At 38.1% G+C, this 144,179-nt stretch overlaps 3 protein-coding genes and 2 long non-coding RNA genes across 26 annotated transcripts in view; 2 read left to right on the forward strand and 3 right to left on the reverse strand.

The window, feature by feature from the left end:
- The window catches only part of ppfia4 (PTPRF interacting protein alpha 4), a gene marked incomplete at its 3' end in the record, with an annotated part of 125,097 nt that extends 103,977 nt beyond the window's left edge, over positions 1 to 21,120 (forward strand). For 10 of the 21 annotated variants that reach the window (XM_083534025.1, XM_083534022.1, XM_083534021.1 and 7 more), the window contains 13 exons: positions 4,972 to 5,081; positions 5,190 to 5,262; positions 6,133 to 6,214; positions 6,377 to 6,577; positions 9,681 to 9,743; positions 12,145 to 12,171; positions 12,581 to 12,756; positions 12,960 to 13,057; positions 13,989 to 14,164; positions 15,256 to 15,324; positions 15,454 to 15,634; positions 15,991 to 16,081; positions 17,129 to 21,120. In XM_083534025.1, the coding sequence (XP_083390151.1) occupies positions 4,972 to 5,081; positions 5,190 to 5,262; positions 6,133 to 6,214; positions 6,377 to 6,577; positions 9,681 to 9,743; positions 12,145 to 12,171; positions 12,581 to 12,756; positions 12,960 to 13,057; positions 13,989 to 14,164; positions 15,256 to 15,324; positions 15,454 to 15,634; positions 15,991 to 16,049 (1,315 nt within the window). Of the gene's footprint in view, positions 1 to 4,971; positions 5,082 to 5,189; positions 5,263 to 6,132; positions 6,215 to 6,376; positions 6,578 to 9,680; positions 9,968 to 12,144; positions 12,172 to 12,580; positions 12,761 to 12,959; positions 13,058 to 13,988; positions 14,165 to 15,255; positions 15,325 to 15,453; positions 15,635 to 15,990; positions 16,082 to 17,128 lie in introns of those variants that run through there. The other 11 variants (XM_083534029.1, XM_083534030.1, XM_083534032.1 and 8 more) reach the window with 5 other exon arrangements.
- Positions 12,687 to 15,692, reverse strand: LOC310722042. Its single transcript, XR_014532271.1, has 3 exons — positions 15,557 to 15,692; positions 13,962 to 14,137; positions 12,687 to 12,819 (listed from the first exon to the last, which is right to left on the reverse strand). It is a non-coding gene; the product is annotated as an uncharacterized lncRNA (long non-coding RNA).
- An 86-nt stretch (positions 21,121 to 21,206) lies between the features above and the next one.
- On the reverse strand, positions 21,207 to 23,132 carry myog (myogenin). The gene is made up of 3 exons (XM_083534292.1): positions 22,421 to 23,132; positions 21,962 to 22,067; positions 21,207 to 21,830 (listed from the first exon to the last, which is right to left on the reverse strand). The coding sequence occupies exons 1-3, from the start codon at positions 22,955 to 22,957 to the stop codon at positions 21,712 to 21,714; spliced, it is 762 nt and encodes a 253-aa protein (XP_083390418.1). The 5' UTR covers positions 22,958 to 23,132; the 3' UTR covers positions 21,207 to 21,711.
- A 27,642-nt stretch (positions 23,133 to 50,774) lies between these two features.
- Positions 50,775 to 110,831, forward strand: LOC310721895 (uncharacterized protein). Of its 2 annotated transcripts, XM_083534071.1 has the most exons (14): positions 50,775 to 51,839; positions 54,461 to 54,897; positions 75,837 to 75,931; positions 93,015 to 93,202; positions 93,424 to 93,526; positions 93,627 to 93,787; positions 94,161 to 94,387; positions 94,608 to 94,767; positions 95,896 to 96,013; positions 103,608 to 103,819; positions 103,966 to 104,945; positions 105,063 to 105,132; positions 108,945 to 109,113; positions 110,233 to 110,831. In XM_083534071.1, the coding sequence occupies exons 1-14, from the start codon at positions 51,659 to 51,661 to the stop codon at positions 110,393 to 110,395; spliced, it is 3,264 nt and encodes a 1,087-aa protein (XP_083390197.1). In that variant the 5' UTR covers positions 50,775 to 51,658; the 3' UTR covers positions 110,396 to 110,831. The 2 variants fall into 2 exon arrangements, 1 of the variants encoding a protein (XP_083390197.1); XR_014532236.1 differs by lacking the exons at positions 108,945 to 109,113; positions 110,233 to 110,831 and having other exon boundaries at positions 50,779 to 51,839; positions 103,966 to 104,598; positions 104,858 to 104,945.
- Positions 68,793 to 82,067, reverse strand: LOC310722045. The gene is made up of 3 exons (XR_014532274.1): positions 81,671 to 82,067; positions 77,263 to 77,393; positions 68,793 to 69,689 (listed from the first exon to the last, which is right to left on the reverse strand). It is a non-coding gene; the product is annotated as an uncharacterized lncRNA (long non-coding RNA).
- Positions 110,832 to 144,179: the final 33,348 nt, after the last annotated feature.

A 144,179-nucleotide genomic window follows, 5' to 3' on the forward strand; every position in this document is an offset into this window, starting at 1 on the left:
TCCATGCGATCTACGATGCCTGTGCTGCCTTTTCTGAACAGAGAAGAATCACAAGGCACACAGAATGGCACATATGTTCTTCTATAGTTCTATGTGGATAACAGACAAGTATATATATATATATATATATATATATATATATATATATATATATATATATATATATACATACACTGAAACAAACCTGACCTAAAACTGTTCCTGTTTGTGTAAGAAGACATAGTAACCAGAGATGTGTAAACCCAGAAAAAACATTCCATGTACCTTACATTCTCACATCATAAAGATCCTATAGACACTGAACAGATAACATAGGAATGTGTTTGGAGAACCAGTGTGAGGCCCACCTTAACACTAACACAATTAAAAGAAATACAAAAAGAAACTAAACAGAGAAAAGCATTTACATTGATTGAACTAGAAACACAAATGTTTCTCAATCTGACCTCTAAAGTGTAGGAGGAGATAAAAGAAGATGGCCATACTTCCTCCAAACCAAACAACCTCTCCTCCTCTACTAAATTACCTAGCTCAAATTAGAGAAAGCTTACAACTTAGAGCCTCTAGAGGATGGAGGTGGAACTACACCCTAGCAAAATCAGTAACAGAGCTATGGGCTGTTACAACACACACACACACACACACACACACACACACACACACACACACACACACACACACATATATATATATATATATATATATATATATATATATATATATATATATATATATATATATATCAGTGGTGGGCCGTGCATTTGGTACCTGGGACTTCACTGGGGACCCGAATTAATCCACCACTCTCACGTCGCAATTATAGAAACCATCAATACTATTCAAAATAGTGCCACCTACATCATCTGAAGCAGTTCAGAGTCAATATTTGTCTAATAACATGACAAAAACATATACATTTTAATAAAATACAACCTCCTAACCAGAGATGCATTGTCATAATTTGCACCGCTCCTCAGAGGCTGTAATCCAGTAGTACCGCTTGTATTCACTGGTCTGGAAGTGTGGAACAAACCTTTCCCAGGCTGAGACAAGCTTTGGGGTTGGCCCGACCTCTCCTCACGATGTCTAGCTTTTCTTCAAAATCGATTTTTAAATATGTCAAAGACCAAATCAATTTCTCTTCCTCTGTAGGCATAATAAAGTCTAACTCAGATGTATTAATGTGTGCAGAGCTACACATGTGTTTTGCCAGTCGAACTTGGCTGTAACAGTTTCCCTCTGACCAACCGATCAGAACACGGAAAAATGCTGACGCTATTCTGGGGCAGTTAGCTGGCCCTTTGAGGCGAATATGAAATCTGATCAGTTAAAGAAACAGAGCTTTTTTTTTAGAAGACTATGGTAAAAAGCCAGCAGAAGGCCCTGGGCAGAGTAGATTGACATGGCAGCACATAGAGGCTGAAATCTGATTGGACAAAAAAATCTAACATCCACATACACGTACTGGAAACAGTGCAGCCAAGAGAAACGCTACAAAATGAAGAAAATAAACTGTTGGGAATAAATTAATAAAATTTCATGGAACAAATATTAGAATTTAGGTTGTAAATATATATATATATATATATATATATATATATATATATATACACATATATATATATATATATATATATATATATATATATATATATATATATATATATATATATATATATATATATTTCTGTGTTTTACACATAGGTAATGAATAATTCCACATGCCTGTATTTCTGGTGATTTACTATTGGCATTGTCATTCTACTGAAAGTGTTTTTTTAGATTACACGTGACGGTCACAGGTGTGCTTGAAATAAATCTTTCTTTCCTAACCAGACCCTTTAAAGACCTATTATGGATTGTTTGGTTGCTTGTCCAAGGTCATTAAAACTGCTGTAAATAAGACTGCTATAAAACACAATGCAATTACCGCCTTAGTGTTGCCAAATAGACGTTTTAGAGGCGAATGAATGCAAATCACCCTCAATCTTAAAACTGCCCCCGGGGGTAATTATGTGTAACTCTCACACATATACCACAGTATTTAAACTGCAGCCACCCATAACATTCCCCTCTTCCCCTCTTTCCACATGCTTCCTATCTAATGGCATGCGATTATTATTAATGTTCTGATGCAATAGCAAAAACAAAGACATCTCCTTTCTTTGTCCCTGACTTTCATTGCTCTTCCCCCCCCCCTCCCTCTCTCTCTCTCTCTCTCTCTCTCACCCACACTCCTCTCTCCCAGTGCAGTGTTAATGAAGTTATCCCCTAATCGCCCCTGAAAGAGTGTCTCAGTAGGATGTGGTGCTCTATAAATATTTAAGGATTGGAAGTAAATTCAAACATTTCATTTCAATGGACATCAAATCTGATTGAAGTAATACATAAGTGCATGAATAGCAAATAGTCTGGCAACAGGGGGCTTAAATGTGTTAAAGTGATAAGACCGGAGAAATCGCAACTTTTGCCAAACAATAATAAATGATCCATAATACCTCATAAGTTTATCATCATTAAGATTCTGTTTTTATATGATTGTTCTCTTTATGTCCTTATGACATTATAAAACAATGTAATAATATAGTGGATATTTTATAGGTGCCGGAATACAATCATTATTTCAGTTCATTTCCATTAATGATCTTGTTTATGAATAAATGTTTTTTATGAAACAGCATTTCTTTTTTAAACAGACTTGAAGCAAATAGGGTTCTAGAACGAGAAGACTTTCAGTACGTTTTTTTTTTCCTTTTCTTTTTTTATGTTGCATGTGATGGAAACCTATGTATAAATACCCCAACTTTACAATCCAACATCTATTAAATACTAAAGGTTTTTGTATTTATTTATTCCTATTTATTAATTATTTATCAGCAACAAAAGCTATTAGGAATGCAGTGCTACAAAAATGAGGAAATGTTTGGACTCTCTGTCAGCTCCTGCCTGCAGTAATGTTAATTAATGCTCATTCAGTGTGTAATCGCAACATGTTGTATTTATTTGCATCTGTTATTGCCTTATAACAGGCAATACAGCTGGACGACAAGCCATTAATGATTATTATACACAGAGCTGTTGAATGTTTGAATCTTGTTAGAGAAAAAGAGCTAGTAATTAAATATTATAACATAGCTCTGACAGTACTGGGTTGTATTATTGTGTTTGTTTTAATATTTTATTGTTTCTATTGTAACAGCTTCATTTACAAAGACTTGTCAGTTTATTAAATTCTGGGTTAATTAAGATCTTGTTTTTTTGTTTCAATATATTGTATGAGGAAGTCAGGTGTGTCAGAGAAGTATGTGAGGGTGGTGCAGGAAATGTATGAGGACAGTATGACAGCAGTGAAGTGTGCAGTAGGAACGACAGACTGGTTTAGGGTGAAGGTTGGACTGCATCAAGGATCGGCTCTGAGCCCTTTCCTGTTTGCAGTGGTGATGGACAGGTTGATAGACAGACAGGAGTCTCCCTGGACTATGATGTTTGCGGATGATATTGTGATTTGTGGTGAGAGTAGTGAGCAGGTTGAGAAGAGCCTGGAGAGGTGGAGATATGCGCTGGAGAGAAGTGAAATGAAAGTCAGTAGGAGTAAGACAGAGTACATGTGTGTGAATGAGAGGGAGGGCAGTGGAGTGATGCGGTTGCAGGAAGAAGAGGTGGAGAAGGTGGAGGAGTTCAGGTATCTGGGGTCGACAGTGCAAAGTAATGGAGAGTGTGTTAGAGAAGTAAAGAAAAGAGTGCAGGCTGGGTGGAGTGGGTGGAGAAGAGTGGCAGGAGTGATTTGTGATAGTAGGGTATCTGCAAGAATGAAAGGGAAAGTTTATAGGACTGTGGTGAGACCTGCGATGTTGTATGGTTTAGAGACAGTGGCATTGAGTAAAAGACAGGAGGTGGAGCTGGAGGTAGCAGAGCTGAAGATGTCAAGGTTTTCATTGGAAGTGACGAGGATGGACAGGATTAGAAATGAGTTTATTAGAGAGACAGCGCATGTAGGATGTTTTGGTGACAAGGTGAGGGAGATGAGATTGAGATGGTTTGGACATGTACAGAGGAGGGACATGAGTTATATTGGTAGAAGAATGCTGAGGATGGAGCCACCAGGAAGGAGGAAAAGAGAAAGTTAGAACATCATTGGCAATGTGCTATACATTTAGTTTCCAGGTTGCATGAAGTGATTTCTGAAATCTTTAGGTAATACATATTTTATTATTTTATTAAGATCTGATTCAATGCATTTATTTGCAAGTCTAATTCACCTTCATTTAATGATCTATATTGATATTTTTCATCTGACAAATGTTTTTTTTTTTTTGTTTTTTTCAGCTTCGTTTTGGACAATATACTGAACACCGGCCAATTAGTTTTAAACCATTGGAAGAACATATGCCACATATTGATTTATTCAAAACTTGTCTAGTGCTTTTTAGCTCCTAATTAGTGCTAACTATATTTCTGCTTTAGACTATGCAACACATGTAGTTTTAGTGACTTCTTAAGCCTTTTAAAAGTGATAAATATCTAAGTATACCATGCTGCCAATAATACACTACTTTTAAGCTTCATTTAGATCATTTATTCTTCTGCAAAGATTTACATACGTGTCTTAACAACACAATAATTAAAAAAAAATCTTTAAGATACTAATTTTTTAATAATTGCGTCCATGTTTTCCTAAGTATAAGAATAATGAGACTTATAAGTTGTTGAAAATATTTAAGCACTCAGCGATTGGTTATTTTCCTACAACGAAATCTACTTTGTTTTTCATTCCTTGCTGGAATGATGTTTTATTCATATACTCGCAAATATATTTGGCAGTGATTCTTGTGTCCTTGCTTTTTTTCCCCCCTCAGAGTCATCAGAGAGTAGCTCTAAGACATATTGCCTAAGGATAAACCTAGAAAGCACCTCTGAAAGATGTCCCTCAGCTAGTGAAATACGTCATTTTTATTCTTTTTTTCTCTTCAGCGGCAACAAAAAGAAGGGAATCAAGTCCTCCTTTGGTCGCTTGTTTGGCAAGAAGGATAAGCCCCAACCAATGAGCAAAGATGGCCAAATGACCCCTCCTGTTATTCCAGGTTAGCAGTCTCTCTGCAACAGTTTGGCTGATAAATCTTGGGGAATGTATAACATTGTCTCTAACTATGTTAGATTTTGAACTCTGTAGCTTTGTCACTGAATTGCAGATTTTGAGATGAACATTGGAGATACAATGACCCTGGGCAAGCAGGCTGAGAGAGACCGCAGGATGAAGAAGAAGTAGCTATTCTTTTCTATTTCATGTCTGTCAACATCAAACCCATCTCGGTTTCCGTTCATGTTTATATGATTGTGATTTAGTGTGTACTAACAACAAATGCTTACACCAAAGTTAGCCAGATTGCCTCAACATTAGTTAGTTATGCCTTCACAACAAGTGCTTAAATTAAACCAAATGCAAGAATTTGGTGAAACAGGGAGCCCAAACAGCCCAGCATATTCCCATGCAATGCCACAGTGATGCCAAAAAAAGAAACATAAGCGCTATGGCAAACTTTAGTGCTCAGGAATACTACACACTGTTAATAAACTTTCAAACAATGAATAGAGAAATTAATGAAATCATTCTGGTTCTGGTCTGAGGAGGTAGAAATGAATGTTGCCACATTGGCATTTTGCAGGATTGCCAATTTCCCTTCCAACCACTGCTCCAATTGTAATCAAGAACAAGCCATATCACACTCTGAATTAAATTAGATTCACCAAAAAAAAGGTTATTTAATTACAATGCTTAGCATTTAGGATTTCTAAATTTTAAGACATGATCTGGCAACCCAAGTAAGTATCATCACATTCCAGTGTCATTAATGGACTATCAGAAAAAAAGGTTGAATCTACAAAAGAATAATAGGATTTCAGTAAGAAAATAAAATCACCACATAAATTAAAGTGTGCCTCATTATAAATATAGTACGTGCAAATGCTTTTAATAGCTTTTTATTAACGATGAGGTAAAGAAATTGTTAGTAATAAAATCTTTCGATATCACACCGAGAGAAGTCAAGCCAAATCCAAAATTTGGTCTTTCATATTAAAGTTCTAAACAAAATATTTTCCAAAAAAACTTTATTTTCTTCCCTTGTCTTTCAGACACGAGCTTTTGGAAGGTGCACGGAGAAAAGGCCTTCCGTTTGCCCAGTGGGACGGCCCAACAGTGGTCTCTTGGCTTGAGGTAGAGGATCTCATGCACACACATACTCGCACCATGCAGCCATTATAGTGATTATAATTACACTGATCATACTGAGTAAGAATGACAGAAATGATGAAAACACTTGACGAAGACAAGATGACGGTGGTGGCTTTGACAATGATGTATCTCTTTCTTTTCCAGCTGTGGGTTGGCATGCCAGCGTGGTATGTAGCGGCTTGCCGTGCCAATGTGAAGAGTGGTGCCATCATGTCTGCGCTGTCTGATACAGAGATCCAGAGGGAGATCGGCATAAGCAACCCACTGCACAGGCTTAAGCTCAGGCTGGCCATCCAGGAGATGGTATCACTCACCAGTCCCTCAGCACCACTCACCTCACGCACCGTAAGAGAATCACCCTTAACTCCAAAAACCAATTCTGTGTTTCATACAGTATCACAACTGAGATCAATATGTTTAATACTCAGTACCTAACGTGTGTATTCCATAATTAAATGCCAATCAGATATAAAGTGACTCTTTTACTTGAAGCAACTAACACCCAAGCAAATGAGAGTTAAACACTTTGCTCAAAGACCCAACAGTGGCAGCTTGACAGTGCTGGGGTTTAAACTCATAACCTACTGATGCCTTAATTACTCAAACTAGTAACCACTGAATTACCAACAGATTATTATTAAACAGAAACTGTATTACACTACACTTGCTTCATCTTTAACTGCCTTAAGATTGGATTTTAAGTCTCACTATAGAAGCCGCAGAGAGAAATCAATTGAACTGAGAACATTTTTATTGTGTACATTGTTTTAGTCTGTTTAAATGTTATTATACAACTACAATTCTCTCCACTAGCCATGTTTAATTGAATTGAATTGAATTTTTAATTGTATAGAGCTTTTAACAATGGACATTGTCCCAAAGCAGCTTTTGAAATGTCTAAGCAGTGTTGCCAGGTATGTGGTTTATCCACATGATTAGGGGACTTTTTAAATGTTAGCCCAGGTTCTTTCAATTTATTGTCATAATTTATGACACGAGTGTGTAGTCATACGGGACCATTCGAAGGGTCTTGGATAGAGGACTATTTTATGTATTGTTTGTCAGTTAGGATTCCATATGTTACATTTATGTCAGCAACATTTTCATCTATTTACATCATGTGTAAAAAAAAAGATTAAAACTCATGAAAACATGATTTATTTTGTGAAAGGGTCAAATGATCTAAGTGTTATAGAAGAAAATGGTAGAAGAAAAATGTACTATAGAAGAAAATTCAGTTTATGGATTTTTTTTTATTTTTTTATTAAAATCTAATACCCAAAATGCAAATGTAATAAAGCAAAGGTTGGATTCATAAACGGGTAATACAAAAGAAAACACAATACAAAGAAAAAGAGAAACCATAACCTAAACATGAGCACATGACTCGTGCAGATTATATACAATCGCTAATTAACCATAAATCTGAATAAATATGGGTACTATAGTTCAAGACCATAATTCTGACCTAAATACAATTCACATCACTTTCCTTTATTTATATTTACATGTTCTGGCTTTGCAGAGCATTTTTTGACAGCTCTTTGGTTGATTATTTTCACCATATAACAGTTTTTTAACTGCAATATGCATTTCATAGATTGAATTTTGTAGCTGGCTTTGTTCTGCACTTTCTGATCTGATCTCGGGTTAACCTAAGGCCATGTACATGATCATAGCACAAAAATAAAATTAAAGAATCAGATGAATGTAGTGTGGCAGAAACATATTCATTTTTTGACTATCAATAAGGACAAAAGCTTTAAATCAACTTATTTTCTTAATTAATTAATTACATGCAGATCAGCAGTTGTGACTTGATTACACTTATACATGGGTCTTCAACCGGGGATCCGCGACCCCTAGGAGGTTCGCAGTGGTACTGCAGGGGGTCCGATAATTAATGTAGAATCAAATAATTTTTGGTAAAAAAAATAACTAAACATGGGTAAAAGCATCAAAGATAAAATATACATTTGTATAAATCTCTAATTAAAAATATAATACTGTGAACATCTTAATAAATTGTGATTTCAAAAGCAAAATATGTTTGTTATGACGAATAAATCCTTTTAAAAGATTTAAGAGTATATGAAAATATACAGATAATGATGCGTCAACAACATAGTTTTAATTGTCTTAACATATATAACTAACATAATATGATTAGTTTGTGTTAATATCAATGGCTGTGTTTGACACATTTTGTATCTGCCCCATCGCCTAAGTGGTCCTTCACCTGAAAAACGTTGAAGACCCCTGCACTAATCAATCAATGCTAATACTAGCATTCTGTTGTATTCGAATAGGAACCAGAAAATATGAAATAGCACTAATAAACAATTGTGGAAGTATAACCTATAACTGAGCTAGGAGTGGGCCATAATGTTAACAAAAAATGTGGACCAAAGTAGGTTTAGATATATCAGTGCTCTGGCAAAATATCAACCTCTAGAATAGAAATCAGCCGACCCCTGCTGCTCCACCCACGTGTGTTTATTTCTGGTTTTGGAAAACAGCAAATGGACAAAACTGGCTCACACTCAGGCATGATCAGCAATAAGTTTTTTTTATTTCATGAGCATGGTAAAATATTTATACAATCCTAACTGATCCTAATCCTACATGTGCAAGACCTCAGATGTGATTGTTTTTTTTTAGCCTGTGATTCAAAGCCCACTGTATCGGATCGTCAGCTAATCCACCATGCATATTCTTCATATTATAATCCACCATCTTGATTATCAGAACATAGAAATTCAGAGCATCTCTTGTGCACAAACATGAACATTATCTGTTTGTATGTGGGGGTTTTTATCATGTGAAGTTCTACCGTACATTTTTAATTGAACATTTATTATTTTGTAAATGTACTCACCGTGGCCATTGTTGTACTGCAGGTAGATTTTCCACGTCACCGAATAATCTGTGAATCTAATCACGTAATCCTCACACTTTTTGCTAGGCAGTAATGCATTATCCTAATTATCCTCTTGTGTTAGGCTTAGACCTGCACAAAAAACGCTGCCGAGTCTCTAATTAAACTGCTCAATTATGCTAATGTTCCTAATATGCAAGAAGATTCACAATTGCACTGCTTTAAACTGTGCAATTGTTTCTCTTACTTGTCAGTTGGTTTCATTTATATTAAAAACGAGTGAAAATACAATCAGGGGACTTATTTTTTCATACAGTGTGTATTTCCATCTCACACTGTGGCGCCAGATAATATATAACCAAATGGATGAATGAAAGGAAACAATTAAAGATGTTGAAAGTGACAAAGGTACATTCTGTAGGTCACAAATTTTTTTTTTTTTTTATTAATTCTTGATTTACTCTCTCTCTCTCTCTCTCTCTCTCTCTCTCTCTCTCTCTCTCTCTCTCTCTCTCTCTCTCTCTCTCTCTCTTCTTTTCTTTTCTTTTCTTTTCTTTTCTTTCTGTGCAGTCCTCCGGAAATGTCTGGGTGACTCATGAGGAGATGGAGAACCTGGCAACCTCCACCAAAGCAGTTAGTCCATCTGGGTCACACCTCTGCCCCCTGCAGTGCCAAGCATATGCTACATTTCCTTTTCTCCCTACTGCCCGCTTAACACCACCCCAAAACCCCAAAACCTGCAAAAAGGCTTCCTTTGCATATCCTTCATACTGGTTTTTCAGACAAAGGTTAAGTTTAATAATAACGTGGAGAATCAGCTATAGTTTAAAAATGGTTTATTGTAAAATAAATTAAAATAATAATATGCTTAATCTGTTTCTGAAAACCAGCTGTTTGTGTTTTGCATAGTGTAGTTTTGTTTTTAGCAGTGCTGTGTGCATAAGAATCAAAGTTTGAGTTGAATTTGTAGATCTTGTTCAGATGTTTGGTGAGATAGCTGATGTTCAATATAGTTAGTAAAAAAATACATCATGTAATTAAATAAGAAACAAAACATGACTGGGCATGCTGCTGTACAGTAATAAAATAACAGGGCTGTGTGCTGAACTATCAACCTAAGATTATTTTCCAATAATTACACTTCCTTAAGTGTTTGATTTTTATTATATACTGTACCACAGAAATTTCTCAGTGTTAACATTTCCTTTGTTAAAAGGAATATTCAGTGTTATAGAACACCCACTTAAAAGATTAATTCCTACTGCCATGTAAATTATAATACATCTAAGCAGGCTTTCACCTTCAGGACTTTCATTTGGCTTGAATATAAAAATAATCTATAATAATAATAATAATAATAATAATAATAGTAATAACAGTAATGATGCAGAGAACCTCCGGTACCTACCATATTTTTCGGACTATAAGCCGCTACTTTTTTCCTACGTTTTGAACCCCGCGGCTTGAACAAAGAAGCGGTTTATTTATGAATTTTTCCTGGGTTTTTCCTGGTTTCACAAACTTCAAGCCAAAAAACTGAACCCCATAACATTAGACCAATGAAATTTCCGAGCAGAAACGAAAAAACGCACTTCACCTGTGTTCTGAGCTGCAAGGCTTCGGGAGAAAAAAACGTTTTTTTTTAAACGCACGACGATGCCAAAAGATAAACTCCCGAGAGAAATAGTTGTGAGAGGAAGGAGGAAGACAGTGAACAATGACTTTCTTGGTAGGCTACTGTTTAAATACAAGCCGTTGAGTCTGGGTGAAGGGAGGGCTCGCTAACTCCAGTTGCAACAGAAATCATATAAGCACAGACAGGTTTCCAAAACACGTGGTTTTTTATTTTTCTTGGCAACAGCGTTACGGGTTAGTCAAAGAAACTTAGAAATGAGCATTAGAAAATAATATGGTCATATTCCTTGGTCTTGCACACATGCAGTAATAGCGAAAAAATGTGGCGGCAGCCTATTCCCAAAATGCCGCTCTGCTCTTAAAGAGCCTCAACATATTTCACCCGTTACACCGTGTAACAGTCTTTTGTTAAAGCCTGTGTAAAGTTCATTAGTTTAAATGTAGACAAATGTAGACTTATTTATGTTTAAAATAAAAATCTTTGTCAAATTCAGTGCTTATATATGGGTGCGCTTTATAGTCCGGAAATTACGGTACATTATGTCATGAGGTGCAGTCAGCATTCCAATTCATCCCAAAGGTGTTTGATTGGGTTGAGGTCAGAGTTCTATAGTAGGCCACTTAAGATCTTCCACTCCAACCCATGTAAAGCGTATCTTCATGAAGCTGGCACAGGGGCATTGTCATACTGGAACAGGTTTGGGTCTCCTAGTTAAAGTGAAGGGAAACCTCAATACTACTTCACCCAAAGACATTGTATACAATTGTGTTGCCATTCATTTTGATGAAGAACCACATATGGCTAGAAGTCAGGTGTCCCAATAGTTTTATCTTTGTAGTGTACTTTTGTGCTATACACAAAGAAAATCACAATAATACAAAATTTCACTAAGATAGTTAAATGTATCAGTTTTGGGAAGAAACACATATGCCTAGAGAAGTCAGGTGTTCCAATAGTTTTGTCCATATAGAGTTTTTTTTATTAAGTTTTTGTCTTATACACTATGAAAAACGACAATAATCCAAAATTTCTCTTAAATACAGTTTAAAGTATACTTTTGGGGAAGAGCCACATATGGCTGGAGATATTATTTCAGATTTAATCTCAAGAAATATAACAAATTGTCTAGTTGACAGCCCTGGTTTAACAAATGTAAACCTTTTGTCACATCACACACATCTACAGCATGCAATCAGCTTTTATAGCGTTGTCCTTTAAACCCTAAGGATAACGCTAAATGTGTCATCTGTTCATGTGGCTTGTCTTGTAAATTGTTGTCTGCTTCTGGCACAATTCCTGTCTTTTTCAAGACTGTACTAATTAAACTCTGCTTGAAAATGGACTGACTCGCTCTCTGCTGTGCATTAACATGCTGTCACTCCGGGGTTTGGCTGACAGGAGAACGAGGAAGGGAGCTGGGCACAGGTGAGACAGACTGACCGACAGAGTAAGAGAGGGAAGTGTATCTCTTTCGAACTGATGCCACAGCAGATCATTAACTATGAATGCCATGCAGCGCCTCCAGTCATTAAATTCAACATGCCACATGAATCTGTGGTGTGTTCAGCAAATATTGTTGGCAATTTTGAAATGTATTCAGACAAAAAAAAGGTTTTACAGTGGTTGCACTGTAAGTGGGGTTGTGGCTAAAAAATAAAACCAGTGTTTGGACTGTACTCTAGAATTCTGACAACAATTAGTATTTAAGTTTAATATAAGGAAGCAAATGTGGGTTTTTTTTATGTAAATTACATAAAAATCTACAAATCCTTTTTAGTCAGATTTCAAAATGTTTAAACTTCAAAAGATTGTTGTTTATTTTTTTTAACATCAGACCCTGGCATATGGAGATATGAACCACGAATGGATAGGAAATGAGTGGCTGCCTAGTTTGGGTCTCCCTCAGTATCGCAGCTACTTCATGGAGTGTCTGGTGGATGCTCGCATGCTGGACCACCTCACCAAGAAGGACTTGCGCACACACTTAAAAATGGTGGACAGCTTCCATAGGTAGGTCTTTCTGCTGCAATTCCAGTCTGAAAATGGGTTGTGAATGTTCTATGATGTTCCCCTCTAGTGGAATAAACAAAAAAAAAAAAAAAAAAAACGTTTTTATGGAATTGAAACGTATTCATGGGATATACTGTAGATTTGAAGCACATAATTAAAAAAAAATTACAGCTATTAATTTCGTTTTTTGTTCATTAAAACAGAGCAAGTTTACAGTACGGCATCATGTGCTTAAAGAGGCTCAACTATGACAGGAAGGAGCTCGATCGAAGGAGAGAAGATTGTCACCATGAACTCAAAGGTGAATTTAAATTGAAATAAATTAGATTTTCTTCTTCATTTATTTATTAGTTTTATTTTGTACCCCTTTTAAACAATGGATATTTTCCACAATGACCATCCTTAGCTAGCAAGCTGACAAGAAGTAGGTCATCAAGATGAATCAGACAGTAGAGAGCAGTAGGAAATAGGATCACTGATATCTTAAGTGTAGCTCAAGAGACAGATGGGGATATGGAAAGGGATAACACAGATTATGATTGTCAAGTGTGAAGATAATGTGAGTGTAAGCAGGGACTCCAGCATGTAGATATAGATATGACATCTTTTGCTAATTTTTTTGCAGTTTTATGAACAGGCATTTTCCTATTTGTCGAGAAATAAAATTTCCTGACAAACAGCATCATCTAGTGGTAGTGTCATGTGGAAAAGCCAACAGCTGAGACTCAGCGTCAAATCGGTTTAAAAGCCCTGTGCCTTGTTGAACTTGAGCATGACACATGAACTTGATCCAGCTGCTGCAGCCTTTCATGTGCCTCGCTAGCAACACACACAAGGCTCACTCACACGCGTGCAGATTTGGTAAATGTACTCAGGCACACACGTGTGCTGTCCTTTAAAGTTGACTGGCCAGCTGTGTAGAAAGATCACCGGGAATATGCATCTGTTGGCGTAATTGCACAACGATACTACGGGTTCATTCTGTTTATTCCTGACCAGGCACTGTGCTATAAAGTTATCATGTACCACACTAATCACTGCACAATATAAAATCATGTCGATGAGTTCATTCAGCTTTTTAGCAAAGGTTGGAACTTTACAGACCACCAGGTGTAGTAAAATGCCTTTCTGTCTCTCTAGGGAGACACTTATATTGTTGTTTGTAAGAACTAAAGACCCTAACAAAAATAGACATACAGATTTACCAAAGTATTTAATCTGGCCCTCTACAGATGCTCTGGTGTGGACAAATGAGCACGTGATGAACTGGGTGCAGACCATCGGGCTAAAGGAGTTCAGCAATAACCTTCCGGAAAGTGGCGTACATGGTGCCCTCATCGCCTTGGATGAGACGTTCGATTTCAGCAGCCTGGCCCTCATCCTGCAAATTCCCATGCAGAACACACAGGTGACAAGGATCTCGCCGCTTGTATTAGCCGAATATTATCATAGACATGAGTGGTTTCTCGTATTGACAACAAGCATCTGAATAAAAGCATGTATAGGTGGTCTGCACAAGCTCTCACATGGATATCTATTTTAACTTATATATAATGTTTAAGATATTTTCTCTTGCTAAGACGTCAAAGCTCGCTGCCCTTTTTGAATTAATGGCAAAAGCTTTTCTTGGCTTTTCCATGGAACTTTTGCATGATTAGTAATCTCGGGTTTCAGAGAACATGATAATATCTCTATTGCATCTCTAGTGTATGGGCAGAAATAGTTTTTAAATCCATTTACTTGTATTGAGTTGCATATTGTTTAGAATTTTACAAATAGAATATTACACCTGGGTGTAAGCTTATCCTATCAGAATATTCATTTAAATTAAACTGGTATTTTATAATTTTTATTAAAGAGATATTTGCATATTCTTGTAGAATCAGGGAGAAATAAGTAACTTTCTGATTATGCTGCAACTAAGGAACTATTGACTTCTTTCTAAACTCCATTATGATTAATTGTGTTGTTTAAAGTTGTGTGGTATCCTTGTCTCTTGGTACTCTTGTACCCTTAGTGCCCTCAAACCGAAAAACCAACTAACCAACCCTCTGTTTCCAGTTACACATACAGTACATCTGTTAAAAAAGACCATTCATTGAATTACTTTTTTTTTGCCTCATATACTTTCATCCTGTTTTTGTCTTGTATATACTGCTTTCAAATACACATTTTGGATTTGTCTAAACTCATTAAAGCTGCCTAACTGAATTTGCATCTGCCTGAGTCATCTTTGCGTGACAGTTGTTTTTCTATCTGCGTTTTATAGAATCAGTTGTACTGACTGAGAAATGTAAGATCCTTGCTACAGCTCTGTATCTATAAAGTATTATCTGCATAAGCACTTGATAGATATTATATTAAAAAATGCCAAAATATTCACTTAGCCTTTTATGATACTCTGCAAAACTAACATTGACTAATATGAATGCATAGTTTAATATGGTTTAAGCATTCTATATTGTATTTCTAATCATTTGTATCTGTACCTGATCTCAGGCCAGGCAGCTTCTAGAACGAGAATTTAACAATCTCTTGGCATTGGGGACTGACAGACGTCAGGAGGAGGTATGAGCATTATATCTAAGTTCACTAGCCTGTGATTAAACTGGCTAGTCTGCATCTGAAATGAGGTAGATCTCGATCACTGTCATGTGCTGTAGTGTGTATCCATGTGCATCATTTCTTTTTCAACAGAGCGATGATAAATCTTTTCGGAGGTCTCCATCATGGAGAAAAAGGTTCAGACCACGGGATGGCCAAGGCCTGGGCATGATGCCCGGCTCTATTGAGACATTACCTGCTGGCTTCCGTCTCTCCACCATGTCCATTCCCTCCTCCATGACTGTTAATCCTAAGAAACATCTGCAGCCTGAAGGTAAAAACAAGGCTCTGGCGGTAAACAAGTTCAGCTTTCTCACTGGCTTACAATTCATCCCACAAATGCGAGCATTGCAAATAACATGTATTCCTGCCTAAAACATCAAACAATGAACCAGTATATATACTGATGTGCCTGAGAATTTGCCTGGCTTAAGATATATTGCTTGGCTAATCACTCTAGAATTGTGAACTAGCATGCATTGAGCTAATCTTATCACCTGTTTTTTCTATTTATTTGAGATTCAAAGTGAAAGTACTAACACTAAATCCATTCATAAGGCTGCTTTTTTTTTTTTTTTTTTTTGCCCTCTCCTTGCATGCTGTATTCTTCCTGTCACTGTGGATTTATAGCTGGACCACAAGCCCCTCAAAGACTTGACCCCTCTACCATCAGGACTTACTCTTGCTAACTCTGCTTTACTAACAACACTCATTGTATCAGGTAAGCAGCTCTGGAAAGCTTTACCACATTCATGTTTGCTCCTGTCAGGGATGACTTATGCTTGGATTACCCCCAAAAATGAGTGGTTTACACCTTAGAGGTTTTTCTGAAAGGGAAAGTTAAAGGTTTGACCTTCGACAACCTAGATCACAGGTTCCCAATCCTGGTTTTAGTGATTTTCTTGCTTTCGATACACCTGTCCGACAGCACTTCAGTTTTTTTCCAGAAAAATAATGGCAAACAGTGTCAATGCAGCATAGATCAATAGAAAGGTAGATGGAAACAGTTGGAGACAGAAAAATAAAAATAAAATCCCTACTTCCTAATGTACCTTCCTTGTGTTGTGATGTGTGGAGACATTGATGAAGTCAAGCGAAAATAAAGTGGAGCTCTAAGCTATTTCAATCTCCTGATAGCACAATACTTAAACATATGAAGAGAAAACACACACTAGCCTAATGCTAGACACTGGCCAGATTCAAATATCTGGAACAACACAGTTTATACAGTAGCTGAAATGGTTTTATGTTGAGATTACAAAAACAAATCTACATCCAAAACATAGCTGGGGAGGACAAAGATGATGACTACATAGTCTACCACTTCTTGAGAATTCGTATTTAGTAGGTTCCTTTCCAAAGGTCTGCTTTGATGCACTTAACTAGCTAACTTGCCTGCTATATTATCAATTTTACTTGCCTAGTCATTGCCGAGCTAAAGAATTGTTAATTTGTCCATCCCTGAATGAAATAAAAAGTAAAGACAATGCGCAATGTGTATACCATACTCAAGGTTTTCTTTGTTGTCGTTTTCCTTTCACGCAGTGTGATTCAGAAAATCCAACATAAAACATTTCATTCAGTGTGAAAGCTACATTTTTTTAAAAGAACCCCAATGAAAAACACTTCCATTGAAAATTAAACATGCTGTACACGACTGACCCTAGCACTCTTTTCAAAGGAACTCATGCTAACCTGTTTTCATGCTAATATTTTTGCAGTCTAAATTCTGTTTACTGATACCTGTATTTCTGTTTTGTCATACCAGTGCATTCTCACTACCTGTATGGACACACGCTCGCGGCCTTTCGAGAGTGATATGCCAAATTCGGGAGGAGACGTCCTCCAGCCAAATGAACAACCAGTGCTTTTCATGGACATGTGCAATGGGAAAAAATGGGAAGGGGGTAGGTGGGGGATGATATGATACAGAACTAAAAAAATGTAATAAAAAGCTGAAATTTGAACTTTCGAACGCATCTTTTGCGTAGCTGCTCTTTAGAGGAGATATATCGTCGTGTGAGTCACTTTCTAGTAGCCACAAGTTATTTAGTCATTGTGATGGTCATTTTCAGCTGGTGTACTTGACCCTAGTCTGTCACTTTTAGTCTATTCCCCCCAGGTTGTGTTGATGGCAACTTATTAGGCTTCCCCCTCTCTCTGGTTATGCAAGGTATTAATCAGTGTGTCTGTATATAAAATTGATTGTAATTGTTTTTTTATAAATACATATATTGAAAAAAATGCAAATAAATAACATATATATATATATATATATATATATATATATATATATATATATATATATATATTGGAATTGTATATGGAAAAGATTATATCAATATGATATGAATACTGACAATGTGTCTCAGTTGTGACTGTTTCTGTTTGTTTGAAACTCTTTTGACCAGTGTTCAACTTGTAGCTACTGTATTGGACAGTGTCAGTTTTGGACTACGCTGCTCATTTTTGCTTATCTGGGACCAGTTTGGGTTATAAAACAATCAAGACTACTGGGATCTCCATAAAAAGGGGTGGGGGCTGCTGATCCCAGGTTAGTGAAAAGGGCTTTATATATGAGTAGCATCCGTGGTGAGGAAGATTGTTTGCGATCACACGAACAGTGCACATCTACATGTCAGTTCATTCCAAAAAAAAAAAAAAGACAGAAAGAAACACTTCCAAGATGTTAAGATAATGCAACCCTTCATATTAGACAGTGATGTGCCTAGCTTGATGTTTTATGCTAGCAGGGCAGCACTGAAAGCAATAGCCATCCATGTCTTCATATACTTGGTACATACTTGACACCTCAGTTTAAGACCTTGTGATTAGAAGGTTCTGTCTGACTTTGCTTTAAATTTTATTAGCATACGTATGAATAATATTTCACACCAAAATTAGCAGGCATGCGTCTGTACCAGGCTGAGTACGCAAAACCAATTTCAAGAAGAACAACTCAGTGATTAAGATGTTGGACTTCTGATCAGAAGGCTGTGAATTCAAATCTCATTACCACTAACCTGCTACTGCTGGGCACTTGCGCAGAGCCCTTAACTGCTCAGTTGTATGAATGAGATAATTGCAATTGCTCTGTATAAAGATTTTTGGCCAAAATGCCATAAATGTTCATTCTAAAGAAAAACAATATTTAAAAAATGATGAAAGCATGGATAATATAGAGTATATTATTTAACTTTGTTTAACTCAGTTTATACTGTATAGTGGCCATGGCGAGGGCACAGGTTCATGAATAAATGCACTTCAACCTACTCTGCTTGGTTTGTATATTTTAGCTTAGTGGAGTAAACAACGATCTTTTTCCTTTTTTAATCTCCAGACGCTTTTTGTCCTCTCCTAAAGTATCTTAAAGCATGTAGGAGGTGGTAGCTCAGTAGTTAGGGCATTGGACCCTGAATCGGAAGGTCAAAAGTTTAAATCCCATAACCACCGAACTGCCGCTGCTGAGCCCTTGAGCAAGACTCAACAGTTTGGTTGTAAGTTGCTCTGGATAAGGACAACTGCCAAATGCAGTAAATGTACAGCATTCATTTTCAAGAGGTGTATTTCTACTACTTGAAATTTCCACAGAGTACAGTTCAGTCTTTCCAGGTCTTCTGGCTATTAGCATAACATTATGTACATGTCATGTCACATGTAACATGGCATTGAGTATTTGTATTCGTATTTCACAAGTAAGAATAAAGGCTTAAGGTTACTTATCCAAAGTTTGGGGGTTGAAGCCCCGGTATGGCCAAGCTGCCACTCTTGGGGCCCCTGAGCAAGGCCCTTAACCCGTAGTACTCAAGGGGTGCTGTATCATGTCTGGCCCCAGCTCTGACCGCAGCTTCCTAACATCACTGGTATATGCGAACAAAGAAATTCACTGTGCTTCAGAAAGCCAATGTAACATGTAAAGCACCATACATTATTTTTTATTCTTCAAATAAGTATTGTATTAGACAAATTCCCAGTACCAGTAGTGATATCAATGCACGCTTAGCTGACAAGCAAAAATAAAATAAAAAAACAGCATCATTGCATTCGTAGGTCACAAAAAATAGAGCGCTTCAATATACATAACTGTCACACAGAACCTTCCAAGTTCAAGAGTCTTAACTGATTTGAGGAGCAAAATCTTTTTTTTTTCTATTTGCGTGAACCAATTAATCAATCTGTTAAAACATTACGAGTGCATAACATCCTATTAGTGTTTTTTGTTCGTTTTGTCAAATCTTATTTATTAATCTTATTTATTTTTAGAAACAAAAAAAAAAACAGTGATTCTATTTCAAGACATGTGCCACTGAGGCAGCTATTTTTGCTAATTTCTGTATATGTCTGTAAGTATACTGTATGTATATGTATTTTAGTGTGATATTTTATGCCAAGTAATGAATCAAGCCATTTTTGCCTGTTTACTTCGAAAACTAGCATACAGAGACGTCACCCAATCCAAATTCCCACTTGATAGCGAGTATATATAAATATATCAAGATGTGTGTATGAAAAGCTAGAATATCGATTTCCCTGTTTGGAACACTATTGGCAGGAGAGGGACATGTTGGGGCATGCATGCCACAAACCTGACAATCGTTCTTCTATCGTTCTCGGTCTCTCTCTTTATGTCTCCCCCGTTCTTATTCTCTCTCATCGTCTCTGTCTCTCTATACACAGCTGAGGAGTCCATCAGCTGAACACTTAAACTTGAAACCCTGTGGTGTGCTGCTCTTCTTTTTATTATTATTATTTTGGGGGGAAAATCTCTGTATCTGCCAAGCGTGCCTGATCAAATACAATTCACAGAATTGCTGAATCATCTCAGATTCAAGGCCAAATGTATTTTTTTATCTTTTTTGCCCCCCCCCCCCCTCCCTCCCCTTCTCTCTTTGTCTGTCTGTCGTTTGACCAGCTCATACACTCTCAGTAACTTATTTGACATTTTGAATTGTTAAATCTTGACCTGGACCAATCCCCAGTGTCCTTGTCGTCTAGATGATGACATGTTTATAATCCAGCAAATAATTGACGTGTGTAAAGTTTTGAACTGACAGTAACTGAAGCCATCTGCTTTTGCACTGTGTCCTCTTGTGATTGTTGGTAGCATTTATCACCCTGCCATTCCTCTAGTTCATGACAGTAATGTGAAATGTGAGACAGGTGCAGTGCTTGCTCTCTCTCTCTCTCTTTCTCTCTCTCTCTCTCTCTCTCTCTCTCTCTCTCTCTCTCTCTTTCTCTGTCTCTCTCTCTCTCTTTTTCTTTCTTAATCTCTCTCTCTCAATCTCTCTCTTCCGCTCACTCTTTTCTGCTTCTCTATTACTCTTTACCCTCTTTCTGTCTTTCTCTCCTATGTATTCTCTTCTCAACCCCCTTCCAGTTCTCTATCACTCCTTACTATCTATTTCTCTCGATACTATCTAACCAATCTTTTTTGCCTCTTGCTCTCTATTTATATCACTCTATCCATCTCTAATTCTCTTTCTATCTTTCTCTTTTTCATATTTCAATCTGTCTGCATGTGCGTAGGTTTCAGTGTCTGTAAATAGTCTTTTTGTGTACAGAAATATGTATACAGTAGTTATATGAGATTCCACATGAGACATGTGGGTGAAGTCTATTAAAGTGAAAATTCTTCTTGACTTGGTTTTTTTTTCAGAAAGAGATTATGTTCTGTAGGTCCTTTTTTTTCTTTCTTTGACTGTAAATCTATATGCATATATATGTACAATATATATGTGAAATAAATATTTAAGTATGTAACTATGTTTTCTGATATGAGGATCATGGCATGTATGTGAATGTGTGTTATTAACAAATATGAAGAATTCTCGATGACCAAACACCGGTACAAATACACAACAATCTTTATTTAATTATTTTTTTTTTAAAGTCCAAATAAATTACTCCAAACAAAAAAATATATAAAATAAACTTGCAGATTCACTCAGTAGAAAATTGGAACGTATTTACATGGCATAATGGAACTAGTTAAATTAGACAAATATTGGTCAAAACAATCAGAAAACATTGGCCCCATAAAATTAATGTTTTTGGAAGGCATAACATAACACACATGCAAAAATAAAAAATAATAATTGAGGAAAGTTTCAAAGGACAACACATCAGTCTAGACTAGCTAGCTTGAACATCTTCTTAAAAAAAACAACAACAAAACTGGAAATATTTTTTCGATGGACCACTAAATTTGACTGGAAATTGTACCCGGGGGCTTTTCATGGATTTGTTTGGGTTTTCATGGATTTGTTTGGGTTTTCATGCTTTTGCTGTAACAGGTAGTGCTGTATTTATAGGCTTTCAGGAAATGAATTGTTAGAATGCTCCTTCACACCTTCACTTCGTGATGTCCACTGAGTAAGCGACCGCCGCTCCGTCTGTCCCTGTGATGCTGTTGACGATTGATGTCAGAGATCTCAGATTGGCTTGCTCTGACGAATCATCGTTCAGCAGATCTGTGGAATCGAATCAGGAGGTGAGATTATCTTTGTTCCTGTGAAACTTCCTCATTAATATAAGTAACACGATAAAGTCGATGTATTGCCTTCAAAACAACTAAGTGACGTTTAGATCCACGAGTCTTTACCTTCATGGGTGGAGCCGTAAGCAGGGGTGCAGTGGTCTGATGCGGTGCTCCACTCCGGGCTACTACAGCATGTGCTGCCTGAACCCTGTTCACTGGAGGAGGACACCTGTTCCACACAAATGAACAAACACCCATCAGTCACAACACTGACCCACTCACTTTGAACTGACACAACTCAAAGGGGAACAGTTGTTTTTTAGGTTCAGCCCGGAGCAAATATGCCTGCGAAATTGTACAATTATCTAATGTAAGTAAGTCTGATCATGGGTTTAATGTACCTGTAAAACACCAATCATTTTTTTTTTTTATTGTACGCAGATTAGGTATCCTTTACATTGTACATAGTCTACAATAATATAACCTGTAGCCAAGACCTTTAATTGACATGACAGTGTTTAAGCTACCACACTCCTGCCATTTCTTTGCCCAAAATGTACTTTCCTATCTGATAGAACTTACCCTCTGACCAGCCGAGGCCCTGTAATGCAGGCCAGCCTGCTCATGCTCCTGCTGATTGAGCGAACTGACAAGTGCCTGTAGCCTCTCAATGTACTGGATAGCACTTCTGAGGATCTCCACTTTGGGTAGCCTCTGGTTCGGGTTAGTCAGTGTGCTGCGCTTGAGAGCCTCGAATGCCTCGTTCACCTTTTTGAGCCTGCGCTTCTCCCGCATCGTGGCCGCCCGGCGCCGGTCCATGCTTACAGACTTGCGCTTACACACCTTGCATGCCCATGGCAGGCACTGACCCGGGCAGTGCTCTTGCTCCTGATTAGGCGAGAGTGACAGAGAGAGTGTGGAGGATGGAGATGGCTTGTCTTCTAGTCCTACAGTGCCAGTAAGCAGCCTTCCATCCCCGCACAGCCCCACCATTGAGTTCCGGTCCTGGTATCCACCTTGATCAAATCCCCCTGTAAGCCTAGAAGGGAAGAAGTTCTCACCACCTTCGTAAAATCGCTGCTCAGGGAAGAAGTACGGGTTGGTCTCGAAAAGCTCCATCTAGGCTGACTTAAGGCTGTAAAAGTGTGCACTCCACTGGCTTGCTCTCTTCTTCCCCTACTTGCTCTTTCACGTACTAAGTCCTGTGTGATGTGTGTGTGTGTGTGTGTGTGTGTGCGCACTGCACGTGCGTATCCCCAAGCTCGTGCCGAACAAGATCTGTGGGCAACAACTGCTCCACACCAACTGCAGGGGTGGCATTTAAACCCTCTGCCTGGTGTTAGATCACTAAGTTAAATATAGCCAGGGCCCTGAGAAACCTGACCCCATGTTAAGCTATTGCCACACATCTACACTTTGCATCTCTGTCCGTCGCCCCTATGTCTTTCAGGGATGTTTTTGGGGTCCATTTTTGTTTAAGGAATGGCGGCAGGGCACTGTTGAAAAGTCTGTGAAACATGATCTCGGTGCCAAAGAAATCTAAACAAATCACAGAAGATTTGAACAGGCAATTCAGAGTGACTACTTTAATTAGCTGACATCTCCAAATAGGTTCTTCTTAAGTTTCTGAGGATTTGAAAATGTGTTATATGAGGATCTTTTAGTTGTTCTTTTGATTATCCTAAAAAAGATAACAAGGAATTGTCTCCTAAAACCTTTGTCATATAGAATGCGTTGTAATATAAACAAAGGTCTAATGTGGAAATCTTTTTAGGATTATATTAAACAATGTGTCCTGAGAGACAATAATATCAAATATCTAGACATAATTGTATTTAGCACTGGTACTAAACAATGAATCAGCCCTGTAACGTCTCTGACCTCATTTAGAGAGTTAGCATTTTCAGAGATTGGAACTCTTCCCTGGAAAAAAGGAGTTTTTCCTCGACACTGTCACCACGGGCTTGCTCATTAGGAACAAACTTACACTTATAAAAAACAATCTAATTCATTTTTTCTTACCACATTATCTGCATAAAGCTGCTTTGAGACAATATCCATTGTTAAAAGTGCTTTACATAAAGAAATGAATTGAAATCCCTTGTGTGCATATGTGTGGGCGGAGACTCATTGCCCAAATGCTAATTCTATTTAGCTTTTATTTGGCTCTTAATGAAGCACACTGACTTATTTATGGCTACAGATGCAGCAGCAGCTATGTGACACATTTAAAATACATGTCGAAGGGGATTTTCCCCACAATTCAGCTTTGTCATTGTATGTACGCTTTCTGTCCTGTGTCTTGAATCAGAGTTTGTCTAACTGTTTTACTCTTGATTTAGGAACTGCTTTGTGATTTCATGTTTAATTCCTAAGCTTCCTGTTTAGAACGTACTTACAATAAGTTCACATTATACGTTTATTATGTAATTATTGTACATCAGTCAGTTTCAGTCCACTAATTAGACAGGGCAAATGATACTTTTAGTAATATAACTTTTGACTTCAAATGTGAACGCCCATTTGATGAAAAATTAAGCAAGAAATCCAATTTCAGTGGAAAGCTAGCTGAAAAGCTTTGGCGTTAGCAAAAATGGCTTAATCCATTGTGTGTCCAAAATGTCAGTTACTCGTTATTAGTTTCTTGTTTATACAAACGCAGATTCACATTCGCAATTGTGTAGTTATACTGAATATTTGTGCCAATGTTTTCGACATAGTTTTGTAAATAGTAAATAGACTTATTCTGTTCTCTTTTGTTATAATATGCTTTAAGATAATCAACTTTGTTTTAGCAAGAAGGAAGGAAAGAGGAAAAGAGGGAGGGTGGAAAAGAAGAAAGGAATACCAACTTTAAAAAAATCAACATCTGCAAAAAGATTTCACTTGTGTAGTTGCGATGACAGTAAAATATCTGCTTATTAATGTTAAAAAGGTGAAATAATTATAAACTACCTCGTGTTGTTTTCACTGATGGGAAAAGTATCCTAAAAATACCTAGTACACACACAATTATTTCATAGGTTGACAGGTGTGTGTGCACAATGGATAAAGAAAAAAGAAAATAATCCAGAACTTGATTAAAACATTTGTTTGAAAAATGATACCATTTTATTTAGTGAAAAAAGAAAAGAAAAATAAAGGTTGTTTTGACATCAGAAAATAAGGGCTAAGCAACACCTTCATACCCATCCTGTGGGCACCACTTGCCTCTCGTTGTTGTAACCCAAGCTTCCAGGCCTGGCAGGATTAACAGGCTGTGCAGTTGAGTTCAAATGTGTCAGGTTAGAATGTGATGGATGGCCACTGATGGCTGAAGGAGCACAAAGGGCCCTCTGTGGCTCTCCAGGCTGGAGGGAGCACTGTGTCTGTATCACTCACTCAGGGCCTCCCTTTAACTTCATTGTCAGCATAAACAGGGTGGCAGCCGCACGCACCCAAACACACGCACACGCACATGCACACACACACACACACACACACACACACACACACACACACACACACACGAATAGGCCCTTCTACTGCCATTACTGCAGTAAATTAATGTAATGCATATACTGTGTGTGTGTGTGTGTGTGTGTGTGTGTGTGTGTGTATATGTATATATATATATATATATATATATATATATATATATATATATATATATATATATATATATATATGTATATTAGGGCTGTCAAAATGTATGTAAAAAAAATACAAAATACCACAAATTTATTTTACTGGCACTGATTTTATTAACGAGCGATTAATGCAGCTCACATTTCTGTTTGGCCATTTTTATCAAATATATACATAAATATAAAAGGAGCAAAATTAAAACCTTCAACGCAACAAATGTTTATATACGACATCCTTTTTTCACTCAAGTGTTACTGAAAACAAGCACATGATGCACACATCCAGCAATTAAATGTGTGTACATTGTTGAATACTGTTCTGTATATACACATGTTCTAACTCATGCACATGGATACACATATACAATTAGACTCATACCATACTACAAGTCCCCACTTAAAACGAAAAGTACTTCTGCAGCATTTTGAAGAGGTTGTCCACCTGCTCACCTTACTCACAGATTCTGTGTGTACTTTCCTGAGTGCTACATTTCATAAAGTGCTTTGTTGTTTTTTTTTCTCCTCGGGGAAGGTTTTCTCAAGAGAGCATTTCCCTATAGGGTTCTCAGGGGAACCCTTTTTGGAGAAAAAGTCCTAAACAGAATCTTTTTCTGAAACTTACCGCACACAGTACATTCATTTAAATTCAATTTTATTCTATTCTATTCATTTTTATTGATGTAGAACATTTAACAATGGACATTGTCTCAAAGCAGAAAAAGTGGTGGTAAAACAATGTATATGTTTATTCTTTATAATTGTATGTTTGTCAACTAAGTGATTTCCACCCCAGTTTCCTAGTCTCTCTGACTGCAATCAGCAATCAAATTACTTGCCATTTCAGAGCGAAAGATTTGTCAAGAAGACAAAAAAGAACCCAAAACTAACATGATTCCTGGCAGTGCACAGTATAAAAATAGAGCTCTTCTTTTTCCTGCACTATACCTCCAAAAGTCCTCGCTAGTCATCTTTCCCCAACCAATATTAGATCCATACATATATATATATATATATATATATATATATATATATATATATATATATATATATATATATATATATATATATATATATATATATATATATATATATAATTTTTTTTGTGTATTTCTTGTAGTGTATCTGTGAAAAATAGATACAAAGTCATATGATGGACAGCCCTCAGATTTATCTTTCATGCTGATTCAGGAATCTGGTGTATTCTCTGCAGGTAAAAGATCCTGTGTACCTAGCTTGTTAGCAAGTGTGCAATGTCTTTGCATTACATCCTCTAGGTCCACCAAACCACTGATTACAAGTGATTAGTGGCACATAGGGTGAACGGGTCAGTGATTTGTGTAATGAAATGCACTGTGCTTTCAGCATAACAATGTATTAAATGAAGTGATCTTAGAATTAACAATAAAAAGTCTTTTTTTATAATAATTTTATAAATAAGATATTTCTGTAAGGGCTCAATAATGAGCATGTGTAATAGCTGCTGTGTTTACATATTAATCAAGATTACATTTTTACACTTCATTTTTCTAGGTCATAATATGTCTAATTGCTGTCAGTGTCATCCATGTCATTTGAAGATAGACTTACATAGCACTTACACACCCTCTTCAGGTCATACACCACTTCAACATGAAGGCCTGACTCACTCCTCAAATGGACAGCTGATAACAGTCTGTTAGATTGGGTCTCGGGTGCGAGTCGACGTTCGGTGCCTCTGGAAAACAGTGCTCTACTTCTTCCTCAGTGACAAGCAGCAGCACATTGCATGACAGCTGGTATGCGGAGGAGGGGACAAATTGGCCTGTTGTAAAGAAATGCCCAGAACGTGGCCGCATTAGCCACGGAATGTGCGCGCTCCTCTCATGCTTGGCTCACGAGACCCAAGAAGAGGAAAAAAATAAGGGCCTTCATTATTGCTTCAGCCAGAGAAGTGTCTGTAGTGACTGCAACAGATGCTTGGAAGGGTTTTGGACAGCCTATTGCTGGTTCACGACCATTTTTTTTTATTGGTTGGGTCCTTCTTTTCAAGCTCATCTCCATCAGCTACTTGCATAACTATGTATTACATGAACAACAAACTGACTTGTTGCACTGACTGTAGTACATAAAGGAAAGGAAAGAATCAATTATAGGATGTTTTCTTCATCAAGAAAGAAGACTTTTTCCTGAATTGGCTTGTAATTCTTGCCTCTTTATTCTCTAATGCACTTATTGATATATTTGGTCATTCATTTGCTTTATACTTGTCATGGTTACACAGGATCCTGAGTCTATACTGGGAACACTGGGCGTGAGCCTGAACATGACTCAAAATTTACACACTCATTCACAAAGGGACATTTTAGAAGAACCAATCCACAGGCATGTTTTGTGGTGGTGGAATGTAACTGAGAACCAGAAAGAAATTCATGGACACATCTGGAGTTATGAGGTAGCAATGCTGCCCAATGTGTCACTGTGCTACAAAATGTAAAAATATACTGTAAATCAAGTTTATACGAATCTAGGTAGTAAGGTAGTAAGTTCAAATCTTAAAGCACCACCACCTGAATAAAAAAAAGAGATAACTGTAAGTGGCTCTGGATAAGAGCCAATGCTGTAAATCTGCCAAATTCTTCCTTTATATTATACACTTTTAAAGGAAACTTTGGTTCTCCTTAAGAATGTTGATGGAGAATTATAGAGAAGGTCAGAAGGTGTTGCATTGTGTGTTTGTGGATTTAGAGAAAGCGTACGACAGGGTGCCAAGAGAGGAGTTGTAGTATTATATGAGGAAGTCAGGTGTGTCAGAGAAGTATGTGAGGGTGTTGCAGGACATGTATGAGGACAGTGTGACAGCAGTGAAGTGTGCAGTAGGAACGACAGACTGGTTCAAGGTGGAGGTTGGACTGCATCAAGGATCGGCCCTGGGCCCTTTCCTCTTTGCAGTGGTGATGGACAGGTTGATGGACGAGGTCAGACAGGAGTCTCCCTGGACTATGATGTTTGCGGATGATATTGTGATTTGTGGTGAGAGTAGAGAGCAGGTTGAGAAGAGCCTGGAGAGGTGGAGGTACGCACTGGAGAGAAGGGGAATGAAAGACAGGAGGAGTAAGACAGAGTACATGTGCGTAAATGAGAGGGAAGGCAGTGGAGTGGTGTGTTTGCAGGGAGAAGAGGTGGAGAAGGTGGAGGAGTTCAGGTACCTGGGGTCGACAGTGCAAAGTAATGGAGAGTGTGTTAGGGAAGTAAAGAAAAGAGTGCAGGCAGGGTGGAGTGGGTGGAGAAGATTTGTGATAGTAGGGTATCTGCAAGAGTGAAATGGAAAGTTTATAGGATTGTGGTGAGACCTGCAATGTTGTATGGTTTAGAGACAGTGGCATTGAGTAAAAGACAGGAGGTGGAGCTGGAGGTAGCAGAGCTGAAGATGTTGAGATTTTTGTTGGGAGTGACGAGGATGGACAGGATTAGAAATTAATTGTATTAGAGGGACAGCAAATGTAGGTCGATTTGGAGACAAGGTGAGGGAGAAGAGATTGAGATGGTTTGGACATGTGCAGAGGAGAGACATGGGGTATATTGGTAGGAGAATGCTGAGGATGGAGCCACCAGGAAGAAGGAAAATAGGAAGAAGAAGAAAATGTGGGTCTCCAGTGGTTAATCGGATGGATAAGGCTTCTTAGCTCTACCTTGCAACAGTTCACAATTATTTTTGTGTACAATATTGTTCAGTTTCCTGTTATTTGATCAACTAGACTTAAAAATGGTCAAATAATATTTAGTCTTTTTTCACTTTTAAATAAAAATAAAATCCAATTTAATGGCTATCATTTATTTAACACCAACATTGCTATTCGAAACCATAAGTCTATAATGTCCATAAGTATAATGTTTTATATATATATATATATATATATATATATATATATATATATATATATATATATATATATATATATATATATATATATTATATATATATATATATATATATATATATATATATATATATATATATATATATATATATATATATTATATTATTTAAGTATTTTTGGTGTTTTCTTTCTGCTACAGGATACCACAAATGTTGTATTTTTTTTTTTTCTTGTTTGTTATTGATTTTTTTTTTTTTTTTATCTTCAAGCACTATTAGTCAGCATTTAAATAGGAGATTCTATCCATGTTTTTATTGCTTTATATTTGGTAAACTACTCGCTATTATAAACCCTCGTCAGTGGTTCCTTCCAGTCAATATGTACAGTAAATATATTCTCCTGGTTAATTAAGGAGACTGCGTTAAATAGAGACACACATTTGCTACAGTATAACACTAAAACTAACCCTATCCATATATTTTCAGTGTTATTCTCTGATAAAAATGGGGAAAAAACAGTACCTTTGGCATTTCTGTCAGCATTACCCATGATTCTCTGCCTCTGTTGCTATGGAGACCGAGCCAGACGGAGGCTGTCGTGCTGAGGGACACGAAAAAAGAGGGAAATTCTCCCTCTTTCTCTGCCGTGAGTTCATATTGGTTCATATGAAGAATGACTGCAGGCAGGGTGATGCAACCTGTGAATAAGCATTCCAAAACTTCCCTAACAATAATTTGCCACTTTGCATTCTGGTCTGTCAGCACTGCACCACTAATAACTGTTTGGCCATTTACTGCATTATGATTTCCTAGACCTACCTTTTAGCATCTGACTATACTGCCTTTAGAGTCGTTATCTAGCATTTATGGGCAATTTCATAGCTGATTAATAAGATACATTTATAGATAATATAATTATAAATGTATAAGCCAATACACTTTCAGAAAATCATAAATTATCACACTGAAGGGAAAATGATCTAACAGACTTGTGTAACTATTGGTTTAATTGTTGTTAAATAATTTAGTAAATAACATGAATGAATAATAATAATAGTTTAATTGTAAGTTTTTCCTTTCGAATTGAATAAATGATATTTGGATTTATAATCACATAAGGGCAGCAAGAATGTAGCAATATATATATTTTTTTGCCAAATACATTAATGCTATAAAGATGTGCATGTCAATTTCCATATCAATGGGTTCTGTTATGCTGGTATACTATAAGACCCTCCACCTTTTAAAAATTTTACTATTTATGTTTACAATAACCAGAGGTAAGTGTGTAGTTACAATAATTACAAATGTTTCTAAGAAGGATTCAGAGGCCTTCAGAAGACTGAAAACTGTACATGGTCCACAACACTAAAGTCACTGGGTCCTTTTATTAGTTAATAATCCTCTACAACAAACAGAATGGAAGGTATGTGCATTTGCAGCTGTCTGTGTCTTAGTGCAAGTGGTGTCATGTTAAGTCACAGGAATGACCGTGTGCCCAGCCCACCTCACCCGACACTGGCATTCTCCTAGCTGTAAGTAAAAATCCAAGGCACCACAAACATTTTTTTAACAAATAGCAAACAAAAATGTGACACACTGTTTGGTTTATCTAAACCAAAAATCCATAAATTTAACAAACATAAAACAATTTAACAACAAATGTTAGCCAAACATCCAACCAACAACCAGCTGAATCAGTAACCAACAACAAGCCATCAAGCAACCATCCATCTGTCCATCCATCTATCTAAACTAGTTGAAAGTAGCAATCTACACATCATATTTAAAGTGATGCAGTGTGTCACTGTGGCCTCTCATTTGTAGAGACTGTATTTTAGTGTCAATTATCCATCACTATATGAGGAGGCTCATTAAAAAACCCTTAGCATTGTTAAGTTAAGCACTAAAGGACAGAAATAAAAAAGCCTAATTTTGTATGTACCACCATTGCAGCAAGGTATATGTACTGGACCACATATGCTTATAAAGCTATGTGTAGCATTTCTTGACTACCCAGGCAAGTCCAAGTTTAAAATGCTCAAGCTATACTGTTTCTTCATTTTATGCATACAGGTTCATGAATACATTTATGAATCATGTAAATTCTTATGTTGCTAAGTATATCGTATGGAATTTCCCATCAACATTTTAAAAACATGTCACCATCTTGATATGGGACTTCTCTCATTCCTAGCATGTACTGAATTCTAAGTTGGGCATATTTTGAGAGACTATAATATTACATTTATACATCTGGAGCCCATATTCCTTATTATGGCATTTGTTTTACAGTAAGGGCAAGAAAAAGAGAATGGCATTCAATTGTTTGAAATGGAATTTTGGCCTATATTTGTTCCCCATTCAAGTCCTGATTTCGGGATGGGACGCTGACGAAAGCTGAGCTCCGCCCCCTCCTAGGCAGAACAGAAATACTACTAACGAGCTTTTCTTCTCACCTTTTTTTGTGTTTATATGTGACCTGGGCTTCATTGACCTTCTCCCATGTCAGCATGGAGACAAATTTAGTGCTTCAGTTTCCGGAGAGACCAAATAGCCTGACAACACTGAAACCAGGGTGAGAATATTTACACTTTTAAAATACGGATACTCGAATTACAGCTCTGGTCCTCCAGAAATATCAAAGTAAGCATCCAACATGTAGAGACAAGATCATCTTGCAAAAGTAGATATTTCTTTCTATGGGGTTTTCGATAGAATGGAATGTGGCTGGCATGCCAGAAGTGCCTGGCTGGCATAGAATGGCAATCATGTTGTAGCTGTATTGACATGTCTGTTCATTCCAACACTGAGGCGTCTGCCACGTCACCATTGGCCTGCAATTCTTTTTCCACCCTCTACTGGGTGGAAATCATGCGCCCTCTAGGATCACAGAGTTTTAAATAACCAGCTATGCTGTGCATGGGGTATTTACATACAGTAACAAACATGCAACACTTTATCTCATTTTAGACATTAGTTTCAAGGGTCAGTTTCTTTCATCCATCATTCATATCACTTATCCTACACACTCACAGGGATTCCTGGATCTTATCCCAACGCTGACCCAATCACACAAATTCACACACTGCAGGCAATTTGGAAATTAGCAGAAATTAGCCACTCAGAATTAGAGCAAAACCCCAAAACCTCGCCCAACCTTGGAGGTGTGAGACAAGTGTGCCATCCATTCAAAACGTGTAATGAGTTTTGTGTTTCTGTCAAATATAACCAGTGGTGCACAGTAACAAAATAAATGTAATTCGTTGCTATACTTAATTTGTTTTTTTGCATATCTGTACTTCACTGTAATTTCCATTTGGAGAGACTTTTATTGTACCTTCACTACATTTCAAAGTCAAATGATTGTTTCCAGCTTTATAAAAACTCTACAGTAGCCATTTTCTTCCAGTCAAGCTTTGGACTGTGTTGCACATTCTTTGTTCTCTAGTCTCCATTATTTTGTGTTACAAATCCTGCTACATTTGTTGTTTATTTCTGTCCATGTCTGTTTCCTGGGTATCTCTAGTTTACATAAAATAGGTTTTCTGTTTTCTGTCTGTAGTTCCTGTTTAGCGATGCTCACTATCTATGCAATTCTGTTCATACCACCTGGCTTGAAGGCCAGGTATAGTGTTTTTGGTGAGTAATAATCTTGTTTTTGCATCAAAGATATGATGCAAACATTAATATAATGCATTGGTCACAGGGTTTGTTTTGATTCGATAAGTAGGATTGGATGTTTGTCATCTGGGGGAGTGGTAGTTCATTGGTTAGGGCTCTGGGTTACTGATTGGAGGATCTGTTGGTATCGCCCTTGAACAAGACCCTTAACCCTCTGTGCCCCATGGGCCCTGTATATGGCTGACATAGCGCTCTAACTCTGGGTTTAAAACCAGGTGGGATATGCGAAGAAAATAATTTTGTAAAAATAATTTTTAATAATTTTTATTTTTATTACAATTTTTAAAAATTTTTAATAAAATTGCTGTGTTGTAATGTATATGTGCCAAATAAAGGTTTTAGTTTAGCCACCCTATCCCATAACAGAATTTGTGAAGAATACAAGAGATTGTTGTAACATTCAAGGAGTGACAAGTACTTGCCAGATATTCCTGCAGCATGTTTAAGGTTGTTGTTGGTCTCTTGGCAGCCTTCCTGTTACCTTTCCATCTTGTTTTTTCAATTTCTGGGAAACTCTTAGTAATGTCACTGTAGTGTCCAATTTTATCCTTAATTGTTGTTGTACCTTCAAGGTGATCCATGGTGCCAATCATTCTTTGGAACTTCTTTTGTGCCTCTCTATTTGTACCTTTTGTCCATAGCTTTAGTAAGCAGATGAAACCATTAAGGTGATAATGAGTTCTTTTTCTAACTTCGCTCGGTGTTTCACTATGGGAATTGCTTTGGGCGTGACCAACTACGGAAGCTCTTATGACACCACGTCTGTCTTGACAGACAGGTCGACCTGAGATCAGGCTCCGCCCCACCTTTATCCCTCAGGTCGACCCCTTCTAACTTCATTCTCGCTTTCTTCCCGTGAGGGACTACACTAAGCTCTCTCAGCACTTCCAGTTCTCGGCTGGTTTCGCTTAACTGTTCATCGTGCGGGTCTAGCCCCTTCAAGTGCAAGCTTCCCGCAAAAGGGTGCTCCAAGCTGGAGATTCAAGGGATGGAGGAGCTGGGGTTGGCCGGACCCCCAGCTGTGGAGCCTTCAGTGGCTTATCACCTCCATCCGAATCGGCGTTCTATATCTGCCTCCTCTCAAATTGCGCTGCCTGGGAAAATCAAGAGATTGACGGCGTCCATCCATCAGAGGATGTATAAATATGCAGCGCAGTCAGTGTGCTCGCTAAACGCGGTGACTTTGCTGTCCGCGTACCAGGCGGAGATTTTAGAGGAAATGGGACGACAGCTCGACACGGGAGTACCTAACCCGGTACTTTGGGACGAGATCTGTGTGGTGAACGACCTAATTCTCCGCTCTTCACGAGGCGCAGTTCAGGGCTGCGGCCGCGTGATGGGCTTGGCTGTGTCAGGTGAGAGAGCGTTGTGGCTTAACCTGTCAGGCTTGGGTGACACACAGAAAGCGGAAGTCATGGATGCTGCCTACGACCCCGCTAAAGGTCTGTTCGGTCCAGCTCTAGAGAAGATGAGAGAAACCAGCAGTCTCAGGAAAAAGGAGGACGAAGCATTCAACCTCTGTTTGCCTCGTAAGCTGTCTCAGAACATGCCCCCTCAGACAGCGTGACGGGGTTTTGCCGCAGCCGCGGCTGCGAGAGGGAGACCGATGAACGCACAAGATCGGCTCTCGGCGGACAGCAAGCTGGTCAACGTCCGAGATCGAATGGCTCGGGACCGTGGGGAAAGCATTTGCGGCCGTGGCGGCTAAAAACCGTCTGCCCCACCCCGAGGAGCAGAAGAAGAAGCGTGCGACCTGACACGCGAATGTTCTCCTATCCTCCTTTCTCCGCTGGCGAAGAAAAGGAGAAGAGAACACAGCCTGGTTCTAAGTTCCGTAAGGGCTTCCTCTCTAGTTTCTCCTCGGGTTCGAGGAATAAGGGAAAATGTTCAGTGTCACCAAGCACATTTGTTCACTCGCACGTCAGTTCAGACGATTGCATAATAAAGAATACATCATCGCATCCAAGCCACGGGCTGAGGGCGATGTGTTAAAAAAAAAAAAAACACAATAAATGTGGCACTTTCGCATCCAGGCGATCAGTTTTACCACTGGAGGGCGCGCTCGCTCTGCCAGCGGAGCCCAGCGCGGCGACAGTTGTGACGTCATCAATGCGCGACCAGAGTTGTGTACGCGGGTGGTCCCTTTCTGCGCACCTCGTCAATTGGCACACATGCGCTGTTCCTCCGTGGGTGTTAAGCACGATTTCACGGGGATACAGGCTTCAATTCGCAATGAAACCACCCAGATTCAACGATGTGTTGGTCTCGGTGGCCGAAGGAAAGTCAGCTCGCGTCCTAACGACCGAGATCGACTCTCTTTTGAGCAAAAAGGGCAATCAGAGTTGTTCTGGAGGCAGAAAGCCGTCAGGGTTTTTACTCCCGGTACTTCGTGATCCCGAAGAGAGGAAGCACATCTCTTCATCCGATCTTGGATTTGCGTGTGTTAAACAAGCACCTGAGAAAATATTCATTCAGAATGTTGACACACAAAGCACTCTGTCGGTCGATCCGTCCAAACAATTGGTTTGTGACGATCGATCTATCAGACGCGTATTTTCACATAGACGTTTACCCGTCACACCGAAAATATTTGAGGTTTGTGCACAGAAGCACTGCCTACGAGTTTCAAATCATTCCGTGTGGACTGTCTCTCGCTCCGAGGACTTTCAGCAAGGGTGTGGAGGCGGCCCTTTTGCCATTGAGAAACAGCATTCGGATTTTGTCTCATATAGACAATTATCTGATATGCTCCTCGTCAAGAGAGCAAGCGATCAGAGATGTGGAGAGTGTAGTCACTCATCTCTGCATCTTGGGTTTCAAAATAAACAGGGAAAAGAGCCGCTTGTGTCATTTTCTGCCTTACATAAAGGGCCGACATGTGTTGGTGAAAACAGCCAATTCCACAGTCGCGTACATCAACCGGCAGGGAGGTGTGTGCTCCCTCCAGCTGCATCAGTTAGCGAGGAAACTGATAATGTGGTGCGACATGAGGCTTTTGTCCATCAGAGCGACTCATATTCCAGGCATATGGAACAAGGGTGCGGATCTGTTGTCCAGGGTAAACCCCCTGTAACGGGGAATGGAAACTGCACACCCAGGTGGTGGAGCAGATATGGCCAGGCTGCCATAGATCTCTACGCCTCGCGAGAGAAAACGCTCAGTGTCCTCTGTTCTTTTCTCTAAGGGACGAAGATGCACCGTTGGGTGTGGATGCGTTAGCCCACCCGTGGCCAAACGTTCTTCTCTACGCTTTCCCTCCACTGAGCTTGATTTCCCCCACCCTGGCCAGGGTCAGAGAACTCAGCTTGTCCCTGATTCTGATAGCTCCATGTTGGGCGTCCAGACACTGGATCGCAGAAATAGTTCAGCCACTGTCAGATCAACCGTGGCCACTCTCTCCACGAAGGGACCTTCTGTCCCAGGCGGGCGGGGAGATTTATCATCCGCACCCGGACAGGATTGCTCTCTGGGCCTGGCCCGTGAGAGGTGGAACTTGAGTGTGGCAGGTTTACCCCAATCGGTTATACACACTATCCAGAGTTACAGGGCCTCGTCTACTCGCACGCTTTATGACAATAAATGGCGAGTTTTTGAGGAGTGGTGTGGCCGTGGTCACATTGTCTCTTTCCAGTGTTCTGTGGGAGACATTTTGTGCTTTCTCCAGGATTTGCTGGATAAAGGGAAAGCTTTTTCTACTTTGAAGGTGTATCTGGCGGCTATTTCTGCGTGTCATGTGGGGTTTAATAACGAACAGGCGGGTCGGCACCCTTTGATTAGCCGGTTTATGAAAGGTGCACGCCGTAAGAGGCCGGTGTCTCTGCGGTTAGTGCCTCAGTGGGACCTGTCTTTGGTTTTGGAAGCCCTTTCTCATCACCCCTTCGAGCCGGTGGATGGCGTAGGGCTGAAATTTCTTTCTCTTAAGACGGCACTGCTTGTGGCTCTAGTGACTGCTAAGCATGTGAGCGAGCTGCAAGCCCTGTCTGTCAGTCCGTCCTGTTTACAGTTTGCCCCTGGGCTCACGAAAGTTTCCTTTGCCCTAACTCGGCGTTTGTACCTAAAGTGGTGGATTCTTCTTATAGATGTCCCGTTACGGAACTTTCGGCTTTCCACCCACCTCAGGAGGAGGAGGGATTGAGTTACTTGTGCCCAGTGCGGGCCCTCCAAACGTATGTCAAGAGAACAGCGGGTTTCAGGAAATCTGACCAGCTGTTTGTGTCTTGGGCTACCCCTCACAAAGGGAAGCCGTTGTCGAGACAACCGCTGTCCTGCTGGATTGTGGAGGCTATATCTATAGCGTATGAATGCTGCGGTTTTCAGGCACCAGGGCCCACTCTACTAGAGGGATGGCGACATCATGGGCCCTACTTAAGGGAGTTTCTGTTCAGGAAATTTGTGCGGCGGCTGGCTGGGCTACGCCACACACCTTTGTGCAGTTTTATAGACTAGCTGTGTCTGAGTCATCCTTGGCACATGCAGTGCTAAGTGCCAGACGTTCTGAGCCCATGTGATTGGCTTGTGCAATCCGGGAGCGGTCTATATCTCCCATAGTGAAACACCGAGCGAAGTTAGAAAAAGAACGATGGGTTACTTAACGTAATCCCGGGTTCTTTGATAACAGAGTGAGGTGTTTCACCAGCACTTCCCTCCTTGCACGGGACGGGAAGAAATCTCGCTGCAATGATGTTAGAAGGCAAGACAGACGTGGTGTCATAAGAGCTTCCGTAGTTCCAAAGCGATTCCCATAGTGAAACACCTCACTCTGTTATCAAAGAACCCGGGATTACGTTAAGTAACCCATCGTTTTTTCAAATCACTTCATTTAAGCAATATTGTGTAGTCACTTTGAACCATGTGTGTGATTCTGAACAACAGTGTATACAACCTTTGGCAACCAGGATAATGTATTTTTGTTGTTTTAGTTTTTTCCCGACCATCAATATTTATTTAGTTTTTTAATCCGAATTATATCAGTTGCTGTATATGTAGCATCCTCACCACCTGATGAGGGGAGATATGAATGATTAACAGAGGACACTGAGCTGCTGCTTCACCATCAGAATCTCTGTATTTTCTGAGCAGCGCAATCAAGCAATCAGTGGAATCAAGCAATCTTTCAAGGAAAAGCAGGGAACACTGACCCTCACAAATAAGACACTATACAGTGCATTCGAAGAGTACATTCACTTGTTTTTAGTTCAGTGTTACTCTGATATAATTTATTTATTTGTTATGTTTTATTTATTGCCTACGTTTATTTATTTATTAATTTTTGGAACCAGCACACTTTCCCCGTCAAAATAAATGTCAGCCCGACATTACTCTCCCTTTTCTCAACCCAACTACAATATATAATTTCTCCTGACAATACCTTGTGATTTCAATGCCCTCCTGTCTGTATGAATTCTCCCATTACAGGTAGTCGTCGACTTACGACCACGATCGGGACCGACAGACTGGTCTCTAACACGATTTGGTCATAAGTAGAGTAGGCTATATGTACAGTACTGTGAAATGATCCCGGAAGCTGGTACGCACTGTCATAACACGATTTGGTCAGCTAGCGATTTGGTCAGCTAGGATTTTGGTTGGCTAGCGATTGTGGTCGTAAAGTTGAATGGTCGTAAGTTGCATAGGTTGTAAGTCGACGACTACCTGTACTTGTGTAATGCATGTCATGAATAGAGGCATATGTTGGAAACTACGTAGTCTTCCTTCTTTGAGCTTCATTCTTTTTTCTCCATTACTTCATTCACTTCAATAGACGTACGAGTATGCTGGCTCAGACTGTTGCACTAGGTAAGTCTGTGGAGTTAAATTCTGCATGTCATATGGCATGGATTGAAGGTCCCCTGGTGGTCTAGTGGTTAAGATGCAGCGCTCTCACCGCTGCGACCCGGGTTCGATCCCCGGTCAGGGAACCATCCCCAGCCACTCTTAGTGCCGGTCCCAAGCCCGGATAAATTGGGGAGGGTTGCGTTAGGAAGGGCATCCAGCGTAAAACATGTGCCAAATCAAATTTGCGGAGGAGCTGCTGTGGCGACCCCTAACGGGAGAAGCCGAAAGAAAGTTTATATGGCATGGATTGAAACGCTATTGGTTTGTATGCCCTATAACATGCCAGAGTATCCAGTAAATGTCTTTGGTGGTCTCCTTTCTCTCTTAGGCCTTCTGTATTCCTGATCTGTCTCCCTGTCATTCTCAACCGGTGTTACCAGTACATCCTAAATGTCATCAGGTCTCCCTCCAGGTTGTTCATTTTCCATCACACCAACTGCCTGTTGAGGCATTTCCTTATTTTTTATTTGAACTCCTTTTCCACAATCCTTTTCTGCCTCTTCACTAATTTTTTGAGTTTCCTCTTCAGGTTCACTGGACCGGATAGCTGGTAAGTCTTCACTTACTAATCCTCTGTTTCCTTCTGCAGGTTTAGACACTGGACCTCAGGTACACTTTTCTCTCCCAGCTCAATGCCTTCTTGCCCAGGTTGCTGGGGCTAATCTGCAGGTTGGTAACAATAGTAAGGATAAGCTTCCTCCTCTTCCTCTTCTGGGACTCATTCACATCTACCTACTGGTTTTGTCTTTTCACTGGCTCCTTTTTTCTTCCTTCTTCACCGAGGTCAAATCTCTAATGGCAAACTCCTCTGCAAGCTGACTGAATGGTCGCTTCGACAGAGTCAGATAGTAATTCCTCTGTGCATTCTTTCATCACTGTCTCAATATCCAAAGGCATTCTTGATAGGCTATCTTTGTCCACATCTTCTTTTCTGTGTTGTATTTGATATTAAAACGAAAATCCTCCAGTTCTGCCACCCATCTTTAGCTTTGCACTGGTTAAGGTGTAAGTGAGAGGGTTATTGTCACTGTACACAGTAAACGTAGGAGCATAGTACAAACATTCCCTATGTTTTTCCATGACAGCCCACTTCAGGGTAAGAAACTCCAATTTCCATGAGTGGGGACTGTCAGTGCCGGGGAGCCATAAACAATAACTCTAAGCTTTTCACCTTGCTTCCTATAGATAGAACTTCCCCCAAAACCCTGATAGGATGCGTCCGTATGAAGTACGAATGGATGTGAAAAGTCTGGGAACGCAAGTCAGGTGGCTCAACCAAACAGTCTATCAGCCCCTCCAATATATCCTGGTGCTTGTCCGTCCACACAATCGGTCTATGAGAAGGTACTCACTTTTTCCTTTATCCTGTCAGTTTCTTGTCTACTTACATTATTTCTTTCTTGTTTCAGTGTCTTTCAGCAGACCAAACAATGGACTCTCAAATTTTAGAGAAATCCCTACATCCCTATATACTGTTGATAGTAGCATAACAGGCCCTTGACTGTTCTTAACTGTCCCACTTGGTTTGGTCTTTTATCTTTCAGGTTTCTCACGGCATATGTATCAGCTGGATCCATCTTACTACCTTCCAAAGAGACAATCCTCCCAAGGTAACGCACCTCACATTTGAACAATTCGCACTGGCCAGGCTTTAGTTTTATTCCATGTCGTCTTAACCTTAGCAGGACTTTCCCTACATCAACCACATGATCTTCAAAGGTTCGATTAAAAACTAATGTGTCATCTAGGTAAGGAAAGCGGATAGTATATCTTAGCTCGCCAAGACACTGGTCCATGCAACGCTGGAAAGCTGAGGGTGCGTTGATCAGGCCAAACAGGTACCCTAATCCACTTATATAACCCCAAAGGGGTCACAAAGCTGTTAAGGGTCTGCTCTCCTTGGCCATGTAGCCCTGATGATACAACTTCCTTTGGTCAGGAATATAATGTTTTTTTACAGGCAACACATTGTCATAGTCTAAGGCTAGAACCTATGATACCACACTGTGCAGAGCTGGGTGGGGACATCATTGCATAACTGGTCACTTCTTGTCCCGCAGTCGTGACCCGGTCTGGTTTAACGGCTGCTCTCTGTACAAGCTGGTCCCTGTGCTCTACAGCCAACCATGAAATGATCGCTACTGCTACACTTATAACAGTGAGTACACATTCAACCGACATGCCAAGCATTTTCTCACACGCGTTGATGGTCTACCACATGAATTAGCCTTATGGCAGTACATAAACTTCACATGGATATGCAGATTGAGGCGGTGACATGACAGTCTGATCTCTCACATGAGTAAAACACTGTGTAAAAAGGCATTTCCTTTAATTCACTTAAGATGTCAGGCTCACGTTTTTCTGTGCTTGTATAACATGATATATTTTTTTCTTTTCAGAAGAGACTTCACTGGTCTTTACTGAATGTACTGATATTTGAAAAGGTGAGCTTATCTTTTTGTCCATGTTCACCTACCTGTCCTGATATCTGAAATTCTCTGCTCCAGGTGGACATGACTGGCCTGCATGTCACTAACTGCAACTGGGAGCTTGTGTCTGGCTGGACATTTTGATTCTGCAAAGTAGCAGGACCTTGTATAGTGATTAGGTTCTGTTGTGTACCTGTGGGTTGTGGTGTATGGTTAACTGCTCTCTGTTTATGCTCTATTAAATTAGAAGCAAGCTAACTGTAGAGTGTCATTCTCTTCCGGCAGCTTATCCTGTTCTGTAGTTTCTGCTACTGGTCTGTGCTACGTTTAGTTCTGAATCACTGTTTTCATTAATCTTCTGAATTTAAAGATTTTGTCTTTTAAATACAAGAGCTCAGACATGCCAGCATCTTCCAATTCACATGCAGCCTCTTGCTCTACATGTCTCACAATTACAGAAACAAGAAATTACCGGCTTTTGCTACTGGCATCTACACACTCGATCCCTAGAAAGGCGCATTGTTCAATCAAATTTTCTCATTAAAGAGCACATACTGCTCCTATCACTTCAAGCTTCAAATCCTCTATGTGACCCATTAGTTACTCAGTCTCTCAATGTGTGTAAAGTGAGCTGAGCTGGGCTGAGTAGTAGGGTGAATGGCTGTGGAAGCGGACATTTATTACTGGAAGCCAACTCACACTGCATTTATCCCAGCGGTGCCTCCAAAATGTAGCGCCCTCACCACCTGATGAGGTGAGATGTGAATGATTAATAAAACACAGGACACAGAGCTGCTTCTTCACCATCTGAGTCTCTGAGTCTAAACAGCGCATCCTCCTCCCCAAACAGGTGAACACTTCCCGAGGGAGAACAATCAAGCAATCAGTGTATCGTTCAAGGCTGAGCAGAGAACATTGGTCGTCACAGATAAGACACTATACAGTGTCTTCAAAGCATACATTCACTTGTTGTAAGTTCAGTGTTACTCTGATATAATTTATTTATTCATAATTTCTTTTAATTTCCCACATTTATTTATTTAGTAATTTTTGGAACCACCACATATATTTAGCTTTGAAGTGCTGTCTGCCAGGTTTAGCTGGATGTGTTAAATGCTAGTTCATTTGACACCCGTTAGCTAGCATACAAAATATTAAATTTTTTTCTAGCAACTCGTCTATCTAACAAATAATGACAGCTGTTCCAACATAATCTATTTTATGGAAGAATTCCTCTGTCAAATACAAGAATTGGAAGATTTTTCAGCACACGTGCCACAGAGGCAGCAGTGTTTGGGCAGTAATGTGAGGTGGGCTGGAGAGAAAGAGTTTGCTACCATAGTTGGAGAACGAGGGGCAGGTGGCTGAGCAGGGCCTGTCATGAGGAGGAGCTGAGAGGACAGCTGCTTCTGTCAAACAATGACTTATTCTTCACTATTCGCCACTCAGCACTGTACTACACAAACTCCTTGAACGTATACTGTAACAGGGCATTTGTGTGTGTGTGTGTGTGTGTGTGTGTGTGTGTGTGTGTGTGTGTGTGTGTGTGTGTGTGTGTGTGTGTGAAAAATGAGACAACTATTCTCTTTTGAAATGGTCAAAATGCAAAAAATAAAATGAAACTGTCAATCACAATCTGGATTCAAATATTGTTACACCACTACTGTATATACTGTGTGAGTGTGGGAGAGAGTTAAAAAAAAAAAAAAAGAAATATAATCATTCTATGTCCAGTCCAGAACATTTTCAATTAATATAATTTAGGCATTATACAATTATATATTAATAAAATGTAATAGATTTACAAAAAATAGTAATAGCTTGTACTGTATACTGTACATAATGTAAATGTGCTGCCCTATGAACTAGAGATAGGCAATACCACTTTTTCCTTTTAGATACGATACCAAATTCTTTCATAATGGATGGAAAAGGATTAATGTGAGAATGAATTCTCTTGATACATCAGTACAGAAAATATTAATCTATTACGTCTATGAAGTGACACATTCGTACAGCCATCTTTCCTAAAAGCTTTTCATTGAGCTGGAACTGAATGACTAAATTTGATACATTGATTTTTGGCAGGCGCAATTATCTCATTTATACAAATGAGCGGTTTGAGGGTTAAGGGCCCTCGGTTGAGGACTCAGCAATGACATCTTGGTGGTGCTGGGATTTGGATTCATGAACTTGCGATCAGAAGTCCAACATTTTAACTATAACGTCACAAGATACAGAACTTATAATAGGATTATTTGTATTTGGAAAGGAACTTAGAGATGATCTCCACACTTACACCACTAGGAGGGGTGATGTTACAGAAAATGTACAGTATGATGACACCCAGGCAGTAGCAGTAACAGACCTTCTGTAGTAATATGCTTTGAAGTAATATCCATGATAAAGAGATGCTTCTCTGTAGAATGGCTTGCCACAGTAGGAGCCAAGACATCTATCAAGCCCTATTCTGCACCGATGTGTCTTTTGATGGATGATGCAACACCAAAAAAGATCCTGTCCTGACACTCGTAAACTTCTCTTGATAATCCAAACAGCTGAATCACTGAATCACTTCAGATGAAAACTGAAGACCTACTTAAAAGTACTACTAAAAAATCGAATCTATGTAAAAAACCTAATTGCCTTCGCTGAACTAACTCTTATAGTAATCCCTCTCTAAAAAGGTTAAAGGTTGTGCTGTTCTTAAACCAATATTGCTACTGTGAGCTTTTTAGTGGACAGCACTTCTATTTAGGTAAAAGTAAAAGTAAATGTAAGTACAACTAAATTACAATTACCAATGTACGGAAAGTATTCAGACCCCCTTAAATTTTTCACTCTTTTTTATTTTGCAGCCATTTGCTAAAATCATTTAAGTTCATTTCTTTTCCTCATTAATGTACACATAGCACCCCATACTGACAGAAAAACACAGAATTGTTGACACTGTTGCAGATTTATTAAAAAAGAAAAACTGAAATATCACATGGTCCTAAGTATTCAGACCCTTTGCTCAGTATTTAGTAGAAGCCCCCTTTTGATCTAAAACAGCCAGGAGTCTTTTTGGGAAAGATGCAACAAGACTTTCACACCTGGATTTGGGGATCCTCTGCCATTCCTCCTTGCAGATCCTCTCCAGTTCTGTCAGGTTGGACGGTAAACGTTGGTGGACAGCTATTTTTAGGTCTCTCCAGAGATGCTCAATTGGGTTTAAGTCAGGGCTCTGGCTGGGCCATTTAAGAACAGTCACAGAGTTGTTGTGAAGCCACTCCTTCGTTATTTTAGCTGTGTGCTTAGGGTCATTGTCTTGTTGGAAGGTAAACCTTCAGCCCAGTCTGAGGTCCAAAGCACTCTGGAGAAGGTTTTCGTCCAGGATATCCCTGTCCTTGGCCGCATTCATCTTTCCCTTGATTGCAACCAGTCGTCCTGTCCCTGAAGCTGAAAAACACCCACACAGCATGATGCTGCCACCACCATGCTTCACTGTTGAGACTGTATTGGACAAGTGATGAGCAGTGCCTGGTTTTCTCCACACATACCGCTTAGAATTAAGGCCAAAAAGTTCTATCTTGGTCTCATCAGACCAGAGAATCTTATTTCTCACCATCTTGGAGAACTCCATGCGGGTTTTCATGTGTCCTGCACTGAGGAGAGGCTTCCGTCGGGCCACTCTGCTATAAAGCCCCACTGGTGAAGGGCTGCAGTGATGGTTGACTTTCTAAAACTTTCTTCCATCTCCCGACTGCATCTCTGGAGCTCAGCCACAGTGATCTTTGGGTTCTTCTTTACCTCTCTGTGATCTGTAAGGTCTTATATAAACAGGTGTGTGGCTTTCCTAATCAAGTCCAATCAGTATAATCAAAAATTTCTGGACTCAAATGAAGGTGTAGAACCATCTCAAGGATGATCAGAAGAAATGGAGAGCACCTGAGTTAAATATATGAGTGTCACAGCAAAGGGTCTGAATACTTAGGACCATGTGATATTTCAGTTTTTCTTTTTTAATAAATCTGCAAAAAGGTCAACAATTCTGTGTTTTTCTGTCAGTATGGGGTGCTATGTGTACATTCATGAGGAAAAGAAATGAACTTAAATGATTTTAGCAAATGGCTGCAATACAACAAAAAGTGAAAAATTTAAGGGGGTCTGAATACTTTCCGTACCCACTGTATAGCTCATTCAGTTGAACAGAAGATTGAGGAGTATGCATGAACAGAAAAAGTTGTGGCAAGTTCGAGTCAGGAGTTTCTTCCGTCATTTATTCCTCTCATTAAAGTTCTGCTTGTTGCAGAACTGATGCTTAACTGTATGTTGGTGATAAGTAGATACCACCAAACACTAATTAAAACAAGTTTGAAACAGAGTGTGCGCTCTGCACTGATTGGTGGCCTGCTGCAACTGATTTCGCAAAATGTAGTTGAGGAAAAAATATGGTATTTGACTTTGAAATGTAGTTAAGTGAAAGAAAAAGTCCCCTCAAATGGAAATTCAATAGAGTACAGATACAAAAAAAACCTATTTAAATACAGTACATATTAATTTTACTTCACTACTGTCCACCACTGCTGATAAGGCACAAAAAGCACTTTTACAGAGTGTGAATTTACCCTTTCTTGTTTCTGCAAAGTGAATGCACTGCAATTAGCACATGCTTCAACTTCAAGGACAGGAAATTGACCAGAATTGTCAATACTTGTCAATAATTTGTTTAAGACAAAGATGTAATTGGATTCATCAGAGTTCATTAGAAACCTACCTATCCCATATAAAAGGGAAAAGGCGGTGCAACAGCGGGAAGTGAAGAATAACACTGGAGTGAGAGAAATTAAAGGGGACAATGCACACAAATTGGCATATCTGGTACACATATGAACATTTTGCCTTTTTTTTATATAATTCTACATAGAAAATGAATTATAACAACTCCCATACCTGTTACATACATATATCTGCATTTCTTATCCTCTGTCAGCCATTGTGTAATAAAAATAAAACAGCTATTAAATCCACATAAAAATAGGTGAAATTGTGCAGTTTGCTAAATATGTAAGCTCTGACTAGTGCGCTCTCGGATCACCCAATCAAAGGACATAAAAATGCTGATCTTTTTTGGACGTTTTCTAGATAGCCCCCAGTGATTTCAGCTTGCAATCTGATCGGTTAAAGCAACAGCTTCATGCAAAATTATTTGTAAGATAAAAGAGCCCAACAGTGCTGATTTCTGAAGGCCTTACGTCAGGTCCCTTTGACCCCAGAAACACCTGATGTGACGGCTGAATTCTGATTGGTTAGAAACTCTTAAATAAACTTACACTTGGTTGAGCTGCCCCTTGAAGCAGTGCAAGCTAAGAAATGAAGCTAAGAAATGAAAAGAATAGATTATTAGGAGTAATTGAACACATATTATTTGGACATTTGGACAAAAAAACACTAAAATGTAAGTCAATTATTCTGATAGTTTAGACCAGCAGAGGAGGCCTTGCTGCCCCTGATGGCCTGCCAATAGGAGTGTCCTCAACTAAGGATTTCCATAGTCAAATCAGATTGATCAAGTCTTTGACTATATTCAAGTGATAGTTAAATTGTGTGTGGGCGTGTGTGTGTGTGTGTATATGTGTGTGTGTGGGGGGTGGCATGGATCATGGAAAGCTCCTCTCTAGTCACATTTTTATTTATGAGATTATTATAATGGGCTGTATATAACCTTACTGAGAGAAAACTGGTGGTTCTATGTGAAATCAGACCACAAATAAGCAAAATGGAATAGCGATGGCATGCCCTCATTTCATAACACCGGCAAAGATTCGACTGTAAGAAATAATTTAATAAATAAATACTACTAGAGGTGCTAATTCAAAATATTTACACAACACAGTTGATTTTTTTTTTTTTTTGTCAAATGGTTCCTATAATTGCTTCGAAATACTGACAAGAAGACATAATAGTGCTGTTTTATTTGCAATTTATTTACACCACATGCTCCATCCTTTAAAGCAACCAGCGTTGTGGCTGACCACATACACCCCTCACACACACTCTTGATCTCCTGCTTTCTGAAAAGTGGTACAGAAGCATTCAGGCCTCACATCCAAACTGAGTAATAGATTCTTGCCACAAGCCACCAGATGTGTTTCTCTGAAACACACACAAACATCTTCTTCTTCTTCTTTCGGCTGCTCCCATTAGGGGTCGCCACAGCGGATCATCCGTCTCCATACCACTACCTGCATGTCTTCCCTCACCACATCCATGAACCTCCTCCTTGGCCTTCCTCTTTTCCTCCTACCTGGTGGCTCCATCTTCAGCATTTTTCTACCAATATAATTCATGTCCCTTCTCTGCACATGTCCAAACCATCTCAATCTCGCCTCCCTTACCTTGTCACCAAAACATCCTACATGTGCTGTCCCTCTAATAAACTCATTTCTAATCTTGTCCATCCTCGTCACTCCCAACGAAAACCTTAACATCTTTAGCTCTGCTACCTCCAGCTCCACCTCCTGTCTTTTACTCAATGCCACAGTCTCTAATCCATACAACATCGCAGGTCTCACCACAGTCCTATAAACTTTCCCTTTCATTCTTGCCCTACTATCACAAATCACTCCTGTCACTCTTCTCCACCCACTCCACCCTGCCTGCACTCTTTTCTTTACTTCTCTAACACACTCTCCATTACTTTGCACTGTTGACCCCAGGTACCTGAACTCCTCCACCTTCTCCACCTCTTCTCCCTGCAACCGCATCACTCCACTGCCCTCCCTCTCATTCACACACATGTACTCTGTCTTACTCCTACTGACTTTCATTCCCCTTCTCTCAAGCGCATATCTCCACCTCTCCAGGCTCTTCTCAACCTGCTCTCTACTCTCACCACAAATCACAATATCATCTGCAAACATCATAGTCCAGGGAGACTCCTGTCTGACCTCGTCCGTCAACCTGTCCATCACCACTGCAAACAGGAAAGGGCTCAGGGCCGATCCTTGATGCAGTCCAACCTTCACCCTGAACCTGTCTGTCGTACCTACTGCACACTTCACTGCCGTCACACTGTCCTCATACATGTCCTGCACCACCCTCACATACTTCTCTGACACACCTGACTTCCTTATACAATACCACAACTCCTCTCTCGGCACCCTGTCGTACGCTTTCTCTAAATCCACAAATACACAATGCAGCTCCTTCTGTCCTTCTCTATACTTCTCCATCAACATCCTCAAAGCAAATAAGGCATCTGTGGTGCTCTTCCTCGGCATGAAACCATACTGTTGCTCACAGATGGTAACCTCTTCTCTCAGCCTGGCTTCCACTACTCTTTCCCATAACTTCATGGTGTGACTGATCAACTTAATTCCCCTGTAGTTACTGCAGGTCTGCACATCTCCCTTATGTTTAAAGATCGGTACCAGCACACTCCTTCTCCATTCCTCAGGCATCCTCTCCCCTTCCAGAATCCTGTTAAACAATCTGGTTAAAAACTCCACTGCCATCTCTCCTAAACATCTCCACGCTTCTACCGGTATGTCATCTGGTCCAACCGACTTTCCATTCTTCATCCTCCTAATCGCTGCTCTCACTTCCTCCTTACTAATCCTATCTACATCCTGCTTCACCAACTCCAACTCCACATCCTCCAACCTTCTCTCTCTCTGATTTTCCTCATTCATCAGCTGCTCAAAAAACTCCCTCCATCTTCTCAACACACTCTCCTCATTAGTCAACACATTTCCCTCTCCATCCTTTTATTACTCTAACTTGCAGTACATCCTTCCCAGCTCGGTCCCTCTGCCTGGCCAATCGGTATAAATCCTTTTCTCCTTCCTTAGTGTCCAACCTCTTATACAGCTCCTCATATGCCCTTTCCTTGGCTTTCGCCACATCCCTTTTTACCTGCTGCCGCATCTCCTTGTACTCCTGCCTACTTTTCTCATCACTCTGTCGATCCCACTTCTGTTTTGCCAACCTCTTTCCCCTAATGCTCTCCTGCACTTCCTCATTCCACCACCACGTCTCCTTGTCTTGCTTTCTATTTCCAGATGTCACACCAAGTACTTTTCTAGCTGCCTCCCTCATCACTCCTGCAGTAGTTGCCCAATCATCCGGCACCTCTTCACCACCACCAAGCCCCTGTCTGACCTCTTCCCTGAACCTTCAATCCTTACTTTCCTCCTCTTCTTCTTCGCCTCCAAAACCATCCTACAGATCACCATCCGATGCTGTCTAGCTACACTGTCCCCCGCCAACACCTTACAGTCTCCAATCTCCTTCAGGTTGCATCTCCTACACAGAACATAATCCACCTGTGTGCACCTTCCTCCACTCTTATACGTCACCCTATGATCCTCCTTCTTCTTAAAATACGTGTTCACCACTGCCATTTCCATCCTTTTAGCAAAATCTACCACCATCTGCCCTTCCACATTCCTCACCTTAAAACCATACCTACCCATCACCTCCTCATCACCTCTGTTCCCTTCACCTACATGCCCATTAAAGTCTGCCCCAATCACCAATCGTTCTTTCCTAGGTACACCATCTACCACTTCATCTAATTCACTCCAGAATCTTTCCTTCTCCTCCATCTCACAGCTAACTTGTGGAGCATAGGCACTGATGACATTTATCATCATCCCTTCAACCTCCACCTTCACGATCATCACCCTATCAGAAACTCTCTTCACCTCCACTACACTCTTACTGTACTCTTCCTTCAGAATCACCCCTACACCATTTCTCTTTCCATCCACACCATGATAAAACAGTTTAAACCCACCTCCAATGTTCCTGGCCTTACTCCCTTTCCACTTGGTCTCCTGAACACACAGCATATCTACCTTTCTCCTCTCCATCATATCAGCTACCTCTCTCCCTTTACCCGTCATAGTACCAACATTTAAAGTACCAACCCGAACCTCTACTCTCCTACACTGCTCCTTTTCCTGCCGTCTCTGTAGACGTCTTCCTCCTCTCCTTCTCCTCCTTCGGCCAACAGTAGCCCAATTTCCACCGGTACCCTGTCGGCTAACGATACCTGTGGCGGTCGTTGTTAACCCGGGCCTCGACCGATCCGGTATGAAATTCTCATTTGTGATCCGCATATTTGATTTGGCACATGTTTTACGCTGGATGCCCTTCCTAACGCAACCCTCCCCATTTACCCAGGCTTGGGACCGGCACTAAGAGTGCACTGGCTTGTGCCCCCCTAATGGCTGGGTTAAACACACACACACAAACATCAACGGCAAAAAAAAACCCACAACTGGTTGCACACTTGTTGATTCTAATGTTTACATCCAACTAAGTGTTTACATGTACATGTATTTATTTTTGTTTTTTTATATGGACAATCCATGTGCACAACCTTCTGTACCGTACTGGTGGGTGCTAAAGTGTCACAATTACTGTGTCTGTCCTTGTCTCATGTTGGCTTTTGTTGCACTGAATGTTGCCTTGTTCCTTTTGTTAATTTATGTTGTCTGATGTAGCACCTTGGTCCTGTGGAAACGTCTTGTCTGACAAAAAAGCCTACTTGACTTGACTGATTCACTAATCTAATGTATTCAACAGGATGCTGGAAATCTATTATCGGTCTGTTGTGGCAATTGTCCTTTAAAGTGCTGTGGTCTGCTGGGGGAGCAGCATTAGGGATTAGTGCCAGGGATGCAGGCAAGATCAATAAAATCATCCGCAAGGCCGAATACATAATTGGACACTGGACAGAATGGAGACAGTGAGAAACAGCAGGTCACCGAACAAACTCCTGTCAATCGTGAAAAATCAATCCCACCCTCTACATGATCCCAGAGGCCGCGGAGTTCATTCTCCAAAGGATGATTCAGCTTTGCTGTCACAAAAAACTGTTCAGGAAATCATTCCTACTGAAATCATTCCTACTGTTGTGCCATCGTACTGTACAATGAATCACCTCTATGTAGCAGATTATAATAGCAACTACTATACATGTCCGATTATTCAGTCACCTTACGCACACATACACTGACAATTTGCACATTTCATTTCTTCTTCTTTTCTTTCTATTTGAATTGCCAGTTTGCACTCTTTATGTTGCATCATCTGCAATATTGTATTTATGTATTTAAGTTACAATTATTTAGTTACATTCTGTTTTTTTCCCTCCCCCACTACTGTCTGGGGTACATGCTGCTGCTGTAACGTAGTACTACAGGATATCCAAGTCTAATCCTTAGCCAGACGCCTGCTCCAGTCCACGTGAGGGCGCTATATAGCATATTTCACTCCACCATTGTAGACTGAAAGGACAGGAGAAGAAGGACGGTGGTAAATACGGTCAATTGTTGTTAGTAAGTTTGCTGCTTATTTCCAGCGTGTTTCTGCGCGTCACTGTGTGAACCTCACCATGACGAACCTGCAGTCCCTGAGCATTTTTCTGACCGAACGCTTAATGCTGGCAGCGCAGGAGATTTTCAAGGCTGTGGAAGTGACCGTTACTGAATACCACGACGAAATCTCCCGCTCCAGACAAGAAAACGAGCTTCTGAAAAGCAGACTGCTGGAGGCAGGGATCCAGGTTTATCCAGGTGAGTCCGGGATCACTTTAAAATGCCGATGGAGTCAAAGATATGTGCACTACATAGGGAATGGAAGAACAGTCTTTTTTCTGTATGTAGGGCATTAGCCAATAGGGACAGGGGATTGGGATTCAGCCAAAGCCTGTTAGCTGGTTAGCGAATGCGTTAATCAATCAAGGAATGGATGTATTTATTCATGCAGACACATCAGTAAAACATACACACATGCACGTGTACAATTAAAACGATCGGAATCATTTTTGCTGGAAAAAACCTGTGCATTGTTGAGGCATCGATTCTACGGAGCTCTAAAGGTGCGTGTGGTATTTGGCATCAAGATGTATCGGCAGATCCTTTAAGTTCTGTAAGTTTGCGAGGTGGAGCCTCTGTGGATTAGACTTGTTTGTACAGAACATCACACAGATTGAGATCTGCGGAATTTGAGGCCAAGTCAACAACTGTGTTGTGTTCCTGAAACCATTTCTGAGCCAATTTTGCAGTGTGTCAGGGAGCATTATTTTACTGAAAGAGGTTACTACTACTAATGATCACTGCAGATTTATAGGAAGGTAGTGTTAAGTCTGTCTGTCTGTCTTTCCGTCCACCCACCCACCCAGGTAGATGTATGGATGGGTGGGTTGGTAGGTAGGTGGATAGATAGATAAGTAGGTACGCAGGTGAATAGATGGGTAGATAAATAGGTAGGTATGTTAATAGATGGGTAGATGGATAGAAACGTAGGTGAATAGATGGGTAGATAGATGGGTAGGTAGGTGAATAGATAGGTAGATGGATGGGTGGGTAGGTGAATAGATGGATGGGTGGGTAGGTGAATAGATGGGTAGGTATGTTAATAGATGGGTAGGTGAATAGATGGGTAGATGGATGGGTAGGTAGGTGAATAGATGGGTGGGTTGGTAGGTAGGTGGATAGATAGATAAGTAGGTACGCAGGTGAATAGATGGGTAGATAAATAGGTAGGTATGTTAATAGATGGATAGATAGGTAGGTGAATAGATGGGTAGATGGATGGGTAGGTAGGTGAATAGATGGATGGGTGGGTAGGTGAATAGATGGGTAGGTATGTTAGTAGATGGGTAGATAGATGGGTAGATGGGTAGGTGAATAGATGGGTAGATGGATGGGTAGGTAGGTGAATAGATGGGTAGATGGATGGGTAGGTTTGTTAATAGATGGGTAGGTGGATAGATGGGTAGATGGATGGGTAGGTAGGTGAATAGATGGGTAGATGGATGGGTAGGTTTGTTAATAGATGGGTAGATGGATGGGTGGGTAGGTGGATAGATGGGTCGATGGATGGGTTGGTAGGTGGATAGATGGGTAGATGGATGGGTAGGTAGGTGAACAGATGGGTAGATGGATGGGTAGAGGGATAGATAGGTAGGTGAATAGATGGATGGGTGGGTAGGTGAATAGATGGGTAGATGGATGGGTGGGTAGGTAAATAGATGGGTAGATGGATGGGTAGGTAGGTAAACAGATGGATGGGTGGGTAGATGGATGGGTAAGTAGGTGAATAGATGGGTAGATGGATGGGTGGGTAGGTGAATAGATGGGTAGATGGATGGGTGGGTAGATGGATGGATGGGTAGGTAGGTGAATAGATGGGTAGATGGATGGGTGGGTAGGTAAATAGATGGGTAGATGGATGGGTAGGTAGGTAAACAGATGGATGGGTGGGTAGATGGATGGGTAAGTAGGTGAAAAGATGGGTAGATGGATGGGTGGGTAGGTGAATAGATGGGTAGATGGATGGGTGGGTAGATGGATGGATGGGTAGGTAGGTGAATAGATGGATGGGTAGGTAGGTGAACAGTTGGGTAGATGGAAGGGTAGGTAGGTGAACAGATGGGTAGATGGATGGGTAGGTAGGTGAATAGATGGAAGGGTAGGTAGGTGAACAGATGGGTAGATGGATGGGTAGGTAGGTGAATAGATGGAAGGGTAGGTAGGTGAACAGATGGGTAGATGGATGGGTAGGTAGGTGAACAGATGGATGGGTGGGTAGATGGATGGTTGGGTAGGTGAATAGATGGGTAGATGGATGGGTAGGTAGGTGAATGGATGGGTGGGTAGATGGATGGTTGGGTAGGTGAATAAATGGGTAGATGGATGGGTAGGTAGGTGAATAGATGGGTAGGTAGGTGAACAGATGGGTAGATAAATCGCTATAATGTAAGGGTGAGATTTGGTAGTGCAGCATGTGTAAATATGGCTTATGCCAGCACAGAATTAAGGTGATTTAAAGTGGCAGTGCATTTTACCTTATCAAAATGAATGTAATGGAAGTGAAGTGGAAGTGCTTAATGAGATTAACAGTAGCTGGTGGATGGTCGTTCAGTGAGCTAAGAACAAAGGAGCGTCCAGCACAGTGATGTACAGAGGGATAGCTGTAAGTGCGAAATGAGGACACACTGTAAACTCAGAGTAATTCTCTGTATAATAAACATTTGCAGCATTTCTTGATGTATTGAGAAACAGCTAAGCTCCTTTAGTAGAAGACTCGTTCAGCTCCATCATGGAAGCAACACAAGCGTTGATACATTTCACTAGTTTGTATTTAATTTAGATCACATAACATTCTATATCGTTGACTTTTTCTGTTTTAGAATTACAGCCCGGCCTGTCTGTCTTTCATGGAGAACCCTGTGCTGAATCGGAGCGAGAAGATCCAGGGGAGAAGGTTCTGGTGAAGCAAGAGCCCAGTGGTTCAAAAGAGGAGCCTCGAGTTCCTGCTCATCCTCCTTCTCAAACAAGTGTGCCTGAGGAACCCGTTTCCCCACGTGCATGTCTAGAAGATGAACAGAGAGTTGAAGAAATGCTCCATCCACAGATGACTGACAACCGTGAGAGTCCTTTACTCCAGGCTCATCAGTGTATGCAGATTAAAGAAGAAACCAATGAATCGAAATCTGGTTTGGGAGCAGAGATTTTCTGCATGTCACAGAGCGGCACATCTGATGATCCGAGCAGTGCTATTGCTTCCAGTCATGTCAGCGGGCTTGATACAGGATTAGATGAACTTTCAATGCATAATGCCGCTGAGGTAGGTCACCTCACTCTCGTCATCTTTTCAAGGATCTTCCTGTTTTTCCTGTGTTATGCTCCTGAAACCATTTTTAAAACTATTTTGCAGTGTGGCAGGAAGCATTGTCTTACTAAAAAAGCTACTAATGATCACTGCAGATAGACTGGTAGATGGACAGGTTGATTGGCAGGTTGACAGGCAGACAGGTTGATCATAAGGTGCATCTGAATTATACCACATTAGAGGTTATAGCATGTTTTGTCTGAATACTCGAATTCTAATTTAGGGCTGAACGATTTTGGGAAAATAATCTAATTGCGATTTTTTTTTTTTTTGTATTACGTGTGTGATTTAATATACAATTACTCAATATGCAATTTTTTTGTGTTCTGTATTATTCTACAAAGACAAGCAATGAATCATAATAAATAAATAATAGCAATAAATCATACTACTAGGTAGATTAAACTTAACATTTTCTTCTCTGTTGGCCAGACCCATATGTGACTGATATTAGGTGATGCATGAATTGATATGAAAGACATTTTTATTTAATAACTACAATCACAGGAGTATGTGGAATAAATGGTTCATTTGTCAGCCTTGTAAGCAGATAGTCTTTAAATTAAAAATATGTATTATCTTACTGATCTCCAGTAAAGTCTGTATCTCTCCAAAAATCTGCGGTACACTTGACCATGTCGTGTAGCAGCGAAAAACTCTGTTATCATAAGCTCTGTTATCGATTCTTGTGTAGCTCCGGTATGGCGAACTGGCTATAATATGTGCAAGAGAGCATGCTGTATCGCTTATCCGGTGTATTTATCAAAGCCGTGAACCCAGGCTGCTTGGTGACCGTGCTGAGCGGCATCATATCTTTCACGTTACTGCTTGAGTAATTTCCATGTGCCGTTTTAAAGCCAATTCATACAGAGTTATGCTTCTAAACATTTCGGTCAGTGATCCCTGTCGGGTGCTATTTGGCTTACTTGACACACTGGTGTGCGGGTTTTAAGCTATGCAACTGTCATACATGGCTTTGTGGGGTTTAAGTGCTGAATCTGGTTAGTAGTGTTTTTGTGTGTGTGTGTGTGTGTGTGTGTGTGTGTGTGTGTATACATACACATCACCATATATCCAGCAGCACCAGGCGTTAACATCAACAGCTTCATTATTATTTACAATATCTCACTCACTCTCACATGACCTCGTTATTTCTTTATCTTTTTCTCTGTCTCTTAAATTAATGTTGATAAGAATTTTATCTCATTGCACTACTTGATCGAGGCATATGATTTAGAACAGGGAATAATGTGTGTGTGTGTGTGTGTGTGTGTGTGTGTGTGTGTGTGTGTGTGTGTTACATTTTCTAAAGATACTCAACTTATTACTTATTTCAGCATAATTGACCAAATTCCTTCATTCTTTCCATCCTTCATTCATTCACTCCCTCAATATGTGGAATTCTCAGGATTGTCTCCTTTTAATAAAAACTCTTGAAGCTGGACAAAAAAAGGCTAAAGAATCCATATCGCATGCACCAAGGATTCTTTAGCGCTTTCATGCTAAACAGATCTTTTTTCCTGGTATGACCTAATTCTCAAATCCTCAGAGAGTCTTGCCATGAGGTGCCATGCTGAACATCCAGCGATCAGTATCACAGAATTGTACACAATGGACCAAATTTTAACTATTTAACTATATAAAATATAATAGTCCTGACAAGCAGAAAAAAAAAAAACATGAACAGGTTACATGAGGTACAGCTGTTATCACTTAGGGTGTACTCACCTTTGTTGCCAGCTATTTTGACAATAATGGCTGTATTTTAAGTTCTTTTCAGAGGACAGCAATCTGTACACACACACACACACACACACACACACACACACACACACACACACACACACACACACATATACACACAGTACAGACCAAAAGTTTGGACACACCTTCTCATTCAAAGAGTTTTCTTTATTTTCATGACACTGAAAATTGTAGATTCACATTGAAGGCATCAAAACTATGAATTAACACATGTGGAATTATATACATAACAAAAAAAGTGTGAAACAACTGAAAATGTCATATTCTAGGTTCTTCAAAGTAGCCACCTTTTGCTTTGATTACTGCTTTGCACACTCTTGGCATTCTCCTAATGAGCTTCAAGAGGTAGTCACCTGAAATGGTCTTCCAACAGTCTTGAAGGAGTTCCCCGAGAGATGCTTGGCACTTGTTGGCCCTTTTGCCTTCACTCTGCGGTCCAGCTCACCCCTAAACCATCTCGCATTGGGTTCAGATCTGGTGACTGTGGAGGCCAGGTCATCTGGCGCAGCACCCCATCACTCTCCTTCTTGGTCAAATAGCCCTTACACAGCCTGGAGGTGTGTTTGGGGTCATTGTCCTGTTGAAAAATAAATGATGGTCCAACTAAACGCAAACCGGATGGAATAGCATGCCGCTGCAAGATGCTGTGGTAGCCATGCTGGTTTAGTATGCCTTCAATTTTGAATAAATCCCCAACAGTGTCACCAGCAAAGCACCCCCACACCATCACACCTCCTCCTCCATGCTTCACGGTGGGAACCAGGCATGTAGAGTCCATCCGTTCACCTTTTCTGAGTCGCACAAAGACACGGTGGTTGGAACCAAAGATCTCAAATTTCGACTCATCAGACCAAAGCACAGATTTCCACTGGTCTAATGTCCATTCCTTGTGTTCTTTAGCCCAAACAAGTCTCTTCTGCTTGTTGCCTTTCTTTAGCAGTGGTTTCCTAGCAGATATTCTACCATGAAGGCCTGATTCACACAGTCTCCTCTTAACAGTTGTTGTAGAGATGTGTCTGCTGCTAGAACTCTGTGTGCCATTGACCTGGTCTCTAATCTGAGCTGCTGTTAACCTGCAATTTCTGAGGCTGGTGACTCGGATGAACTTATCCTCCGCAGCAGAGGTGACTCTTGGTCTTCCTTTCCTGGGGCGGTCCGCATGTGAGCCAGTTTCTTTGTAGCGCTTGCTGGTTTTTGTGACTGCACTTGGGGACACTTTCAAAGTTTTCCCAATTTTTCGGACTGACTGACCTTCATTTCTTAAAGTAATGATGGCCACTCGTTTTTCTGTACTTAGAATTTGTATTATGGCAAGAAAAAAGCAGCTAACAGTCTATTCAGTAGGACTATCAGCTGTGTATCCACCTGACTTCTGCACAACACAACTGATGGTCCCAACCCCATTTATAAGGCAAGAAATCACACTTATTAAACCTGACAGGGCACACCTGTGAAGTGAAAACCATTTCAGGTGACTACCTCTTGAAGCTCATCAAGAGAATGCCAAGAGTGTGCAAAGCAGTAATCAAAGCAAAAGGTGGCTACTTTGAAGAACCTACAATATGACATATTTTCAGTTGTTTCACAATTTTTTGTTATGTATATAATTCCACGTGTTAATTCATAGTTTTGATGCCTTCAGTGTGACTCTACAATTTTCATAGTCATGAAAATAAAGAAAACTCTTTGAATGAGAAGGTGTGTTTAAACTTTTGGTCTGTACTGTCCCCCGCTTATCGACCGGCTCGGACATCGAACAGTTTTTTGACCGAAATTTGCTCCCGCTGAACGACCAAATGCTTATCGACCTTTTTTTACCCCGACCGCGTGAAGCGAGGGAAAGGATCTTCCCAGTCTTGCCTCAGCCTTCGTAACTTAAACTTTGGTTTGTGAATAATATTGTCTTATTTAGCGGTCAATATAACTATTTAGTGCGTGTATATTGTATATACTATACTTTGTTTAAAGTGTAAAATCTTTTTTTTGTTTAGATTTGTGAAATGGATCTAAAAAAAGCCAGTGATGTGAAGGCCAAGCGGCGTGTGATTTCAATGGAGACAAAGAGAGAAATTATCTCTAAGTATGAAAATGGTATGCGTATCAAAGATCTTGTTGCTACGTATAATTTACCTAAGTCTACTATATGTACATATTTGGCCAATAAGAAAAAAATTAAAGAAGCAAATGTCTTGCCCAGTATGTCGCGCAATGTTAACTTAAAACAAAGACCACAGGCTTTGAACGAGATGGAAACATTACTCGTTCTGTGGATAAAAGAGAAACAGCGCATGGGTGATGGTGTTGATCGGGCAATAATTTGTAAAAAAGCAAAAGAAATTTACAGAAATCTGACAAAAGACGACAAAGACAAAGTGCCTTTTGTTGCATCTCATGGGTGGTTTTATAGGTTTAAGGAAAGACACGGTATTCATAGCGTTGTTCGTCATGGAGAAGCAGCAAGTGCTGATAAAGCAGCAGAACAGTTTGTGCAGGACGTTGCAAAGTTTATTAGTGAGGAAAACTATGTCTCGCAGCAAATCTTCAACTGTGTCGAGACTGGGCTTTTCTGGAAAAAAATGCCCAACAGAACTTTCATAACGAAAGAGGAAAAATCCATGCCAGGTCACAAACCCATGAAAGACAGACTCACTCTTCTGCTTTGTGCGAACGCAAGTGGTGACTGCAAGGTTAAGCCCCTTTTAGTTTACCACTCAGAAAATCCAAGGGCATTCAAAAAGCACAATGTTTGCAAAGACAGTTTACCAGTGTTGTGGCGTGCAAACCCTAAAGCTTGGGTCAACCGTGAGCTATTCAGGGAATGGGTACGGAAAGTGTTTGCCCCATGGATTAAAAAATATCTCCAGGAGAAAGGTTTGCCTTTGAAATGCGTGCTTGTCCTGGACAATGCAACGGCACATCCTCCAGATTTAGGCGATGAGTTGGAGGCTGAGTTTGACTGGATTACAGTCAAATTTCTGCCACCAAATTCGACCTCCCTCATTCAGCCTATGGACCAGATGGTCATAGCCAACTTCAAAAAACTGTACACAAAACACCTGTTTCGTAAGTGTTTTAACATGACTAATTCCAGCAACTTGACCCTGAAAGAGTACTGGAAAGACCACTTCAGTATCTATCAGTGTATTCAACTAATAGATATGGCATGGAAGGAAGTCACCATCAGGACTCTCAACTCGGCATGGAAGAAGTTGCTGCCATCAGTCGTTGCAGAGCGAGACTTCGAGGGGCTGGAGGAGGAGGAGAAGGTCGTGGAAGAGATTTTGCGTCTCTGCACAGATCTTCATCTGGAAGTGAATTCGCAAGATGTGGAGGAGTTGGTGGAGTCACATCGAGAGGATCTCACCACTGAGGAATTGAAGGAATTACAGGAAGAAAAGGAAAGTTCTGAAAGGGGTGAATTCCAAGTTCAAGGCGATGAGGAGGAGGAGGAACTGAATAAATTAACGTTAAGTACGGATGAACTAAAAGACATGTGCAAAAAGTGGAGAGATTTGGAATTTCTATTTGATAAATTCAATCCAGATAAAAGTGCGTCTTTCTCTGCAATAAGTGTAGTCAATGACACCGTCATGCCTTATTTTAAAAATCTATTGAAAAAGAGAAAGAAGCAGGTAACATTAGTTAGATTCTTGAAGCCAATTCCTGTAGCTTCAGGAAAAACAGCTACACCTAGTGATGAGCCTCAACCAGGCCCTAGTGGAATAAAGAAAATGCGGCGAGAAAAAACTCCTCATAGTTTGCCTTCTGTGTTCATGAGTGATGATTCTCCCTCAGCTGAAGGAAAAAAATCTCCACTACCTCCATCCCCAGAGGCTGATTCCCCTCCTCCTGGCAGTGAGGGCTCATCCTCCTCCAACTAACACCACCAGCACTGCCATCACTACGACTTAACGAGTAAGTACAGTACAATCATTTTTTTTCTTACTTTTGTAATGTTTTTAATTTATACTTTTTACTGTATTATTTTCAGGAATCTACCTGCTACGCCCACTTCGGCGGCTGTCAAAACCTCCTTTTTCCTCCCGTGCGTTCACCCGTGGACCTCGCCCCACCACGGATATCTCTCTCTCGTTCGTCGAGATTCTATAGACTGCCGTGTGTGTGGTTTTTTTTGTGTAAAACTCTCCGTGTTTTTAATTAACTCAAAGCGAACTGTGCTCCGGCGTTGCCTCTGCTCATTACGCTGCATAACAATTATATACAGTATTATTTATGTACCTGTATTAATACTGCTAAAAACAGGGCAAAAATTGTTAATAAATGGGTATTTGTGAAAGTCGGGAACGGATTTCTTGGTTTTCCATTATTTCTTATGGGATAATTACATTCGTTCTTTGACCTTTTCGCATTTCGACCGGCTTTAAGGAACAATAACGGATTAAAGTCGATAAGCGGGGGACCACTGTATATATAATATTGTTCACAAATCTGTCTAAATCTGTGTTAGTCAGAACTTCTCATTTGCCGAGATAATCATCCACCTCACAGGTGTGGCACATCAAGATGCTGATTAGACAGCATGATTATTGCACAGGTGTGCTTTAGGCTGGCCACATTAAAAGGCCACTCTAAAATGTGCAGTTTTATCACACAGCACAAAGCCACAGATGTCACAGGTTTTGAGGGAGCATGCGATCGGCAAGCTGACTGCAGGAATGTCCACCAGAGTCGTTGCCCGTGAATTAAATGTTCATTTCTCTACCATAAGCCGTCTCTAAAAGCGTTTCAGAGAATTTGGCAGTACATCCAACCGACCTCACAACCGCAGACCACGTGTAACCACACCAGCCCCGGACCTCCACATCCAGCATCTTCACCACCAAGATTGTCTGAGACCAGACACCTGCTGCAATAATCGGTTTGCATAACCAAAGAATTTCTGCTCAAACTGTCAGAACCCGTTTTAGAGAAGCTCATCAGCATGCTTGTCAACCTCATCAGAGTCTCTACCTGGCTACAGTTCGTCGTCGTAACCGGCTTTAGTGGCCAAATGCTCACATTCGATAGCGTCTGGCACTTTGGAGAGGTGTTCTCTTCACGGATGAATCTTGGTTTTCATTGTACAGGGCAAAATGCGTTAGGCAAATAGTGGTCATACCAGATACTGACTGGTTTTCGCAGATTAGAGTGAGCAATGAGAGGTTCCTGATTATTAGCCCCCACAAGCAAGGAGACCAGAGACACTGCTTTTGAAATACAATTTACTAGGCAGAGGCAGTTGACATCCCTAATTTAGGGGTGGAATCTGGACGTGTAAAGAAATTGAGGCATTCCATGTTCCTGATTCAAAATTCAACCCCCTGATGCTATAAGACAACCCTCCAGCACTTCTGAACACTCACTGACTGACAAGATGATTGAACATATTGCTTAACATACCAATCTGTATTCAGCCTAGGAGTATCCACTCTAAACTAGTGAGAAAAAGATTGAAGATTTGCTCAGAGGACCCCTGAGCAAATCCCCACCCTCAGAGGACTACTGGCACAACGAGTTGTGTTTCAGTGTGATCGTTGAAATCATGCCAAAGAAAACATTCAAGCTGTTTCACCGGCTCATTTGTTTTAATGATCACCAGCAGTGCAATGGCTGCCTAAGAACGATTTTACAAAATCCACCCCTTTTTAAGATCCTTTATGAGAAATGTCTACTAAACCCAGTGTTGGTGAGGTCATGGTGGCATATACCAAGGCTGGCACTCTCCACCAATATATTGCCAACAAGCCACACAAGTTTAGCTATAAATTGTTCTGCAGGGCCAGTTTATCTAGCATCATCCACAACCTACTAAAATACCTATCAAAGTATATCCACATTTTTTTCAATGTTGCTCTAAGTAACCTGCCTCTTGGGACTGAACTGGTGACAACGTTAAACAAAGCAAAACAAGGCTTATAGTCACCTTCTGTGAAAACTACTTCACCAGTTCAGTGTCAGGGGCATTCGCACTGTCTAATCAAACAACATAGGTGGTGATCTCTTGAGGACAGACAAAGGAGCTGATGAAGAAAGAATGTGGAGGGTTTTTTTTTTTGTTTGTTTTTGTTTTTTACTGGTCTGGTGAAGGGGTGAATTCAGTAAAATGGTTTTACAGCAAATGTCAACATTCTGAGCCACGACACAATCTGTGCCGCAGTCTGAGGTCCAGAGTGCTTTAGAGCAGGTTTTCATCAAGGATGTCTCTGTACATTGCTGCATTAATCTTTCCCTTGATCCTGCCTGTTCTCCCAGTTCCTGTGCTGATAAACATCCCTATAGCATGATACGGTCACCACCATGCTTCATTGTTGGGATGGTATTGGCCGGGTGATGAGCGGTGCCTGGTTTCCTCCAGACATGATGCTTGCCATTCAGGCCAAAGAGTTCAATCCTTGTTTCTCATGGTCCGAGAGTCCTTCAGGTGCTTTTTGGCAAACTCCAGGTGGGATGTCCACATTGCTGCATTTCAGAACCTAATGTCATTTTAAGGTCACCTAATGTTATCATTACTGAATATATACAGTGCATTCGGAAAGAATTCACAGCACTTCACTATTTCCACGTTTTGTTATGTTCCAGCCTTATTCTTAAATTGAATAAATTCATTATTTTCTTTAGAATTTTACAAAGAGCACCCCGTAATGACACCGTGAAAGAAGTTTGTTTGAAACCTTTGACACTCAAAATTGAGCTCAGGTGCATCCTGTTTCCACTGATCATCCTTTTACTGAGGGGTGGCTTCCGTGTGGTCACTCTACCATACAGGCCTGATTGGTGGAGTGCTGCAGAGATGGTTGTTCTTCTGGAAGGTTCAGAACGCAGGTCAGAACTACTTTGATTTATAAATGATTGAGGCTACTGGGTTTATTGGGACTTTAAATGCGGTCTACTGACAATTTTTTTGGACTTCATGGCTTAGTTTGTGCTCTGACATGCAGTGTTAACTGGGACCTCATATAGACAGGTGTGTGCCTTTCCAAATAATGTCCAATCAACTGAGTTTACCACAGGTGTACTCCAATCAAGTTGTAGAAGCATCTCAAGGATGATCAGTGGAAACTGGATGCACCTGAGCTTAATTTAGAGTTTCAAAGATTTAAAACGAACTTTCAAAACTTTCACTTTTCAAACTTTCACTTGGTCATTACGGGGTGCTCTTTGTAAAATTTTGAGGAAAATAATAAATTTAATCAATTTAAGAATAAGGCTGGAACATAACAAAATGTGGAAATAGGGAAGTGCTGTGAATTCTTTCTAAATGCACTGCACATATTCAGTAATGATAACATTAGGTGACCTTAAAATGACATTAGGGTCTGACAGTGAAATGCAGCAATGTGGATTACTTTATATTTTTGGATAAAATCTGTTTTTTTTTCCCCACATGTGCTTTGACTGTTATATTCTTAAAAAGTAATCCCCTTCTGATTTGTTTTCCTGTCGAAGTGATACATCAGTGAATGTGAAATGCACTGAAGGTTTTGCTTTTGATCTTGAGTCACGAAAAAAATAGTCTGTGTATTGCATTTCAGTGTCCTTGCTTATGTATCTGGCATGAAATCTTCTAGTGCCACTGTCACTGCCAAGGCCAAGAATGTTGTGATCTTTTTTCAGCTTGCATTCTTTAAAAAAAAAGAAGCATAAAATAAGCTTGATATGTAGCTCCATATTCATAAATTGTTTAAAAGTAAAAGGCACCTTTTGACTAGATTATAGTCACAGAGCTTATGATAACACAATGCTTTGAGTAAATACCAAAAAATAAACTATTAACCAAATATATACTATATTTGACGTAGATGTATAGTAAAAATCACTAAGGCCAGTTTTCCAAAGTTAACCATTTCTGTAAAAATAGAATGTATCTTTGTCGATTTTAAAGTCTGTTTGGCTCACCATCTTGTTGAAAGCTCTATATATAGTTTATCTTTATTCTCTGGTAGAGGTACCTGTTTTTTATGCTGAAATATCTTGCTGCTTCATGGAATCGATGGTTTCATCAATTTTCACAAGAAACACTGAAAAATCAACAAAATGGCTAATTAAATAAACTTAATAAATAAACGTTTAAAAAGTCTTTTGGCTTATGGGTTCTATTGCGGTCAGATTTCTAAGTGTTTGAAGCGTGAATTTTTTGGTGTAGCTCTACCGCTACATCGCACAGATACTTATAATGATAAGTACATAGTACAGTATCTCGCAAATGTGAGTACACCATACCTCACATTTCAGCAACCATTTTTTAATACTATAGAAATGAAACTTGGATATATTTTAACATTGTCAATGTGCAGTTTGTATAGCCATAGAGATTTACTGTCCTCTAAAAATAACTCGACCTGCAGTCATTATTGTCAAAATAGCCGGCAACAAAAGTGAGTACACCCTGATATCAGCTGTATGTTACTTTAGCATGCAAAGCCCCATGTCCTATTCATCATGTTCGTGTCTGCTTGACAGCACCATACACATTTGTGTATCTTGTATTAGAGCAGTTAAAATTTGGTGCTCATACTGATCACTGGATGTCTAACATTGCACCTCATGGCAGAGACTGAGCATTTAAAAATTAGAATTGTTGCTCTTCACAAAGATGGCAGAGGCTATAAGAAGATTGGTAACACCCTGGCACTAAGTATCTATGCAGTGACCAAGGTCATACAGAGGTTTTCCAAGATGGGTTTTACTCTGAACAGGCATCGCTAGAGTCCATCAATGAAGTTGAGTCCTACTTTCAGACCGTATGCCACAGACTGCAGCAAATCGGTGGTCCCATGAGGAAGCTTCATCTCAAGCTATCTCGCAAGAAAGCCCGCAAACAGTTTGCTGAAGACGACCTGTCCAAGAGCATGAATAACTGGAATCATGTCCTATTGACTGAAGAGACTGAGATGAGATTAAGAGACCTATTTGGCTCCGATGTTGTCCAGCATGTGTGGCGACGCCCTGGTGAGAAGTACCAAGAAAATTGTCCTGCCTACATTCAAGCATGGTGGCGGTATCATCATGGTATGGGGCTGCATGAGTGCTGCTGGTACTGGGGAGCTGTGATTCATTGAGGGAAACATGGATTCCAACATGTACTGTATCATTCAGAAGCAAAACACGATGCCCACCCTTCAGAAACTGGGCCAAACGGCAGTTTTCCAACATAACGACCACAAACACACCACCAAGATGACAACTGCCTTGCTGAGGAAGCTGAAGGTGAAGGTGATTTGAGTGGCTTCCAGAAGTATTTCTCCAAATCTAAACCTTGTTGAGCACCTGTAGGGCATCCTCAAGTGGAAGGTGGAGAAGCTCCATGTATCTAACATCCAGCAGCTCTGTGATGTCATTATGGAGGAGAGGATCCCAGCAACAAACTGTGCAGCTCTGGTGAAATTCTTGCCCAGGAGGATTAAGACAGTGTTAGATAACAATGGTGCTCAGACAAAATATTGACACTTTGGGTGCAGTTTTGACATGTTTACTTTGAGTGTACTCTGAGTGAACTTTAAGTAAGTCTGACCATGCCATCTGCTTCTTTTAGAAATAAAAACCCCAAGATTCATAAAACTGCAATTTGTTTGGAGTTGTGCATTTTGTGTCATCTGGTACAACAGTCACAAAAAGACTGTTTTGAGACTTTTCTTGTTGAATACAATACTGGAAGTCGACATCATACAACAACAAACGAAGAATCCTTGGAAACATCTAGAAGGTTTGTAAGACTTTGTCAAATTTAGAAAACCTTCAATTTCTTATGTACCGCTATGTAGCTTCATAATGCTGTCATGTGGTATGACCTCAAGAAAACATTTTGAAATAAATTGCATATCACTTTTTCTTTTATTATTATTATTATTATTGTAAATCAGTAAAGATTGTACAATTAAATTCATAATAAACTTTGGTGAGAAGAATTACTGTTTTAAATTTCTGTTCTGCATTTGAAAAATGTAAGTGACATAAGAACTCATTTGGTGCAACCGCTGTCTGTGGCACTCGTGCTTTTATACGCAAATTGTTATTCTATGTCTACAGTTCATTACAGTCTAATTGAAAACATATTTTAGTTTATTGCATTTATTTGTCTTATACTTTAGTTGATATTTGAGGGGTGAATGTTGAGGTTTGATCTAATTGTGTGCAATATAATGAGAAAATATATTTGTAAATCTGTGAATGTATTCATTAATCTCTTATAACTTGTTTTCTAGATGCAGCTAAGTAACAAAGAAAAAAGTGCACGCTACAGGCAGCGAATTAACTCTGATCCAAACGCAAGAGCTGAGTATCTTGCTAGAAGAAAAGAAAGGTATGGAGTATGTCCCAAAGAAATCTATGGATATATGTAAACAATGCCCCTCCAATTTCGATTCGCTATAACATGGTACTGTGCACTAAAAACAGTTTTTGCATTCTTTTTATCTGTTCAAATAAAACCTTCTGGATATTTTGGTGTGCCTACAGGGCACCTGATTGACTGGCCAGCATTAAACATTATTTTCATGGCTTTTGTTTTGTTGAATGGGGTGTCTAAACTGCACGCCATCAGATTGGATGGACAGCCATACATGATCAGCCATAATATTAAAACCATCTGCCTACTATTGTGCAAGTCCCCAATGTGCTGCTAAAACAGCTCTGTCCAGTCAAAGCATGGCTTAGACAAGAACTGTGGTATCTGGCATCAAGATGTTAACAGCAGATCCTTTAAATCCTCCAAGTTGGAGTGAGGTGGGGCCTCCATGGATCAAACTTGTTTATCCATTACATCTCACTGATTGATCTCTGAGGGAATCTAAAGGGCAAGACAACACTTTAAACTCTTTCCTGAATAAGGTTTGTAGTGTGTTGGATGCATTATGCTTGTCTAAAAAGGCTACTGCCTTTAGGAAATTGGCATTCTCATAAATGTAAAATTTTTATTATTCCGTTTGGCTTTGTTGAAATATACAGCTGTTTATCATCAGCCTAGCAATGGAAGCGAATACCATGTTTATGTATAATTTCACCCAGAGGCAGCATATATAACGAGAAAAAACAGTGGGCCTAAGACAGATCCTTGAGGAACACCAAACTTTACCTGTGGAGAACTCACCATTTACATTACAACAAATAGCGATCAGTCAAATAAGACCTTAGCCAAGAGGGAGCTGTTCCCTTTATTCCAACAACGTTCTCAAGTCTAGCAAGCAGTATAGTGTGCTCAATGGTGTCAAAATCTGCACTAAGGTCATTAACCTGTTTAGCAGTTTGTTCTACGGAAGGTCTTCAAAACCGTCAAACAATGAGTGTTGGGAGGAGATGACGCTGTCAATTCTGTAGTAGGCCGTTTTTGCACCACTTTTAGTAGGTTCTAACCACTGCATATTTTCAACACTGCACAAGAGCTGCCATTTTGGACCCACTCGTCAAGCTAATTTGGTCCTCAGATCCTGATACTTGCCCATTTGAGAGATTGTTTGACTGTTCACTTGCTGCCTAATATATACCACCACTGGTCAGCTGGCATTTTAAAGATATATTCAGTTTTATTCATGTCACCTCACAGTGGTTTTAATGTTATGGCTGACTGGTATATGTTAATTAATATTAAAAGAACTGGTTTTGTATAATTTCCATATATTGGCAGTACGAACTAAGAGTAAAGGAAAAATAACCATATTTTTCCTTATTCCTTAACATGAGCAGTTTAACTGTGCATTCTTAGATTTATATATTATGTATTTAAAATTGGTTGTACAGAACCTAATCCATGTCGCACCATTGTTTTAGCTATCGAAGAAGAAAACAGCTGGGAATGATTAAATGGGTCAAGTCCAGTGACCTGACAGAGACAGAGAGGAAGAAAAAGAGAGAGCAATGGAGGGCCGCAACCAAAAATTACAGGGAGAGAAAAAAGATGGCCGAGATTCTGTTAGACTTTGTACCTCTATCCATGGAAAGCACTTTACCATTTCTGGAAAATGCAAATGCTAATAGTGCAGCACAAGAGCAGCCAGTACAGGTCAAGCGTTTTCCTCTGACGGTGGAATTAAGCCCACTGCCATGGTGTTCTCCAGACCAGAATGAGAGCGGAGGAAGGATACGTCCTTGAATGAGAAACAAAAATAAATCCAAATCAAGAAGATGCAACTGGGATAATGGAACAGTGAATGGACTGTGCATCACATTGATGTTTGATGAACTTCCAAATTGTAATCTTCCAAAGATAAAAGAGGACATTTAATGCTTTACAGTTTAGTATAAGGAACCTGTTTCTTTCACCACAATGTGATTACCAGTGTTGGGCAGTAACGCGTTACTGTAACGCAGTTACTTTTGACAGTAACTTATACTGTAACGCTTTACTTTTTAAATAAAGTAACTCCGTTACCATATGGTGCGTTGTCCGTTTAATGAATTAATTTTGGCTGAAGTGTAGCCTACAACCCAACCTGTTTACAGCAGCGACGCATTGTAGGATTGGTGGATGCCAACCACTGTAAATTCAATTCATTTTTATTTGTATAGCGCTTTTAACAATGAACATTGTCTCAAAGCAGCTTTACACAGATAATGTGGTGATTAAAAATGAATATGTTCTTTATAAGTTAGTTTGTCCCTGATGAGCAAGCCGGTGGCGACTGTGGCAAGGAAAAACTCCCCGAGATGGCATAAGAAAGAAACCTTGAGAGGAACCAGACTCAAGAGGGAACCCATCCTTATCTGGGTTGCACCGAATGTCCATTTATAGCAGATATACGATGTTGCAGGGTGCAGTGATGATGATCAGAAGCGAAAAGTAGTCCTCAGTCAATGTAACAGACTGTTGACATTACCTACAGTCCAATCCATCCTCAAAGCGCCGTTCTTACTCCGGAATTTCATGGAACCACCCAAGGCGTTGATGAGAGAGTGGCCTTCAGTCAAAGAGAACACTATCCAGAGGCAGGCCTGGACGAAGTGAAAAGATCCACGGAGGGGAGAGGGGCAGGAACAGTGGTCACTGGAACCTCAGGAGCATGTTTAACTCGACAGAGAGAGAGAGAAAGAAGAGGGTGACAGGAAGAAAAGTACAGTGTCTGAAAGTTAATATCACTGTGCAGTTTGGACTCCGGCAAGACTCGCTATGGCAGCATACAACAAAGTGAACGTGTGAGAGTGAGGGGACGACAGCATACAAATATCCCAGTTCACCAAACACTCTATATCCATGTTCCCTCCAGATCTGCGCCTTTACCTAAGAAAAAATCTATTGATCAAAGGCTTGACTAAATAAATGTGTTTTTAACCTCGACTTGAACACTGATTGGAAGGCTGTTCCATAACTGTGGGGATTTGTAAGAGAAAGATCTGCCCCCTGCTGTAGTCTTCATTATTAGAGGAACCAACAGATAGCCTGCACCTTTTGATCTAAGTAGGCGTGGAGGATCATACTGGTACAGAAGTTCATTTAGATACTGCGGTGCGAGACCGTTAAGTGCTTTATACATCAGTAGTAGTATTTTATAATCAATGCGAGATTGGATTGGGAGCCAGTGTAGACTGATTAAAACAGGGGTGATGTGCTCATATTTTCTAGATCTAGTGAGGACACTTGCTGCTGCATTCTGAACTAACTGAAGCTTATTTATGCACTTACTCGAACCCCCAGACAGTAAAGCGTTACAGTAGTCTAATCTAGATGTAACAAAAGCATGAACAAATTTTTCTGCATCCTGTAATGACATCATATTTCTAATTTTAGCAATATTTCTAAGGTGAAAGAAGGCGATCCTGGTAATATTATTCACATGAGAGAAAAGACTAGGGTCAATAATCACACCAAGATCTTTGACTGCTGTACACGCTGAAACAGAAACACCATCCAGAGATGCTACGTAATCGGAAAAAAGTTTGCTTCTAACTGCATGTGGTCCTAGTAAAAGTACTTCCGTCTTATCTGCGTTAAGCAGAAGAAAGTTATCAAGCATCCACTGTCTAATTTCCTTTAAACATTTCTCAACATTGTAAATCTGATCTCTCTCATCTGGCTTTGTTGAAATATACAGCTGTGTATCATCAGCCTAGCAATGGAAGCGAATACCATGTTTATGTATAATTTCACCCAGAGGCAGCATATATAAAGAGAAAAGCAGTGGGCCTAAGACAGATCCTTGAGGAACACCAAACTTTACCTCAGAGACTGTGGAAAACTCACCATTTACATCAACAAACTGATAGCGATCAGTCAAATAAGACCTGAGCCAAGAGAGAGCTGTTCCCTTTATACCAACAACGTTCTCAAGTCTAGCAAGCAGTAGAGTGTGATCAGTGGTGTCAAACGCTGCACTAAGGTCGAGCAAAACAAGAGGGGGGACAAAACCCTGATCAGAGGCCAATAACAGGTCATTTACCACCTTAACTAGCGCCGTCTCTGTGCTATGATGAGGCTGAAATCCTGACTGATACATGTTAAAAAAGTTATTCATAAGTAGATGGGAGCAGAACTGCTGTTCTACAACCTTTTCTACAATTTTGGATATAAAGGGGAGATTTGATATTGGTCTGTAGTTTGAGAGCTGACATGGGTCAAGGTCAGGTTTCTTAATTAGTGGTTTGATAACTGCCAGTTTGAAGGATTTAGGTACATAACCAATGCTAATGGAAGAGTTTATTATTTTTAAAACAGGTTTAATTACCTTTGGAATTATCTGTTTGGGGAAACTTGTAGGCAAGGGAAAATGCAAGAATGCAGGTTGATGATTTTGATGAGGAGTCATTCTCTTGAATAGGAGTGAAGCTTTGTAATTGATTGTTATAATTACACTGCTGTCTACAGAGTTATTTGTAAAATAGATTGGATTTATATTAATCGTCTGGATTTCTTGCCTGTTTTCAACTTTATTATTAAAAAAGATCATGACTACCTATTGATGGTGTGCATTTTAGTGCAGTGCTTTTATTTCCTGTTAATTTTGCCACCGTGCTGAATAAAAATCTAGGATTATGCTTGTTATTTTCTATGAGGGTGGAGAAATATGCTGATCTAGCAGCACTGAGAGATTTTCTATAATTTAGGAGGCTCTTCTTTTCATGCTATTTGAAATATTGTTAATTTTGTTTGATGCCATTTACGTTCTAATTTTCCGAGTGGTCTGTTTTAAGGTGCGCGTATGATTATACCACTGTGCAAATTTTTTCTCCCTGATCATTTTGGTTTTAAGGGGGGCTACATCATCTAGAGTATAACATAACGTTGATTCTAGGTATTCAGTGGCCCAGTTGAGCTCTGCGGGGTCAGACGGAGATCTATTTAATATCGTAATTTCTGGAAGATTATTAATAAAACGCGCTGCTGTAACTGATGTGAAAGTACGCTTAACACAGTAACGTGGTGAGGTAGTAATGCAATGACCGAGGCAGATTTTAAAAGAGATGAGAAGAAGAAGACGCACTGTGGGCGTGTTTCCGTTTATTCAGGTCTGTGCGGCAGTAATGGCGAGTCAAGGCGAGAGCAAGACGAGTTTCTCAAAGTGGAAATATTCTCATTATTTCACTTTAATTGAGCATAAGACAAAAACGTTTTAGTCAAATGTAAGTTGTGTCTTTCTGGTTCGAAAGTCGTATCTACTGCGATAAACATCTCCAATCTGTCGAAGCTCCTCCAGAAACTCCATGCCTCGACGAAGCTAGAAGCTAACCCGGTGTTATATTGTGCATTGTTGATAGTTTTCATACTTAAGAGCTCAACACAACAGCTTTTATGATGCAGAAGACACTTTAGTTTTTGATTCTGAAAATACTATTCGGCTTGTTTTGTTATTTTTTTCAGAAATCCTTGTGATATATTCAGTTTGTGCCGCTCTGACTTTAATAAAATAGTGTTTAAAAATTACTTTGTGTTTAAGTCAGTTTTGTGTTTGTTTAGACCATAACGCATAAAAGGGCATTAATGGAAACATTAAAGAACGTTCTTTAAAATAATACGTAAAAAGTTACTTTTAACAGTAAAGCATTACTTTTTGGTGAAAGTAATCAACAAAGTAATTAAGTTTTTTTTTTAAGTAATTAAGTAATTTTAACTTTTTAAATGAAGTAACTAGTTACTATTTATTAGTAACTAGCACAACACTGGTGATTACTATGTAATCTTTTTTTTACGCTACATGGCTGGATAATTAAAACACTGAACGATCGGACACATATGTGGGAATGTCGCCAGGGAGCACACAAATGTATAAAATGTCTGTATTCTGTAGCATTTACATTGCACTGGAACTATTCAATTAAATTCAATTTTATTTGTATAGTGCTTTTACCAATGAACATTGTCTCAAAGCTGCTTTACACAGATAATGTGGTGAAAAAGATTTTCCTCAAAAGTGTCACCTGTTCCAGCATGACAATGCCCTGTGCCCTGACTGAGTGGAAAAACTCAAGTGGTCTGCACCATGACTATTGAACATCTGTGGAATGAACTGTACAACAAAACCTAAACTCACTTAGGGTTCTGCAGCTGGATGTCCATACTTTCCCCACAGTCACACCCCAAAATCATGTGGTAAGCATCCCATAAGTGTACAGGGTATTATACCAGCAAACTGGAGACACGATCTGGAATGGTATTTTCCAGACCACATGAGTGTTAAATGTCAGGTGTCCAGTTAATTGAGTTTGAATTCATTTCGAATAAACAAGTCATCCAAGGATTATTTGTAAGTATCATTTACACTTAAATCTGTTTTGGCTCCATTGATATCAAAAGACTGATAAAAGATGTCCGGTGTATTTTATTAATAATTACATAACATGATGTAAACAGGATTTGTATTTTATTGTATTAATTACTATTATTAACTGTTTCAAAGAATATGTATTTTTAGTAATTTTACATTTGTAAATGAGACCTAATAAATCAGGTTTATTCACTTGGATGTAATCCGTGTAGTGTTTTATTTTATTTTTATTTATTTATTTTTTGTTCTTCTTCATATGATCATTTAATCTGTCCACCCATCATGTAACCAATAATAAAAATTTTATATAAATGAAAGTGTGTGTGTGTGTGTGTGTGTACACACACACACACACACACACACACACACACACACACATCAACAATGGGTGTAAATGGCAAAATAAAATTTTTAATATTAATTCATGTTTTCAATAACGACCCAATATTATACTATTACTGATTGACATCCGTATAGTATAATATAAATGTTTTTTGTTGTTGTTTTGGGAAAATAGTATTGTTTTAAAATAATGAGAATTATTTTTTGTTAGAAAACAGATTACATGCAGATTATAAGTAGAAGTATTCATTTTACCTGGAATGTATTAGGTTTGAATAAGCACCTGCAGTGTTTCTCTAACAAAAACTTGGATTTGACATTTTGTATTATGTTTTTACTTTGAAAATGTCTTTGGAATCAAATAATGTTATTTGTAGTTGATTTGTATATTGTGTTATCTTTCTACTGTCCTTTTATGTTCACAGCAGTTTAGAAATGGATGTGAATTGATGTGAATATTTGCATCAGCAGTAATAGCGATGTCTCAAGTTGTTTTTGTCTTCTTCGATATATACAGATGATACATTCAGTACATATTCAGAACACATCTTTGTGATCGAGTCTTTAAATTATAGCTTTGGTATTTTACTTATGCAAATAGATGAATGTTGTATTGATCACAGTAATGTTTTTTTGTTGTTCATGATGCCTGTGATAAGTGATTTATTTTTCTTAGCTAAAGTAAAGTGGGTGGTTTCAGAGCAAGAAATGTTTACACTAATGACATGGGGGTTATTTACATCAGTGCTACAAGGCATAAATTGAGCTGACTTGAGCAGCAAAGCTTGTGAACATTAACTGGCTAAAGTAAGCATTTCAAATAGGGGCTGTTGGTTTGATGCAGAGTTGTACTTTCTGCCTAGTTTTAACATCTTCATAAGAAATAATGGTTGGATATTTGCTTAATTTTATAGATGAGAGAGGAATTTAATTAAATAATTTTTTTTTCCTTCTAGGCCACATCACTGCTTCTGTTTGTATTAAACAGTTTCAGTATAAAGAAATTATGAACATAAACCGAAACAGTGGCAGTAAAAATTTTGTGGCAAAAAACTAAATTGTGACCAGTATAGTAGTTGACATTTAATTTTAATAAATCTTATTATGAATGTTATTGTAATGTATGGAAATGTTATTTAAAGCTGACCACTTGCTCCCAGACGCATCCTGAAACTAGCACAAGTAGATATTGCTGAACTAAGGACAACATTTTTACAGATGGTTTATTTTTGGACCGTACAACATTTCTGTATACTGAAGACTATTGACATTGTACACTAACTAGATATTCTGATGCTTAAGAACGTTGCTAGGCTAAAGTTAAGGTTCAGAACAGGATGTACAGAAAAACTAAAAGGTTTATGAAGTGCTTTTACTGGCTAGTTGGGTATGGAAAGGTTCTGTCGTTCACATAATCTCTTTTAGGCTTTGTTCATTCTTAAATCTGATTTATAAATAGCATGCAGCCATTGCAGATTTCAAGTAACCAAATCAAATTAGCCTGTACAGAATGTAGCCACTTTTTCTTGTGTATCCAATTAGGTTGTTATGGCAACAACACATAGGCAGGAGTCTGGAATTTTGGACACAAGACAAGATGCTTTTTTTTTATTTTATTTTTTTTATGATTATCATCAATGTAATATATCACTTCATGATTTGTCTTTGAAAATGATTACGAAAATAGAAATGGTATTGAATTTGTACAAATCGTGTTACAGTTCAAATATAGTTATGATGTAGTCTGGTAAGAGGAGCGATTCTGGTTTACATAAATTATTGCCATAATGATTTTCTTTTCTTCTACTACAACAACTTATTCCGTTCACTTCAACCTTTGTAGAATGGTTAGCTCGATTTGCTTAAAATGCCCAAGTTCCAGTCACTTCTATTCTCGGTAGTCCCAACTATGTTCTTTTGTTCATGTGTTTAAGAACATGGCACATGAGATCCTGCTTTTTAAGGCATTTTTTGCTATATATATATATATATATATATATATATATATATATATATATATATATATATATATATATATATATATATATTAAAACCACTTGTCTTCTAATAATTCTGTCCTTTTTTCCCCCCTCTATACAGCTTCCATTATCAAGCAGAGTGAACGCGGGTCAGCCTAAAGGATGTGTTAATTATGATCCAGCAGCACAGGGTAAAGAACTCCAAAGGAGAGAAAGGTAAGTTTTAGACATTTTCAGATTTTAAACCCTTTAACTGTCCACTCATTTGACTAGTAACTTTCAGGTGCGAGATGCATACTTGGGAAAGTAACTGGTGTTTTTTTTTTTTTTTTAATATGAAGGCTTATAAAAATGGCCTGCTGAGTAATTATAAGGTCACAGAAATACAATGTATTTTTGTATTGTTTTCTGGCTTAGAAATTCATGATCTAGTAAAGCATATGCTGGATAAGGCAAACACACGAGTTAAAACTGTCCCCCAGAATATAAAAAAGATCATTCTAGCTTGGTGTAATCAAGTTTGAAACTATGGAGAAGTTTTTTAGCACTTTTCATTAGTCAATAGCTGGTGTCAAGTGTTTTCAAGCTCAGCAAATTTTCAATATTACATGTTCGGTTAAAAGAAAGTTACAACATAAAACTATAGCAATACTTTGAATGTTTGACCCTTTTAGCCTCTCACACCCACTCCTGCCAGTCACCCTGTAGCTTGACTTCTTTTATCCCTTGGATGATGACCGCATCCCTGACACGGTGCTGACTGTGCGGTACTAATTCAGGATGTCGGTTTTGTAGAGGTCTGATGAGTCACAGAAAGAGCAAGCCTGCCAAATACATCGATAAGTTTTAAACAAGGGATTGTAGCTTTTTTGTATATTTTGTACGACGTCCGACAAATCTGCTCTTATAGTTTCTACAAATAGTGTTTAAACACCTACTGCAAAAAGACATTGTGATACGCTTCATTAAAAATTGATGATGCTTTAATTGTGTACATTTTATTTCGCTTGGCACGTGGCGCTTAAAAAACAATGTCATGACAATTGCACCTGTGTATATATATTGTTTTATTATTAATTTCTTTATATCCCTTCCCAAAACAGTGGCATGTGCTTATTTTGTCACAATTACATTTGAAAACAGTAGCGGGTTACACATCTAAAGGATTAGGATAATGTATGATTTGTATTTCCATTCTTTTAATGGAACTTCAAATGTCCTATTAAATATGACATTTGTAAATTCATGTGAAAGGTTTGTGGGGAAGAGTCTGGTAACCGATATTTTTTTGTAAGTCTCGCTCATTAGAATTCCTGCTCGTTTTGTGTAAGATTGACTTAAAATACTGTCTTGCCAAATATTCGGATCTTGTGATACATTACAGGGTGAACTAGTAAACAGGAGCTGGGAGGCAGGGTTTGGACAACTCAAAAGGTTTTTTTTTTTTTGTTGCTTTTTTGTCTGTTTGATTTCTCAAAGTCCTTTTCAACACATGAACACAAGGTTCACTTAGCTCTCTCTCCTGTGGCTCCCCCACTCCTCCTTACTTTTGCGGTTGCTTGCTAGAATGAAGAACAAGACACAGAGAGCTTGCAGCTGATGTATAGCACAGGTGTAGCACCTCTTTTTCCAACCCCTGTGGCAGTACGACCCAAGGCTTCCTGTTCAGTGCCTCAGTCTGCAAAACAAAAGAGAGCGATGTAGTTTTGAAAATGTAAAGGCATTTTTTCTGAAAAATTGTCTATTGGCACAGATCTATGATAATAGCCTGCTAGTCTCGCTACCTTTTCGATTTTGGGTCTGGAGCAGGCTACAATTGCTGAATCTTAATTTGGAAAGGCAATTGCCAGTGGCGCAAGTGCAACGCCTTAATGCTGAATGTGCCTTTGCCCATCATTTATGTTGTCATTCAGATCGGCAGTGTGTGGGTGCAGGATTCTGTCCAGGAGTTGCTGAGCCATAACTTTGGCCATAACTTTGTGTATACTAAGAGTGGAGAAAAGCTGTTCCGACCCAGGACAGGGGTCCTGTTTGTCCCCTGTTTCCGTGGTGCAAGGACGGATGGGAGGTTAGGGATTACAGTCTGAATCGACCAATGTATAATATGTACCTTTAAGAGAAGTTTTATGAGAAAAAGAAGGAGATGGAAGGCTTTCGTATATCCACAGATGCACCACTAAGTGGTCATCTTCAATTTGTACTGTTTTGTTTAGCACTGCCTCCTGTAGTTTAGTATCAAACTGCTTGACTACGTCCTCCAGTAACTGTCTTTGAAGGGTGCCTGAGCTTTTGGGAAAAGGCAAACTCAGGTTGGCGAACAAAATCACTGGCAATACTAGTCACTTTGGGCTGTTGTTGCAAAATTGCTTTATTTAGTTCTGGGTATTCTAGGAGTTTTGCAAACTGAAATTGATAGCTGTGAGAGGATTCCCTTGACAGTGCAGAAGCAGATGGTGCTTTGGGGCATGTTTAAAGATCTTGATAAACACCTCTTGGTTGTCCTGTGGTCCCATCTTGAAAAGTGTGATGTGGGGCTTCAGTTAACTTTGAATTTTGCTGTTGTAGTACCTGCTGTAACATAATAACACAGACTAAGAGGAGGCTGATGATGTGTTGGATGGATGCTCTCGAGGGGATGATTTGATGAGTGCGAATAGTCCTTACATTCTGAGTGTGGCCACCAATTTTTTTGTAAGTTGAGTGATTGTTATCTCACTAAGCCCTTATGCACACACTGGTCTGCGCTGAAAACACTCATCCAGTAGCTTACTCAATGAGCTTATAGTGCTCATAAACTTTCTTTCGGCTTCTCCCATTAGGGGTCGCCACAGTGGACCATCCATATAAGTGAGCCGCATTTTTGATTTGGCACGTTTTTACGCTGGATGCCCTTCCTAACGCAACCCTCCCTATTTATCCGGGCTTGGGACCGGCGCTAAAAGTACACTCGCTTGTTTCAACCCTAATGGCTGGGTTAGCTCATAGCGCTCATATGTTTGTAAAATAAATGAAATACCTACCGTATTTTTCGGACTATAAGCCGCTACTTTTTTCCCACGTTTTGAAGCTTAAAAAACTAAGCGTCTAAATTATGGATTTTTCCTGGGTTTTTCCCGGTTTCACAAACTTCAAGCCAAAAAACTGAGCGACATAACATTAGACCAATGAAATTTCCGAACGGTAACGAAAAAAAACGCACCTCGCCTGTGTTCTGATCTCCACGGCATCGGGAGAAAAGATTCACTGATGGAGATTTTTAAAAGCACGACGATGCCAAAAGATAAACTCTCGAGAGAAAATTGTTGTGAAAGGAAGGAGGAAGACAGTGAACAATTACTTTCTTTGGTAGGCTACTGTTTAGATACAAGCCGTTGTAACGCGTTGAGTCTGGGTCATGGGATAGCTTGCTAACTCCATTTGCAACAGAAATCATATAAGCACAGCCAGGTTTCCAAAACTCCTGCTTTTTTATTTTTCTTGGCAACAGCGTTACGAGTTAGTCAAAGAAACTTGGAAATTAACATCAGAAAATAATAAGGACATATTCCTCGGTCTTGCACACATGCAGTAATACTGGAAAAATGCAGCGGAGCCGCAACATATTTGACCCGTTACACCGTGTAACAGACACTGTCTTTCGTTAAAGCCTGTGTAAAGTTCATTAGTTTAAATGAAGACTTATTTATGTTCAAAATAAAAATCTTTGTAAAATTCAGTGGGTGCGCTTAATAGTCTGGAAATTACGGTATGTGAAAAAACGACCCTTAAATTTTCTGACTACGTTTGGCTTGTAGTTGTTAAAAGGCTGTGCTTCACCATTCAAGTAACTCTACAATGTGTTAAAGCATTGATTGCATTATTGAGTCCCCTTGTGAATTAGTGCTTGGACCCTAATAATCACAGCTATGCAGCTGTATATACATTGTGTGTTCAGTAGTCGCAAAGAAAGCGAACAAATAGTGACATTTGGTTTGGTGAAAATTTAACTGGAAAGCATAAACGTATATAAAAAAAAAAAAATATATATATATATATATATATATATATAATATATATATAATATATATATATATATATATATATATATATATATATATATATATAATATATATAATATATATATATATATATATATATATAATATAATTTCTCAAAAGAGTGGAAGTTAAAGGGGTTAACATTTGCCTGTTAGAACACTGTTTATCACTTGTCAGTAAATGTGTCAATGCAATTATTTTGTATTAAGTTTCGCTTAATTTTACTTTTAGATATTCTATGATAAGAGCTCGTGGAATTGGCAAAGTACCAAAAGGTGGAAGAGAGAGAAAAATGGAGCCAATGACAGAAAATGAGAGAGCGTGTAGGAAAAAGGAGAGACTCCCAGAAGTATTGATGTTGGAGGAAGAACAATGCATGTCAAGTCGTAAGCAGACATAATCTCATTCATATATATATTAAATTATTGGCATAATGTGTTATAAGTTACATGTGAATTGACTTTCTTTTGCCTTGTGCTGTGATTTAGAATTATGCATTAGCACAGGGAGCATGAATGAGAGGAACATTCAACCTGGGCACAAATCTTCTGCAGTTTACCAAAGTGACCCTGAAGCTAATCTGTGTGTGGTGTGCGGGCGAAGTTTCAGCTCTCGAGGACTGTTGAAAGTTCACCTGAGGGTTCACTCAGGAGAGAGACCGTATCACTGTCCATACTGTGATAAAAACTTCCGGCAATCCAGTCATCTAAGTGTGCATATTCGAATCCATACAGGAGAAAAGCCATACAGCTGTCTTTCCTGTGGGAAGAGGTTCAGTGATCGAAGTGCATGCAACAGACATGTTAAAGCTCATCTCGAAAATGCTGAACTTGGCCATCCTACTTGAATAGATAAATGATTCAGTTGGGGAGACTTTTTACTTTGGCTTTTATCCTCCTACCCTGCCCTCTTATAGGAAAAAAACAGAGTCTAGTATATTTTTAAAGGTTTTTTTTTTGTTGGTTTTTTTTGCCCTACTTGAAACTTTTAATATATTCCAAAAACATTTTGTAGCATATTGTGCATTAAAAAAAAAACAGTTTTACCTCAAGAAATCTGCGTAGTTTAGAACCTTTCATTAATCATTTTCAGTTCCTGAATAAAAATGTTGTAGCATGGTTTTTGTTCAATTTCCCATGATTCAAATCTGATTTGTCAACTATTTGTAAAGCTGCTGTTTTTTTTTTTTTTACTATTCAGTAACTATAGCATTATTCGCAAATACACTTTTGTAAGCACTGTTCTTTTGTCATTCATTTTTGCTGTTTTTTTGTTATTTGACAAGTGCGATAGGACCAGTTAAACAAAATTTTGGGATATGAAACGTTTGTGTCATGGTTATAGGTGCTATAAAAGCAGAGCGTGATTTGAAGTTTAAATATGTGATTAGCATCTACTTAAATTGTAATTTATTAAATATAAGAATCTTCAATTGGTGGAAAACTGACAGTTTATTAAAAAATGAATTTTATTTTTTATTTGGCCGAAATCAAATGACTAGAAATTAAATCATATTCAGATCAATCAGTAGATCACAGGAATTGTAATGAGCGAAAGTGAATTCCATTTATTGTTCCCTACCCGAATTCCTAAAAAAAAAAAAAATAATTTGATTTTACCAGTGTTTTTTTTCCATAACCCAGTTGGATTTTTAGGTTGCAGTCACACTAGACTTTCAGCAAACAAAGTTCTCTCTGTTTTTGTAGATAAAAATAAAGGATGTGGTATGAGAGTTTGTAAGTAGTATTAAACATCTGATGATGAATTAGATATTGATGGACATTTACATTAGAACATTTATTCAGACAATTTTGAAAAGTGAAAAATGGCAATAAATATTAAATCATTGAAACTAAATACTTTAGACACATGCTAATTTAAATGATTATAAAGACAAAATTGATCGATATACACTTACAAAAAACAGGGAGGGGAGAGTAATGTTACACTTTGAGTCAGAACCTGCACACAGACTGGATTGAAGCAGTACTGCAGAATGTTGTGCAGTCACTTTTGCTGGAAGGAAACAATACCCAATAAACCCAATAATGTAAGCAACAATTCCCAAATGTACAATAAAACTAAATAGTAAAGGTTCAGTTCTCATTATCTGTCCGTATTCAAGTTTTCCTAAATGTATAATAAAGGCATGCTAGAGCTCAGACTGGGGAGATAATGCACCAGAGTGTGTGATACTAACCACTACACCACTTTTTTTTGTGTCAAATCCAAATAGTCACGGTTCAGTTCCCGTTCCCTGCCTGTATTAAAGCATATTAAATGTCTCGTTTCTTAAACTTAGAAAACTAGAGCTCAGACTCTGCTAACCACAACACCACATGGTTGTTTGGGGTCAAAGCTAAATGGCAGGGGTTCAGATCTCAATCATGTATCCTCACCTGCCTGTATTAAAGAGTATATACGTGCTTTTCTTAAAATTATAATGGATGAAAGCTAGGACTCAAACCAGGGATGTCATGCACCAGAGCCTGTGAGATTAACCACTACACTGACACAGGTAATGGTGATTCTCAGTTTCTACCAAATGGTAGAGGTTCAAGTTCTCATCAAGGCCCTCTTTGTTATACTTATTAATTATGAGAAAGCTTTAATTTGTAAACAGACCAAACGTGTTAATGCACTGTATCCGTGTGCTTCCTGAGAATGGTTTAAAATAGTCTTGAACTTGAGAAATAAACAGACATTTAACCTACTGGGTCATCATCTGGAAATCTTTCATATCACACCTTAATCACCATAGAGAAAATTAATGCTACATTAATGCATACAATGCTACTTGAAAAATGCTAATTAAAGCTACAGTTCATTACATTCATCTGGATCAGGACTTGAACCCTAATGAACACCTCAGAAATCTACAGGCCTAACACTCTAAACTATCAGAGCTGGCTTTTTTTATTTTTTATTTAAAAAAAAAAAAACCTTGTATGTCATTCGGATCAATACTATACCTCTCACATTTACATCCATCATATGATCTTTGGGTCAATTTGACCTGTATACACAGACACAGATACACACCCTCACCCACTGTTTTTTTTTTGTTATTATTATTATGATTATTGATCATTTTAAAAACTTTATACAGAACACAAAAAAAAAAGAACAACCACAAGGCATGGGTTCAGGGAATAGCACATGAACCATAGCGAAAATGGTAAATAAAAATAAAGAGTTAAAGACAATAGAAATAAATGTATAAATAGAAACAATCAAAGTCAAAGGTTTAAAGGCAACAGTTCTTCCTACAAATATACAGAGACAGACAGAATGAAGTCAATAAGTGACCTACACAAAAACACCAAAATGTAAACATACATTCATGGTCTTGATAGCTTTCCTTTACAGAAGGTGGACAAGGACTTAACGTAAATCATATTCTTTTTGGAAGTGAGAAATACAGGGTGTAGCCTTTGTAGTCTGATACTTGTAAATATAATATTTTTCAAGCAGAACAATTTAATTGCAAAGAAAATAAACACTTTCTGCACACAAAAAACGTTACATTATTATGATGTAAGCACCGAAAAGCTGTTTGCTCTCACGTTCCCGCACTCTTTACCCACTGTCATGTGTCTACCAGACGACATGTGCCCAGGACCCAAGCTTTTTAAGCCACAGTGAGGGGAATAGCCACAGCTGAGGCTCCAGCTGATTCTCCTGCATGCCTCATACATCCACAATCTTAAATTTCTGAAGTAAGTGTCCAGTTTGTGTGTGTGTGTGTAATTTTTGAGATGTGGAAATAACATCAATCCTAAACTAACAGTCTTTTCATTATTCTAGGTTTTCTAGTGGCAAGAGGAAGCGTTGCAAGATGTGTGGACGGTCAAAGGACACAAAGACACAAACCACATGCAGAAGCTGCAAAACGTACATATCTAGTATACACATGCGTTTAGTAGCCAGGCATGCCTGTCTTTTTTTCCCCCTAATCACCACCCCCTGTTGTAAGGACTATTGTTTATCTGTATTTAATTTTATTACAATAAGATAAAAAAAAAAGTGAGTGTTAAAAAGTTCAAATATAACCTTGTTATAACCAATTACAACCTTTGACAAAACAAAATTACACTTCCATTGTTAAATGTGATCTAGTAGAAAAATAAAAATAAAGACAATATATGTTAATGGCTTATAAAGTGGGGTTTTTCTTTTCTTTTCTGAATTGTTTTATAACCCCAAATATGTCCTGGGTCAATTTAAGAGATACCAGAAGGTCCCAAAAGTAAATACAATACCAGGGTTAAGGGATTAAACTTTTCCTTTACACCATCTGCTAGTAAACATAATCTATTTAATCCCCCAGACTTGAACTTAAACAACAGAACACACTCGAACCTGTCCCACTGAGACACAAGCTGCGCAGCTTTTTTCCAATTGTGAGATCTCCTTTTTAGCGTTCAAGGGCAAGAAGGATAAAGTAGAGAATTCCTGAGTGTGGGTTCAAAGCACAAAGTTCACAACGCTAACAAAACACAACTACTTGTACAACTCCTTTATTCAATGAGCTACCCATGCCATGGGGGGGGGGGGGGGGGGGTCGTCAAAGCACTTAGACCTTGTACACTAAGCTGGTACTGATTCAGAAATTTGTAGTTTCACTCACGACGTGTTTTGACCACAGATACCAGTGGACTACAGGAAGGAAGGATAAACAAATGGGCAACAGAGGGACCATACGACGATCAACATTAGGTGCTAACGGTGTTGGACAAAATTTGTAGGAGGTCTATCAGTAATGGCATTTAAAGGCAATGTTTACGGGGGGGGGGGGGGGGTGTAGCTTTTTTTATATAAGATAGCTTTATAAACTTTTTTTTTTTAATAAACATTAACCCTGGTAATCAGAAAAAAACATTAAGGTAAGGCTCAAACTACAGAGGTGAGCGATTCAGAGCAAGAACTTTTTTGCCACTTCACTATTATCAGCCGCTTTTTAAACTGTTTATCTTGAATAGTGATAGTGGAATAGCTTATAGTCCAACTTTCATGCAGCCTGTGTTTAAGCTCTGATTGGAGGAGTGATATCACTCTGCGCAGTGTTTTTTTTGTGTGTGTGTGCGTCTATAATTTGCTCTTTCTGAAAACAGTTCAAAATGGTCATGAACCAAAATGGTTGTTATGCCTGAGAGCACCACTGAGAAATCTTAGCTACCAATTAAGTTATTTTACATGTGAAAATGACTGATAATAGGAAACAATGATAGAAGCACTTACTTGACTTGAACAAGGACCTAAACCCTGATCAGCAGCCCCAGAAAGGTCTTAACCCTCTAAACTATCCTACATTTTTCTTTCCCCTCATGGATTTGTCTTTCTTTTTACTTCACCTGTTGCTGGATTTTCTCTGAAAGTGTGTTCAGGACAAGACTTTATTATTAATGAAGTTTAAGGTAATGGAAAGGAGCAAACTCCTCACAGACACTCGGCTACATATGTATGCAGAAAACAACGATCTTGTACCAATGAGCTACCTTTGCCTTACAAAATAACTAGCATTGTTAGATGCAAATATGATTTTGTGCACATCGAGTTAAACCTGTTAGCTCTGTATAGCTTTAACTCGATGTGCACAGAATCAAATTTGCATCTTTTACTGTACTTATTGTATATAGTTGTATAACTGTTTAGGGGTACTCAGGACCCACAATAGAAAGGGCAGATTAAGATTAATGCTAATATTGTTTCCTTACATGTCTTTAGCAAATCACTCCTGAATTCCAAATAAGACTTAACATCTACCTTTTGTGCAATGGAAATATAAAAAAGCCATTTGACTTTTCTCTGCCCAACTAGAGAAATGTAAAAATGCTTTATAATCAAGGGCTCAAGAGTGGCAGCTTGGCAATATGGGGGCTTGAACCCCCAAACTTCTGCTCAGGAACATATAGAAATAAGAACTACCACTTCCCTTTGAGAATTGCTTGTACAAAGATAACCTTAAAACACTAAGAGTCAAGGCTATAAGTTTAAAAAAAAATAAATAAAATTGAGGATAATCCTGACGAGCCTATGAAATCATCTGTCACTGTTTACCAGTGAGGCAACAAAGAAATAACTGCTCTGATTCCCCTTGTTTTCTACACTGCCACCAGCAATATCCATATCGAAATTTCAGCTAGCCTAGATCTCCTATAACACTGGGCAGAACAACTGTCTTTTGTTTCTCGATACAAATGTTGGGATCGGTAAATGCTCCTGCTCCTTTTAAGACCTCTGCACCCATCTTTGTTGCTAAGAAAACCAATGATTACCAGTTTTAAGTCAAGTTTATTTCCATAGCGCTTTTCACAACAGACATTGTCTCAAAGCAGCAGTTTTACAAACTATATAAACAGGTGCTTTGATATCTGTTGTAATAAATCACTGTAAAACATGCCTTAATGTATGGCCCAATTAATCTGAAACTGACTTTTTTTTATTATACAGTGCCATTTTGTTAGACCAATCTATTGTACTTTTTACTTTATTTATTACATATTGTATATTGTATATACCAGTGGCGGGCGGTCAGGGCCAGCAAAACCTTCTCTGCTGGCCTAAACACTATCAGTAGCACTGACCTACATTTACAACCAACATCTAATATTTATTCTATAAAATTGTATTAATTTATTCCCAACAGTTTATTTTCTTCATTTCGTAGCGTTTCTCTTGGCTGCACAGTATGTGTATGTAAAAATTTTTTGTCCAATCAGATTTCAGACGCATGTGCTGCCCTGTCAATCTAATCTGCCCAGGGCCATCAAAGTCATTACTGCTGGCCCTTTTACCATAGTCTCCTAAAGAAATAGCTCTGTTTCTTTAACCAATCAAGCTACTGCAGACTGAATAGATAGAAGACACTATTGTTATTAACGGTCAAACACATATTTAAAAAGCAAAAATGAATTAAAACATTTCTTAAACTTTTATTCACGTTTTGTCTTGGGGTCAAAATTGAAGTTTAGTTATTTTTTCTTTAGTCCTTTATCTTGCAGTGGATAAAACTCATAGTTACACTGTTGCAGAACAGCCATATGGCTGGTACATGTAATTTATAAGCTTTGTTTCTACTATATAATGAGGTTAACCCAACATCTTCTGATTAATCAACATCCTTTTTGGTTTCATTCCAAGGGCCCATTACAAATCATCCATCCTGACTAGAATCAACTAGTCAAACTAACCACATATCTGTTGACAACCACAAAATAATCTGACATTTACATTCCACATTCACACAGTTAACATAGCACCGTGGTTGCTCTCCTACAGGAATAAATCCTATAAACGCATGAAAATACCAGGTCTGCACCGCTTTATTTTTTGTCCTGAAACGTGCCCAGGCAGCTGTCAACAATGCTAGTTCATTTGAACACTGCACACCATTCACCATAAAAAGCCTGCAACGTAAATTGGCACACCAAATCACTATGTCAAAAGTCCCCTTGTGTCTGCTTGCGCAAGCATGCAGAGTTTGCAGCAGGTTGCCAGGCCTGCTGAATAATCCACCCCCACAGCAATAAGCAGAAGCGATCGGTTTGATCGGATGATTCCTGTACCGCACTGCTTGACTTAGAGATTGTAGAGAATTATGATGATGATGACAAAGATGATGGAAGCGCCTTCTGCCTGTGGAGAATGAGTTTAAGGGCTACCCATTACATCCCCCTGTCCAAAAAGCCAATCCTATAACACAGTAGAGACCATGGAAAAGTGTTGAATTGTTAAATATGCTAAAGCATCAAGCAACAGAACTGGAAATTTCTGGGTTTACTATGAATTGAAAAGGCTGCAGGGTACAATTCAGTGCCACAAAAACAGATTTTATTGTGAGCATTTGGAGGAGGAAGCAGTAGCAAGGGTGGGAATGTCTTTTACCAAGAAAACACTAATTTAAATGGCTTTCACTTTTTTAAGAAGGATGGAAAGGCAGAACCTTTTCTACATGACTCTGATGGAAGCACTGGTGTCAAAATATATGTACCCCGGTAGTTCAATACCTATATGCCCTACCTTGCCCTTCAAAGCAGATAATTTATATTTCCTGTCAGAATTCACCCACTTATTCTTTAGCAAAGCAGATATATTGAGTCAAAAAGTAGATCTACAAAAAGTACTTAGTAAACCTATGTGGCTTGAAATGCCCTACATTGAGACTAGTGACCAAAACCTCAGCAGGGACACCCCCCACCCCACCCCCCATCATGAGACAATGAGAGAAAGGAGACAATGTCTGTTGTGAAAAGCGCTAGAAATAAACTTGACTTAACTCATCAGACATGACCTCTGAGTTGTTCTTTAGGGTATTAAGTGGTAGTTCTGTTACTTGAGCTGTATATCTCTTAAATATTTGGATTGCTAAATTAGTTTAGACATACTCTTGACATTAGCAAGCAAACTAGCTAACTCAATTATCTAAGATAACATTTGCTAGTAGGTGACCTGGTTAATCTACGCAGTCGGCATTATTAGCAAAACAACTTCAGCAAGTTTTACATTGCACTCTTAGTGCTAAATGCATGTTCAGTGTTTTTCATAGACAGAGTAGCAGTCTTTACTTTATTAATTAAAGACTTTCTTTAATACGTTTCGTTTTTTTTTCAGCCATCATCTGCTTTACTGACTAGTATTGTTTAACTGATGAAACAGTGGGATGGTGTTGGATGAAACAGCCAGTGATGCACACACACATTCAACACTAACATAATTAAAGCAAGATTTTGTCATTGACTATAAGTATCTTTTTATTCCTTCCTAAACAAAACCAATCACATTAAGAGAGCTAATGACTAAAGCGTTAGGTTTAAAATTAGAGAGGAAACGTGATCCTCATACACAAAATGGTCAGTAATGCTTCAGTTTGCAACACTGATAATAATAATTTGTAGTATTATTAAAAGTAAGAAACATTAAAGCACAGAATGGGTGAGATCATCCAATCAAACGAAGGCATTTTCATTAAATCTGAGACAATTCCATAAGGAAAAGCATTCCGTTCATGATTTGAAAAATCATTTGTTCATTTGTCCAAAATGTGGGAGGCATTTTAAAGACCTGAGTGTGAAGAACAAGCATGTAAAATGGTAAAAAGCATAACACAAAAATTAAGCGCACTTGCTAGATGCCTTTGTCTTTTTATTATTATTATTATTTACATTTATGGCATTTAGCAGAAGCCCTTATCCAGAGCGACTTACAACTGAGCAGGTGAGGATTTAGGGCCTTGTTTAAGAACCCAGCAGTTGTCGCTTAGTGGTGCTGGGATTTGAACCTATGACCTTCCAATCCAGAGTCCAATGCCACCAATTGTCCCCATTAGAAAAGAAGGACATTCTGTATATGATGTCAATATCAGTGGTACATTTTCGGTTTAATGTATAATTGTGTAAAATGCAGCAATAAAACAGTCGGTGAAAACTACTGCTGCCTCTTGGGTCTTCTTCAGTAAGATGTTTTCACAAGCAGAAAAACGATGTATTCTAATGTAACTTTGTTTTAAGTATCAGTGTCACTAAATAGATTATCTGATACACTACATGAGAAACCATAGTGGAGAAAAAAGAAATCAATCAATCAAAGAAATCAATCGCTGACTGATCAGTGTCTGATGTATGCATTTTGCGCACAGCACTTCATTATAATACAGGTAGTCCTCTACTTAGGATGGAGATACGTTACGACGTCCCCATTGTAAGTCGAAGATTGTACTATGACTGTGATGGTCTTTTCTGCTTAATGCTGAATTATAATTTCATTTTCTGCCCTAAACTGATGCTTTTCCTCTTCTTTTTTCACTACAAGCAGGAGACATACTTGCTGCATGGAAGACATGCTTTTATCACTAAAATTGCTGTTTGAAACCATTTGAAACAGAAAATAATACACACTGAGACGACTTTAATCTGTCGACCGCTAGAGAGAGTGGGGGACCTCACAGGGCGAGAGATACGCTCATCCCAGCTGTGCGTCCAACGTATCGTACATCGTACGCTGCTGCCTGTGGCTGCAAATGTAAAATATTTGTACTATTTTGTCGTATTGCTATAGTCATCGTAAGATCGAAAAATCGTAAGTCGAACCATCGTAACTCCCAAATATTTATTAACACTGTAATAAGTATAAGAATATCCTTAACTTAATGTTTAGCAGTACCTTCCATTCAACACAAGGGGGCAGACATATTACACAACTCTGTTCCATACACAGATTTTCCCCCTGGACTGGGCATGTGGCAACTCTTAGCAAAATAGATTTTATTTGTCTTTCTTTTTTTATTTATTGAAAAGAAAAATGTTTTATATTGATATAAATCAAGTCAGTTGGACTTCTACAACGTATGTCCTTTAGATCCTTGATGCAGCACAACAATACAATGGTACAGAGTGAATGGTACATAATGGTACAAATAACTTTTTATTATTTTGCAGGAAAGTGCAAACTAGCTAGACAGGATCAAGTGGGAAAAAAAACAGTGCAAACTATCTTCTATAAACTGATGACTTTATGCAAGTATGTAGGGGGAAAAAAAAAAAAGGAGAAAAGTATAGCAGGATGTCAACAATGCAAAGCTGAACTGTTTTGAACCTTGTGTTATATAAACCTTACTTAAAATGCACTGGGTATAAATTGCAGGAGAGCACAAAATGTTACACAACATCCTATACAAACCGAAGGTAATACATTTTAATGTCTTTGTGTAGGTGTCTGCAGGATTCGCATGTTCGCTCCTAATGCATGCAGGCATTTACTGAAGCTTACACGCTTTCCTAATATCCGCCTGAGTCAGTCCTGATTTTGTCAGTATTTAACTTGCTTTCTTTTCTCCACCTGTTGCATAGCAGTAAAGTCGGTTGTAATTTTCATTTCCGTTGCAGTACCTTCATACTAATCCTGCTCTGTGGGTGATGTTTGAGCCCAAAGGGTTTTTCTGTATTAAAGCACATGGAATTACAAACAATGTTTGTGTCCTGAGCACAGTGCTAGGTAATGAATTCGCTCCGATTTAGCCACTGACTCTAAGCTGACCCCATAACAGAACACTGCGGTGCCAGGAAAGTGTCTGGATGGTTCACTAATGGGTTAAGCAAATAGAAGGGGAAAAAAAGCTTGCTAATGATACATCTATCATTGTTAAACCATGGTGGACTTTGAATTACCCATATCAGGTTGTGATACATAATGAAAACCAGACCACCTTTGCTCCAGCACGATATGTATTATAGGACACTTACAGTTTTTGTGTTAGATGTGCATATGCTCTGGAGCTTGGTATCATTAAAACAATTCTGAAAGTGCAGATGGCGGCAGTCTCAGTCTCAGTGGTTAAGGCTCTGAATGGCTGATCGGAAGTTCGTGGGTTTAAGCCACCACCCATGGGGCCCTTAACCATCTGTGCTCTAGAGGTGCTGTTACATGGCTGACCCTGCACTCTGACACCAGCTTGCACAACATTGCTGGGATCTGCGAAGAAAGAATTTCACTGTGCTGTACATGTGCATGTGCCAATTATAAAAGTATCTAATTTTCACTATAAACTCGAATGGCAACACCATGAACATAGTGTTTTGTACAAATTTCAGGTCTTCACAATTTTAGCATCTTTATATCTTATTATGCAATCTGATTGGCTTTTCACACATCTGTGCACTACGCATCTTCCATCATTGGCACAGCTGATCACCCTAGTCTGTCAAGCGTAATTTGCACAATTACACCATTGATGTTTTTTTATTACAGAATAGTCAATGTTGATCATTTTCTTCAGGAATGGGAACTTGCACTTGTTCTATCCAAGTGATATAATTCTTTTCAGGCTTCAATCTTTCAGGATCTTAAAGATTGCTGTCTGGTTTGCTTTTAATACTTTTGTGCACTGGTTTTGGGTGGTATGTGGATTTCAGGAACAAAAAAAAAACAAACAAAAAAAAATTAATTCTAATATCATATAATTATTTTTTTGATAAAATGAAAATCAGTCCTATTAATAGCAAAACATTTCTAAAAAAAAAAAATTTTTTGATACCTTCTTTGTTTCGCTGATATTAGATTAGATATTCGCCCCAGGGGTAACTGTTCCCATCTCTTCTTTGTGGTGAGTAAACTATAACAGCATGTTTCCCAGTGGGCTGTGAGAAAGGGTCTGTCATTTTTCATCTGCCATTCAAATGATCTACTTTTAGCTACATGGAACAAATTGAAAGTTTTCTCGAACAAACAGTTACATCACCCTTCCACAGAGTGACATAACTCTTGCTCAAAGTGGTGGTGCTGGGATTTGAGCTTGCAACCTTGTGACCCCTTGTGACCCCTGAGCCACCACCTCCCAGCTAGTGAGAGTAATTAACAATGAAAAGATCAATTTATTGGATCAATGGAGAAACTCTTGGTGGTAGGGGGGCTCAAAATTGAGATTGAGATCCACGGTCAGGACTGAAATATTGCAAATCCTCATACCTAATTTAAAATTGTGCAACCTAAGCAGATATAAATAGAAGGTGGATTTTTTTTTTTGGCCTTGATCTTCCTCGCAAGATGCGCGTCTATTCTCCCCGCTTCATTAAATCTGCACTGTATAGTGCCGTTGCTCTAATCGGTCTCGGTGGCTGTTCGACCCTCTGTGCTCGTGTTTGTTTTTGCTTCATGTGGTGCTTGTGCAAATAAAATCCGGTTAAATATTTCCTTAATTATAATGTTTCCTCTCACTTCACCGCAGAGCTGCCGCTCCATATAGCATAAGCATATCTATTTAATTAATTTCACATATATATTAACTTTTATTAATCCGTGTGCATGTTTTTTGTTGTTGTTGTTATTCATTGTGACATTTATTTGGCTACTATAATTAATTTGTTGTTACATAGTGTAATAATGAAAAATGAAACAGAACACACAAATGAATACAAACTTTTTTTTTCCTGGATTAATTTATTTACAAGATCTCGATTCCATTATTAAATTAATATTGCCATGGTAGCCCCATATGCTTTGAAAACGTGTTTTATAACATTTTTATCATACATACATCAAGTTTTCTTTCTTCAATAATTGTGTGTAGATTATAAAAAGATGCTGTTCAGTGTGACCTCTTAACAACCGCCAGTGCTTTGTTATAGACTTCCATCATTGCCATAATTTGTTCAACAGAGTGTCTTAAATGTATATTGCCCCAGTCAGTCAGTCAGGTGGATTGTATGCTACAGAATGCTAAGCATTATTTGTAAAAACTAATAGCACCATTTGTGTTTTTACTGCAGAATGTACAACATTGTAAAATTCTCAGGAACAGAAACTGCTGTGGTTGTGCCATCTGAATGGTGTACTGCTGGAGAGACAGTCTGGCCAAATTATAAAACGGATAAATGTATGGAAAGGGCAGTTGAACAGCAAGAAACACCTGGGGAGGACTGGGACCGCTATAACTGCACTCTACTAAAGACCTATGGTATGTTTGTCTATAGTGAAATCTGGCAAAACATAAAAAAAAAAAAAAAAAAAAAACCATTTAAAGTAATACATTTTGCCAATATTTATGTAGTCGCATCTAATGATATCGTCACCACCCGTATTGAGTGAGTCTCTCTAAGAGGGTTGGTTGCAATTTGATTCAGTTTTAATTATAAGAAATGGCAGACATTTTAAATACTTTCAATATTTATGTTTTAGACAACTATTCAGAAGCACATCAGGCTTTGGAATCCTTACGCTGCAACACGTCTGATGAGCATTCGGGTAAAAAGGAGGAGGTGAACGCGAAACCCAAGCCAATGTTAGTTAAAGAATTTTTTGTTTTTTAAACAGCTGTTTTATTTTGTTAAAAATTGGTATTTTAAATACACAGTACACATTTGTGCTTAATTCTTCCTCAGTCTTTATCTTGGAAAATCTGATGGTGATCAACAGAAAGAGTCAAGCAATCCTCTGGTAGTTATATCCTCTCCTGTAATAAACACTAGCAGTTGGGAGGGTCACCTTCCTTTCCATCCAACTTACAGGGTAACGACAGGAACTGGACTGACTCTAGGCACTGGTGAGTTTTAAAGGGAAAAAAAAAATCTATCAGAGCATCGACTCCGACATTAAATATGCTAAGCCTTGCATGGTTTCCACCTTAGAGGGGCAGAAAGGGTTGTCCTCTTTTAAGACATTTTATTACTAACATATTCACTGAAAAACTGAGCTGAGATATTCCAGGTCACCTCCTTCACAGTTCTTGCAGCCATTCTTCATCATTCCCTTTAGCTTGCCCGGCTCCTCAACTGCATGCTCTGCTCAAACAGTTCAGCTTCCCTTTATTTTAAACTTGATTATTTATTAGTGTAAAACTGCTTTTATTTTAGTTAGCAATATATTTGCTAGATACTTGTATCATTTTAAATATTTACCTTTTTTTTTATTTACAGGTGATCAGCTCCATATGTTGGCACTCTTGGAGCAGGTTAAGCATGAACAAACCCAAATAGTGGGGATGCTGAATGGCCTGAGCACTAAAATGGATGCAAACACAGAACCCCAGGGCTTTTTTGCCACCACTGAAGACTTGAAATTCCCACTAGATACCACTGAGAAGGTGGAACATTTTGAAGCTTGGCTTGCTGAAGAGACAAATGCTGGATCCAAAAATAACTTGGTATCAATACCATCTTTGTTGTTTGTTTAGTCAATATATACATTATTTTATATATATATATATATATATATATATATATATATATATATATATATATATATATATATATATATATATATAAAACAAGTTATTATTATACTTTGCATGCATCTATACAAGGAAGGTCTTTCACCTCATTGCCACTCTGTTTTATTACATAGTTTTTTCCTCTTTCTTACAGATACAAATTTTATCAGTGCTGGGAGGGCAAGATGTCAAGAAGGTGACCTGGAACATCTTGGCTCACATTTTCAGCGAAAATGTTAGCAAACAAATTAGCTGGAAAGGGGCCAACCAAAAGTTCAAATTCAGTGGAATGAACGCAAAGGAGCTTCTTATCCGTATGTATTACCAGGGCAAATTTTTCTTTTGCCATAAACATATATAATATATACAGTTGGATGCAAAAGGTTACATTTAACATATTTTGCTGACTTTTAAAATGTAAGGACGCGAATCCTTATTTAAATTTTTTTTATAAATTTTTTTTTTACTGTTACTTTAAAATACTTTCAATTTGATCAACTCAAAAAACAAAACAAAAAAAAACAAAAAAAAAAAGACCATGAAAATGAGTTTTTGCATGTAGAAGTTTGGTTCCGCTTGTAAAGTCAGTTAAAAGTTAAGCTTTAATTGTCTTGTTAGAACCTGTAATGCTAATGAAAATTCCAGAGCAAAATAAATCCTTCTCAAGCATTCCGCTAACACTCAGCAACCATGGGCACCTCTAAGCAGCTTACTGAGGATCTGAAAGTGAATCTAATTGATGCCTACAAAGAAGGAGACTATACAAATATATTAAAGCAGCCCAGCTCAATTTTAAAATGTCATAGGAAATGTCAGTTAAAGGGAACTATGGAAGATGGTAATGGATGGTAAGATTTCAAAGACAAAGAACTGCTCATATCCTTGGCAGAAAGGCAAGGTAAAAGCCCAAACGACAGGAAAAACCTAGATGATCTGCATAGAAGTGTCATCAGATGGACACCTTACCTGTGACCTCATCAGTGTCTGATATATGCAAAACCCATATGCATTTTGAAAATAAGTGCAATGCATTAATTAAAAATAATGTGCAAGTCTTTGGTCACATTCACTAAAAGTATATTTGGTGGCAATGCTTGAAAGTTTTTAAGCATGAGAATAGACCTGTGGCAAATGTAACATGTTCAGTCAAGAAACTAAAGCTAAAAAGAAATCAGCCTGAATAGGGTGTTGGTACTGTACATACTGTAGCAAATTCTTATTGTGTCCAACATTTTGCTCCCATCACAATAACATTTTTTATTTTATTTTTTACCTTTTTTGATTGATCAAATATAAGCTCCTGCTTAAAAATGTGAAGTTAGTTATTAAAATTGCTGCAGAGGATGTGCTTACTTGTTTTACATTACAAAATCAACAAAATCTGGTGAGGGGTGCCAAAGCTTTAGCATGCAAATGTATTAATATATTGATGCTTTACTCAGGAGCTGTGCAAAACTGCAAAGTTAGCAGCAGTGCTACTGAGGACGAGATCAGCAAGCATGCCATTCTGTGGTTCAGCCTGGCTTCAAAACATGGAAGTGGATGCAAAGAGCAAAAGAGGTTCGTGTTTCACAATTTACTTGAAATTGTGAGATCAAATATTTTGAGTCACAGATTCTATGATTTGGATTTGATTGGGACTTTTCTAGGTCTTCTAAATATATGTATATTTTTAGCTTACTGTATGCAGTTAATCAATAACTAATTTAAATGTTTAGAAAATTTGAAAGGTCTTTCTCATTCATTTAGACATTACATGATGGTTAGTTTCACCTGGCATTACTTTATACACCAATCAAACTGGGTCTCCCCAGGCTGCATGCTCAATCCACTACTGCGTTCCCTGCTCATAACTGTGCTGCAATGTACAGTTCAAATCGCATTATCAGGTTTGCTGGAGCTAACTACAGCCAAGGGCCACATTGAGGAGGTGAACCCGTTTGCAATATGGTGTACAGACAACAATTTTTTTTTTTTATGTTGTTAAGCCATGAGTAGACCACTTACCACTGGACATTAAAAGCTCCAAGTTCTTGGTGTACATAACATAGATCGCCTATTATACTCTCAACATCGCTAACCTAACCAAGTAGGCCTCACCTAATCTTTATTTCTTATGGAGGCTGAGGAGAACTATCCTCCCCCAATCATCCTCCCCCTACCATCCTACAGACGAATTATAGAGAGCTTCCTGACCAGCTGTCTCATCGTTTTTGACGGCAGGACCCTACAGTGATTTATGAGAACAGCTGAAAAGATCATCAGGGTCTTTTTAACCCCAATTGACACCTTGTACAACAACCAAAACAAAGCTTTTGCCTTTTTCATGGACCTTTCACCCTCTTGCTATCTAGCAAAGGGGCCAAAGCACTGGTAGCACCACCAACAGTTTCTTTGATGAGGAAGTCAGATCTCAGTATACTTAATATCTTGGTGTCTCCCACTGCTCAAGTGTGCCAGTCAAAGCTTTAATCCAGTTTGACTTACAGCAATACCACTGTACACCTGTATGCTACAATTATGGTTAAACTTATGGAATTTAGCAGATCTCCTAATCCAGAGCGATGAACAGAAGTGCTATGATGTCAAAGACTAAGAACACCATTAAAAAAAGAATACCATGATTCATAAATCTCTAATGAAGAGTTAATACAGAAAAGGTTTTGGTAATTGAAAGTGCTAATATAAGTACTTCGAAAAGGGGAAGGTCTTTGATCATCATTTAAAAACTGCTAATGACTGTTTGGACAGCTAGGAGAGTTTCATTCCACTACCTAAGTGCCAGAACAGAGAAGAGTCTTGAAACATGCCTTTTCACTGGCATGCCTCAAGGGAGCGTGGTGAGCTATGGGGTGTGATAAGTGGTTTAAGTTAGAATCAGATTGTTCCAGATCATTTAGAAAGTTCACTGCATTCAAGGCTTATATGTACAGAGATCACAAAAAGAGGGCCACAAAGACAAATGTGAAACAGTTAGGAATTGATGCTTGCTTTAGTCTATGACATTGAGAAAAAGACATTGTCCTATTTAGATGTAACTGAAGGTTTTCTGTAGGGTCAACAATTACATCATGTTCATCTAGATATCAGAAAGGCCAAGTCATAATATACCGAAGTTAAAAGTTTCACTGACGAGGCCTCACAATGATGAATGCAGCGTGTGGCTGAACACTCGAATGCAAAATCAGAATTTTATTTATAGATTATAGTGATGGTGGAGAGCAGTTATATATCATAAATCGCCAGATAACGCAGACTATCGGAACCTCTTTTTTTATTTTTTAAAAACATGGCATCGTTTTATCTCAAGGTACAAGCAAAGATTATTTTCATCATAATTCAAACAGTAATGCATGGGCTGTCAGACATACACGATGTCAGCCAGTCACATTTGCTATATAGGCGGAGTGAAAAATTAAATATGCTTAAAATTTATGAAAATGACAAAGAGTGTGCATAATGATGATATATAATGGCAATCTTTTCCAGATGTGTAATGCCCATGCACTTAGAACTGATAAGATGAGAAAGTCTTTTTATAAAGAGATTTTTAAGTTTGTGGACCCTATTCCCATCTGTCTTAGTGTTAATAAATCCAAAGAATGCTTTGCTTAGTATATTCATATTAAGCAAAAGTTAGTAGCTTTGTTATGATGTAAATCAGTGACAGAACAACAGAAAAATACACAAGTCTACTGCAAAGTACTGAAGGGCAGAAACAATAAAATAAAATAAAAAACTTGAAGATACAGATACATTTAGTTGCTTTATCTTTTAAATATTCATGCAGTCATATGACCCTTACAAACCTGATGCCTCATTGTAAGTCAGGCACCGACTATAATGCTGCTAGTTGTCTTGTGTAGAGAACAAGATTTTAGGTTTTTCGGACAAGATTTGGCATTTGCCTTTCTGAGAGGAAAATAGGGTTGTATCAGTTGAAGGAAAGGTACATTGGGTGCCAAAGCTGAAGATAACTATTACCACATTACAGTGGTGGCTTTGTTGAAAATTTCAGTAGAAGTAACTATGTTTTCAGAAATTTTAAGATTGTCTATCAAACATTTCACACTGTACCCCTAACAAAAGCATTAGCAAGACCTGTGAGGTTGTATAAGCAGAACTTAAGGATTTGGATGCTGGTGAGTCTGAAAGTGCAGTTGGTGTCAAAAGTAATCCCCCCTTAATGACTTGAAATATTTTTTGCCAGCCAGGATTACCTTCCTGTCATAGACATGACCTTTTTGAAGTGTTTTTGTTATTTGACCCTGCACTATATGGATCATCTGGTGAATTGAGAGAACCAGTTCTATTACACAGAACAAATAGTCACATTAACCAGCTCAAGTACCTTGGAAATCATGCACGTAATAAAACAGGTGACACAACCCCTGGCATTGAGAAATTAAGTGGATATGCAGTTCAGGATTGATTCTTGATCAGGGTTTTAACTCTTTTGTTGAAGAAAAGAAACAGCAGTCCAGACTGGAAGTTAGAGCATTAGTAGTAGTAGAGCTCACCTGTGCTCCTTTAACAAACGTTGGTCAGATTGCGTATTTATCGTTTCTATTTATAGGATCTGCTGAGAGTTTAAAAGATAGAAATGGTCATTCACTTATGCCAAAACATAACTACGTGTCAATATCCTGAACCCATTAATCATTTTGGTCCAGTTTGAGCACTCATATTTTAATCAGTGTGCAAGAAATCTTCAAGACCTTGAAGACCTCGATTGCAACATAAGCGGAAGGACATCCACTTCCTCAGGCTTACCTAAATGTGAGGAGTCCTTTATCTTAAAATGTTGAAGCAGAGAGTGGGAGTTTTATGCTGATGCCCGATCGGTTGCCTGCCTTATCTTTCAGAAAGGGAAAATGGCGGCAACCAAGAAATTGACTATAAAAGGGAACACTTTACAAAAAGAACATGCTGTTTTGCAGGAAATTGTATTTGGGGAAATTCAGTCAGTTTTCGTTCAAGCTTGATCCGATATGTGTTTTGTGATTTTGTTTGTTGCTTTACATCAGAAAAAAATAAAGGCTACTTGTGTATGAGTTATGATTGGCTGAGCCACGTTCGAAGGCAAATTACTTTAATCATCATCATTATTCAACAGCATTATTAATACCTCATTACATCAATATTACAACACCAGATAAATTATTTCAAAATGTTGGATTTTGTTATTAATTCTGATTTACTCAATGTGGATGAAGTGAGAGGATTAAAAGAGATTGACATGATAGAACAAGAAGATAAACAAGAAAGCAGACACACTAAAATTCATGAGAGGAAAAGAGATGAAAAAGTCAAGAAATGGCCTGGAAAAATCAAGAAACAAAGACAGGACCCTTAGCCATCCTGATGTTCGGAGAAACATCTGGCTATTGATTTAAAAAACAATCACCAAAATGGATTTAAACAAGGTTCACAATCAGTCTTATGCCACTCAATAGAAAAAAAACAATAGGGAAACTGTGACCCATATGATTTCAGTAGTTATGTCCACTGATCAACCCAACTTGGTGTCTGTTGAAAGATCTGAGTTTATCACTAGCGACAACAGTTTCATTTTGCCAAGAACAATGTGACAAAACATCCTACCATCACGCAATAATGGATGCAAAAAATCCAGCACTCTCAGGCACTCAATCCTAATACACCTGAGGTTCTATTTTCAGCAAAGGTTTGATAGGCAGCTGCATACGGGTTGCAGAGCTGAAGACGGCAACCGCCCAACTGAAGCCAGAATCATTTATCATCCGCCAGGATGATCAGAAGCACACAACGCTGCCATTCAACAAATACACACAAAACACAGAGATGCCAATTGAAAGAAATCTCCATAGGCTTACTTTGTTTATATTTGATCAGCCGGGGAAACCAGTTATGTCCTGTGACTTTGTTAGAAAAAAAATACCTCTCATTGCTGCAGCCCAAATCTTTCACCTTTTAACCTTTTAAGTGGCCAAACTACACTAACAATGTATGATATAATGATATATAATATAGTTTTTAGCTATAAACTGCCAAATAGAACAGTGTCCTTTCTCCCGTTAGTTATAATATAGAGCCCATGGGGGTAAACTTCCTTGACCCCATGTTCCTGTGGATTTGCAGCAAACACTGTCAATCTACACAAACGAGTGTTTGTGAAGCAGCACTAAACAAAAACTTTCTAACGCTATGCTAATGACTCTGATGGCCTACAAGCAAGAGAAATCATGTCAGTGACCGGCCATAAATGTAAATTATCCCTGCAATCTTACTGAAGTCCCCCCCCCCCCAAAAAAAAAAAAAAAAAAAAACAACAAAGAAAAATGCTGGCCGCAATATCCTTGGATCTGGCACTGCACAGTTAAAACACACCTGTCCAGAGTCAAACATAACTGTACCAGCAAAGAGGGTGCAAACAAAATTGAACTGCACAATGAATGGCAATATCCAAATAAATGTTAATAAGCACTAACTCCATTCTTTAAGCAGGCTTTTCGCTGTTTACGTGTTACTGTTTGTGTGTTATTTGGCAACCATTCGACTAACTGTTGCTAAAACACTACATTGTTTGGCAGGAGAATGATTATGGGTTATCATTAAGTAATTGCAATTTGTTTGTGTGTTTATTTTATGAAACTTTGCCAGCTTTATGTTGTATCTACTTTCTTAAAGTAATAATCCACAAGAAGCCAATGTTTACAGTGAGTTTAGAATGGCTAAGCAGGTAGCAAAAACTTCTGGCCCTAATTTGGCATAAAGCCGGCACAGCTGGCATTCAGTCTGCACTGGCATACGGCATGTGAACTAAACGTAGCTCGGTTATGGTCGAGATCGAACCGTCCTTGAGTCGGTTTAAGTTAAAATTTAATTTCAGATATTTCACATAGTAAGGTGATAATATTTTCATTCGCACAGCTGTTTCCCCAATTCCTGTTTGCAACATTGGTTTATTGCTCTTTATCAACAAGGTTTCATCAAACAAATGATTTTACTTATGAATTATGGTCATTTTTCGATGAAAAATCAATGGTAATTTAATTATTAAATTTCATCAGAATACGAATTTAATTAGTTCCGGAACACGATTCGCACTCTGAAATTTTCGTATACTGATACGAATTTCCCCATAAGGAATAATGTTAAATGGGATAATTCGTTCCGAACGACCCCAAATATAATATAAAAATAAAAATACACCCAATATGCACTAATATAATTTAGCATTTAGCATTTAATAATGGTGCTTTAAACATTTTCTTTACTGGGTGCTTTACCTTTCAAAAGAGTGAATGTTGGCATGATGGAGATCGGAGGAGAAGGAGGGAGAATTATTGTTTGGAAGGAGACAAATCTCTTTTCAATATGATATCAGGCAGACTGTCACCCGAATCACTATCACTACTTATTTTTCTCTTTTTTCATACACTTTGCTTCGTTTCACTGCTTTCACAACTTTCACCTTTTTCAACTTTTTAAAAAAAAAGCACTGAAGTGAGACATAGTCTGAATTAGGCTTCTTTTTCATCGACGACATCAACGATTAATACGTATTTAAGGGTCACTATTCCAACACTTAATATTATATAATTACTGTTATAATGTAATACACAAGAAGCACTACGATATAATAGGCACAGTATAATGTATGCGATACTGTTCAGTGATGAATATTAAAACAAAGACACAGCAATAAACACAGTGCTCTAACTATGAATTGAAGACGCTAACTGAGGGTTAAGAGGCATGGGAGAGTGTGGGAGGTGGTACAGAGGACCATCGTCCCTTCGAATTTTAGCCCACGAGATTCGAATTATTCGTATTCTGATTTTTATACATAAACCAATACGAAAATTTGTATGACTTTCCATTTTGTATTCTTAATGATATGTATTTGGGGGCATTTGTATTCAGAGGTACCACTGTATTTCTTCTCTCTTAAAATGTCCTATAATGGCAATAAATAAATTAATAAAAAAATTAATCTAACAACTAAGTTGCATCTAGAAAAGCACAATGGTTCATGGGTTTGCAGTTTCTACCTCAATGTAGTGTCACACTTTTAATCTTGCACCTTTGTCTTTTTGTTCTATTTTAAAATATTTTTTTCCTCAGTTGAAAGTATATAATCTTGCGATTTAGCCGGTTGGTTTGGTTAATGGTTAGAACCAAGATTTAAAAAAATAATTATATCTAAATGAGAAAACTACTTCCGGAACCAGTGCTGTCGAAGATCTGAGCTGACACTCGTGCACTCTTCAGGCTGCACTTCACTAACTGTCGTGGTCTTCTCAATTCTGAAGCAAAGCGTGCCAAGTTTGGTAAGTGATAATGACTTTTTTTCATATGTTTAGTTCGACTTTGCTTTTTTGGATTGTAGAGTGAGTATGAGTTAACATCGTCGAAAAGTTAAATGTACTTTTATATTTCAGCGATTGTGAGGAGTAACCACCTGATGTCTGCGGCCACAGAAAAGGAAATCGATTCCACCATTATATCTGGGCACGGATAGTGATAGTGGCAGGAGAGAAAGGATGAACAGGAAAGAGCATCAGGAGAGTACAACAGAATAATGGACTTGTGACTTGTTTGGATGTTGAGTTGTGCGCACAATGCCGCTTGTTCATGAACTGAAGCGAAGATGTTCGAGAGCTTTTTGACACGTCGCATTGAAATTCAAGTACTGTTTGTTTGTTAAAATGCAAAATGTTCTGTTTAAATAATAAAACAATAAATATTTGTTTCAGAATACTGTTGTTGTTCAGGCATTTTTTCATCTGAGCCACAGGTGTGTATAAAGTGGCTAGATTAAGGTTTTGTTAAGGTTGACATGTGGAACCAAACTGTTTGGTCCTACATAGGACCAGAATAAAACCAGCTATAGTCACACATTTGGCTGAGATATAACTATGCCATGGGCCATATGTGGCCCGAGTTCTGGCAACCAGACCTGGTCCAGTCGTGTACCGTAATTCATTGCTGTATTAGGGGCAAGTAAAAGTGGGTTGTGTGGCTCATCAGTGGCCAAACCGATATTACTCTTTGGGTAAGGGGCATTGTTAGGCATAATGAAGAGTGGAGTGCTAAAAACCCTCTTAGCTGTTTAACATGATGGTTAAACCAATGTTTCTTGGGGCTTATTGTTTTATTCCAATTCTAGAACAATGTCCGGATTGCACCAATTGCTAAATGATGCTGTACTGTCAGTGTTGCCAAGCCTCTCTCAAGATCGAACCAAGCAACTGGTCAAGAAGCTTGTGGACCAAGGAGTTAAAGGCTTGGATGATTTGGTTAATGTGAAGGAAGATGACATAATGGAGTTTATACGACCTATCCAACGCAGAAAACTTCTTAGTGCCTGGAAAGAACAAGGTAAAAATTATATATATAAATAAATAATTTAAAAAAAGGTTTTTTATTAGAACTCAGCTAAGATGCAATCATTTAACCTGTGTTGCACTGCATTGCCGTAGTGGGCTCGGTGTAATTCTTAATTATTTTTTTTTTATAATCCACAGAAAATCAAAACAACACTGTGGTTCTGCAGCCTTTTGATGTTTTCCCCTTGGTTGCCCCTAAAACCATTTCTACTTATGGTTCACCTATACCAAGCTCCCCAAGCACATCAGCATCGGAATCAACCACTGGGTCATATTTATGGCCTGAACATTTCCAAGTTCCCTGGAACTTAATGCCAGTAGGTATTCAAAATGCTATTGCGAACGGCCAGAGACCTTCCCCTGCTGACAGACGACAAATGATTCGAATCCTTGCTGATGAAATGAGAAAATACGATGCTAACCCCACCAGATCACAGTGCCTTACTATTACTCGCCAAATCGTCAGGCAGTATCCAAAAACTTTTGCTGACATGATGGGTGGCAAAGAGGTTGGTGGTGGATATGAATCTCTACTTTCACAGCTGAAAGTGCGCATAGAGAACCTGAATCGAAAAAGTACACTTAGCTATCATCGGATTCGAAGGAACAACACTGGAACTTGTAGAAAACGAAGTTCCATTGACTCATATGGTTGTACAAGATGGCAGCCTGATTTTCCGTCTGGTGAAAGCTTTGACAGTCTTGAAGTGAAGCGTCAGAGGATGGAGGATATCTATAATCAGGAGGGGATCTCTGGAGCAGAGAGAGGAGGTGTGTGCATGCTCATGGAGGGGACCTATTTTCTCCAGCGTCACATGATTAACGCAATGCCATCCCCTACAATTGCAGATTTGAGAATCAAATGGCCGTATCTCTTCACGCAGAGGCATATATATGCTCATTTTGAGATGCTTACTGACAAAAACGTGCTCACACTTTTTGAATCGTCAATTCAGGAGTGTGGACAAATCATTATTCAGTTTTTTAAAAGCAAGCCAACCAACAACGATGTTCGGCTCATACTTTCCAGAGCTGAAGATGATGTAGCTGCCATGGTAATACTGCTGCTCCTTGCACACTTTAAGGAGACGTTAGATGGGGTGATACTTCAAGCAGATGTAAGTTGAGATTATACAATCCCATTCATTTGCAATGTTATGTTTTGCTTGTTTTCTGATGATGGGTGTGCTATTCTTCATAAAAAAACAAAACAAAAAAAAAACCTAATGGTCTAGGAATTTGCAACTCCATCTGATGTCGAGGGAACTCTCAATCTGCCGGAGAGTCCACGACTCATAATTCTTGGTATGTAAACTTTGTTCATGTCTGTCTTTTTGTTTGATGCACTCTGCATCTTTATGAATGATTTAATACTTTAAAAAATATATATAAAAACTGAAAAACAATATGATTCGCGATACACGCATACACTGGCACTTCACAGATATAAGTAATTATTACAGACAAACATTTTACCAATTATTAGCACATCCCATAACTAATCCCCAGAGTTTTACACAAACATAATACTGTAACTACTCCTAAAACTCATTTGGAATTTTTGGATTATGATTTGCACTACTTATGTAAATAAAATCCCATATTTTATATATGTGTATGTATATACAAGGGGTGTGATGTAACTTAAAACACAATAATGAATTTTGTCTTCATGCACTATGTTTAGTTTGGTTTCACTGATAATAAATATCCATTTGCATAAAGCATCCATAATTGTTCATAAAACTAGAAAAGTATTGATTCAAGGTACATTTAGAACAGATAAAAATGTGCAATTAAGTTGCGATTAATCACGAGTTCACTCATCACAAATCATGCGATTGATCGCGATTAAATAGTTTAACCGAATGACAGCCCAACATATATATATATATATATATATATATATATATATATATATATATATATATTATATATATATATATATATATATATATATATATATATATATATATATATATATATATATATATATATATACATACATACACACACACACACAGTGAGGAAAATAAGTATTTGAACACCCTGCTATTTTGCAAGTTCTCCCACCCAGAAATCATGGAGGGGTCTGAAATTGTCATCGTAGGTGCATGTCCACTGTGAGAGACATAATCTAAAAAAAAAAAATCCAGAAATCACAATATATGATTTTTAAACTATTTATTTGTATGATACAGCTGCAAATTAGTATTTGAACACCTGTCTATCAGCTAGAATTCTGACCCTCAAAGACCTGTTAGTCTGCCTTTAAAATGTCCACCTCCACTACATTTATTATCCTAAATTAGATGCACCTGTTTGAGGTCGTTAGCTGCATAAAGACACCTGTCCACCCCATACAATCAGTAAGAATCCAACTACTAACATGGCCAAGACCAAAGAGCTGTCCAAAGACACTAGAGACAAAATTGTACACCTCCACAAGGCTGGAAAGGGCTACGGGGAAATTGCCAAGCAGCTTGGTGAAAAAAGGTCCACTGTTGGAGCAATCATTAGAAAATGGAAGAAGCTAAACATGACTGTCAATCTCCCTCGGACTGGGGCTCCATCCAAGATCTCACCTTGTGGGGTCTCAATGATCCTAAGGAAGGTGAGAAATCAACCCAGAACTACATGGAAGGAGCTGGTCAATGACCTAAAAAGAGCTGGGACCACCGTTTCCAAGGTTACTGTTGGTAATACACTAAGACGTCATGGTTTGAAATCATGCATGGCACGGAAGGTTCCCCTGCTTAAACCAGCATATGTCCAGGCACGTCTTAAGTTTGCCAATGACCATTTGGATGATCCAGAGGAGTCATGGGAGAAAGTCGTGTGGTCAGATGAGACCAAAATAGATCTTTTGGGTCATAATTTCACTAAACGTGTTTGGAGGAAGAAGAATGATGAGTACCATCCCAAGAACACCATCCCTACTGTGAAGCATGGGGGTGGTAACATCATGGTTTGGGGGTGTTTTTCTGCACATGGGACAGGGCGACTGCACTGTATTAAGGAGAGGATGACCGGGGCGACGTATTGCGAGATTTTGGGGAACAACCTCCTTCCCTCAGTTAGAGCATTGAAGATGGGTCGAGGCTGGGTTTTCCAACATGACAATGACCTGAAGCACACAGCCAGGATAACCAAGGAGTGGCTCTGTAAGAAGCATATCAAGGTTCTGGTGTGGCCTAGCCAGGCTCCAGACCTAAACCCAATAGAGAATCTTTGGAGGGAGCTCAAACTCCGTGTTTCTCAGCGACAGGCCAGAAACCTGACTGATCTGGAGAAGATCTGTGTGGAGGAGTGGGCCAAAATCCCTCCTGCAGTGTGTGCAAACCTGGTGAAAAACTACAGGAAATGTTTGACCTCTGTAATTGCAAACAAAGGCTACTGTACCAAATATTAACATTGACTTTCTCAGGTGTTCAAATACTTATTTGTAGCTGTATCATACAAATAAATAGTTAAAAAATCATACATTGTGATTTCTGGATTTTTTTTTTAATTATGTCTCTCACAGTGGACATGAACCTACGATGACAATTTCAGACCCCTCCATGATTTCTAAGTGGGAGAACTTGCAAAATAGCAGGGTGTTCAAATACTTATTTTCCTCACTGTATATATACACACACACATACATACATACACACACACACACACGCGTGCGCACGCACGTATAGTATAGTGTGTACATACTCTATATACACATACATGCACTATACAGTAAATAGTATTATAGTATATAGTACATAGTGTACATTGTGTTAAATACATAAACATTATGCATTAAACAAATTGGCTGCACAAAATTGCTCTTTATTTTAACAAACTCCAGTTGTCCAATCTAGTTTAAGTAGATTATGAATTACAACACAATTCCTAATTAAAAAATGCCATTGTTTAGTCATCATCTATTTTCTTAAAGCCATATTTATATGTGCACTACTAATGGACAGCGCAATGCACTGCCTACTTGTGTTTCTAAATGTAACCATGGCTCACAAGTTTTTACAGACATCTTGTGTCCTTGTGTGTGAGATTAGACAAGCAGGCAGTGTGTTGATGGTGTGAGAAATATAAATACATTTTAATTAGCAGCATACCATGTATTTAATGCAAATAAGTGCTTGTGAGTTAAAAATGCAGGCTGATTATTAATTTAAAATATAATCACTATGAAAGCCAACATTTTATCCAATACAAGCATATCGCAAATTTCTGTGAATCGTCACATACCTGTTAAACATAGGAACCAGGTACACATCATGCTTACTTCCCTTTAATCTTTAAAAAAGGACTGTTAGAAACAATGGGGGACCCAGGTACATGCATCTATTGTCTGGTGAAGTCTGTCCAGAAGGGAACATCATGAAAGAATTGCAGCCATGCTACTGACATTTAAACAAGGCTGCAACTATGCATGAAAACATAGGCACTGGGGTGCAGCAAGTGCTCTGGACTGATAAGTCAAATTTTGAAATTTGAAATATTAACTGTATCAAGAGGCAAGTTGTTTACAGAAGGGTAGTACAATATGTGCAGGAGACAGTATGGTGGATATTTCTTACAAGTTTGGAGCTGCATTTCTGCAAATAAATTTGGAGATTTTATCAAGATTAATTATATCCTCAATGCTGAGAAATACAAGCAGATACATCATCATGCAATACCATCAGGAAGGTGTCTGATTGGCCCCAAATTGATTCTGCAGAAGGGCAACCCCAAAAATACTGCCAATGCCATTAAAGACTCTCTTTAGTGTGAAGAAGAGCAAGGAGTCTTGGAAGTGAAGGATTGGCTCCCACAGAGCCCTGATCTCAACATCAAGGCTGTCTGGGATTACATGAAGAGACAGAAGGATCTGAGGCAGAAAACATCCTCAAAAGATCTGTGATTAGTTTGGAACACCCTAACTGCCAAGTTTCTTCAAATACTGTGCAAGGTTATCTGGAATAATCTTGATTTGATTTTTTTCTTCTATCCATTTACTTTCCATTTTGTTCATTGTTCAAAATAAACTATTTGCCAAGGGTTTTCTTTTTAGACTCTATAGACCCACAATTTGACATACAATAGTTTATTTATTTATTTTTTATTCGTATTTTCAGGTCAAGCTCTAAGCAACCAGCGGTGGATGCTGAGCATGGAAGGTCAGGTTGTGTGTGTAGGAGAACAACCCAACTTCATGTCTGGCCTTGCAGCCTTGTTTGCCTCATTCTACAATTTCAACCTGCAGTATCAGGAAGAGGCAGCCTGCACCCTTGAGTTTGTTCAAAGGTTAGACATTAGCATATTTGCCAACCATACATATTAATGTAGAGTGAATTGTGTCACTAACCTTGTCTTGACAATGCTTGGAAAGAAAATCAGGAAAAGTTAAAATTTTTTGTATACTTGTATACAGTTGATTCTAGGGCTGCAGATTTGCGTGTATATACCGTTAGTTATGTATGCAATAAACACATTGTGTTTTGGATTGGATTCCATTTCTTTAAGATTTTGACGCATCCCTTTATCGACATTTGGATAAAATAATGAAAGAGGATAAAATGAGCGAGAGCACAGCGGACTTCCAACCAAACAACAAAGCCGCAATCATGCCGCATTTCCTTTGACCATGCTGCAAGTATTTTTTGGTGAAAGAATTGCTTCAAAAAGGTTTAACAGCAGTAGCTTGGTTTGGCAACACAAATACATGCAAACACATTGTACTCTACAAACATTTGAGTGTCTACAATTTAATTTCCACTGATACACTAAAGGCAACTGGTTCAGAACCCACTGAATACTGACGAACCCAATGAATCATTGCATTCTAAGTTAAATTTAGCCCTAGTTGATACTTGAGGATTAACCAGTTTATGGCTTGATAGAAAAGGGCTCATTTTAAGTGTAAAGACAAGATCAAAACATTCATTCATCTACACTCACCGGCCACTTTAATAGGTACACCTGTCCAACTACTCGTTAACGCAAATTTCTAATCAGCCAATCACATGGCAGCAACTCAATGCATTTAGGCATGTAGACATGGTCCAAGCGTCAGGATGGGGAAGAAAGGTGATTTAAGTGACTTTGAACGAGGCATGGTTGTTGGTGCCAGACGGGCTGGTCTGAGTATTTCAGAAACTGCTGATCTACTGGGATTTTCCCGCACAACCATCTCTAGGGTTTACAGAGAATGGTCCGAAAAAGAGAAAATATCCAGTGAGCGGCAGTTCTGTGGGCAAAAAATGAGGAATGATTCCAGTACCTTGTTGAATCTATGCCACAAAGGATTAAGGCAGTTCTGAAGGCAAAAGGGGGTCCAACCCGGTACTAGTAAGGTGTACCTAATAAAGTGGCCGGTGAGTGTATATGTGTGGTTAATTTCTGTTTTGTGTTTCTGCCTTTTAGGCGCTTTATTGACATCAACCCTGAACGTGGTTCAAAAACCAAGAAGGGTAAAGTGACTTCCAAGAAGACTGGCAAGGTTGTGCAAAAAAAGAACTGTACTGTGAACCCACATGTTTCCTCTCTTTTGCGAAACCTAATGGACTTTGGATGGGATTCTGCTTAGATTTTGCAAAGTTGTTGTTTTTTGTGTTGCACCATGACTCTGTTGCTAGTTTACCGGTGGACCATCTTTGGACGATATCGGTAGTTATTAACCACTGCATACCCAGAACACCCTACAAGACCTGCCATCTAAAGAGGCTCAGACCCAGTCATCTAAACAGCTTGGCCCTTGTCATAATTGCTTAGATTTTCATGATTGCCTATATTTTCTGCTTCCATCATTGAGAACTGTTTACTTGTTGCTAAAAAGCTCCTTTAGAGCAGGTCAGAGTCAGAGTCAAGTGCTACTGTACTGTAATGACATAATCAATGTTATTTACTTCACCTGTCAGTAATTTGAACACTATGCTGATTGGTGTAAGATTACTATTTTGTTGATTGTTAACTGTTACATTTTTTATCTTTGCTTTAAAAAAACTAAATGTTTAAAACTTAAAGCATGTTGTGATTTTCTTTTGCTACAAAAGTACTATTTTTTAAATTTATTATTTTATGAAAAATAATTCACTCCAGGTAGTATAATAGCATACCCCTGTTAAAAACAAAAAAAACAGCATAGTACAGTTTTACAATATAGACACTTTCCATTTATTCTATTTTTTGTTTCTACTCACACTTGTCTTGCATTTGTCTCACACTATTTTTGCACTTTATGTACAGGTAGCCTACTTACGATGGATATACGTTATGACGGCCCCATCGTAAGTCAAAAATATCCTTTAAAGTCAAACATGGTACTTTGACTGTGACTGTTTCCTGCTTCAGGCGGATTTATAATTTTCATTTCTGCTCTAAACTGATGGCTTTTCTATTCTTTTTTTTTTCCCTACAAGCAGGAGACATACTTGGGCGCTTGGAAGACATGCTTTTATCACTAAAATTGCTGGTAGAAACCGCTTGAAACAGAAAAAAATACACACTGAGACAACTTTCCTCTGTCCAACGTATCGTACAGTACATCAAACGCTGCTGCCTGGGCCTGTTGCATGAATTTTTATATATTTTTACATTTTCGTATTGATATCATCATCATAAGGTCAAAAAATCACAAGTCAAACCATTGTAACTCGGGGACCATCTGTAGGTTGGTGCCCTATACTATTGCAGTATGTGTTGTGTAATGGTCCTGAAGAAATGAAATTTTGTCCTGATTTATATAAAGGATGGACAAAAGGACATTTTCTGGAGGACAAAGATAATTGTACACATTTGTTAAACTAACAACTATGTTATATTTTAATCTCAGTCATGCTTACTGAGATTAAAGGTCAACTCTAGAGAGCGTTTCACCTGACATAGGATGCATGAGTTAGAGTCTGAACTAGATAGCCAGAAAGAAATCAGCCACAGCCTTGCTTAGTCATACCATTCTGCTTGTGTTAATGTCCAAAACGGTCTGCCTTGAGAACTTTGTTAACACTAAATTTAATCTGATAAAATAATGAGGGCGGCAGTTGAGTTTATCAAAACCCAGTGTGTGTTGGGGGAATTTGTATTTCTGCACTATGCATTGAGCATTGACATCAGAATATTATTAGTTAGTGAGAAGTTATGAGAATGTACACACACAAAACCATGTCTGTGTGGGGCACTAATGGTGTGAAACATACAATATCATAAACTGGACTGAACCGGTCATGCATTTTTATATGAAACAACCTCACAATTAGTCTCACAGAGCAGAACTGATGCCATTTTACAAATCGCAAACTCTGCAGACATCAACATCTACGGTTTTAGATTTAGCAATAACACTTTTGGACCCCTTGCAATGGATATGTGAGTGCCACCTGAAAAAACAAACTAAGATTTTCTGCTTTTTCAGCTACAGCAGAGGTCAAACATTGAATAGTAATAAATTGGCAGAAAAGCCAATTCACTGAAGGGGAATTGATGGTGAGTGTGAAAGACACACTTGCTTAGAGTAGCAGAATTTATTAACCTCGTTCATGTGAGCCATTGGAAATGGGGTCTCTGTTCAGTAAAAATAGAGGAGCTGCCAATTATTAAGTGGCAACTACCGCAAACTCTTGCCTTGCTGTACTTTTACTGGAAAAACACCCCTTCTCTTCTCTTCTCTTCTCTTCTCTTCTCTTCTCTTCTCTTCTCTTCTCTTCTCTTCTCTTCTCTTCTCTTCTCTTCTCTTCTCGTCTCTTCTCTTCTCTTCAAACTCAACAAATAAACATTGTTAATGCATTATGTGGTCCATTGGCCATTACACATCTTAATGGGCCAAATTTAAATGAAAACATCAGACATATTATATATTTAAGTTCATTTATCCTGTTAGCATTCACTGCACATGTCCACCAAACTATGCTAACGTTTTTGTGGTAAAAGTCTGTTATCTACATGCTAAGACTTTCTAGTTAGCATTGCGGGTACCTCTGAGACTCAACTTGCTTTACAGTGACCAACAAGAGATCTCCGTTCAGACCCATGGAAAGGACATGAGGTGAGAATTGGCCCAAAAGTGCATATTCAGTGGCTGATGCTGAAGCCATTAGTCAGATGTGTAAGGAAAAAGAAAGAGCAACTGTGAAATGTCAGTAGAGGACATGATTAGAGCAGACATGCAATGAAATATATTCCTAGCAGAAAGCACTGTACACTCCTAGGCATAAAAAAATGAGCCAAGCCCAAAATGGCAAGGTATAACGCTTTTGATGGTCTTAACAACAAATGGCAAATCATTTCTGTGCAGTGATTTGCCAATTGCTGGTTTATTTCTGCTGCAGAGAACTGTTTGGGAGGGAAATGGTAGATACAGGGAAATTTACTTCATAAAGTCTACTGGCACATAAAGGCACAATCATGTAATGAATAAAACACATATCTGGGTTCACAAATGGATATAGATTGACTTTTTTTGTAAAAAGTTATACTTATAAGATTGAGAAATATACATTGTTGTTATGACCATTAAAGCTTCATATTTTGCCCATTTTGCGATTGACTAATTTTGTTGGCCCTGCAGTGAATTTATTCTCTATTTCTTTAGAAATGTAATTGCATTTGATTATATCTGCGGTCTGCAGGTGTCCAAGTTTTGGAGAGTAAGCAAAGGAATTTTGTTAGTGTCACAGCAGGGGTAAGTTCCAATTTACTTTGCTGTCATTAATAGGGTCATAAAACTAAATAGCAATGTAATGATGTAATTTCCTGAGCGATCACATTTCACATTTAAAGCTAGTTTAGTTGTGCCATAAATAAACGTCTGTGTGCCCACAGGGAACATGGGGAAATAAGGAACTACTATTGTACTGCACAGTGGTCTGCTTAAAGTCGATGTTCAAAAGCCTTGCTTGCTAGGTGTGCTCTCCTCAAGCAGTGAATGTCATTATTTTGATCAGGTCCTTGTATCATCATGTGCCACAGTGAGAAATTAATTGATTCTGCTTGTTAATGATATTGACACAAGTATGCAATATGCACACACCAGCGCTTAAAATGGAGAGACTGCAGCAAGCAAATAATGTGTAATGTCTGAATCAGCTTTGAATTTGGTACGTTTTGCCAACTTTATAAAACACAATGACTTCAATAAGTAGGGATTATTTTACCACAGAGCGGACAGTAATCAGAGTGACGATGAGGCCTGTGTTCATCTAACCTAGTCCGGAACTTTTACCTCAGATGAGTTTGGAGAGGCGAGTGAGAATAATTTCAATGAGTGATTAGTTATTTCCCCTAGTAAGCCTGTAATTCTTCAATCAAATGTCACTAATGAAGTTTTTCTCTAGTAGGGAGTATAGAAAAGGATGGAGAGGAAGACAGTGTGTTCGCTTTTACAGCCTGGCAGCTAGGGAAAATATTAAATCTGGTTAAGAAAATAACATTTACATTTATCGCATTTGGCAGGCATATTTATTCGAAGAGACTTGCCGTAATATGTATTCAGCAAATGAATTGATTGGTTTTTTTTTGTGATCCTGTTAGTGATGCTAACAGGGTAAAGGTTATTTCAAGGTCATCCTTTAAGTATATTTAAAGAGCATTTCTCCTATCGAAATTTGTAGCTAGAAAAACTAGCAAGCAGTTGCCGCAGTCAAATTTGACTTTTTAGTACTCGGTGAAGGGAAAAACAGCCTTTGAAAACAAACAGTGACTCAGCTGTTCTTCTCAGATCCGACATCGCCTCAGCCTCTCCTCTCATATCTCATATATAATCACACTCTTGATATCACCCAAATGAGAATGGGTTCCCCTTTTGAGTCTGGTTCCTCTCAAGGTTTCTTCCTCATAACATTTAAGAAAGTTTTTCCTTGCCACAGTCGCCATAGCTGCTCATCAGGGATAAATACACACCGTTCACCTTAACTGTTAAATTCTGTAAAGCTGCTTTGAGACAATGTCTGTGAAAAGCGCTATAGAAATAAACTTGACTTGAATTAATATTCACCTTTGATCACTGCACACAAACTTGGGGTAACTGAGGACAAGCAAGAAGAATTCTCCTTCTCGTCTCACCTTGTCAATGTGACCTCTTCCCTGACCAACTGGTAGCAGGATTCATTTATCAATAGTGAATTCATCGCTTTTTTGTAAGTCTCTATTAATAAGGCTGTCTACTGTATGGTAAAATGCTAATTGTGGCACAATTTATTTGTCATTAAATGTTATGACTTTTTTTTAAAAAAGAAATTTCATTAAACCTGAAATGACTAATAAATGAATAGCCTGTAGTCTGTAAACTACAAATAAATGTTAATCCTGATGCTGATCCTAATAAACAGCAGTTGCTACTGAATTGCTAGATAATCAACAGGTTAGTGTTTTTCAGCGGAGACTCTGCAAAATCGTTTGCTTCCATGGCTTATGTCTACTTGTCTCCAAAAACAATAAAAAGTTTTTCTCATGCATCACATTTATGATCAAACATTTCTATCCTAATAGGTGTGGTTTATTGCATACTGACTCCACCCCCACTCACAGGGCACAGAGGGCCACTGAACATGATGTAAAGCATATATTATATAAATCATATTTTATGGTCCTCACAGGCACTAGACTGAAACATAAGTTGACATCTAGAGATGTGAGAACACAGTCTCCCATCATCCTTTAAAAAACAAACTATAGGGAGGGAATATCTTCAGGAAGAGTGGTGTTCATTGCTCCAGTACAGTTCCAGAGACTTGTAGAATCTATTTCACGATGCAGTGAAGCTGTATGGACTTTTTAAATCAATTTTACACCCATTTGTATATTTGTATAAAAGAAGAGGAGCTTTTGATTTTTTAATAAGTGGGTGGAAAATATACACTTATGCTTGTAATGGCTGCTATTGTGGAGAATTTATTAAATTCTCAAATGTTATTTTTTTTTTTATTATTATTTTTTTTTTTTTAAGTTGTCCACAGCTGAAATAATGACGGAAGAATAAAATTTAGAATAAAGTGTTAAGTACATAGTTTGTGGTTTGTACTCCCTAGATTTACTCTCCCTCTCTTTCACCCATCTACCCCTTTTCTCTTATCTTTTTGCCTCTGTCTGTCTCTGTTTCTCTTTCTCTCTCCCTCTTTGTCTATCTCTTTCTGTTGTTGCTTAGAGATGGAGAAATGAGACTGTCTGAGTTTTTAGAAACTCAAAATCCTATTTCAGTTTTTTTTCAGCTGCATTTGTTAATTTCAATGCATAACAACTTCACAACAATAAATGATGTCTTTTTATTTTATTTTATTTATGCCATGACCTCCATTTCATACTGGCATAACAAGCCTGATGCTTTGGAGATAAAAAAAATAAATGCACTGAATATTGAATGTAGTGTGCTTCCAAGTTATGGATGTGAAACGTGTTTATGGTAAAATTTCCTGAAGAACTGGGCCAGTTTGTTCCTCATAGGTTATTTACAAACAAAAGAAATCAGCGCTGGAAATAAGATTATGTACAAATTTTGGCGTTTCATTTTGGAACATGGGCTATGCGGTGATCTTTGATAATGTGCAGAATAATTCTACAGCTGTGCGTGCCAATTTAGTGCACATTCAGAGAGAAATTCCTGGCTTGGTACCAAACTAGATAATGCACACCAAGTAATATACCTAAAGACCCAGATGGTGTTCTGGCATATCTGACTATTTAGAATGGTAGTATGTTGTTTGATGCATTATCAGCTCTAATAATGTAATCATGTTCTCCCATTCCAATGATAAAAAAAATAAATAAAAAGCATTTTATTGAGCACATCACTCACGGATTTTATATTTACTAAATAAACATGCAAAACCTCTCTTGCACATCATGCACTTGTATTTTAGTGTATTGCTCCATCCAGTCAGATCAGTATTTTTTTTTATTTATCTGTATTGTTTTATTTACTGTTAATTTAATATTTATTTAATGTTGGCTGCATGGCAAAATTAGTGGTTTGTTAGTCCAGTTGTTCAAATACATTATTTATACTGCAACTACATCAGTCATTGGGACTAGAGGCACAATAATAAACTGATCAAGGCTTATTTACCAATAAAGAATTATTAGTGCTCTCAAGATTTCTTTTTTGGTTAAATTGAATGAATATTTACAAAAGAACAGCTTTACTGTTCCTTTTTAGTTTTTCCACATTTCTTTTTCTTGTACTATAAGAACAGAGAGCCTACATGTTCCACAACATTCAATGCAACTATAAACAGGTAAATTATTTACAGATGCATTAAAATTCTTGCCTAAACAATCATAATTTCACTATGTTCACATGTTTTGACTTCAGCCAGTGGTGGAATTCTCTGACTGCCTTAGGAAAGCTTAAGACCACTGATCTGCTATTGCTGTGACCAGCAGTGTTGTCTGTTGCTACTCTAACCTGTGGTCATGTTCACTACTGCTCTGGCATAGCTTTAGGGCAGTAGTGGTTCTGAAGATGCCTCCCAAGATTTGGCCAGTGTGCAAGGTCGTTGCTGAGTTAACAAGTTTCATGGTTATACATAGATGCATTGGTGTGATCAGCGAGTTAACGGGAGAATGGTTTTGAATAATAGAATTTCTCTAATAATTTTTCTTCAGAAAGGTCTGAAGATGGGCCGAGCCAAATCTGGTGAAGATCTGGAAAGAACTTAAAATGGCAACGTACGCTTTTATGCATGTTATTGTAACTGTTGATCAGTAGGTGATGCTGGCAAGACACATAATTGTATAATCTCATATCATGTACTAAATGTCTGTTTTATGTCAGTGTGCAAGGTCATATTTAAGATATAGACTCACATTCTGCTTTTTAGTTTCGTTATAAGATTAATGCCACAATATAGGCAAACTGTTTGGAGTATTTAAAATTCTTTTGTGAATTCTTTTTTACTTTTAGGACATCTACCCAAATGTAATGATGATTTGACAACATTTGGAAGAGGATTACAAAGAGGAGTACAGTGTCTGACAAAATCCATTATGGAAATGAAATCCAAAAGTGTTAAATCCTACTAGGTAACTGCTTGAACCATGGAATGCAGTGGTGCCTAAGATTTACATTTATAAATTTAGCAAAATTGACCTAAAAGGTTGGTAGCACTTTATTAGACCCTCCCACCAAAACGGTTCAATGAGCTGCCATAGACACCCTAGCCAGAAGAATCTAAAGAACAATAACAATAAGAAAATGTAGGTCAGTGCCTATGGACCTTCAGCGATTAACTCCTTATTATGATTATATAATTATAGTTAGAAATTGCTGTACTATTTAATGAGTAAAATACCACTAGATGTGGCTTTTTGGTAAAATAATTAACCCTGGGGTGGCAACTGTAAATCAATAGATATTGGACCCCAATACCTGGTTCAATGGCTCTAGCTTGACAAAAGTGAGGACACAGACAATTTACTGCATGCAGAAACATAAGAGAGTTTGATTCAGCTGGCTTTTATACTGATGTGTGCATGCAAAGAACACTTTAGACCATGCAGATATGCCCAAGGCTAAAATAAGTATTTTATATGTCATCAAGATATCATCAAAGATCTCTAAAAAAAATCTAAGAATGAATGTAAGCTGGGGAATTGGTAGCTAAATGGTTAAGGCTCTGGGTTACTGATTGGAAGGTCAGGGGTTCAAGACCTAGTATTGCCATGCTGCCACTTTTCGGCCCTTGAGCAAGGACCTTAACCGCTATGTGCTCCAGGGGCGCTGTGTCATGTTTGACCCCAGTTTCCTTACATTGCTCGGATATGCGAAGAAAGAATTTCACTGTGTTATAATGTACATGTGAAAAGTATAAATCACTTATTTATCCACTGTAAGGCTTCTGTGGTACCATTAGTCAATTTCACAACTTCACCAGATAATATAAAAATGTTATCAATTTATCTCCTGTAGTCAAGTTCTTGACTACAGGTGAAATACTTAAAACAGGGATAAGTAATACTGTAGCTATACAGAAGGAGACAGCATTGTGAACTATTTTGCCATGTACATACAGTCTTGAAGTTTCTGAATGCTGCTCTGAATGGTGAATCAAATAAGTCAAGTCAAGTCAAGTCAAGTTTATTTGTATAGCGCTTTTCACAACAGACATTGTCTCAAAGCAGCTTTACAGAAAACAACAGTGAAGGTGAACGGTGTGCGTTTGTCCCTGATGAGCAAGCCGTGGCGACAGTGGCAAGGAAAAACTCCCTTAGATGATATGAGGAAGAAACCTTGAGAGGAACCAGACTCAAAGGGGAACCCATCCTCATATGGGTGACATCAAGAGTTTGGTCATAAATCTTTCAACAATACAGAACAATTTGTGATCATCATAGATCCAGCATCAGCTTCTCCATGCCAGGGCCTTTAAACACTCGGCATCTACTTCTCCATGATCATCCATAGGTCCATAATCTTCACGAGGTGGGACGTGACTGGAGCTGGCCAAACCTCAGGATGCCTCGGGATGGGGAGAGAAAGAGAAGCAGTGGAGAGGAATTAGCGTAGCTGCTGTTCATGATATTAACAGCACAAGTTGATAATGTGCATGTAATCATATATTCTGGAGCACAAGGTTGTGATGTGATGTGTGTGATGTGTGTTATGTGTAGGCTTTGCTAAAAAGATATGTTTTTAATCTACACTTAAACTGGGAGAGTGTATCTGAACCCCGAACACTGTCAGGAAGACTATTCCAGAGTTTAGGAGCTAAATGTGAAAATGCTCTACCGCCTTTAGTGGACTTTGCTATTCTAGGAACTACTAGAAGCCCAGAGTTTTGAGATCTCAGGGAGCGTGACGGATTGTAGCGTGTTAAAAGACTGGATAGATACATGGGAGCCATAAGTGAAATTTGTTTAAAGAGGGAGATGCATGCGTATATACTGTATAAGCCATATTTCCACATTGCACATAAAATATAACATGGATCTGAATGGTTAACAAGATCACAAAGGTGGGCGAGTTTCCATAATGTTCAGAGTGAGGCATTTCATCATATGCGATAGATTTTAAGCAATGATGGCTTCATGCAATCAATTATTATTTATTTTTTTCACAGAAAATAGAGATATGTTGCTGGTGAGACACCCTGTATAAAATACCAAATAAAATAACCAAAATAATAAATATTTCCTTTATTAAACTTATACTCCTTTTGCTATGATATGAATATTTCATCTTTAGAGAGGCATCCTTATAAACATTTTTTTTTTTTTAAGTCAGCTGGGAAAAACAAGGGCTTGTTATTTCAAATGATTCTATTATTTTAAATCTGACTGAGGCTGCTTAGAACTAATGCAATAGGGAGAGAAATGATCACAGTGAGTGTAACAGGTTATGAAATATAGAACCGTTTCATACAGACATGCCACTTTTCCTACACATGCACACACACTTTTCTCTGATAACGCTAGCAGTGATGTTGCATTTTCTCTGAAAAGCCTAAATTATTTATGGAAAACGCTCCAACTATCTGACATCTAGACACACGTTAATGGTGTGCATAATTGTTGGGATTTTTGCTGCGAATTGTTAGTCACTCTGGCTCATTGGTATGTCCAATCCCCTCTTGAAGGCTGCATAGCCCGAGGCGAAGCATAGTCAAGGAACTAACATTGACTTTGTACACACACACATTGCGATTTCTCCTACAACTTTAAGTAGTGACTCAAATAAGAAAAGTTTGTGTATAAAGGTGTAAAGGATTTCACATACTACAGGGAGAAGATGACTTTTTTTTTTTTATGAATGGCCAACTTAATAATTGTCCAGCACTAAGTAATGTTTCTGTTAGTGGTGATGTGATTGCAATCAGGGAATGTAAACATGAAATAAAAATGAACTGCATGTTTCCATTTCAACTAAACTGATTTTCAGGAGTGATCAAATATGAGGATATACAGTTTATGTTGTTTATCATAAGCAGCACTTTAAATGCAGTGCTGTCATTGTGATTTATTTGTAGTCTGGTAGCATTACAAAAGGAACAATCTCTTCTTGAAGGAAACATGTACCCTGAACGAGTTGCATATTCATTCTAATAATCAACATGTGACAGCTAAGGTTTATTTCATGATTAAATTCACAGTTTTCACAGTCATTTAACTACCTGCTGACAGTTGCACCAATGGTATTTATGGTGCTTTTGGCTTAACATAACTACATTTAAAAAAATATTTAAAGAAGTATTTACAGTTTATGGACAAATGTTTGTGGACACCTGGCCAAAAAAATTTGCAATGCTAATATTTATTCCCCATTTGCTGTTGTAATATTCTTCAATCTTCTGAGATGATGTTCCCATGGATTTTGGAGTATGCTTGTGGAGATTTGTGCTCAATCATCCACAGGGGCATTAGTAAAGTCAGGTACTTATGTAGGGTGAGGAGGCCGGGGGTTCAGTCTGCGTTCAAATTTATCCCAATGGTGTTCAATGGTCTGACCTCAACCCTATTGAACACCATTGGGATAAATTAGAATGGAGACTGAACCCCAGACTGAAACAATATGTTAAAAAAATTAATAAATAAGTTTGCTATCCAAATACTAATTTTGTTTATTGAGGCAGTCTACAGTGCATCCGGAAAGTGTTAGGTGCCATTTACTGAGAAGTGCATTCCTTCTGCTGTAGTGTAGTAGAATGCTGTAGGGATGGTTGTTGTTCTGTAAGGTTCTCTTCTCTCCACATAGAAACACTGGAGCTCTTTCAGAGTAACCAACATGGTCCTGGGTCACCTCCCCGACTATGGCCCTTCTCTCTTGATTGCTCAGTTTGGCCGAGTGGCTCCGCTCTAGGAAGAGTCCCTGGTGGTTCCAAACTTCTATTTATGGATGATGGAAGCCACTGTTCTCATTGGGACATTCAATGCTGCAGAGATTGTTCTGTTCCCTTCCCCAGATCTGTGCCTCGATACAATCCTGTCTCGGAGGTCTACAGACAATTTATTGTATTTCATGGCTTGGTTTGTGCTCTGACATGCACTGTTAACCGTGGGAGCTCATATAGACATGTGTGTGCCTTTCCAAATCATGTCCAATCAGCTAAACTTACCACAGGTGTACTCCAATCAAGTTGTAGAAATTTCTCAAGGGAACAGGAGACACCTGAGCTCAATTCTAAGTGTCATAGCAATAGCTGTAAATACTTATGTACATGTGTGAATACTTTTGTTTTTTAGTTTTTTTTTTCAAATAAATGTGCAATTTTTTTCATTATAGGGTGGTGATTGTAGAATTTTGAGGAAAATAATTAATTGAATCCATTTTGGAATGTGAATACTTTTGCTGTGAATACTTTCCAGACGCACTGTACTTTAGGTCAATCAACATAGACATATTGGGTGGTTTTATGACAATATGACAATCTATGGCCATCATAAACTACTTTATTGCAAAATTTCATAATAATATAAGCATCAACAGGATCAATGCAAAAGTTTAATTGCATTTTAAATATTGTGCTTTGTCTTTCTAAATGTAGCTTTTATTGAGTTATTAATATATCTAAAATGCACCAAATACAAATAGAGCCCGATAGGGGCAGGGTTTTCTCTGTCCCATGTGCACTTTATAAAAATCTTCAGTGGATGAGAAGAATACAGACTAGGCAGGATTTGGCACATAATCCTTTAAAAAAAAAAAAAAATGTATAACAATCAATCAGAAGGAAATCAGCCAAAGGCATTTAAGCAAAAAGTTAAATTAGCAATGTGTGCTTTTTTGTATCGCATAGTTTACTGCAAATACAGGGAGACTAGGGGTGGATGATGTACATCATGCATACAAGCATGTAAAATACCAGTTTGCCTACCTGCTTGTTTAGAACACTAATAACCTTTATCATGGATAAACTAGCCACACAACATAACTTTTTTTGGGGCTAAGTCAGTGTTCATGTCCCCACCAAAATGTATGTCCAGCAGATACAAACATCAATTATTTATAGAAAACATGTAATGTTTTATAGTGTGGCATTTTCTTTTAGCCATTTTCAACAGCACATAAAATTTGACAGCCAAAAACTTGCACAGAAAAGTTATCTGAAAAATATTCTTTTATTTCGTATGGAAAAGAGAAGAAAAGTCCATAAGTCAAGCTCCTTTGGCTTACTACTTTGACATTAATTACTTAAAGTTAGATATGGGCACTCCTTCCTACTTTGTCCTTATATGAAGTCAAGGCCTCGTTCTTGGAAAATCTGTATGGTTACCCTGGCAACCACATCCTCCTCAGTGACAGGAGAGCTGCCACTGATGCTTCCTGCGATTAAAAGCTAAATAGCCATACACACATACACACTCGCAAAACCTACATGCTTAGTTAAGAACTAAATAATTCACCCGCACCTCATATACACAACTGTGTAGCTCACTCTAATGCGACGGTATGCTGGATTGCTTTAAATATTAGTATTCTCCAGTTTGTGTGTTCAGTCAACATCACTTTTAGTCTTCCATTAGGATTCAAAGATAAAACTCAGCAGCCAACTCAAAACCTTATCAGAAAAGGAATCACAATATTATTGCATCCTGAACCTTCTCATGATTTAAATGTCAAATAGTTAGATTTGCTGGGTATTGCCTAATCGATCTGGACTATAAAATCTTAAGTAGGTCGGTCCCTTCTACACCTGGCCAACTTGATAAATACTGTATAAAATCAACCTAATCAACCCCTCCAGCCCTTAGGTTTTTCTATCTGCCAACTTATAGAGTTAGAATGGTCATAGCTGTTAATAAGATTAGATGAAGGTATATAGCATGGCAGTAATCGTTCAGGAAGGCATACCACTGCACACTCATTATTTTTCCCCAGCCCACATTAATTAGAGACTTTTCTTCAGCCTTTTGTTAATTGAGCCCTAAAATACTTCATGAGACTGGAGGGATTTGTTAAATGCAGTCAGGCCCTTAGGCCATTCTTCATCACAGCTGTTGAATTATTGAACGAGCGGAGTGTGTCGCTTATCAGCCATGTTTTTGAGGCCAGGTTTGATAGTTCTACAATGCTGATTTGTTAGGAGGTTCAAGCATAAAGTCATGAATATTATTTAACCCATACTCATACATAGGATAATCCATGTCACGCTTGGGTGTGCTTTTTATATGTGCGGTATGAATGATCTAGTTTTTGTTTAGTGGTAAAAGCTTTCAGTTTACAATTAGTATTCCACCACAGATATAGGCAGTAATTATAAAGGGCACCATTAAACACAAATAAGGTCATTGTTTATTGTTTCTGCATCATGAATTTGCTCAAAATAAGGGTGTTAGAGAAATGTACAAAGAAATATTTATTCGCAGCTTGGAGCAGGACCTATATGTTATTGTACATTCAGCACATCTGCTTAGTGCAGAGCCTCTTGGCCTCTAGTTTGTTCCTCTTAGGGCAAATGCAAATTAAGAAAAGGATTTAAAATCCGACATTTGTTTACAATCCAAGAATCACTACTGGTTGGTCAAAATAAAGTATTGTGGGGCCCCATTATAGCTAATTTACGGCTGTTTTTGTTTTTTCTAACTGGTACAACCTTACACCAGAACAGCATGAACAGACACTTTATTGCAGGTACAACAAAATCTTGATGCTTGCAATTCTCAACATCCGATCTTCCCATTAATAAAACACAAAGCCACCTCCTCTGTCGGTGTGAAATATGTGTGTGTGTGTGTGTGTGTGTGTGTGTGTGTGTGTGAGAAAGTGATGGGATTTGGGGAGCAGAGTAGATAGAAATAGCCTTAAGCTAAATACAGTATTTTTCTCATTTATTTTCCTTTTAAATTGCACAGGTTTAAATAAAGGTAAACAAACAAAAATAACTAAGAATTCCTTTAATTAAAGTTTTCCCCAAAAGTGTCTAAGGTTTCACAAGTTGTTTCAAGTTTTTGCGTCAGCATCTAATAAATCAGACTTACAATACACTATTTATTATGTCATATTGAATTCTAGAGTCTATTCTAGGAACAATGGATATTAGGCTCTGGATTGGACACCGTGCACACACATTCACATTCACACCGAAGGGGCAATTTAGAGTAACCATCCGCCTCCTGGCATGCTTTTGGGAACTAAGAGAAAATGTAAAAACCCATGTGGGCAGGGGAGAACATCTGAAACCTGGTCAGGATCTGCCTGGCTTCCCTGGAGCGTTGAGGTTGCAAACACACCTCTGTACCAAAAACCTTGTGTGGTCCTTACAGTATATATTCTTTGAAAATGTTGTGCATCAATTGGAACGAGTAAAGAAAAATATAAAAAGGTATTTGGCTCCCAGTTCATTTATTATGTACAGTTAACTTTAGTTAACTTACTAAAACTTCTGAATTCAAAAAGGTGCATTTCAGATTATTTATATGAAATCGCTTATTCATTACTATATTTCTAATTATATAAAATATATTTAGTCACATACACACACACACACACACACACAAATACATACACGATATAGAGATATATATATATATATATATATCTCAAGGAAAAACCTCACTGAGGTTTGTTTTTATATATAATCACACACACACACACACACACACACACACACACACACACACCGCTTTTTGCTTTGGCTCACTCATTAGGGATAAGCTTAATATTTTAAGGAATACATTTATAGATACTAAAATTACACACTGTTTTATGCTACTTTATAAACACTTTATCTCTGTAAAGCTGGTTTGCGACAGCGTCCATTGTAAAAGTGCTATACATATTAAAATTTATGGAATTGAATTATAATAAACATTAAGGTAGACAACTTCAAAATGTTAATCCAAAAAGTTGGCAAATTTCCATGAATTCACAAACTTAATAGATTAGAGCAAATGTGATCAAAACAAGGGACAGTAACAATTCAGAAACAAAGTATTAAACAAAAATGGTATGGCATGGCAATAATTAAAGGACAAGCTAACAATAATAGAGGTATTACCTTGTGTTGTTATCTTGAAGCTTTTTTGAACGTCTGTATGTGGGTGTGTAATCAAGTACACCTGTGCTCAATCAGCAATAGGGAGAGTGAAGAGGGGGAGTCAGAGCAGGAAAGTCTGTGTGTGTACTAGGAGTTGGGGTCCAAGGTTTAGGTCCAAGTTTAAAGGCTGCAGTGCCTGGTGGGAATTTGAGTTCAAATCCAACACCTGAAACACTCTTGTTTTATTTTATGATTCAAAAGTTTCAGAAATACGTAACACAAATTAATGCTTTAATTCTTTCGGCTTCTCCCATTAGGGGTCGCCACAGCAGATTATCCGCATGTTTGATTTGGCCCGCTTTTTAGCTGGATGCCCTTCCTAACACAACCCTCCCCATTTATCCAGGCTTGGGACCAGCCCTAATGGCTGGGGTTGGTTCCCTAACCGGGGATCAAACCCGGGCCGCAGCAGTGAGAGCGCTGCATCCTAACCACTAGACCACCAGGGAACAATCATTTCAAATGAATACATTTCTAAACTTAGACATACTAAGCACCTTTAGCTCATTGTGTTTACCAAATATAATGAGTGAGTGTTCATATTATATTCATATATAATGACTGTCTAATTTTTTTAACCACATACTACAGTATATACAGTAGGTGTGATGATCTAATGTCCACAAAAATCTGACCATATAGTGTACATATTACCCTGTAAGGTAGATTAACCTTCATTGTTTCCTGACAGATTTATTATATAATTTCATTATGTTTATATTGCAAGTTCTTGTGTTAGCAGAATAAGTTAACAAGATATAAATATGTCCTCTGTTGCCATTATTAACAGCTGTTTATGTGCATGTTTATGTATACACCTCATTATTTACTGATGCGCAAAGTATTAGTTCATATTGTATTTATGTGCAAATTAACTTAAACATTAGTTATTACATATTGGCACTTACCAGTTATATTAAAAACTAGATGTAAAATCTGTCTGTCTGTAATTTTCATCATTTCTAAGAGCCATCCATAATCATATTTTTACAGTATATTACATGGACACGGTTCTTCAAATGAATAATTGGTGTATATTTAGTAATGATCTGCTTGCATAAACATTAGTCAAATGAATAAATGTCATTGTATCTTTTTTACCTTAACCTTATATCACTGTGTTTTAATTATACAAACAATAGAAACTGATTATAGATGATAACTGATTTAGCCCAAAACTTACGCATAAGGATTTTCACATTAACGCATGTGACATGTAGAAATCCTTTATGAAGTTTAATTAATACGTTTTTGGCTGGTTAGCATGCCTCACACATATACATTCAACATCCGGCTTTTCAGAGGAGTATGTGTTTGCGTGCATGCTTTTGTATATGACCAGCATAGACAGTTGCTTGGCTACGCTGCGTCATCACTGCTGGATCAGTAAAAGGCTGTGTGTATAGTCTGGAGGTTTCCTTATGCGGCTGGATATTAAAATTTTTTTGTTTAATTATGTAAAAAAAAAAATGCTAATTACAGACAAATAAATGTATATATTGATTTTACAACAGCTATTTCCTAATCAAACTTGTTTGCTCTCAAATCAGTATTTTTCCTGCCAGAGAGAAATATAAAAATGGCATGAGCTACTAGTTTATTAGTAATAGAGTACAAAATCTTTACTTTAGTATTGTCGTGATATGTATTTTTGTGTTTTCCTATGTCTGGATCTGCACTTCTTTCTATATATAATGCACTATTTTGGGAGTTATACTATTATTTCTGAAATCATAGAGGTTATCGTTTATAGTCCTGCTCAAAATTGCTCAAAGTCTGCATGGATACTTGGCGGATAATAGAAATGGATTAACCACCTGCCTTCTTATCCAAGATGGATAAGGACTTTCTTCCTGTCCTAATAAGCTATAGTGAGTATATGTTTAATTAAAAAAATTTATCTCTTGCTTCAAACTCACATTCTATTATTAAAAAGTTCTTATTTTTATGGTTCTGGTTGTTTTGCTTATACTGCTCACAATAAATTATATGCATCTGCTTCCTTCTCAATTACCATTTCTGGATGAACAGGCAGAAAGATTTTTCAATTTAATCATCAGAATGCATTGGAACCCATGTTGAAATGAAACCCATTGTCAAATAATATATATGATATATGTTATCCCAAGAGACAGCTATCAGAAACTGGGCCATAGCAGAGCTCATGCTTCCCATTTACACAACAAATAAGTCACAGGTTTACATTTGATCTTGAGAAATGTGTCTTCTGTGACTTCCAGCCAGATTGAATTAGCAGGAGACTGCTCTGAATCCCCACTATCTATTAAACATGAAGGAACCAAGCCATGTGTTCAAAGATCGCAGTCAAATTGATTGCAAGGGTTATTATCCAGATTCCGAAGACAGATATGTATTTGCTTGAATATGGCATTATTCCTATGCTGTCTCGTTGGGATTCATATTTTTTTTTGAGGGTAGAGCTTTGTCTTTATTTTAATATTGTGCCTTAGTGTGATCAGAACAAAGATGGGGAGAATATTTGGAAGGAAAAGAACAAACATTTGTCCAAGATGGCACGAAAAATGGAATAAAAAAGTCTGTTACACATTATATAACTTTGTGGAATGTGATTTCTTTTTTGTTCGCATAGCACTTTTAGCGCTTTAGAGTGTGAATATAATTTATAAATTAATACATTTATCCCTGTAAGTGTATGCCTAATGAGTAGGGCAGTGTGACAGTGCCAAGGAAAAATCTGAAATGAAATGAGGAAAAAATCTTGACAGGAACTAGACTCAAAAAGAAAACTATTCTTATTTGAATGATTTTAAATCGTTCCCTATACTATATGTACAACAGTGCAATTGCATAACCAGGAAATTCATTAGAGTTTCATCATGAAATCTATTTTGCCGAAAATTATTAGTTGTTCACTGATGAAGACAAGTGCAAATCTGCTCACATTAATTGCAGTTCAACACCATCTTCATGGTTTCTAAATGGTACCACCCAGATTAATCTTATGCATCTTCAGGCTTCCAATGTGGGAACAGATTTTGGAAATGCTTATCATCACATTATGGTTAAAGGCATTGAACACTGTGATTGACACAGTGTCAATCTTCCAGCAGCCTTTTTTTTTTACACTGTATACTGTATGCACATAATCAAGGCTCATTATAGTGAGTCAGAGGAGCTTTATTGGTAAGAACAATTTCAAATATTAGAAAATATATAATAACATGCTGTTGTAACTTTAGTAATTTTATTCCTCTTTATACCATAGCAATTTACACTTAGTTAACTATTCTTATTTAAGTAATTAGAGAAACTCCTGATGAATATATAGTTATGTCAATGTTAAGAAACATTTACATTATAACAACTATAAACAGCTGTCTTATCACAAAGTCAAAGCTCCCTATGGGAGACATTGGTAAGTACAAACTGGCATTCTGTAGACTACAGGTCTTTCCATGTATTAGTGATTGCCAGCCACTAACTGTTCCTTGTTAACCAATTGTGCACTTTTTGCACATCTTTTATGCTAACTCTAGTTAATACTATTGTTTCTCACTATGGATGCTAAGAACTTAGCCTTTTGCTGTTCTCTCTGTAGAGCCTCACATGAATCCAATATCACTGTGAAGTTTATGGATGACAGTGTGGTAGGCCTGATCACCAGCAATGATTAGATGACATTCACACATCTAACAGTGCAGGAGAGAGAGTAAGCAGATAACATTGTATACACCTCAGCGAGAGCCGGTACAGAAGGTGCGACTGTGCCTTTAACACCTCAGACTGCTGAGGAATTTTCACCATCTAATAAGCCTTTTATACTGACAATATACCAAGCATCCTCACAGGGAGCATCATCGCCTGATACAGTAATTGCAATGCAGAGGGTAGTGCAGGCTGCTGAACGGATCACCAGGTCAGCACTGTTCAACTTGCAGGACATCCACACCAGATGGTACAGGTCCAGAACAGCAAAGATCTTGGGTTGCACACACTCCAACTAAATACTGTTCCAGTAATTGTATTAAATAAAGCAACTTCACAGCCACATTGCCAGGACTATGAGGCTTAGGAGAGGTTTCTTCCCAAAAGCAATTAAAACACTGAACTTCTGAACACTACTCCAGCTCATAACACTAATGCGCGCGCACACACACACACACACACACACACACACACACACACACACACACACACACACACACACACACACATATATACAGCAAACGGCCTGCTCATACCTGTTACATACAGTATGACTTATTTAACAAATACACTGGTCAAATGCATACTCACATCCATCCATCCATACCTTTTTACATAGGTTTCCAGATATGCAGTGTTTTTATGCACACGTATCCTCTTGCATCCCTCTTACATTACATTTTAGCCTATGGCAAGTATCCGTGACACAATGAAAGAGCTGCAAATGAAGACGAGCAATCCAGTGATGAAATCACATAATCATCCTTCTTACAGCTTCTTCCAAAATCACAGCTTCTGATTTTGGTTAAATTACTTGCTTTCTATATTGTGAGTGTCAGAAATTGAAGGTTATATGAAATTTAGAGCACTTGGAGGACAAAGGCAATTATTTTTTTCTTTTAAAGATGATGCTAAGGTACATTTTCTCTCTAATTTGGTCTTGGCTGTTCCCACCCACTAGCCAACTCTCCTATATTTCCTGACAGCTACAAACCAGGAAGAATGAAAGCTAGCGCCTCCTCTGAGACACATGAAGTCCTCCTCCAGATCATTTCCAAGTGCTGTTCATGCTGCATCACACTCAGAGGAGGATTACTATGCGGACAAAACCTTAATGACTTTTTTCAAGATGGCTGTGGATGTTCTTCCTTGCATAGCCCCAGGACAGCAATTGCTAAGCACTGGACAGTGAATAAATGTAGCTTTATATAAAAGACTTATGCTGAAATTTAAGTTAATGTAACACAATTTCTAGAGTTTGTTTGCATAGTATACAGAAATAGAAGAGAACTATTTTATAGAGAAATGTTTGTGATACAGAAGAAAAGAGTTTGGTTAGAGCCTGGTTCCTGTTAAGTTTTCTTCCTCATGGCCATTATCACCTCAGGTTTGCTGATTAGGAATACATGCATATATTTCAGATGTTCTGCCACCCTAAGAGCTTGACCAAGTTTGCTCTTTTGGCAGATATGCCTGGCATTGTTGAAATTCAAACTCACAAATGCAAAAGATAAAACACTTTAAGAGAGCATATTTTAACCTATTACCTGTTCTATACAGCCCTACTGCTGTTTATTATATTAAAATGTACATTATCTAATTAAAGTTAAATCAGAAAGGCAATAATTCTCAAATAATTTATGAAAAAAGACTTGGTAAAAACTGCCAGTATACTGTAAAAAATGTGCATTCTACATCTCTGAGCTCACAGCCATTTAGTGATTATTTTTTTTGCCATTGCAGGACAAAAGCAAGTCCTTAACCTGAAACAAACAAAAAAAAAATCACTGCCATTACCATGGAAACTGTCTGGAAGGCACCAACAGCATGATTACCTGTTGCAATTTTCAACTTCTGAAACCCAGCTCCAAAGTGCTCATACTAGCAGCAGAATTCTCAGCAGCCATTAGGCGTTGGACACAACATTTTTCAATTAATAATAATAATAATAATAATAATACAATTATAATATTAATAAGACCATTAGACATTGTAAATAGACATAAAACATTTTTTCTAATACATTAATTGATTTGTATATGCAAAAAAATCTAATAAAATCAAACAAAAATATAATAAAAGGTTTTGCAACAATTAATAATACATGGGTAAAAAGGTGGAGGTGGAAATAGTTCTGTTCATTAGCATGATATATTGTATACCAGTTTGCCAAATAGCCCAGTCTCCTCATCTACTAAATAATGTGAGCCGTTTATCTCATGAGAAATATATTATATGTATATATATATATATATATATATATATATATATATATATATATATATATAGAGAGAGAGAGAGAGAGAGAGAGAAAGAGAGAGAGAGAGAGAGAGAGAGAGAGAGAAAGAGAAAAGGAGTTGAGGAGTTACTATAATAAGGGAGAAATTAGTTTCAGAGACAACCCCCTGGTTTAATTTCATGAGTTACAAATATTTGTTAAATAAATAAAGGTTTTTTTAAAGGTTTTGTCTCTGTTGCATACTGGTTTGACAGTAAATGTTCATTATTTTCATTTAAGTAATTACTGACTGCTTTATTTAGTGGGTAGTATCATTAGAGTAAGAGGAAATACAGTTTGTGTAAGTATGTGTAAGCATGTAATAGAACAGTGTCTGAGAGAGTAAAAGGGAAAGTTTATAGGACTGTGGTGAGACCTGCAATGTGGTACAGTTTAGAGACAGTGCCATTGAGTAAAAGACAGGATGTGGAGCTGGAGGCAGCAGAGCTGAAGATGTTGAGGTTTTTGTTGGGAGTGACGAGGATGGACAGAATTAGAAATGAGTTTATTAGAGGGATAGCGCATGTAGGACATTTTGGAGACAAGGTGAGAGAGGTGCGATTGAGATGGTTTGGACATGTGCAGAGGAGAGACATGGTGTATATCGGTAGGAGAATGCTGAGGATGGAGCCACCAGGAAGGAGGAAAAGAGGACGGCCAAGGAGGCATTTTATGGATGTGTTGAGGGAAGACATGCAGGTAGTTGGGTTGAAAGAGGCAGATGTAGAGGACAGGGGGGTATGAAAACAGATGATCCGCTGGGCAAACCCCTAATGAAAGAAGCCGAAAGAAGTAGAAGAAGTATGTGTAATCATGGTAGTAACATACATACATACATACATATACATATAGATAAATAGATAGATAGATAGATAGATAGATAGATAGATAGATAGATAGATAGATAGATAGATAGATAGATAGATAGATAGATAGATAGATAGATAGATAGATAGATAGATAGATAGATAGATAGATAGATAGATAGACTGGATGACCAATTTACTTATAGGCTATCTATAGTTTAATCTTACAAAAAATTAGTTTGTCATCCTACAATAATTTTTTTATGTTTTACTACAAAGCCATTATGCTGGAGTACAGACCTAACAACACAAACAATGTCTCTGCTCAATGTACCAATGAACATCACTGTAGGGCACAAACAAGAGTCCTTTACTGTTGTTACTCTTGGCTGAAAACAAGCATATTAACAAGGCCCTTTGCAATGTGCTATTTTAATCCATCGTTTATTCAAGGTTATAGTGCTGATGGAAGGATTTGCTTTTTTATTGTTGCATTAATTCTACATTTTCCATCCAAGAACAAAAACTACTAACACTGCTATTGTTTTTGTTTGAACAGTTTCATTTTGGCAGTCATTTAAAAGGGCCTGAGAAGCTATTCTCTCTAACAGGGTTCTTTAAACTGTGGTAAATTTCAAGTCGTACCTCTTCAAGACAAACATCTGCAGTATGTTATATCTGACCACTGAACTTTTCGAGACTAAAGTGTTACTCGCGGTTCGTTTGTAATGGTAGCAGTCTAATTCACTGGAATTGAACAAGGTAGGCCATTCGTCTTCATTTGATATTTCATTCCCTATTTTATTGATATTCCCAAAGAAAATTCCAAGACTAACAGTTAAAATGAAAAAGAAAAAAGAAGGGCTAAAAGAAAAAAATCAAAAACTGGGCCTTGTGAAAGTTCCATATCATTTAACGAGTTTGGGTTATGCTTCTCGTACCCATTTATCCCAAGAAACAGATTGCTGTGCCAGCTTTTGTGCTAGGTCATCTATCAACTGAAAAACTGATCAGGTATATGGATCGATTCAATTTGCTCCTGCGCTAGATTTTCATGACCTTCATGCTTTATTGCTTGATGCAAAAGTCATGTGGTTTAGCAAATACATCAAACATCATGAGCAAATATGACACACACATATAATAACATATATATATATATATATATATATATATATATATATATATATATATATATATATATATATATATATATATATATATATATATATATTATATTTATTATATTATTATATATATATTAGGGGTGTAACGGTAACATACCAAATTAATACCGGTAACTTATTCATATCGATTTTGTTTAGTACACGGCTTTTGGTTCGGCACACGTGTACAAAATGCAATCCTTTTACAAATTTTAGTGGTGGACCGGAAGTTTGTTTAATCTCCGTCTCTCACTTTAAACGCATTTTCTTTATTATTATTAAACTTGAAAACATACACAATGCCAGGGTTATAAAAAAAAAAATAAATAAATAAAAGTGTTAGCGCAGTGTCACGGTGGCTACTCACACTAACGCTAAAGATTCCATAGCGCTATCATTAGCTGCTAATCAGAAAGTGGTTAGCCGCAATATGGATTCTTTAGCTTTTTATGTCGAATTTCAAGAATTTCTCTTACAAGAAGAAAATCTTGACAATTCCACCTATCCAGGGAGTGAATGAATGAAGGATGGAAGGAATAAAGACATTTGTTAAAGTATGCTGAAATAAGTAGAACAGTTAAGTAGATCAGTAAGTAGATGTAAAACACACACTTACATACACATCTGTTTTACCCAAATAGGGTCAAACAAGTGTAAACTAATACATTTTTTCCATTTGTTGAATCGATTTAATTTGTGACAATTTAATTGATTACTCAATTTAATCAATATAGTAAAGTTTATTGCATTAATTAGATTTATTCTATTTTGGTTTTATAAAATATTATTTTATATATTATTTAACCAAGCAGGCATTTTATTTAACATTGTTTTTAAAATATAAACTGTTTAAATGTTGATGTATGTATTTATGTATACTAGGGCTGCAACAATCGATAAATTAAACAAAATAAAATCGGTAATGAAATTCGTTGTCAACCGAAATGTGAAATGGCGGAGAGTACAGGTCAACCGGCAGCGGGGAAAAGTGTACGTCCCAAGTCATCCAAAGCAACGGGAGCATTTTATATTAAACGTAACACATAACACTGTAACCTGCCTATGTTATGCAAAGCAACTACACCGCTGTAGTTAGATAAATCCGGAACTTCAGCATGGTAAGCAAAAAAATGTATATCCTCATCATGTGAAAAAGAAAGAAAAAACACAGCATGAGTAAATTTGTATAAGGATAAATTCCCTAATATATACTGTGTAATTTTGTGTGTATATATATATATATATATATATATATATATATATATATATATATATATATATATATATATATATATATATATATATATATATACACACACACACACACAGTACAGACCAAAAGTTTGGACACACCTGCTCATTCAAAGAGTTTTCTTTATTTTCATTACTATGAAAATTGTAGAGTCACACTGAAGGCATCAAAACTATGAATTAACACATGTGGAATTATATATGGAATTATATACATAACAAAAAAAGTGTGAAACAACTGAAAATATGTCATATTGTAGGTTCTTCAAAGTAGCCACCTTTTGCTTAGATTACTGCTTTGCACACTCTTGGCATTCTCTTGATGCCTACTTTGAAGAACCTAGAATATGACATATTTTCAGTTGTTTCACACTTTTTTGTTATGTATATAATTCCACGTGTTAATTCATAGTTTTGATGCCTTCAGTGTGACTCTACAATTTTCATAGTCATGAAAATAAAGAAAACTCTTTGAATGAGAAGGTGTGTCCAAACTTTTGGTCTGTACTGTATATATAATATAAATAAATAGAGACAAAATTTTGTGCTTTTTAAACATATTTCACATTTAGCTCCCATTTACTGTTACAATAACCGAGGTGTGGTCAGCGTTCAGTAGGGTTGAGATTAGAGCTCTATAGCAGATTGCTTCAGATTACTCCAACCCATGTAAATCATATCTTCATGGAACTGGCTTGGTGAGCCTCCTGGATATTGTGTAGGTGTCTTTGTGCCTCAAAACAGCTCTGACTTTTTAAGGTCTGGACTTCACAAGACCTTTGAAGTTATGCTGTTGTATCTACTGTAACACCAACAGAAGTCTAGAACAGAAGTTGTGATGTGTGTGTCGAATGTAGCTCTTGCATATATGCTCAATCAGACTGAGTTCTGAGGAATTTGCTGGTCAAATAAACACCTTCAACCCCTAATTTTCCTCTAAACACCTCCTGGATATGGGAACTCTGTTCTATCATAGTCAGCAATTTGTTCTAAAGCAGCTATTGTGTAATATCGATCCATGGGTTAGGCATTGTTTAACACATACATGAGAATTGGACACCCATGACCCTGTCTACAGTTCAATGGCTGTCCTTCCTTGGAATACTTTTGGTAGGAACTAACCGCTGTATACCAGGAACACCTAAGAAAACCTGTTACTTTGAAAATCCTGGGACACAGTCATCTGCTCAGTACAATTTGGCCCTTGTTGAAGTCACTCAGAGCCATGCTTTTACTTTGAGAATTAAAAGTTTATTTGCTGCTTAATAAATCCTCCCATTCACTTTACCTGTTTTCTATGTTATAGCTGATAGATGTGTGTCCATCGACAGCAGATTTTTTTTTTTAAAGACATTATAGACTCAAAAAAGAGAGAATATGGTTTTGGATATGTGTGGAGGACAAATAGTTTTATAATGGAAAGAATGTTCCTCTGGGTAACAGTTCAGTTTTGAAAAAGCACAGCTTTAACACAATATATCGCACCCTCCTTTTTTAATCTAACTACCACTCTCATAGTCTCTCACATGACACTGTTATAACAAGCAGCTTCTCTTCTGCAGTGTGCGCATTAAAGAGACTTTTTTAGAACGGGGACTACTTGAAGTTAAAACGCTTTTTTTTTTTCTTGTGGGAATATTAGGCCCCTATGCAATTTACGGGAGACAAAAAAGAGCCACGGAAAAAGGCACAGAACAAAATGCAGATTTTTTTTACCCATTTAATCTGTTGATTTAAAGTCATCTCTCCAGTGATCTTGGGTGTCATCTTTTTATATGCTTTATATACCTTTCTCTGCTTACTTCGTTAACATTTAGGTCCATGGACAAGTACAATAATTACCTGCACATGTCCAGTACATATACATATTTTGTTTGTTGCTAATGTTTAAATATCCTTGAATAAAAAATGAGAGCAGATAAAGACTTATTTATTATGTTGATTAGGTGGTTAATGGTGAGTTATCTTTTGTTCACTAGTTAAAAGATTAGCTTTGAACGTTCAACGTAAGACCTTGGATGCAAGTGTTACAAAAACAGACACACACACACACATGCCAGATTTCTTTTCCTTCCTCTATGTATGTGATATACTGTACTGTATGACAACCAACAAAACAAATAATAAACATAATAAATAAACAAATTAAAACATTTAAGGAAACTTTTTAGCATACAATGCTCCAATTACAATAAGTGTGCACACCCCTTTACTAATACTTTGTTAAAGCCTTTTTTTTTCTTTCTTTTAATACAGCACTTTACCATTGTATTGCACAGATCTATCTAATAGTGAGGGTATCTCCTGTGTGGGATCTTTCAATCATGCCACAGATTTTATTTTGAAGGCAGGTAGATATGGTCTTGGATATGACAGGGCCTCTATATTGATAGTTTGCCTGAACTCCATAAATTAAATTAAACAACCAAAACACACAAATATGATTACTGACATCTTGAACGGTCTGCAGATTAGGCCTTGTTTGATGTAATTTACTATGCTAAACTCATGAAGAAAAGAGAAAGCAAAACCTCTTTACACAGTCTTGCTTTAAACGCTCTACACAGACTGATTCATCAAATAAGCCAACATCCCCCTTTTCTACACATACGCGTATATCTCACCCACAAATGAAGTTAGTTCAATTTGATTTCAATCTAAACCATTATGGATGAGCTGTAATTGAACTTTTAACAAGATCTAAAATCTCTTTGACTTTGGCGACTGCAAATCGAATTAGATCTATGTTATCTAGAGGCATAAAGGGCCTAAATTGCACATAAGTGCACACGAGCAGTTCAGCATAGGTGGCCCATATATGAAGACTAATTATTCTTTTATTTATATATTTAGATGTTCAAGATATATATATATATATATATATATATATATATATATATATATATATATATATATATATATATATATACACACACAGTACAGACCAAAAGTTTGGACACACCTTCTCATTTAAAGAGATTTTTTTATTTTCATGACTATGAAAATTGTAGAGTCACACTTAAGGCATCAAGGGCTATTTGACCAAGAAGGAGAGTGATGGGGTGCTGCGCCAGATGACCTGGCCTCCACAGTCACCGGACCTGAACCCAATCGAGATGGTTTGGGGGTGAGCTGGACCGCAGAGTGAAGGCAAAAGGGCCAACAAGTGCCAAGCATCTCTCGGGAAACTCCTTCAAGACTGTTGGAAGACCATTTCAGGTGACTACCTCTTGAAGCTCATCAAGAGAATGCCAAGAGTGTGCAAAGCAGTAATCAAAGCAAAAGGTGGCTACTTTGAAGAATCTACAATATGACATATTTTCAGTTGTTTCACACTTTTTTGATGTGTTAATTCATAGTTTTGATGCCTTCAGTGTGAATCTACAATTTTCATAGTCATGAAAATAAAGAAAACTCTTTGAATGGGAAGGTGTGTCCAAACCTTTGGTCTGTACTATATATATATATATATATATATATATATATATATATATATATATATATATATATATATATATATATATATATATATATATATATATATATATATATATATATACACACACACACACACACAAACACACACACATATACACTTACATACTGCATGAAATGGAAGTAAAACTTTTACCTTTTAAAACGATCAAAATTCAACTAAACAGAAGTTTGTTTTCTTTTCAATATAATGTTTTAATATGTAATTGATTTATGAATATTAGTTCCTTATTATTCTTATACCACAGCAGTGTTCTAATTAAATTCATTCTATATTTGAAAAAAGAACAACCCACTGCGCATTCATGTTCGTGAATCAGGTTAGGTCATGTTATTAGTTAATTATCAGAGCTATAAACAGTTACTCCCTCACCAGCATCTATTTTTGCCCCAATCTCTTAAAGTTAATAAGAAAAAAAATTAGCAACTTGCAATGTTTATGAGTGCATCCTCACTGCAGAAGAAATCATTAGTGACATACCCAGACAGAACATCCCAATATATCTATTACACATTTCTTTTAATTTTCAAAACCAACGCATTAAAAAATCAGTTTGTTATTAGATTTACATATATATGCCCATATATATCCTTATTTGAATTACCTCTTATCCTAAATAAGAAATGTTAAAGTATACAATAAATAGAACAATTTCTATTGTAAAATATACCACAAACATGGTAATTATAGAGTGGATAAATTCTGTACATCAAAAAAATTGACATGCAAAAGCTGAGAAAAAGAAAATAATTTTTTTTTTCCGCCCAATGCCTGGATTTTTTGCATTTACATTTATGCCATTTGGCAGATGCCCTTACCCATAGTGACTTACACTTATCTCATTTATACAATTTATGCAGTTGAGGGTTAAGGGCCTTGCTCATGGCTTGCTTTGGCATTGCTTGGATTTGAACTCACAATCCTCTGACCGGTGTCCAATGTCTTTACCACTTGAGCTATTCATTTTTGGAGCAAGGTTCATGTTTTGTGGGGGATTTTTAAGATGTAGATATGTAAACTGTTTGGAAAATCTAAACCGCTGGATTTGATAACTGCATGTTATTGGGTTACGCCTAAATTTCACCAGCCTAACTCAAATGCCATATCTTTTTAACTTAATTTTCTTTGATGCTATGTAATTATTAATATTGTCCTGTTCCAGCAAATAATTGTAGGCTTTAAGCCAGTAGAAGCAGTAAATTTGCATGGACAGTGGTGGCTCTGTGGTTACAGCTCTGTCCTTTAGTGAACTACTGTAGGGTCCATAAAGCCCTTAACTTGCATGCCTCAGCTTTATCCTTGGACTCTATTTTGCTTCACTTGTAGATTTTTTTTTCAGGGGCATTGGATTTGCACTTCTAACTGGAAGCGAAGTAAAGCTCTAGGACTGCCAAGTCAACTGTTCAGCTCTGCGCTTGGATTGAATTTCACATCACTTGGAACTCTGGATAAACGTGTCTGCCAAATGTTTACATTTAAATGTAAATGTATTCAGAAGTGTAGGACATTTTTATGTAGATCTTGCAGCATGCTGCACTGAAGGACAGTCCATACTGTTTTGTTAATTACTGCAGATAAAAGTTTTGACAAAAGGAAAGATCTGCTACCTATCCAAGTGTGAATGTTGAGTTCTGGCTCACCAGTAGTTAATAGTTGTTATTTTCTTTAATTATTAGTTACATAATATGGGTCCAACATATGTTGTTTTTCTACAGCTACTTTTATTTTTTTTATAATAAATACGTTTTGCAGCCAATTTATTACAGTTAATACGTAAATCATTTCAGGCATCTGTCATATAAAGTGGTAAAGATATTAAATAAGCAATGTATTTATAAAAATAGATTTCTCACCCCACATCCCACTCTGCTTAGCTTCACTAAATGCAATTACAAATTACTATTTAATTGCTATATTAAAATGTTTTTTCTATTGAATCTTGTGACATCACATCACCCTGTTGATAATTTTGGACAGGGGATTTATTCAGTTATTCATTCTCATGCAGTCTGATTTTTCTAAATTTATTAAAATTGTCCAAATGTACAAATTGATTAATTGGGTGTGACCATAAATGATCAATTAATTATGTAAATAATTTCTTCCAGATTATATGTTTATGCACACATTCCAGTTTAGTGATCTAATTAATAGTAAATTCAGGCCAGCACATTTATTAAGAGGAGCATCTAGATATTTCAAAACTGATTAGAATTCACAAGAAGGTTAATATGGTGATCAGTTCCAATTACATGCTTTTTAATAAGCACTGATAGCTAGGTCAATTTTTGTACTCAGCAAATTATATAAAATGTTGTATTAAATTGCATTATTGTTATTGTGATAACAGATGATGATAATAGTAACAACAACAACAATAATAATAATAAATGATAATTATAATAATAATGAGACCATCAGCGCTTCTTTCCACAGAGAGGTGGTAAAGTACAGTACACGGTTGCATGTTGTGAATCCCTGCATGTAAAATCTGAGAAAATAATAATAATAAATTACAGTTTAAAGAAGTAAATGCTTCTGTTCGAATCGTTTACATCAAGAACATCTAATATCTTCTGTAAATTAGAGTTGTCTGTGGTCCTTCACTCACATACAAAATTTGGTCTGAATCTACTGTATGTTACACCATCATTAACATATGCCCTCTTTCCACCTTGCTAACAAATGTTTGCATCATAGACAAACCATTCCGCATATCAAAAATAGATTTGTTTTTGTGTTGGTTTCATAGTGCTACGCTCTAAATATCATGATGATTGAACAAACTTTATAAAAACAAGAAACACATAAGCAAACAAACAAAAACTACCAGAAAATCCAATATGGTTAAAAAGGACAGGTCTGTTAAACTCAGGAGTCGAATTTCGATGACCTTGCATTGTAGAGGTGTTGGCAAATTTATATCCAGCCAGGGGTGAAATTAAACACAAAAAATATCAGACAAATTTCCACACCTACTGATCAAAACAAACAGTTCCAACATGGTGGCTCTGAAGAACTGTTGCATATTTAATTGGTATTCACGTTTTGCTTTTGTTTGCAGCATTTAAACATTTATTTTTACCACAACGTATAATAAATGTGCGTTTCTGTTATGGTTATGCTTTAATTTATATATTTATCCATACGTAAGATGATAACACAAGACACAGGGCAAAGGTTTGTGGATGTCCTATTCCACGTTTATAATAACCTCCATTGTTTTGAGAAGATGTTCCATTGGTTTGGTTTTTTTGGTATGTGGTTAGGAAAAACAGGTACTGATGTTAAGTGAGGAGGCCTGGAGTGCAGTTCCAATTCAACACAAAGGTGCTCTATAGCATTCCACTAAAGAGCTTCCACTTCAAACCATGCAAGTCATATTGTTATGGATCTGCTATTGTGCACAGGGCCATTATCATGCTGGAACAGGTATGGGTCTTCTAGTTCAAGTGAAAAGAATCTTTAATGCTACAGCATCCCACGACATCCTATACAATTGTTTAAAATTGCCAAATTTGTGCTAAAAGTTTGGGGGGAAATGCGCATATGGCTGGAAAAGTCAGGTGTCAAAAGTCAGTGTTTAACTGAATATCATAAATTAATGCTTTTCATTTATTCCTTTTATTTATTGCTGTTTATCAGTAACTTTCCTCTATGAACCTGTACGGAAATAGGAGGCACCTCCCATGTCTTCCTGGACTAATATAAAGCCTTTTATATTTGTCCTGCATGATTGCTGATTAGTTGCCAAGTGACTTGGCTCTGCTACTCAATCATATATATATATAACTGCTATGTCATAGCTGGGACTCACAACCGAACCTCGGCTTTAGCTAATCAGCTGCTAGTTAATGCTTTCATTTTCACAGGGTGCGCATTTGTAGATCCATCAAGAAATTTGGCTAGACTCTTAAACAGATGGGCTGAATAAACATGCTGGCAGTTTGTCATTGTACATCCTTAGCGTGCCCACTATTTTTTTCCTTTTTTCCCTCCTTCATCCTTTTCAGTACCTTTTAAAAAAATAAAAAATAAAATACTCTGTCAATTATATCTCACACCACAGGCCTAGCCAGGGTCCTGATAGGCAAAGCGAGTGGTAACAGAGAACATGCTCACAAGATAGTTGCCAGCTCTCTTGTGTCCTAGTGACTAATGAAACGTGGCCAACAGGGCCCATTTAATCCTTGTCGTTATGTACAACTGAGACGTTCACACTGCTCATTGTGTAAGTGGCTTTGGGAAATAATTTGTACTGTATTCAGCAAATTCATCTTTTTTCACTCTTGTTATTTTACTAAGAATTTTTGCTCTGAAGCATTTTAAGGCTGACGTGCATCAACCAGGAGGCTGTTATGGAAAAGATCAGAGGGCTGTTTAAAGTAATAGGAAGTGCATGTTTTCTTGGATTATTTCAAATCAGATGTAAATTTGTTTTACAAATGCACATAGAGAATAAAATGAGTGCACATTAGCGGCATGGTAACAAGCAAACAAGGACTATTAGGGGGATGTCGCATCAATAGTAAGTATTGCCCGTAGCATCCGTGGAAATCTGGCAGGGAATAAAATGGCTCTTTTACTTAACGGTACATTATTGTGTAAACAGAACTCGCAATGCAAAATATTAAAGTCAATCAGATGCTGGGGAAGAAGAGGAAATCAAATATACAGTATCTCACAAGCTCATATTCAACACTTCTGTATTGATGTGTCGTTCAAAAAAATATATATATAATTGGTATTTGAATATAATTTAGTTCCCTCTCAAAAAGAACAGAATATTATCTTTAAGCATAAAATGACAAATGATTGCCCTGCTTTTTGTTTATTTGTTTGTTTTTTCCCCAGAAAGAAAAACTCAACTACCATGGCTGCATTGTTTTTGAAAATAGAGGATTTTTTTAGCACCTGAATCCTTCCAGGAAACCTGTCACACATTCGGGTAATGAGATGATTAGATATTCCTATCTGCCGACCAGGTCATGTTCGCCCATTGGATGTGACCTGCAGTTTAAATTGAGTGGTGAAGGCAGATAAATGCTCCTGCACGCACTTAGTCATTGATTTGGTTGGCAAAAAAATAGGTCCCATTCTGCTTTTTGACTGGCATCCTGTTTGTGTTTTAATCCGAGTCCATTATAATTCAAACCGCTGCTTTATTATTAATAAGAAGGGGGAAAATAACTAGCATGAACTAAAAAAACAAATAATACAAATCTAGCGTGGGGGGGAGTGGTGGCTCCAGCGGTTAAGGCGCTGGGTTGCCGATCGGAAGGTCTGGGGTTCAAGCCCCGGTATCGCCAAGCTGCCACTCTTGGGCCCTTGAGCAAGGCCCTTAACCCTCTATGCTCCGGGGGTCCCTTACGAGGGAAATATCAAGGTCCGTGACGTCGGAGTGACGTGGGGCCGCCTTCCCGTGGGCTCACCACCTGCAGGAGGGACCGTAAGGGACGGTGCTGTGAGGATTGGGCAGCAGTCGAAGGCGGGGGCCTGCTTAGACTGCTGCCCCCGCGACCCGAATTACGGATAAGCGGGAGAAAATGAATGAATGAAAAGGATGAACAAATCTAGCGTTGTGATTGAAATATCATGTAAATAGTTCTGTGGAGATATTATTGGGAGCAACTGATCAGTTCCAGCAAAAGATCTACTTTATTCTTTATTGGTAAAATCCCTCCACTCTAAAGAAAGTTTCAGAGAAATGGATTAACGTAAAAAAAA

This window comes from Silurus aristotelis (genome assembly GCF_946808225.1).
Source record: "Silurus aristotelis genome assembly, chromosome: 28".
In the NCBI taxonomy this organism is placed as follows: Eukaryota; Metazoa; Chordata; class Actinopteri; order Siluriformes; family Siluridae; genus Silurus; species Silurus aristotelis.

Excerpts from the sequence above, each read along its gene's own strand:
- LOC310721895 (XM_083534071.1), top strand. The coding sequence starts at position 51,659 with ATGACGAACCTGCAGTCCCTGAGCATTTTTCTGACCGAACGCTTAATG. Across the intron at positions 75,932-93,014 it reads GAACTCCAAAGGAGAGAAAG|AATGTACAACATTGTAAAAT; the intron begins GTAAGTTTTAGA and ends TTTTTACTGCAG. Across the intron at positions 104,946-105,062 it reads GGGTGATACTTCAAGCAGAT|GAATTTGCAACTCCATCTGA; the intron begins GTAAGTTGAGAT and ends CTAATGGTCTAG.
- myog (XM_083534292.1), bottom strand. The coding sequence starts at position 22,957 with ATGGAGCTTTTCGAGACCAACCCGTACTTCTTCCCTGAGCAGCGATTT. Across the intron at positions 22,068-22,420 it reads GGGCCTCGGCTGGTCAGAGG|GTGTCCTCCTCCAGTGAACA; the intron begins GTAAGTTCTATC and ends TGTGTGGAACAG. Across the intron at positions 21,831-21,961 it reads TTACGGCTCCACCCATGAAG|ATCTGCTGAACGATGATTCG; the intron begins GTAAAGACTCGT and ends TCGATTCCACAG.